Genomic DNA, 126,235 nt, shown 5'->3' on the forward strand with positions numbered 1-126,235 from the left:
GCGCCCAATGTTTCCCGGTTCCTCCTTTTTTCGCCCCAGCAGATCAGCGAAGTCCCCCTGAGCCGGGAGGCAGGTGCACGCAGGAGCTCACCCGTGACCTGGGGACTGTACGGGACTCACTCCTCACAGAAGGTGAATGCCCGAGAAGACCCGGAGAGGCGGCGGTCTTCCTCTCTTACTCGTTCTCTCATACGAGCGTTGCTTCTCCTTTAATTGGTTTCATTCATGGCAGCTCTTCGCTAAATGTAATTATGCCAGGCTCTCCCCATCTGTCTGCGTTCAGGTAGAGCCATTGCTCTCAGTGTTTTTATTTTCAATCTTTATTTCTGCATTAATCCCCCCCTCTGCAGCTCACATGCACAATGATGTCCGGGACCTCCTGGGAACATACAGGCACCAAATGAAGAGCAGGATTTGTCCCTGGGTCTATCCTGGCGGGAGGATGTTTTTTGATGGGGAAAGCTCCATACCTCAGTCTCTGTAACCACCTCCATCTCCCAACAATACCTGCCCAAGCCAGTCCTTTTGCCGACACTCAGGAGCTGTCTGGGAGCCCAGGCAAGATGAAGTAGCACCCACAGACACAGAGATATGTCTGCCCTGTCTTCCCAAGCCGCACATGAAGGCAGTGAGAAGATGTCTGCTCTAGTTGACATGGCCTGCTTTTCACACGAAGACAGCATTCGACCCTACACAAACTAATGTGCGAATTTTCCTACCCAGGAACGCAGACAGGGTGAACATGGCTGAGCACGGGGATTAACAAACCTCGGCTCTGCCAGGGCAGCTCATGGCTGCACAACTGAGGCTGCAAAGTGCGCAACGCACCCACGAGCATTTCATCCCTTGGGGTGCATTACTCAAGGTCCTCACACCTTCCTCAGCCAGGGTAGGTAGATCTTGGGGGGAAAACACAATGCTGAAGAAGCTGCTGGTTTATCGAGAGACCAAACCCAGCGACACAGACCCTGGGCAACCATGCACCATCTGGTGACCGCCGGCTCCCGACACAATAGTCCACGTTGGCATGTTTATGATAGAGACCAGAGGCGGATTCCCATTATCGCCATCAGATCCTGTGATGTGGTTTCAGGAGAAGGACAGGGAGAAGCAGATGGGATGGCAGAAGAGAAAAGAACGCAGCGAGACAGACAGACAGGAGAGATTTATATGAAGCTAAAGCGCATACCCATAAACATGGGATAAGTAAATAGCATGTAAGTATGAAATTAAATGCGGGGAATCCATGGCATCCAGGAATCAGTCAAATATCTCCTTCACCTCTTTCAGTTTATCATCAGCATTTTAAAATGAGATATTTACACCAATAAGTAACCCCGTTGTATATTGTAACCCTACAAATATTGGCTGGGATCTGAGAGATTCGTCCTGACAGACAATTTATTTTTACAGTTATTTTTGGACTCCCAGCTTTCGTGGAACACCAGCTCTCTGTGTTGGATTTTATGCCCCTGAAATGTATTTACAATGCATGGCATCTGTATTGTGCATTACACACTTAAATCATTGCTCTTCATTCATCGCTTACAAAAAAAAAAATATTGCAATATCCTGAAGCTCCAAATACTCAAATTCAAAATATTACTGCTGCATTTTTGGAGTAATATTATAAAATAAGGTTGTGTTTTTAGATAAAGGAGGGAAAATTGATCACAACAAACATGGATTCCCAAGATCTGGGAAGAAGGAGAGTTTGGATTTCACACCATGATAAATGAAAAAAAAAGAAAAAAAAAAATAGCTGAAAACCCCACAAAGGTTTATTTTCTAAACAAGAACATAGAAACATTTTGTCACTTAAACAAAGGGAGGAGGGCGGGGGAGGCTCCGCATCCCTGGCTCTGCAACGGACAAATACTATCAGAAACAAAAAGCATGGCATAGTTAGCAGGAGCGGAGCTCAGCGCTTTAGATTTAATGATATGTATTTAAGTTCCTTTTAGGGGAAGCCTTCTGTAATCGTTGGGGGGGTGTGGAAAAAAAAAAATGGTTTTTAAAGGCTTCTGTCATTGTTGCCTACGAGCTGAAGAGAAAGGCGCTTTCTTTGTCATCCGGGGGTTTATGGAAACACCTCGGTGTGTCCCTTTCATAGGTGAAGCAAGGCACACAAAGCAGCCGCGTGCCAACGCATTCCCCCCCGCCACCGGCAAAATAAATAAATGGAGGAACGCAGGGACGGCGGCCGTCGTAATCCCCCGGCAAGGCGGCAGCGAGGATGGTCTGGCAGGGTAAATATCGCGCGTCTCCCACCAAACCCCGCGTGGGCTATTGTCCCGCCACCCCTTTTAGATGTCATTAAGGATTTTTCACATAGAACCAAAAGAGCGCAGGGGATGAACGCGCTTGCTCCTTTCCCCACCAGTTGGAGAAGCCATGACGAGGCGGCTGGGAGCTGGCGCGGGGAAAACACAGGGCAAATTAGGAAGTATGTTAATTCAATTAATATCACAGAGGGGCTGGCGGGCGGGGGGGGGGGAGGTGTGTGTGCAGATTTTCCGCCCGAGGAGGGAGGTGGCAGAGAAAGAACTGGGGCATGCCAGCTCCCGTTATTGTTCTGCCTTCATCGGTAATTAGCAAGATAAGGAGGGGACGGCGTGAGGAAGGCAGCGTGGCGAGGACGAGGCAGCACTGCGCCCCACCTCATGCCCATGCGGCCATCTTACAGGCAGCGCTCACCTCCCGCAAAATGGCCGCCGGGGCCCACGCTGCCTCAGGCCTGCCGTCGGCCTGCCCAGCGGGCTCCCCTCTGCCAGGCCTGAGGCGGCTGGCACCCGGCAGCTGCGAGCAGGGCAGCCATCGCACAGACCCGTGGGGAAAGGGGGGCTCTGGGAGCGCGGGAGTCGCCATGGTGGGCCGGCGTGCGATCCTGAGGCCTGGCGAGCAGCCATCTTAGCCCAGGCCCTGCTCACGGTGCCAAGGCACTGGGCGCGCAGCACTTCTACAGCTTTTAACCCAGCCCTCCTGACTGGAAAAATTGTAATGCACTTCTTCACGAGGCAGCACACGTTGCCCAGGGCCTGTTCACAGCCACAGAGATGGCTGTGCCCTTGCCACAGCTTCCCCCTCAGACGTGAGTGGTGCAGGAGCACAGGTAGGGTTAGCCCAGAGCGGGCACCCACTTTTGGGGCCCAGCTGCCTGCCTGAACGTGCCCCGATGAGTGCCGCAAGCTGCCAGGCGCTGGGCTGGCATCCTGAGCGGGATCTGACCCTGGGAGATGCAGCCTGAAGAGGTACAGCGATACAGGCTAGCAGTCCGAGAGCTGCGAGGGAAAACACCGCCTGCCCGGCCACCAGAGAGCAAGTTATGGGCAAATTCTGCCTTTCTCCTAGCTGAAACAAAATAAATCCCAAACCAGAACTGCAGAGACACCAGTAAAGAAGATGAGAGCTTCCTAAATCTCAGTTTAACATACATTTGAAACAAGAACAGAAGAAAAGGAAAAGGCATGGTTACACAGACGACATAGACAAAGCTACACCTGTGTTTCCCGCTTTACAGGAGCTTTACAGTGCAAACACCAACGTTGTTAAGTTCTCCAAATGAGCAATACCAAATACCAACCGAGAAACCCTCATCCACTGTCCCGGGCTGTCCTCAGGACGGCTACAGCAATTACTGACATTAAAGCAGTATCTGGGTAGCATTTCACGTGTCTTTAGCCACCACGGGGCTATTTCACACAGTGCAATAGGCACACGACACACATCGAAAATTCGGCATCTGCTCCAGTACTCTGCGGAGAACCAGAGCACGAGGGTGACTGCAACTGCACGCAGACAGGGCCGTGTTGTACATCTCGGTTAGACAGTGAAACATAAGGGATGGCAAGCTAGCTGCTCCGCTCCAGGGTTGTCTACACAGAAAACCACACTATTATGATGACAGCACTATAGGTCAACCTCTACTGCTCCTCACCATGCTGGTGCACATCTCCACTCTTAAGCTGGCTTTCTCCAGTTTAGCTTAAACTGCTTCCAGCATGGCATAACCAGTGCACAGGAGAGTCCTCCCTTCTGCTAAAGTAAATATCCACGGAGGTTGTATGCGCACAGCTCCTTGCTTTAAAATCCAGCCCCTAACTGTACGTCTGTAGCTAGACCTGCCCTTCGGCTAACCTTTCTGTACTCTGCACACTTCTGGGCTGTTCATAGTGCCCGTGAAACACTATTACACCCTGCTTCCCTTGGGTGCTAATCCTGCTTGTCAACCCAAAGGCAGAAGCAGACAGTGGCTTGGCATTTTGATTACGTTGTGATCTGTTTGAACCTTCCAGACTCTTTTGATGTCTGTGCAAATTTGAAAGTGGGAGCCTTCATCCTCCACAATGAAACTCTGCTATCGCAAGAAGAAACATCTCGGGACTCCTACGTCCACAGCCATCGCTAGATTTGAAGCGGGGAGGGCAGTTACAGCTCCTCCAGGAAGAGTCTGAATTTCAGACTAACCAATTCTGGCCCTGAGCGGAGAACACCGCGGGGACAGCGTGTTGCTCTTCAAACAAATGCATGTGTAGGGGAGTGTGCGCATGCACAGAGACACCATATTTATACAAATACACGTATTCATAGGAAAATGCAAATAGCATCCGCTTCTGTCCCAGGCTCCCTTCGAGCTCCTGACATCCCAAGGTTCCAGAGGAGTACAACCGAGCTTCAGATCAAACATTAGCCCTGCGGGGGTTCCCTCAGGGAAGCAGCCGTGCACCGGGGTCTTTTCCCCGCTTCCATGCGAGGTTTCCCGACCCGGCCTTCCTTGGGTGCTCTGTTCTGACACGCGTACGACACGCAGGCGGGCACGCCGAGCCTTGCTAAAAGGTACTCTGGGAATTGAGCTCCGCTTCCTCCTTCTTCTAAATCAATTGTCAAACCAGCTTTTGTTTTATTTTTAACAAAGCGACAGAAATAACCTCCATGTACAGCCCTCGCTGCTGCCACAGCCCCGTCCTTTGGCACAACAAGCTTCCTGGGCCCCCCCCGAGGACATGGGCAGGGGAAGACAGCGGGGTAAGGAAGACCGGGAGCGGCTGCTTTCTGGTGCACAAAATCCACTCCTCCTCTCTCAAGCCCGTTACTTGGCAGGCAGCGAGGCCACGGGATGGAAGGGGGGCTGGGTGGTGGGTAAGGCACTTCCAACCTCCCCAACCCCATCTCCAGCTCACCCCTTCCTCCCCAGCCCACCAAGGTGCCCGCTTGCAACCTGCATTTTACCTTGCACTCTGCAAACCGCAGTTTCTCTCGCTCTTCGGTACCAGCAAGAGGTGACTCCCACGGCACCATTGCAGCAATTGATGGGCTGATGTGCAACTTGTCACAGCCCGAGCTCTGCCTGCCTATGGTGTGTCCCTCTCTCCAGCCTATCCAAGGAACTGTCCCTCCTCCTCCTCCTCCCGTCCCGCTTGCCCAGGACTCAGACATACGGAGACATTTCTTGATGAAACCTATCAGTGGATGAGTGGCAGCTGAGCAGGTACCGAGCAAGACGCGGGGCCAGACAGCAGCCAGGGGGGAAGGCAGCGGGTGGAGGGAACGTGCCTCGGGAGGAATACTCACAAAGGGCTGCTTTCATTAATAAAACATTCCCCCCTCGGTCGCCTTTTGATTTGGGTGTAAGAATTAACCCCATCTGCCCAACAGCACGCTACGTACCAAGTCATCTCTGCTGAGGAAGGCCGTCTGACGTGTCCACTCAATTGCTACGCTTCCCCTGCCCGCGCTCCTTGGCTCTCCGGGCCCCCTCTGAACAGCTCACCAGCCTCTCTGTGTCTGCCCTATTGAAGAGATCCTCTTCCCACAACATAGATTAGACCCAGTGAAAATAGGCTTAGTGAAAATACCATTTCACTATTAATGCTCCCCCCCCCGCCTTCACACTCTCTCACACCCAGAAAGATTATAACAAATCCCAGTCACCTTTTGCCCCTGCTAACTACTGCTCCAGTCTGCGCACTGCATGCCTTCTACTGCGAGTGGAGAGCCGGGCACAGGGTAGTACTTAGCTAGTCAGCATTGGAGGTGTTCAGCCACAGAACGCAGACCTCCCTGCGCAGCATCGCGTCTCGTCACAACACCCCAACCACTCCCTCTCCACTGTAATTGCAGTGCCTGGTCCTTGGGCATCAGCAGAAAGTTGCAGCAAATCCTGTGCTGGTTTAAGCATGATCTGTCCGTTCAAAATTGGTGGGGGGTTGCTTTTACATCACTGAGACATTTCTATTCTCTTTCTGTTTGAAGTAAAACCAAGATGCAGAGACAGCCCCTTCATTTTTCCAGAGGTGTGTTTTAATGAGCGACTTGCCTTCCAAAAAGGGGCCGGCGGAGGGGAAGGACGGCAGATTCTCCACACAAATTCAATAGCTGGTGGGTTGCCATGGGCTAAAGCATTTCTTTGCACACATGAAGGGAAGGGACTCCGGAGCACTAAGGGTTTTGCCTCCCATGAGTTATAGCTCTACCCTTCAAGAGCGGAATAAATGCTTTATCCCATTGCAGTCTGCGATGTATTCTACATAGATGGATTGATTTCCCCTATTGTTCTTAATAAATCCTGGCGCATGAAGAAACTCACTGCACAGCCATTTTTCCTGCCTTGTTCTACCTTGCAGAAGTAATAAGGGTCAGATGTGACTGCAGTGGGAAGCAAAGGCTGTACGCGAGGCAGTGCTTTGCCGGATGCAGTGGGGGTGCTCCCAGGGTGCAGACAAGCAACACCCTTTTCTCGGTTTATTCCCCTTTCTGGCCTAAGCTGAGGAAAAGGGAACCATGGCTTGGTACTACAGCATTGGTGTGGCTCTGATGGGAGCAGCTGCTCCACAGGCTGAGCCTGCATGAGCCCCCTGCTCTGCACTGGGGCAGGCACGGCTCCAGCCCGTCCCCACCGGAGCTCCCACAATGGCTGATAAACCCACGGCTGAGCCTGCACCGCCATAGAGCCTCCCCGAGCACATCCTGCTCCCCATCGTGCCCTGCCCGTCAGACCTGCCCCTGCCCGCGTCCCACACTGCCAGCCTGTTGGCTCCTCGGGTTTCTAAAAATCAAAAAAACCAAAACCCTAAAACACCAAGCCAGCCCCTCTCTCAGTGACTCCCAACTGCACGATTCAGACCCTCAGAGTGTTGCTGAAAGGCTCTCTCCCTCCCTACCGCCTTTTCTACTCTCAGGGGTGACACCCACCCTCTTTCCCTGCTCCGGGAGGGTGTTTGTTGGCCACAGCTTCGTTGGTGCCCAGCAAGGAGGCACTGCTGGGCTCCGGGAAGCAGGTGGTTTTGCACAGACCTGCCTTGGCCACCTGCCTCCAGCTCCATCCAGGCTCCCCGGATTATCGCTGCTGGCCTTCTCTAGCAGCAGCCAACAGCTGGCCCCGTTTCAAAGGCCTGGCTGGGAAATTTGGCTGCGGGAGGGAGGGAGCAGGTAAAAGAGCTGGTCTCCCGTGCACGAGTTGGACTCGATCCTCAGCAGACTCCCAGGGACTCACCTCTCCTTGCTCAGGTGGAGACGTCCCAGCCCTTCCCAAGGCATCCCACTCCGCGAACTCGCAGTCATGTCTGATTAAGGAAAAGAGAATTTGTCTCAATTAGAAAGAGGCTCCCATATGCACGGACGGATGTCAAGTAATTACCGCATGTCACTCACGGCTAGAAAAGAGACCTTAAATTTGGGATCGTGCAAACTCACACACACAATTGCAAGTGAGTTACAGACCTTGGCACGCTTCAGAGCGTACCTTGTGTGGATGATTTCAAGCCCATCCCTTCGGCTGAAATACACCCAGCCCCGTAAAATACAGCCAGACACGACCCTGTTCTCTAATAAGGAAATAAAGCCGAGTGGACCTGCGTTGCCAGAGCCCAGAGAGCAACACTGTCTCTTTAATTTTCTCCCTGGCTATCTCATCCTTTGCACAAACTCTTTCCTCCCCGTGGCTTCTTCCAGCCTGGTGGGCAAAGTGGGAAAACATCATTAGGGAGGAAAAATAATTTAGTTTGTTAATCAGTATCCAGTGGTGGGAAACAAGAAAGACAGAGAGCAGGGCTGGCGGTTAGGGCTTAGGAAGGGCCAGCACAAAGCCCACCATTCATGACATCTGGGGCTGGGATTCTCATTGAATTAAACAGACACAAAGAGCAGAGGCATTTCATGCTCTCTTCACAAGAATTATCATATCTCCCTGGCACTAGGAAACCTTCAACACGGGAGAGGGGGAGAGAGAGAGAGAGAGAGAGGGGAAAGCGGGCAGGCTGGGTAGAAATATGGGGCAGGGTAGAGGAGGCTTTGTTCCAGGCTTGGATTTATGGATGGGATGTGGCCCTTTGCTTTGCGGGGAGAGACAGGGCCCTGGCGCGCTGGGTCTAATAAGAATCAGCAAATGTGAAACAGGGGGCCCCTGTGTACCATGAAGCAGGGAAACCCACGTTTGACAAGCCAACAGAATAACTGCTCACGTCTCAAGGCTGTGGAAGGATGCTGACGTTCGTACGAGATGTGTCGTCTCGTGTGTGTGTCAGCGAGGAGGGGGGAGAACGGGAGCAGCAAGGAGTATAAACAGGAGACCAGGCAGCATCGTTCAGTCATGAAAATTAATTAGCTAATGTGCAAACCATGGCTGCCTCTTCCCACTGCCCTGCAAGCATTCCCCATAAAGCTATGGTGTGTGCGGAGCCTGTGACTGGGAATGACAGGGGCAGATTAGGCAGCTCCTTGGGACACAAGCCTGGAAGCAAGAAACCCGCAGCCCGTGCAAAAAAAGTGAGGAGGGGATGATTAGGGTCCTGGGGGAAGGGGCAGAGCCCAGGGGCCAGGAGAAAGAGAAGCGGGAGAGACCAGACACCAAGCTGAGACCCGGCATCATGTCGCCGCAGCAGTATAAATTCGGGTGGATCTGAAAAACCAGCCACTAACGTGGTCTGGTGGGGAGCAAAAGCTTGCAGGGTTTAGACCACAGGCTCTCTGGGGCAGGACCTGTCGTCTCCTCCAGGCTCACACCACAGAGGCCCATCCCAGTTGGTCTCTGGGCATCACCAGCGGATCTGCTTTAAATACTAATTGCTCCACGACCAAGACCTGTGAGCTGCTACGAGTCTCCCTATAGCATTACGTCTGAACATGAGGAGGAACTTCTTCCCTCTGAGGGTGACGGAGCACTGGAACAGGCTGCCCAGGGAGGTTGTGGAGTCTCCTTCTCTGGAGATATTCAAGACCCGCCTGGACAAGGTCCTGTGCAGCCTGCTGTAGGTGACCCTGCTTCGGTGGGGGGGTTGGACTAGATGACCCACAGAGGTCCCTTCCAACCCCTACTATTCTGTGATTCTGTGATTCTGTGATTCTGTGATTACCTGCGGGAAGAGGAGACAGATCTCTGACCTCACGTCCCCAGGGTGATTTGACCCCATGCACTGGTGCCACAAGTGAATATTGCTACCTGGTGACGAAGATGCAAAACTCCTGACCGACTCCATGTGCCCCGTCCTCAAGATTTTGGAGTCCACTACAATATTGTGCTTATTCTTTGCTGGGAGCAACCACGGGAGAATGAGGGTGCAGGTGGCAATTACCCAGGGGAAAAGGGCACAGAGAGGGAATGAGGAGATGCAAAAAGCAATTGGTAGAGAAAAAAAAAACACAGAGAAGCTTCTTCAACATAGGATGTGCACGGAGAACAAGGAACACGCTGGAAACAAAGGGATGCAAAGAGAGAGGAGAGGCTGGGATGGGCATCTCGGCAGACATGTAGGTAAAAGTTGAAAAGGAAGCACTAATTAGCACCCAGACCATCACTTTCCATTAATAGCTTGTCACCGTTTCCTTGATGTTGCTGAGAGCAGGGAAGTTGGTATGTGTGATGCTTACCTGTCTCTATCTCATTAACAGAAGTCAGGGTGAGAACAGACGTTTATTGCCTGCATCCAGACAGACAGGCCCTTTGCTGAACCGAGATGTAGGAGAGAGGGGGAAAGTTATGAAAAAGACGCTCGTGAAACACAAGCCCATACCCACACAATGGAAACCCAAGCCTGGGACACTCGGATACCTGTGCCGACGTGGGAACAGCCCCAGACAGGTACCAGGCTCCAGGAGTCCACGAGGGAAAAACGCTAGGTCGTATGTTATAATCCAGGGTGAAGGCTGCTGGCCAGGGGAAAATGCTCCAGTATCAGCACACGGTATGTGCAAGGGGCCGTGACTGCATTGCTCTGGGGAAAGTAAAACAAAAGACTGCTTACTTCCCCAAATTTGCTCAACCAGAGTCCGCTCTGCTAGAAACCAGAGACAGCCAAATGCCTTACTGCAAGCCGGCATGGAGAAACCCCTCAGTAAACAAAGAAAAAAGAAAAAAGCCATTTCAAGCAAAGGTAAATCTGCATTGCATGCAATCACCTCCGAAGTAATTCTTCCAGCAGTTAAAAAAGAGATTAGACCTCCTGTGTAACATACAAAGGCCTCTCCTTTCCCTCCCAACTCGGCAACGGCTCCCGTTAGCGACACTGGAGAGAGGGAGTGTGCAAGGCAAAGCAAGGACGCCGAGCAGCAAGTATCTGCAGGCTGGTAGCACACGTCTGCTGGGGCGATGACGGGAGCGTGCGTGCGTGTGCGCATTGCTAGGGACACCTCCCTTTCACAAGCACATAAATTCGCTACACAAGCTGAAGGTTCCTCAAGAGCAGGAGCCCAAACCTCCCTAGGAGTGAACGAGGCAAAACCAAAGGCAAAGAAAATACTGAGGCTGGGGCTGGAGGAACAAAGGCTTCCCCCTCTCAGCTTGGAGACATCTTCTTGGCCATTTAGCTCAGATCAAGTGTAGGATCTGTTGACTCCCCCATCTATTCAAACGACCGCTTTCAACAGTCCTGTAGGTCTTTTCTGCTCTACGGCTTCTCTACCCCTGTATTTGCCGTCCCCAACCAACGCAGTTAACGCTACACACAGAAATACTGCTCTGAAGAGCCCTCGTGCAGACTGCGTGGTCAAGCACTTCAAAGTTGGGAAGTGTCCAATTTATGGCTGTCCGTGCAACCTTAATTCCACCTCCCTGTACAGCCACCCTGGCCAAGGAAAGAAGGAGCGAGCTAAAAATAGGCTGTGACCGTGTCATTACCGCCCCGTCAGGGCACGGGCAGGGAAAGGCTGAATTAACGTCTCATGGCCAAACCAAAACCAGGTACCCCCCGACTTGCCAGCATTTGCTTTCGTGCCTTCAACCATGTACATTTTTAATATACAGAAACCACGTGCATTCTAAACATACAGAAAAATGCATTATTTATAGCTAATAAATAATAGATTGTTTATATAAGCAAAAAGAAAAACAATTGTAGGCAAGTGTAACAAATTCCCCCTCCCTCCACCCCGCACCCATCCCTGCCTTCGTCCTGCACGGGCAAAGCGATTTCCAGCCCCGAGCCTCGGCACAGATTTCTGCCACTATGAAATACAGGACTAATGTTATCTGGCAGCGGCAGAAGGCTGCTCTCCCGGGGCCGGCGGGGAACGAGGACCGCTGGGGCTGGCAGCGCCCAGGACAATGCACCCACACCCCCCTACGCTTTTTCCTCCCGGCGCCAGGACCCAGAGGAGTTTTCTCCCAGGAGATGGGGCCATGCTGGAAGAATATGAGCTAGAGGTGGAAGGGGGTCGTGGAGTTGGCCGTAACTGTCCTCCCACCTTCCCCGGTTGCTCCAGAGCTCTGCAATACAGTGGCGGGAGCACAGGGCTTCACCCTGCTCGTGGTCTGTTATTATTATTCCAGGGAAACAATAAATTTTAATTTTCTTTTTTTTCTCCCAAGAGGCAACCGAAGGGAAATCGTGATTCCAAACAATTCATAATTCAGCTAAACCTGAAAGGAATTTAAGGGACAAAGCATAGGCATTTCTCAAGCCGAAGAGCTTCCCCCGGCCGAATTTCAAGGGCCTGCAGCGAACAATGGGAGTGTCAGAGGTGCTCAAAAAGAAAAAAAAAGTTCAAGAATCTTTACAATAAAAAGTGTTAGGCAACACAGAGGTCAGAGCCAGCTCCTCCTATAATAAATAGCACGACGATCCTACATTAACTATCGGAGACATTTTAATGCAGTGCCTCGGCTTCGTGCTAATTATACTTTTTCACCATGTTTTGAACCTAAGAAAAAATGTCATCAGTTAATTATAACAGATGAGGGAGTGTGAAGACTTCCTCAATAAATAATGCCTTGATATCTCATATCCAACGAGCTGCGCGCACTGCTCTGAAGGTGCCCAGAAATACGGCCTCTCAGGAAATATATCAAGAAATGACGGTCCCATAAGCTGGCTTTGTTTCCAAGCCTTGATTTTCGGCCCAATAATTAAGTGATTTTTATGGATCGTGGAGAGTAAAGGTCGTGGGACTGCTGGAACCGTGCCAGAGAGAGTCAGTGTTTAAAAACAAATAAATTCTCGAATCAAAATGAAACACAAGAGACCTCAGCAAATTCCCTACACGGCCGCACGCACGAACACACAGAAGCGATTTGGTTGCTAGAGCCAGGTCCCATCCTTCTGTCGCTCCCAGCATCTCCACGGGAGTCTGGGGCGCACAGAAAAAGCCTGGTTTTAACGAAAGCAGGCCGCCCCTGCCAGCGTGCCACCGGGAGCCGGCCACCGCCGGCCACCTGCCCCGAGGAGGAGGGACACCGTCCCCCTGCCGCCGTCCCACCCAGCACCCATCCCTGCCAAGGCTGCTGGGCGTTTGGGTCCCCACGAAGGTTCCTCGACTGAACCATCTTTCTTTCAGCTCCCTTCCCCACCCGGCACCCCTCACTTCCCCCTCTGAAGAGCCAGGATTTGGCGTGGGAAAGATGTCTTCGGGCTTTTCACAAATCCAGTATCCCCTTGAACCAAAACCAATTAGCCCGGCCCAAGGTCCTGCCATTGAAGGACTGTCCCTTCTTTTCAAACCCCCGGGGGCTCAATTGCTCTAAGGAGCCTGGATGTGAATGAGCAAAGCCCACTTATAGTGGTACTTAAGGCCAGACCAGGGTGAAGGAAAAGAGAAAGCCTCTATAGGAACAGCAAGCCGAGTTTCCAAGAGACAGCTAACTGCCGGAGATTGTGTTCTTTTGCTCCCCCCCATTTTCTTTTTTGTACCCCCACTCCTGAGCTTTCGAGGCAAACGCTCCTAACCAAACCCGAGCACCTGAATAAATATCAGACAGCACCTGAAAATGCGAAAGCTGGAGCCCCGTCCCGACTCTCTGCGGACGCCGGCAGCCTGGCCACGGGCAGCGTGATGGCTCAGCCTCGTACCGGCACAAGCCCTGGTCCCGAACACGTGTGCCCAGAGGGAGGATGAGCAGCCCCAGACGATGCTTTTGCAGCTGGGCTCTCGGCAAACGCCTTCCCGAGGTGACCGAGTGAGAAACGCTGAAATCCCCAACCTGGAAGGGGAGGCTCCTGGCATCAGGTGTCGGGGCAGCCAGCACGGGCAGCTGCCCGGCCATCTCACGCTGGCAGCACCTGATGCCTTCCGGAGGCTCAGGGTGACCGGGTGACATGGGTGACAAACAACTGCCCAGGTGACATGTGGTACCCACACCACGAGCGGTGGGCACGCGCTGCCGTGCGCCAGGCACTCATAGGTGGGATGAACTCCCATCACCTGCATGGGTGCCAAATTAACACCTTCCCTCCGCTGGGATGTGAGAAAATGTGTCCAGCACGCAGCCGCGATCCCTCCCCAGCGCACAAGCAGCACCTACCCGCAGCCACCGACGGGATGGACCCACCAAGCCCCGGAGCTCTGCCCCTTCTCCCGTGGCGGGGACAAAGCCAGGTAAAGGGAGGCACCACCCGCCTGCATCAAGGGTGCGGGGAGGGGGTGGGAGCCGAGAGAGACAAAAGAAATGGCCGAGCTTGGCCTCAAGCGTGGAACCCGCCATTGCCAGGCGATTCCGTAAAAACGCCCATTGACGGGATTTCATCCATAACTGAGCGGGAGGGCTCGCCCGGCCCGGCTCCCAGGGCAGCTCCTCCAAACGGCAGCGACCGAACAGCCCCTTCTCCACCCGCCCCTGACCCCGGGCGGGTTTGGCTTCCCCAGGTATCTGGTATGAACCCCCTTCGCCTTCTGCCTCGAGCCAAACCCGCTGCTCCATCGCCAAGTTTTAGGAAAAGGTGGGAAATAATGAGTTGGAGCACACGATGTCCCAGGGCATCATTTCCCCGAGGGTGAAACCCACAAACGATATTTTCCACTTATCCCCCAGCAGCACACGCCGATTCTCCCATTCCTGGCTCCCTCTGCCCATCCCCAGCTCTGCCTGAAGAACAAAGACATCACGGCCCAGCTCCAGAAACCTCACCCACATCTGGCCTATGCTGCATCCTACCACTCTGCCGGGAGAGTCCCACCAAGACAAACCCACCGGCAAAGACCATGAATGCCAGGACCTGGGCTCTTCTCTCGCACAGCTGAAAAAGATGCCTCCCCTTCTGGGTTTGGGCTGTGCAGCAGAAAAGCTCCAGCCGGAGCCAACAGCTACGCGAATGGGGCAGAGGGCTAAGCCACAGGGGGATCCGCGTGTAGCCAAAATCCAGCCCCAGCCCAAAGACGGACCCTTGGGGACCCTCCTTCCACCGCAGGGCTTAAAAAAAACCAAACAGACAGAAAACGGACACCTGACAGCAAACTGCCAGGGACTCTCTAAACGCAGCAGGCATTACACAAGCGGGGATTTACTGGGGGGCTTTACCCACCTCCTCACCCCCCACCCATGCACGCAGTAGCTAGGGATGCTTGTACCACCGCCCCCGTCACCCACCGCCACCTCCCTCGTTATTGGGGGGGCCGCCCCCACGCCACCCCAAGCACCCGCGGGTTCACGCCGACAACAGGGGCGAACGCGAAGAATTGAAGCACCAGTAAAAATTCAACCACGGTTCCTCTCTCCTGGAAACTAAAGGCCAAATTGCTCTATCCCCATCTCAATCCCCTTTGGGGGGAACCGCTCCAGGAGAAAAACCAAGCCCATGGCCTGAAAAATTACTTGAAAAATCAGCTCAGAACAGGCAGTTTTGGGGAGAAAAAAAAAAAAAATTTTAGAAGTCAAGGGTGATTTCTGACCAGCTGATCCAATAGCAAGGTGAAAAAGCTTGCATCGATCCTTTGTAACAGTTCACATGTAGACACGGATTTCCACACTTCCATTTTATTTCATAAAATTATATATATATATTTATATACACACACAAAAAGACATTTATTAAATGTGTGTATATTTTTTTTTCCTCGGGTCCTCTTTTTATATTTTCACCTTTTGCAATTACAAAAGCCAGGGACAGAAATACCTCCCGGGTTCTGCCAGTGCAGAAACACTCCCACCAAAGGGATTTTCCCTGACACGCTGGCGGAACGATTCCTCCTGAATTATATTCATTAGGAATTTGAATGTTTCTTTCCTCCATCCCCCATCAAATCATCACTCCGGAATAAATGCATTCATCAAGCACCTTGCTCGGTTCCCTCCTGCTTTGTTCGCTCTAGTTTTAAAGCATCTCCACTGAAACCGTTTGCACCTGACTGGATGCTAGCGTACAGAAGGGGGGAAGGAAAAAAAAATAATGAGAATAATTGAGTGCCACTCACAATATTGTGGAAATAATTGGGAAATTATTTCTTAAAAATAACCAGCGTAATAAAGGAGGGAAAGGACTACATTCCCTCCTCCCCACCTCCAATCTCTTCCACAATTTCTGGGATTGCATCGAGCATACATAATTCCAGACGGGCTGGAGGGAAGGAGGTTGGATCTTAACGACACGTCTTTCGCTGCCTTTGGAATGAATGATTCATTCGGATCTCGTCGAGAGTCAGTGCCACAGTCGAGTTACATTTCTAGAAAATCTGTATCTTTAATTCTGGCGCTGTGTGTGGGACCCAGCAAATCACGGAATTACCGCTGTAACTTCAGATTAGTAACGCTTTCTAAATGATAGTCTAATTCCAGGCCTCCATGCTTTTCAGCCTTCGCACTCACACGGCCTTTTCCCTGGGAGCCTTCCTGCGGAATTAGCGCCGGCGTCTTCGTCTTTCTCTGCCCTTTTTAATTTCTGCAATGACTCCTCATTAGAATATTTAATAACACCAGCTGCTCAGAACTTTTCCTCTCTCCCGGAACAGCCAAATTCAGGCTGAGCTCCTCTCTCCTGACCGTGGTTTCGGCGGTGCTTTGCCGGCCCTGGAAGGGTGCACAGGGGTGTTCAGCTTTGCAGCCCCGCCGCGCCGCCTGACGCCGTCACCCCGGCCACGGGAAAGCGGAGAACCTGCCTCGGGGGTGCGTGGGGCTCCCACGGCCCGGGCCGCTCCCCCTCCCCTCGCCGAGGGGTGCCGGGGACCCAGCGGGGCCCCGCTCCCGCACCCCATCTCCCGCGGTACCCCCCTGGTGGGGGTTGGGGGGGGGCAGGGAGCCGGCCACCCGCCCACTCGCGACCCCATCCTCGGCAAGCGGCTCCTCCGCACCTCCCCGCAGCGGTCACGCCCCGCGGGGGTGCACGGGGACCACCTCGGCGCCCGGCGAGGGGCTGCCGGCCGTGCCCCCTGCCCCGGGGTGCTGGGGGGGGGGGCCCGGGGAACCCCGGCCGGGGCCGCTCGCCCCGCACCAGCCGGGAAAACGCAAAGGTGCCGGGGAGGCTGGGCGGCGAGCGCGGGGCTTTGCGTCGCCATGGGAACGGAATACAGATTTGCCAATTCCTTTTTTTTCTTTCTTTCTTTCTGTCTGTCTGTCTTTCTTTCCCCCTTTTTTTTTTATTATTTGCTAGACATTGTAACACATTTTATGTTTCAACTTCTGGAGCTCGCAGCGGAGGTGCGGCAGGCTTCGTGCCTTGCCGAGCGCTCGGCTCCCACGGCAGCCCCGGGGCCGGGCGGCTGCACCCAGCAGCAGGACCCCCTTCCCTGGGCACCCCCCTCCCCGGAGACACCCCCACACACCCCCCTCCCCACCCACGGACAAAAGCAACGAGAAATGTGACCGCGTTCTCAGCAACTTGACCTTCCAAGGGGAGGCCGGGACCAAACCCAGAGCCGAAAAAATAAACGAGAGAGGAAGGAAGCGAGGAGGAGAGGGGAAAAAGCTCAGAAAGCCGGGGTTTTTCCGAGGTCTGACCCGCAGGCTGGGACCGAGAGGGGGGGATCGACGTGGGAAGGGCGCTCGCCCCCTCCGCCCTCCCCCCCCGAGCCGCGGAGCCAGTTTCGAGGTGCGTTTAACCGAGCACCCGTCAAACCCCAGGTTCCTCCGGCAGCGAGAGCGTCCGCGCAGGGCTCGCCTCCCTCTCCCCGTCCCCCCGCCCGCCGCCGCGGAGCCCCGGGCTGCCGCCGCCCGCAGCGGCCCCGACGGGGAGGGCGCGGAGCCGCAGCCTTTACCTGGAGCCCCGAGGGCGACGGGTCGGGGTCGCCTCGGCACCGGCGGTCCTGCTGCGGCGGCGGCGGCTTCCCCCGGGGCGAGCAGGTCTGGAAGTCATTTCTACTTTCGGTTATCTAGCTTTATGATGGCTCCACAACACTCATACAGCTAGATAACCAAAGACAGAAACATCCCTCCGTCGGGGATGCCGGCCGGCTGTCCGTCCGCTGCGGGGCGCGGGCACGGCCGGGGCAGGGCGGTGGGCAGCTGCCGCCGGGAAGCGCACACGCACATGTAGGAAAAAAAAAAAATGAAATAAAATTAAATTAAATTAAAAGAAATAGAGAAAAAAGAAAAAAGATAAATGCGAGGCGGAGAAGGCGAAGCGGCGGGCGGCACCGGCGGCTGCGGGGGTGCTGGGGCGGGCTGCGGAAAGCCGCGCCGTGCGGGGCCGTACCGAGCCGTGCGGGGCCGAGCCCGGTGCCCGTCGCAGCGCGGTCCCGGCCCGGGCGCGCGGCTCTGCCGCTCCCGCCCCGCCGCCCAACTTCTACTGCCCTCGCACGGTGATCGCCCCCTTTGGGAAGTGACGTCACGCCGCGCCCGGCCAATCCCCGCGCCCGCATTTAAATCAGCCGCCCCTTTCCCGCGCTTTTCAGCCCCCGGCCCGGCCGGCGGGGAGGGAGCGGCGGGCGGTGCCGGGACGGGGCGGGACCGGCACCGGGGCACCGGCCACCCCACCCCCCAGCCTTGCCCCCCGGCCCTCCCCGCCCCGCCGTACCCCCGCCGCAGCTCCGGCGGGCCGGCCGCAGCAGCCCTGCGCGGGGCCGGGACCCCCCCCCCCCGCAGATAACTTCGCTCTCCCTGCCCTCAGCGCTCCCCTCTCCCCTTCCCCTCTCCCCTTTCCCTCTCCCCTTTCCTCTCTCCCTTTTCCCTTCCCGCCCGTTTTCCTTCCCTTTCCCCCTGCCTGCCCCCCAGCCCCCCAGCCCCGTCCGGCCCCTGCAGCCCGTTTCCCCGCAGCCGAGCTCCGGGCCCTCCCGTCCCGAGATGTGCCCGGGGACTGGGGCCGCACCCGCCTTCCCGCACCGCTCCCCCCGCTCCCCTCTCCCCCTGGTTTTTATCACTTCTCCTCCGGGTTCTGCTGTTCCCCGCACGGGTTCCTAACGCGGTACGCGTGCGGCGGCGAATACGGCACATACGAACAGCAATAATGATCAGATGCCAGGGGGTAAATGCGATTATCTGGGGTGCTCGTCTGACCCGCTCCGCGCTACACAAAAAAAAACCCAAATAAAATTAAAAATAAAAATTTTAATCCCTCGCCTTCCTTTAAATCCGCGCCAGGGGTGAAACGTGAGCTGCCGCGAAACGGGGGATCCGCGAAACGAAGCGATCGCGGCGGGAGCGGCCGCGGCTGGGCGCAACGCGCCGGTCCCGCCGGCTCCGGCTCCCGGCGAGCCCCGCTCGGGTTTCTCGTCTCTTCCTCTCCTCGACTCCCCCCGTCCCCGCCATCCCCTTAAAAAAAAAATTTAAATAAAAAAGAATTTAAAATTAAATTAATAAAACCTAGGAGCTCAATGAGGCTGAAAGCCGCAGGGCGAGCGCTGCCAGCCCCGCAGCGAGCCCGGCTCCCGGTAAGCGCCGGTTCCCTTCCGCCTCCTTCCCAACGGGAACCGGGCCCGGGGGTGCCCCGGCCGCCCCAACGGGGCTGCGCGGGGCGCGGAGAAATCTCCGCTCCGTCCCCAGCCGGAGCCGCTCGGGAGGGGGCTTGGCCGGGGGTGGTTTCAATCTGCCCCGGCGAGGTGGGGGGGAAATAAATTGCCACGGATCGGATCTGCTTAATTTTCCGGCCCTGGATTTTCTCCTAATTTACGGCTCTCGTCTTGGGGGCGTCGCTGCCGGGGGCTCCCTGGTCGGGGCGGGGGAAGGAGCCCGGGGGCAGCCTGGGGCTGCGGGGCCGAGCGGACACGGGGGGCTCGCCCGGGACACGGCCCGGCCGGCGGCGGGAGGCCCCGTTACCGACGGCGAGGCCCGGTGGCAGCCTCCCCGCTCCCGGGGCCGTTCCGCGGGGAGATGCGGGCCCCGAGGCAGCGGCGAGGGGACCTGGGGAGGCAAAGCCAGCCCTGGCCAAGCCGCGGCTGTGCCCGGCTGCTCAACCGTGCCCCTCTGACCAGGATGCTGCGGGTCCGGCCCCGCACCCCGCCGGGATGCTCGGGGCTGGGGACAGGGTCCCCTCTTTCCGCCGCGCAACGGAGCCGATTTGCTTGGCGAAAATATATATATTTTTTTATATATATATAAAAAATTTTTTTTCCCCTGCTCCTTTTCGGCAATGCCTTGCTCTGCTCGGAGCCTTCGCCGCTCCGTGCAGGCAGAGCCCCAGCGCCTGGGAGAAAATCGCACCTTGCTCTTGGGGTGTTTCTTTTTTTTCCTTTTTTTCTTTTTTTTTTTTACCTTTGGGGATATTTTTTGTTATTTTGGGGTTTTTTTTTGGGGGGGAGGGAGGGTTAGGGTTGGCTTGTTGTTTGTTTTTTTTAAAGCAGAATACGTACAAAATGGCTCCTTGGCACCGCGCAAAGCACCAGCCGGCAGCCGCGGAGGGATCGGCGGGGGCTGCCCGGGCTCCCAAGGGGCTCCCCCCCCGCCCCGCCTGGGCCTCCCACGGGGACCGCGGGGACCGCCCTGCCCCTCCACGCACCCACGGGAGAAAACGCGCGGGCGGCCCGACGGGGCGGGGAGGGGCGGCGGGGCTCTGGCCATGGTGCTGCACCGCCCGCCGGCCCCGCCGCGCCCGCGCACACCCCGCGCACACGCGTGGGCACCCACGGCCGCGCTGCCCGCTCCCTCCCCCCTGCCTCGGGCGACCCCGACGCCGGGCAGCTCCCGCCCCGTCACCGGGCCGGGCCGGAGTTATTGAACGCGATCGCGCCGTAACGAGCCCGCTGCCTTCCCCTCTCCTACGTCCTGCGCGTCTGACGTCACTTTTCTTTAATTAGGAGAAGTTATTTTTAGCCAACCTGGAGTAACCCCCCGCGCCTCGCCTCCTCGAGCCGCCTCTTCTCTTAATTGTTGGGGGTTGGGGGGTTGGGGGGTTGTTTGGTTTGGGGTTTTTTTCTCCCCTCCCGCAGCCTCCCGACGGGCGGGCGGGGAACGCGTCCCTTTGTTTAGCAATTAAAAACTGCGGCCCCGGCGCTGGAAAAGCAAAGGGGTCCCGGCCCCCGCTTGCCCTTTTTTTTCTCCCCGGCCGTCGGGGGCCGGGACCCTCCTCGCTTGGCGGGGCGAGGGGCTGCGGGACCGGGGCCCGGCGGCGGTGGCACGTCGAGGGGATCCGGCCAGGTGCGGGGTCTCGGGCCGCCCGCACTGTCACGGTTCGCTTTTCCTTAAGGCTGAGGCCTAAAACGTGTTTCGCTTCCAGGGAGATACGGGAAAAATCAAACAAACGAACAAACCCCGAGGAAATGAGCGTTCGCGGGAAGGGAGGGAGAAGAAGGGAAGAATGAATGGGATAAAAAAAATTAAATAGCAGAAGCAAAAAAATAAAAGAAAACAAAAAAATAAAAAGAAAGAAAGAAAAAGAGATGAAAAAAAAAAGAGGATGAAACAAAATATTTTTTAAAAACTCAAAGGAAGGAGATGCAGCAAATGAAAAAACCAAGCAAATCCTGGAGCACCGTAAGCCGGTGGCGGATCGGGCAGGGGCAGCGGCGGCCCGGCCGCTGTTCCTCGGCGGTAAATCCAAGCAGTGGAGCCGGACACCCTGGTACCCCCCCCCAGCCCTCCCCCAGCAGCCCCCGCCGCCTCGGGACTAGGAACTTCGCCGGGAGCCCGGGATTTCTCCCGCGGCCTAAAGCCCGGGTGCTCCGGGAGGCTCGGCCTCGTCCATGCGCTTCGCCTGCTGCCGCCTCCCCGGCCGGGGAGCGTGGACGGTGACGGGTGACGGCTCGGCAGCCCCCCCCCCGCCAGCGCTCGGCCCCGCTCCCCGCCGCCCCGTCGGGGCTCAGCCCCCCCCCCCCCCATCCCGCCAAGGTCCCACCGCCGAGCTGCAGCCGGGGAGAGGCCGCCGCAGCAATCGCGTCCCTGGCAGCGAAAGGTGCCCCCCCGCTCGACCCCCCGCGACGGGCGGGCGGGGGCCGGGGGCTGCCCCGGTCCCTGTCCCGCCTGGTGCCGGCACCCGGAGCCTCCCGACTTCCCGGCGGGGACCGGCCCGGCTTCGTCTCCCCCCTCTCCTCCTCCCCCCCCGCAGCCGCACCGGGGGACAAATCCTCCCCAACCCCACCCCCCCGGGAGGGGGAACGACCCCCCCGCTCCCTCCCGCCCCCCGGGGCCGCCCCGCCGAGGCGGCGGTGCCCGCCCGCGACACTCACTCAGGCTGCCACGCAGAGGGCAGGACGGCGGTCCCGGGGCCGGGCGGGCGGCGGGGGCTCGGGGGGGGGGGGGTGTGTCTGCCCCCCCCGGGGCCGAGCGGTGGCCCCGCAGCCCCCCGCCCCGGGGGCGGCTCTGCCCGGGCTCGGCGCGTCCTCCCGGGGCTGCTGCCGGTACCGGCTCTGGGCGCCGGTCGCGAGCTGCCGGCGGCAGGCTCTGCCCGCACTGACGTCAGCCCGGCAGCCTCCTATGCACTCCAACCATGGCGGAGGGGGGGGGGGAGGGGAGGGGAGGAGGCGGGGGAGAGGAGGAGGAGGAGGAGGAGGAGGAGGACGGGAGGAAGGCGGCGGTGGCGGGGGTCGGCGGCCGGCAGGCTCCGCCGAGCAGAAAGCGCAGGCCCCCCCTCCCCCCCTTAATTACCCCCCCCCGGGAACGGGGCAGCTTCCCCCCCGGTGAGACCCTCGGTCGGTGTGTGCCCCCCCCCGGCGGTGTCCCCGCCCCCCCCCCCGCGAGCAGGGACAGCCCCCCCCCTCCGCTGTCCAAATGCTGAACGGCCCCGCGGCTCCCGGCGGCAGAACCGGGGCACCGGCCGCCCCCGGCCCCCCCCCCCGCGCCCCGCCGGGCGAGGGCGAGCCCCGGTGACCCCCCCCGACCCCCCCCGCAGCGGGCTGAGAGCGGGGAACGGGCACGGCGGTCCCACCTGCGCTCCCCTACCCCCCCCTTCCCACCGCAGCCTTCCTCTTCCTCTTCACACGCGTGTCCCTTCCCCGCAGCCTTCGCGGTGAGGCAGAAAATGACCCCTCAAACCCCCCCACAACCCTCCCGGCACACCTTCGCTCCGCTTCCCGCCTCTCCTCCTCCTCCTCCTCCTCCTCCTCCTGTTCCCGGCGCCGAGCCGGGCTCCCGTTTGTCGCCTCCGCTCCCCTCGCCGGTGCCCCGGGGCCGCTCCGGGGAGCCTCTCCCCTCCCCGACGAAGGCTCCGGGATCCCCGGGAGGGTTTTCTGCGTGGAAAAAACCCACCCGAGCGAGCCCGAGGGACCTGCAGCCGCCGAGCCTCCGCCGAGCCTACGTCTTCGCGGGTTTGAATTCCCCCGTTATTTCCCTTTTTTTTTTTTGATTTTGCGAGTTGCCACGAAAGGGAACGTGACCCCGAATGCCACCGCCAGCAGAGACCGGAGCTCGTAGCCGAATTCCGTAGTATTTTATTTTAAAAGCGATTAAGTAACACCATAAAAAAAAAAATTAAAAGAAAAGCGCGTCTCCTCCTCTTCCCGGGGAGTGCGAGCAATCCTTTCGCTCGCCCGGAGTGGAAAACCTGATGGCATTGTCGTTAAACACGAAAAGGAGAATATTCAGAAATTGCAACACTCCCTCCCGAGCTCTCTCCCCCCCCTTCCCCCCCCCAGTTTATTTGCCCTAATAATTAATTCACAAGAGCTTAACTTCGGTGTAACCCTGGCGGTCTTTTCATTTAAAAATCCCCGCGTTTCCTATTGAATTAGCTCTGCTCCATTGTCGCTGAAATGAAGACGCCAAACCAACTTTTACCCCGAGCATTTTCTCACCAACCCAAAGAAAAGTCTCTCTCCTTTTTATTTTCGCCGATTTTTTTCTTTCTTTTTTTTTTTTTTTTTTTTTTTTTTTTCTTAATTCAAGCACCCAGGCGATGGACGTGTCCTGCAATTTAACTACTTTCAAATTCTTTGTTCGGGTCCCACCGGGGCTCTATTGTCACCCCATTGAGAGAGCTGATTGCCAAGTCAAGCCTGAGCGAATTGAGACACGCACGGGAGGAGCCCCGGGGGCTGGGAGCCGGCTCCGGGGGCTGCTCCCCCCGGGGGGAACCCCGGCCCGGCCCCGAGGGAGCGGGCAGGGGGCTGCCCGCGGCCCCCGGACCGCGATAACGGGCATTGATTTTCACCGGGAGCCTCAGCCGCTAAAGCCGGGGATGGGGACGGGTCAGCCCCGGGCCTGGGTACCCCCCCCCCGGATCGGGCTCTTTTGCACCCCCAAATCATCCCCCCACCTCCCCCCCACCAGCTCCCGGACTCCGGTGCCCCCAGCGCTGGCGGGGGGGGGGGGGGGGGGGGGGGGCGTGGGTATCTTACCTGGGGACTCCCGCCAGCCTCCCATCCCTCGCCGCTTCTCCCTCCATCCCGAAAAAAGCAGGGTCCTTCCCCGCCGCCCCCCCCCCCCCCCCCCCCCCCGCCTCCCCTCGCCCTCTCCATCCCGCAGCTCCGGGACTCGTCTCCCGAGCAGGAAAACCAGCGGGATGTAGGGAGGCTGCTTCCCTTTTCCCTTCTTCTTCCTCCCTGCTCACCCCTCCCGGCTTGGAAAAGGGGGTGTGAGCGAGAAAAGAAAGGGGGGGGGGGGGGGGTACGAGCTGCAGGGAGGTGTTATTTCAGGAGGAAAAATAAGATAAAAAAGCCGGGAGAGCGGTGCCGGGCACGGATTCTCACGTCAGCCCGTACGTCAGCTATAAAAATCACCCGGGTTTGTCCCGTTTCTTGGCTCCCGCTCCCCCATAACACCCACCCGGGGCCATCCTCTGTGTCGTGATAGTGTGGGGGGGCGATGGGGGTTTGCGGGGTCCCGCGCCGGTCGCGGCGGGAGGACCGCGGCGGGGAGGGGGGGGCGCGGCGGCGCGGTCCTCCCGTCGCGACCGGCAACATCTCCGCCGTGCCCCCGGGAGCCGAGCAAGCCCTTGACCCCCGGCCCGGGGACAAGGGGGGAGTTAAACAAAGTCCCACCGCCCCGTTACCCGACCGACAGCATCGAGCTCCCGGCGGGAAGGGCGGGGTCTGGAAACCGGGGACTGGGGGGGACACACACACCCCTTCCCGTCTCCCCCCGACGGGGCGTACCGGGACGGGGATGCTTCGGGGGGGGGCAAAAACAAACAACTCCAAAACCCACACCCACCCCACCCTATCGCGACCAGCCCTGCTGAAAAGCCGTATTTCTGCGCTGATTTCGGGTATTTTTATCAGGTGGTGGGGTTTTTTTATATATTTTTTTATATATATTTTTTTTAATTTTTAATTTTTTGATCGCGGTGCCGCGCCTTGCCGAACCGCCCCGCCCGCACCCCGGCGAGGTGCGGGCAGCCCCGGCCTGCGGAAAAGCAGCGTTATCCCAACCCTGCCCGCAGCGCTGCCACCCGGGAGATCCTCCGAAATAAAGCGGGGGGAGAATAATTTCAGGGCGTGTTTATTTTTTTTTTTCCCCGTTTGAGTGGAAGGGATTTATTTATTTCTTTTTTCCTGAGGCCGTCTTGGCTTTTTGAATTTTTTTTTTAATTTATATTTTCGACACTGCGACATAAATAGATCGAAGACCCCAAAGAGGAGATCGGCGTTGACGTAACGCGTCGGGGGGGAGAACGAGCCTCCTTCCCCAGAGCCACCCCGTAGCGGGGAGGTCCCCAAACGGCCCCTCATCCCTTAATGCCGGGGCAGTGTTTCTGGACAGGAGGGGGCATGGCTGTGTGTGCCCCCCCACCCCCAATGCTGCAGGGCTGGAGCGCGGGGAGCAGCACCCCGGGGTCTCCCCGCACTGCCGTCGGGTTTGCAGCTCCTCCGGGACAGGGGGAGACGGACAAGAGGGGGGGCGGTTCACGGCCCTGGTGCCCCCCTCTCTGCCCCCCCCGGGGCGGGGCAGGACCCGCAGCGGCCCCCGCGCCCCGACGGCCCCGGCGGGAATCGGCAGCGACGGGGCCGCAGCGCCACCTGGCGGCCGGGTGTGGCGGGGCTCGGCACGGAGCGGCCCGGCTGCGGGGCCCAGGTCGGGTCGGGCTCTGCCCGGAGCCGCTTTCCCGGCCAGGAACCTCCCCGACGGGGGGGTCAGGGGGGCTGACCCCCGCCCTCACCCCGGGGGGCTCCTTTACACCACCCCCCCGTACCCTCCAGCCCCCTTCTCGCGCTCCGCGGTCACCCTCGGGCTCCCCAGCCCCCCCTCCCCCGCCGTGTCACGCACCCCCGCACCGAGTGCTCCCGGTGTCCCCCCACAGCTGTCCCGCGCCCGGTTGGACCCTGGACCGCCGGGGGGGTGGCCTCGAGGGCTCGGAGCTTCCAGCGGTGAGGTTTTGGGGTGCGGGGGGGAACCCCGGCTCCTGCTGGGGACCGCCCCGCACACCCGACGTGGGCACACGGGGGGGCTGCAAGGGTAGCTGTGGGGACTGAACCCTCGCCCCGGGACCCCGGGAGGAACGCCGCGCAGCCACGCTGCTGGCGGGCGACCCTCGGTGCGCCCCGGGGACTGGGACTCCCGCCGCCCCACCCGCGTTAGCCGCACCGTGGGGCTCCGGCTCCTTACTCGCAGGCGCCCTCCGCCTTCTTTCCCTGTTCAAAACAGGAGCGAATCACCTGCCGTGAGCGGGGTGTCTCCCGCATCGGAGGGTGGAGCAAAAAGGGGGCTTTCATCGCTCTCGTTATCGACCGCGGCAGGACTCGAACCTGCAATCTTCTGATCCGAAGTCAGACGCCTTATCCATTAGGCCACGCGGCCTTCAATGAATGCTGCTCCCCGCGCGGCTTACGGAGCCCTCCGGCGGCGGACCGTACCATGTGCGGGGGGGGGGGGAGCAGAGGGGAGGCCGCGACACGGGACGGGACGTCAGCGCGGCCGGAAGCTCCCCCGGGCGCTCCGGGTTGGATCCGCCCTCCGGCCCAGGCCCGGGTGGCGCTCGCCGGGACCTGGTCCGTGCGCGGGGGGGCACGGCTGACGGGGGAGGGGGACACGGGGACACACACGTGTGTACGGGCTTGTGGGGGCTGTGCGCGGGTGCGGGGGGCTGCGCGGTTGCGGGGGGTGTGTGCGTTCCTTGGGAGGGTTGCATGGCTGCAGGGGGGCTGTGCATATCTTGGGAGGGTTGCACGGCTCCGGGGGGGGTGTTCCATTTCTGCGGGGGGGGTGCATGGCTGCGGGGGGTGCATGGCAGCGAGGGGGGGGGTGCAGCGCAGCCGGGCTGGGTGGGCGCTGCCCAGCTCGCCCCTCACCGTTGCCCCCCCCACAGGTCCGTCCCCCTGGGGGGAGCAGCCCGTGCCGGACCCCCGTCCCCGTCCCCGGGGCGAGATGGGGCGCTGGCTGTGGAGGCGCTCGGCGAGGCGATGGACCTCCGGGTCCTCCGCCAGCCGCCCGCTGCCCGACACCCCGAGCCCGGAGCCTGCAGAGAACCCGGGCCGGGAGCCCGCCAAGGGCCAGCGGCGCGTGAACCCCCTCAACATCCAGATGCTGTCCAGGACCCTCCACGAGCAGATCTTCCGCGGGGCCCAGGTCCGCTACTCGGCGGCTGATGTCCGGAGGAGCGTGGAGCACCTGCGACGCCACGACCTGTGGGGCAAGGAGACCTCCATGCTGCCCGACGTGGACCTCCAGCTGCCCCGCATGTACGGGGACAACATCGACGAGCATTTCCGCCTCCTGGCTCAGAAGCAGAGCTTGCCCTACCTGGAAGCGGCCGACGAGCTGCTGCGGAGCGAGCTGCCCGCCACGCCGGCGCAGTGGGCATGGCAGCTCGGCTGGACCCGCTACAGCCCCGACGGGCGAGCGGAGGCCGTGGACTTCCCCGAGGAGCGGGCGGTGGTGTTGGACGTGGAGGTGTGCGTGGCTGATGGCCACTGCCCGACGCTGGCCGTGGCGGTCTCGCCGCACGCCTGGTGAGATGCGGTGGCGATGCCAGGGGTCGCGGTGGCGGAGGGGCCGCGGGTTTGCGGGAGGATGGGCGTGCTCCCCAGCAGGGCCTCTTCCCGCAAACGACCAGCGAAGCCCAGGGGTGTGGGACGTGCGTCCCGGTCAGCAAGCGCAGCCGTCCCCGGGGTCATCACCTCCCTCCCGCGGGTGGGATCCTGCTCGGCACCCCGCGGCACGGCGGGTGCTCTCGGGTCCCGGGAGCCCCTGCTTGATTTTTGACGGGCGTGGGGGTGCTGCGTGTCCCCGGCAGGTACTCGTGGTGCAGCAGGCGGCTGCTGGAGCAGCGGTACTCCTGGTCCAGCCACCTCACCCTGGCCGACCTCATTCCCCTGGAGAGCCCGGCCGGCGCCGGCTGTGCCGGCAAGCGGGACTGGCCGGAGAGAGTGGTGGTGGGGCACAACGTGGCCTTCGACCGGGCGTTCATCAAGGAGCAGTACCTCATCCAGGTAATCCGCGGTGCCGTTGCTTCGTGCCGGCAGCTGCGGTTCGTTAGCTGGGCGGTCGTTTGTGTTGGCTTTTCGGGGTTGTTTTGGCAGATGCTGTTGTGCACAGATACCCTGGGGCTGTGCTTGCCCCGTCCTGCAGAGCTGGCTGAGGTCGGATCCCTTCAGAGGGAGGTGTTCTTGCACCCCATGAAGTTGTTGGAAGCTGCAGGGTTGCAGCTGGCAGCCTGCGCTGGGGATGCTCTCGGAAGAGGGGTGCCGGGAGGCAAAGCTTAGCCTGGACAGAAGCAGCCTGAGCAGAGGACTTGCAGCTCTGTAACGCGGGGTGGTGCGTGCTGGCAGCTGCAGCACGTTTGGCAGTGTGTTTCTACTCCAGTATGTCCCAGACTCTGTCTTTCTCTTCTCGAGGGCTCCCGGGTGCGTTTCCTGGACACCATGAGCATGCACATGGCCATCTCGGGGCTGACGGGCTTCCAGCGCAGCCTCTGGATGGCTGCCAAGCACGGCAAGAAGAAGGGACTGCAGCAGGTCAAGCAGCACATACAGAAAACGCGCAGCAAAACGGAGGGGCCAGCCGTGAGTGCGGGAGCTGAGCCGCGGTGCGGGTGGTGGGGGACTGTCTGCTCCCGAAACAGCAGGGTAGGAGCTGCTGGAGCAGCTCTGCTGGGCGAAGCTCTCCCAGCGCCTGCCGGATGCCCCAGCCTTGGTTGGAAGGGGAGCAGCTGCATGCTTTACCTCTCCTGACCTTGGCCCCAGCCGGCCCTTCGTCCTGCACCGTCTGACCCCTGCCTCCTTCGCAGGTCACTTCGTGGGACTGGGTGGACGTCAGCAGCATCAACAACCTGGCCGACGTGCATGCACTGTACGTTGGGGGGGAGCCGCTGGAGAAGGAGGCACGGGAGCTCTTCGTCAAGGGGACCATGGCCGACATCAGGAATCACTTCCAGGTGCCGGCAGTGATCCCGATATCCCCGTGGGCAGCGGGAGCCGGGGATGGGAGCGGGGCGGGAGCGGCTGCGGGGAGAGGTTCCGTTCTGCTGCCCTTTCTGGCGAGGGCTCTGGGCGTGCGTGGGGCTGTGACGTCCCCGTCCTCCCGCAGCCCCGGTACCTTGCCCCGTGCCGGCAGAGGGGCGGCTGCTTTGCCTGCTCTCACTGCCTGTGTCCCCAGGACCTGATGTCGTACTGCGCCCGCGATGTCCAGGCCACTCACGAGGTGTTTCAGGAGCAGCTGCCGCTCTTCATGGAGAGGTGAGAGCTGCCGAGCTCTGGCCGGCGTTGGCTGAGGGGCTGTGGTCTTGGCCAGCAGCAGGGAGGATTGCGGTCCATCTGGGGATGGGATGCGGCTCCTCCTGTCCTTGGAGTGGCAACAGGAGGTTGGGGGGCCCTGAACCCCGTTTCAAGAGGGAGCTCAGACCGCCCTGGTGCGCGCCAGGAGGAATAAATGGCAGCACACCATGGCTGGTGGGGATGAGCAGGCTCAGCGAGGCAGATGGAGGTGGTGACGGCTTTGGGGTTGGTGCGCAGGGCTGCTTTTAGAGCAGCGCGTGCAGGGCGGGCAGGAGATACAGGGTCCTTACGGGCTGAGGGGAGGAGCACCAAGGGCAGCGTGGGGCTGGGAGACTCTAGGTGAAGACACGATGTTGCAAGGCATGTTTGTGTCTGGCACAGTCAAATCCCCTCCAGCAGACATCTAATTCCTCGCTGCTTCGGGCTGTAGGTGCCCCCACCCCGTGACGTTTGCAGGGATGCTGGAGATGGGGGTGTCCTACCTGCCGGTCAACGGGAACTGGAAGAGGTACCTGGACGATGCTCAGGGCATCTACGAGGAGCTGCAGAAGGAGATGAAAAAGTCCCTGATGAACCTGGCCAACGACGCCTGCCAGCTGCTGCACGGGGACAGGTACCCGTGGGCTGGGAGTGCGGGTCCTGCCCCTCGCAGGATGGAGACCAGCCGCCGGGTGGTCGCTGAGGGGCTGTGGGCGAGCGCTGGGGGTGGGAGCAGAGCTGCGCGAGAGGTGCGACAGCGGCGTGTCGGCAGGTACAAGGATGACCCCTGGCTCTGGGATCTCGAGTGGGACACGCAGGAGTTTAAGCAGAAGAAGAATCCCAGGAAGAAGAAGAAGAGGAAGAAGGACCAGGACAGCAAAGCCTCCGCGGTGGCAGCAGGTGTGGACGGGTCTGCGCAGGAGTGGCAGGAAGGTGAGCGTGGGTGGTCCCTGGGGACGAGGGCTGCTCGAGGGACACCTTCCCACGGGTGCCCAGACGAAGGGACGCGGTTCATTGGCGCTGGCAGGGTGAGGCGTCGCTGGCCTGCGTCCCCGTGCTGGGGGGCTGGCTCGAGGTCCCTGTCGGGGCACACGGAGGGCTTTCTGCCAGCCGGTCCTCCTGCCCCGCCAGACCCTGGTCCCCCTGGTGAGGACGAGGAGCTGAAAACCCCTGCGAGCCGGGTCTGCCTGGAGCGTCTGAAGGAGACGGTCACGCTGCAGCCCAAGAGACTCCAGCACCTGCCCGGCCACCCGGGGTGAGTTGGGGACCCCGGGTCTCCCCGGGGGCTGCCCTGCCCTCCCTGACCCATCCCTGCCGCTCCCCAGCTGGTACCGCAAGCTGTGCCCGCGCCTGGGGGAGCCGGAGTGGGTGCCGGGGCCCAGCCTCATCAGCCTGCAGATGAGGGTGACCCCGAAGCTGATGCGCCTGGCCTGGGACGGCTTCCCCCTCCATTACTCAGACAAGCACGGCTGGGGCTACCTGGTGCCGGGGCGGCAGGACAATTTGCAAGCAGCCCCCTCAGAGGCGGAGGGCCCTCCCTGCCCACACAGGTGAGGGGGACGTAGTGGGGCCCCGAGCCGGGGGCTGCCCCATAGGGGGGTTCGGGAGCCCCCCAGAACCCTGTTCGGGAGCTGCCCCGAAGCCTCGGTTCCCACGGTGGGTGCGTGAGCCCTGCCCTCTCCCCGGCCAGGGTGATCGAGTACCTGTACAGGCAGCACTGCCTGGAGAAAGGCAAGGAGCAGCCCCCGGGGCCCGAAGCTGCTGTGGAGGATGAGCTGCTGGTGATGGACGACAGCACCATGTGGCAGGAGGTGAAGGGAGGGATGGAGGGTCCCTTGGTGGGAGGGGGATGTGAGGCTGGGCTTGTGCCTCTGTGTGTGTGAAAACCAGCCCCGTGCGTGGTGCCGGAGGCTGGAAGTAAGAAATTTCCTTTAAGAAGTGTTAAATTGCTGGAGAAGTGGTGTTTGAGCCGGCTCCCCCCGCGGTCCCTCTCTGCCACAGGTGGAGGAGCTGAGCCAGCTGGAGACGGACGCGGAGGAGAAGGTGGGCAGAGCAGACCAGAGCCTGGCACAGGTAAAGGGGGTTTCCTGTGGGGTGGGGTGGCGGATCTGGTCCCTGTTTCCTGGATTCCTCTCCCCTGCTGTGCCAGGAGGGTTCCCAGCATCACCTGGCATCCCTGGTCGCAGGAGGAGATGGATGAGTTGTGCGACCCAGCCGAGGCGAGGAGCCAGCCCTCGTACCACCATGGCAATGGTCCCTACAACGATGTCAACATCCCTGGGTGCTGGTTCTTCAAGCTGCCTCACAAGGCAAGTTGGGTGCTCCGGGGGCCTGCGTCACCCTGCCTGGCCACCCCGCGTCCCAGCTTCTCTGGTCCTGTGTCCCCTTACCTGTCACCCCTGTGCTGTGCCACTCCTGGGACCCCCATGGTCTTGTGCCGTGGGACAGGCTGGTGGAAACGCTCTCTGCAGCCGGGACAGGAGGGTGGGCAGAGCTTTACTGATACCGAGCGGTGGCACGCTCAGCCCTGGCACCTCTTTTGTTGCTGAAGGACGGGAACGCTAACAACGTGGGCAGCCCTTTTGCCAAGGATTTCCTTCCCCGGATGGAGGACGGCACCCTGCGAGCCGCCGTGGGCCGCATCCACGGGACCAGGGCCCTGGAGATTAACAAAATGATCTCATTTTGGAGGAATGCTCACAAGCGGATCAGGTGAGCGGCCACCTTCAGCTGAATCGCGACGTCTCTGCGGGCGGGCGGAGGCTGCGAGGCAGCCACGGGAGGTCGTGTGGATGCAGGGGGCTCAGTGTCTCGCCTGCCACGTGTCCCCCCAGTTCCCAGATGGTGGTGTGGCTGAAGAAAGGGGAGCTGCCTCGTGTGGTGACCAGGTACGGGGAGGAACGGCCCCAGCCGGGATGACGGTCCCCTCTAGGCTGCGCCGGGAGCGCTCTTGCAGGACGATGCTCGCGCTCACCTCTGTCGCAGGCACCCCGACTACAACGAGGAGGACGACTACGGAGCCATCCTGCCGCAGGTGGTGACCGCGGGCACCATCACCCGCCGGGCCGTGGAGCCCACATGGCTGACGGCCAGCAACGCCCGGGTACGGCCGCACGCGGGGCTGCTCTGGGGCGCCCGCCGTGTGTTTTGGACTGGTGGGAGCAGCCTGGGTTGGAAATAGGAGCTGGGGCTGGATGCTGGGGCTTGAGGTGGCAGGGCTGGTGCTGGGTCTCTTCCCTTGCTGATGTGCTGAGGGGAGACCTTATCGCTCTGTACAACTACCTGAAAGGAGGTTGTAGTAAGGCAGGTGTTGGTCTCTTCTCCCAAGTAACTAGTGACAGGATGAGAGGCAATGGCCTCAAGTTGCGTCAGGGGAGGTTTAGATCGGATATTGGGAAAAATTTCTTTACTGAGAGAGGGGTCAGGCATTGGAACAGGCTGCCCAGGGCGGTGGTGGAGTCACCATCCCTGGAGGTGTTCAAAAAACGTGTAGATGTGGCACTTCGGGACATGGTTTAGCAGGCATGGTGGTGCCGGGGTGACGGTTGGACTTGATGATCTTAGAGGTCTTTTTCAACCTTAATGATTCTATGATTCTGTGACTTTGGGAGAGGGGAAAGACTCAGCAGAGGCTCCTGAGCTTCAAAATTTAGTGAAAGGAGAAGGTCCTAGCTTCCCATCTTCCATGCTAGCAGAGCCTGGGGGGAGTAACCAAGTGGGTGATGCCCCATGCACGCGTTAAACCCGGTTTTTACTTTCAGAGCAGAGTTTTGGGCATGGGGAGCGCCGTGCCGGCTGCTGCAGCTGCGGGAGGAAGGCTGCTCCCGTGCGGCTGAGGAGGAGAGGGCGGTGCAGGGCTTGCGCTGAGCAGGGCGTCGTGTCCTGCAGGCTGACCGGGTGGGCAGCGAGCTGAAGGCCATGGTCCAGGTGCCGCCTGGCTACTCCCTGGTGGGCGCGGACGTGGATTCCCAGGAGCTGTGGATAGCTGCCGTCCTCGGCGAGGCACACTTCGCCGGCATGCACGGTGAGCTGGGGCTGCGCCACAGGGGAATGGGTTTGCTGGGTAGCGGGGTGACCCCCCGAGCCCGGTCCTGTCCGGCGTCCAAGCCCTGCTCGCCTCCCGGCAGGCTGCACGGCCTTCGGCTGGATGACTCTGCAGGGGAAGAAGAGCAACGCGACGGACCTGCACAGCAAGACGGCCGCCACGGTGGGCATCAGCCGGGAGCACGCCAAGGTCTTCAACTACGGGCGCATCTACGGGGCCGGGCAGCCCTTTGCCGAGCGGCTGCTGATGCAGTTCAACCATCGGCTGTCGCAGAAGCAGGCGCGCGAGAAGGCTCAGCAGATGTACGCGGTCACCAAGGGTGTCCGGAGGTGGGTGCTGCTTGTGGAGGCGTGAGTAGGGACGGGGACGTGGCCGTGCCGCACGGGATCTCGGCACGGGTCGCTCTCCACTCCAGGTTTCACCTCTCCGAGGAGGGGGAGTGGCTGGTGAGGGAGCTGGAGCTGGCTGTGGACAGAGCAGAGGACGGATCGGTGTCGGCCCAGGATGTCCAGCGGCTCCAGAGAGAAGCTACAAAAAGGTGAGATGCTCCGACCCTGCGCGGCTCTGGTGGCATCGGGGTGTGAGCCGGGGGGAGCTGCAGTGCTGCGGGCAGGTAAGGGAGATGGAGCTGGACAGTCCTGATCCTTCCTCCGTGCTCCCCCAGGGCTGAGCCCGTTTGGTCTGGGGGCTCCCAGTCTCTCCCAGTGAGCAGTTAGCAGCAGGAGGTCGCAGGGGCTTGTCTGGCTGCCCCAAACCCTGAGGGAGCGTTGGAGGCTCTCGGACGCGGTCCGCAGCCTCGTCCCACAGTTCCAACAGACCTCCCCGCTGCCCCACCAGGTCCCGGAGGAAGAAGAAGTGGGACGTGGTGGAGAACCGAGTGTGGGCTGGAGGCACCGAGTCCGAAATGTTCAACAAGCTGGAGAGCATTGCCTTGTCCCCGTCCCCGCAGACCCCGGTGCTGGGCTGTCACATCAGCAGGGCCCTGGAGCCCGCCGTGGCCAAGGGAGAGGTAGGGTTACCGCTCTGTGCTGCTGAGCTCTCCGCTTTGCTTGTCTTCTCCCACACAGCAACCCCAAGTTCAGCCCTGCTCAGATGCTGGAGACCCAGTAGGCTCTTGGAGCCATGCAGCAAACCTGTTGCCTCTTGATCTGCATGCTATCAAGGAAACCCAGCAACGCTGAATTTAATAGGCTTCTGGCAGGAGCTGTCCTCTGTCGGGACCAGGCCCTGGACCTCGATGCTCTCTTAGCATCTGTCTGTGTTTCCCTCCACCAGTTTCTGACCAGCAGGGTGAACTGGGTGGTGCAGAGCTCAGCCGTCGACTACCTGCACCTCATGCTGGTCGCCATGAAGTGGCTCTTCGAGGAGTTTGACATCAACGGGCGCTTCTGCATCAGCATCCATGATGAGGTGCGCTACCTGGTCCAGCAGCAGGATCGCTACCGGGCAGCCCTGGCCCTGCAGATCACCAACCTCCTCACGCGGTGAGATGTGACGGCCGTGGTGTCTCCTGGGGACGAGGGCCAGCGCCTCCGGGTTGGGACTGGCCACAGTGAGCCAGTGCGGAGCAGTTTTCTTCTGCTTACGGGAAGTTGGCAGCGCTGGGGGTTGCAGTTGCTTCATGCGTGACTCGGGTGGCTATAAACGGAGCTTGGCTTCGATTTCCAGGGATAATGTGCTAGCAAGAGGGGGATGTCATCAGCTTTTGGCTCCTGCAGCGATGGGGCCAGTCGTTCCTCTCCACTAGGCTGCGAGTGCGTCGGCTCCCCTTCCCTGCAGGTCTGTGGCCGCTGCGTGGCAGCAGCCCTTGGGCTTGGTCGAGCTGCTGGGAGCCTGAAGCTGTCCCCATCCCACGCCCCCCCCCCCACCTTCAGGGGACAGCGAGGGGCACAGCTCACTGTGCTGCGACCACCAGCCCTGTGCCAGGTTAAGCTCAGCCAAGAAAGCTCCGGAGCTCAGAGGGCTCCCTTCAGTCCAGCTCCGGCACAGCCAGCTTTGCCAGACCCCGCGGGGTACGTGGTTATACGGGAGCCGCCCAAAGCCGAGCTGTTCTCTTGCGCCGAGGCGGGGATCCAGCAGACAGCCTTTCCGTGCCGGGGCGGCGGGCGCAGCGGGGGCAGACGCCCTGGTGTTTGTGCCTTTGTGCCGGCTCCTGCGAGCTCAGGGCTTCCTGCCGTGAAAATCCCGCATCGCTCTGCCTGGGAGGATTAGCCAGCGGCGAAGGGCCGGGTTCTTCCTTTCTTCCGAGGCGGCTCAACGCACCATTGCTCTGTTCCTCGCACATCCATGTTAGCCATACGTGGCCCTCCTGCTACCCAGCACCTTGTCTTCCTGCCGCTGCCTGACGTGGCTGTCACATCACCGGTTACCGACGGCTGGTCCGGGCCAGGTGTGACAAGGCTGAGGGCGATGTTTGGCACCGTCCCACCTGGTCTCTTGTGCTTCCAGGTGCATGTTTGCCTACAAACTGGGTCTCCAGGACCTGCCACAGTCGGTGGCTTTCTTCAGCGCTGTGGACGTCGACCAGTGCTTAAGGAAAGAGGTGACCATGAACTGCGAGACGCCATCCAATCCAACCGGGATGGAGAAGAAGTACGGCATCCCGCAAGGTGAGTAGGGTCCGTGCACGCTAACCCCCGAGGCCGAGCACGCGGCCGAAGCCGTTGCTCCCCGAAGGCTCCTCTGTTGGGCAGAGGCCCCTCGTGAGCCCCTTGCCAGCCGTCACCCTGCTGCCAGCCCCTCTGCACCCCTCTTCCCTTTCTCGATCTCCGAGTAGTTTGTGCTGCTGCTTCCAGAGATTTCTGACAGTGATGAGCTGGGCCTGGCTCCGTTATCCCCCCCCCACTGGCTTTGTGCCCCTCGGAGAGGAGCCCTCCTGTGCACTTTTATCACAGCCCAAGAGGGAATTGTTCCTTCTCTGAAATGAGGCGCCTCGAGAACCTTGTGTATTTTGCCCTCCAGACCTAAACTTTTCCAGCCTTTGGTGCTTTCTCCCCCCTTAGCCCAGCACAGCTCTGTTCAGAGCACTGCCTTGGCAGTGCTGTGTTCTCCACCAACAGTCCCCAGGCCTACAGTTGTCCCTGTGTGACCCTCTGACTGCTGCAGGCAAACATCTAGCTCTTGGCTGGGAGCTGCTTTAAACAGCTTCTACACGCTGTGCAGCAGTGTTTTCCCAGATAAGCAGAAGACCCTGCCCTCAGACTTGTTCTCTCAGTCGTTGGACACAGCAGATGCTCCGCCCTGAGGTAAACTTTATTAGGAGTCTGACAGGCAAAAGGTGCTTTTAGAAACAGGACTTGTGTGCTGTGGGCAAAGAAGGGCACTTCTGTGCTCACCAAGAACAAGGCAAATTAAACAAGTGCAGCGCCGCGGGGTCAGCACAAAACAGAACAGCAAAGCAGCAGCCCCGAGGAAGCCGTCGCCTCTCTGCTTCCCAGGAGCTGCACCCAGCGGCAAGCTTCAACGCCGAGGCAGAACAGCTCGTGTTTCCAGCTTCCTGCTGGTGCTGGTTCCTGCGTTCACACCACCACACAAAACAGAAGTTGGAATAAATTTAGGGCTTTTCGTGCTACATGCTCTGAACTAAAGCAAATCATGAGCGTCACTCTCATGTTACACAGTCTGAGTGTGCTGCAGAGTGCAGGGGACTGATTGTCCCATTGCCTTCCAGGAGAAGCATTGGATATCTATCAGCTAATTGAAATAACCAAAGGTTCGCTGGAGAAGAAATGACGACGCTAGAGTGCCAAGAATGACAGTTGTCCAGAGAGCGTGCCAGAGCTTGGCTGTCCTTTCAGAAGGAGATCTTTTGGCAGGGACTGATCCTGGTCACTCTGTTTTCTTTTTGCTGTAAGAAGAAGGGATGTTCCTGGGGAAGAAGACTTTGACAGCAGCGCATTCAAATAGCAGAGGCGCTTCTGAGGGCAGCAGCCAGCTGTAAAACCTGAGATGGTGGCCCACATTGCTGCTTGCACGCCCACGGGCCCAGAAGAGGAAGTCGTAAGTATTTGGCAAGAGAAACAACAAACCGTCATCTCTGTACGTGCAGTTCTCCAAGACCAAGGCGAGTCTGCCGCAGAACAGGCTCTGTGGGAGGAGGCAGCAGCGGCAACCCCAGCTTTATTTTTTTCGCCGTCTCTTCTTTTTGGGTTCCTGGTTCTCATCTGCCTGCTCTGCGGTGCTGCTCTGGAGAGGGGAGGGAGAGAGGAGCAGTACTGAGTGTGATTGTTTCTGTGTGATTAGTCTAAGGAATGTTTACCTAAAGGAAGAAACCTGATGTGCAGAACTCTTCCTCCCTAACAAAGTGACCTGAACATGGGACTTCTCTCACCCATGGAGACATTGCCCATGGACACTCCCCCTCCCCCCCAGTTCATGCCAGAAGATTATCAAGGGCACAGAACAGGGACGGTTTGTACTGGGTTTTGGCTTGTTGAAACACTCAGGAAGATACAGACAGAAGCATCAATAAAAACCTGGACAATCAGCAAAGTAAATTGTTTGGTTTTTTTATCTAGCTTAGGTTGCGCTACCTTCACCAGCACTATGTAGTAGAGGAGATGGGTCTGAGGAGAACAGCGCCTTGCAGAGTCCGCCCTGCCAGCTCTTTATCTACAAAAGTTAATTAACCTGGATGTAAAACGACTTTGCCCCATCCTGCAAAGGTCTGATCCTGGCCTGCCAGCAGGTCCTCAGAGGTAACGGTGACAGCCCTCTCTGCTTGCTGAGGCAAACAACAAGGCCTCAAGCGCAGTCTCATGTCCCTAAGACCAGAGATACAGATGGCTGGTGCGTGGAAATAAAGGTCCCTCAGGGCAGAGGGCCGGAGTGTAGGGGATGTTACCCAGACTAACTCTTCACTCCTTCGTATCAGCTTAGTATCAGAGTGAGAGCTAACCCAGGGAAGACACACTGTCCTAATTTCACTTATACCTGCACAGCTCACAAATACAGCTAGCCTCAAAAGAGGGGGAAACCTATCAGTAAAAGCAGCTGAATGAGTTCTGACCTGGTCGTTGTCTGGCTCATTTTCAGCATCCTCCGTGCTGTGTTCCTGCAAGGCGCTGTCTAGCATGGACGCGTTGATGCGGAAGTCCCGGGAGGTGCTTAGCTTCATGTATTGCATCAAGTTCACCTGCGGCAACCAAGGGGAAGCCAGGGGGAGAGGACATTATGCCATTAGCATCTTAGTTTAGTTTTCTACCCTGCGCAGTCCTTTGCACAGCACTGGGACCCAGTCCATTACAGTAATAATGCAGGACTGAAGCAAAAGGTAGGTGAAAAAGCACCTGCCCCCATGCAATCCAGTGGCCCATTTATGTTTTCCCAAAAGCCAAGTGATTACCAGTTACTCTCACATGATACCTCATCGTGGTACATTTCTCTCCTCCTGAACCAGACTGGGGGAGATGGGTGGGGAAAGCTGGCATTAAGTGTGCAGGTTTCTGCTCAGCCAGAAACCCCACGTGGTGCTGGGTCAGAGGCATTACCGCCCTTGACACCTGCGGGTATCGGTGTGACAGCAGTTCAGGAGTGTTGGGCCAGGATCTTGTGCAAAGGCTGAAAGAGGGGCAAGGTCCTTACACCTTCCTAATCTGAGCATTAATAGAGCCTTTAAAAGGTGGATCAGCAGCAGCCCTCCACCATGCCATTGATCCCACTGTTCCGCTGAGTTCAGGTCACAGAAGAGCTCTGCTTTACATTACCTTTGATTTCTTGGAGAGATGGATAAGGAACTTCTCATATTGCTCTATTGCAAATACCAGGTTGGGGATTGGCTTGGTCTCCCGAAGCACCTTGGCCTGGAACGCAGAAAGGAGCGTGATCGGTGAGATTTGGAAGTGAACAATGATGCTGTGGCATGACGTGAAGACCTCAACACTTCCAATTTAGTAAAGTGTCTTCAGTAGCCTTGCTCTATGCCAGTCCTGCCCCAGCAAGCCTTGCCAGCTTTGTTACTGGTTTTGACCCCCCTGACAGTTCTGCAGTGAGGCTCTCCCATGTACTATTTTGTACTCTGCCTGCAGTCAGAGCCCCGACATGCCTGACGGCCATCACAGCAAAAGCTCCGCTGCTCCAGCTCTGCGAAGGCATCACAAGCGTACGCCTTCCAGGCAATGAGCACATTGCTGTTTCACCACATTTTTGCCCCATTTATTTACCACCACTGATGTTTGTTCCCCATGGTGACAGAGTGGTAAAAGGCCATGCAGCATTTCAGCCCGTTTCCATACACTCAGGGAACAGCTAGGAATACTATGCTTGTGGCTTTTAAACGCTTAACATCAAGGAATGTCTAGGACAACTGACGAGACAGAGGAGATGCTGGCTGGGAGCACAAAGGACATAAAAGACCAGGAGCCTGCCAGCCTGTTCATTTGCTCCCAAACCAAATTGTCCAGTCATCATCAACAGCCTTACTTCAGTGGAATCCACTATTTATCTTTAGATGTACTGATAAGAAACACTTACACAGCGTGGAGTATTAGTTTCAATAAATTAGCCCATTTCTGTAATTTCATAGCTTACTCCAAATGATAAAATATCAGACAAGACAAGACTATCCAGGCTTGAACTTTGGTTCACATCTGTGAGCTTTTAGGCTGCATTTAGTGAAGGTGGCTTTTTGCTGGGGTTGGTTTTTTTTTTATTTGTTTGTTTGGGTTTTTTTAGACTTTTCTCTGAAGTTAAGGTAGGTTAAATTTTATTTTTACTTAAAGGCCCAAATGACAATTTATCGTTGACAATCTACAAGAAGCCACCAGGTAACACAAGCCTTGAGGTTATACGATCCCAAGTTCAAATACAGCCCATGTTCTAATAGAGAGTGAGTCAATCTTACCATGACTGTGGAGATTGCAGCACCTTCACCCTCTTTCTTCTTCTTTTTCTTCTCCTCTGCAAAGCTTAAGCTCTCACTGTGGATGTTCTGAAGGAGGACCCCAAAAGATGTGGCATTAGAGGGTAAACAGGGAGGAAAGGGTAGGCAGGGAAGAAAGGCCAGCCAAGTAAGGCCTGAGAAGTCTTTGCTCTGGCCAGCTAACAGCATTACCAGCTAGATGACAGAAAGGTAGTGATACAAGAAGGACGGAACGGGGGGTAATCTCAAAAAAAGAAGGAAAGAAAAGCTAATTTCATAATTTGTACATTCAGAAATACATATGTGTGAGAAGTCCCCAGTAGCGGTAGCTCTGCACACCACTACGCCATGTCTGTGGTACAAATCCTGTGGTCCTCACTCACGCATCCAACTCCTCTCCAAGCAGTTAAATCCCATCTTCGGCACTGCAGTCTTTGGCACCCACATTACTTTACTCTGTGATGAGGGCAGTGTCATTGACCTGTATTTGCCATTGTGGCTAACAGCAGTATTAATCTCATTTAAAAAAACCCACGTGAACAGAGGGGAAAAAAAACCCCAAACAACTAAAAACCTGCTACCCAAAGACTCTTCCTTCCCTGCTCAAGCAGAAGTTGGCATGCTCAGTCCCAATGGTGATGAAATTTGACATTATTTTACATAGTAAAGCTTGAACTATAAGAAACTCCAGTCATGTCAAGATTAATAATCCCCAAAGGTGCCCATGTATCGCAGCTGATACACCACAGCATCAGATTGATTGTGATTCTGCCAGTTAATTTAGGCCTTACCTGTACATAAGTAATGAATGAGTAACACTGTGGGGTCAAATGGGAACCCGAGAGCTTCACCTGCAAAGAAGCGGAGAGGTTGGTGTCACTCCTGACTCAAGGCAATGAGCCATTTCCTCCAGTAATTCGCTCACACTCACCAGCTTTTCTAGCCTTCCTGGAATTGTATTTGAGGAGCTGCGGCAAGCTTGGATATACTGCAAGGAAAACACGAGAGAGTTTCTTCTAGGCACGCTGTTCCCATCCTGCAACCTGTACTTCCAGGCAGGGCGCAAAGCAGCTCATCCAATGGCACAGTAGGGAGGGCAGGATTTGCAAGAACGATCCTCCCCAGTGGCTTGCTGTATATCCCAAATGCCACGTCTGCATTCCAGAGCTGTGAGAGACCTCTGGGGTATTCACCACCTTGTCTCAAACTAGCTCCACTGCCCTGTTTTTGGGGCCCGGTTCCCCCAGGTCCGGTGCTTCAAGCCTTAGACGCGAATGAGTGGCAAAGGCGGGACTGCCGAGCGGTGCGAGAACACCGCTAGTGCCACTCATCGTGGTACACAGCTGTGTGCAGAGGAACCTACAAGATACACTGGAAAGAGCCACTCCAAGCCATGCACAGCCAAATTCAGCTGGAGAGAAACTTTCCTTTGTCTCTGCTGGTACAACTATCACTGCTAGAAAGGTCATGAAATTGAGGGTGTGAAAGCCAACAGAATAAGGACTCGACTCCTGGAAGACATCAACAGCCCAATCCTGAGCGTAGCTGCTGCCAGGGGTCACTGTGAGCTTGTTGTAGCAGATGGGGAAAAAGTTTTCAGATCCTAGCCAGCCCACTGTCAGCAGAGCAGCACTCACATGTTTGATGAGGGAGGTGAGAATTGTGTATGTCTTGCTGAGGCTTCTCAGCAGCGTGTCCACGCAGCTCCCTGCAGGGAGTGCTGTCTGTACCAGCTCATGATAAACTGTCAGTAGAGTTCCCAGCTGCAGAATTACACCTTTCTCCAGAGCCTGGGTTTGGTTTGACGCCTGAGATGAGTCTTCTAGAAGAAAGAGATGAATAGCTTGTGAATGTGTGTCTAATTAATCCAATTATGCAGGTGGGAGGCACAAAAGACCACCTTCGTGTCTGGTGCACAAAGCACCAGTGTGGCACAGAGAAAACAATCACTGGAGGGATTTTGTGACAACACTCTCTCTATCTTACATTGTTCATGTGGAACCAGCTCAAGGGAGAGTTTAACCTGCCCTCAGATGATGCTACCTCAAAATCTCAAAATGTCTTTTTGCTCTGTATCTTCATCTGTTTTCGACAAAGATTTAACAGTAAGAAATGGACCACTTTTATTACCTGATGTGTCTGATCCCAGACTGGCGAGTTTCTTGATAAGCCAATCCACCTCTTCAAGCACCTTATCCGCCTGACCCAGAACCAGCAGCTAAAACAGAAACACCAATAACAAAACAGGCTTTTGGAGGAGTATGGCACAACAGGAATCTACAAGCCACTGGGAGCTGAGTAGCCCTGGACACTACAGGTTGTTCCATACACACGGCTTTAACTCACACAGACAGTCGGGGCTGCAGTCTTGGCATTCACTATGGCGAAATGGCACCGACTCTCCACTTCTATGTCCTGGTCAGAGGACAGAAAACAAGTTCTGGTGAGTAAAACTGATGTCACATAATTTGCACCAGAGATGCACTCAACTCAGCCCTGACAGCACTAAGCGATGAAGAGTTAGGCTGCTTCTGCATCATACCTGATCTATGTCTCCCAGGCAAGCATGGATGTCTTGTGCAAGTTCACGCAGCAGACTGACAGGACTCCTGTACAGAACATGGAGACTGAAGAGCAGAGACAGCAAACCCTTGCAGCAAGCAATATCCTCTGGGGGAAAGGGAAAAGAAAACAACACATTACCAGGTGCAGAGCTCCCCTAGCTATTTAGGGATATTAGACATCCAGTGAGGGAAAGTCTCAGATTCGGTATGGGTTTAACAGTCTGCATTCCCAGAAACGATACGCAGTAGGTGAAAATCCTATCAAAATAGGGCCAGTACGAAAGCAGTTTACAACATGGGGCATCACATATAACACTGCAAGGGGAAGTACGGCACCTGGAGCCCTCAGCTCAGAAAAATGATGACCCGAAGCACTGAGGAACTGCAATACAAACTCTGGCAAGAGTAACATCTTTCTAGAATATAAATCCAGATTTGAGCAACACGTGTGCTAAATAACAAGGGAGATAAGTCAAGGAAGTGGCTTCTCTTTCTTCAGCAATGACAATATTTATAGAGATGGAGTTTCTTCTGTAATACTTGTGCTAATAACCACAATGTCATAGCAATCTGCCACAGAACGGGACCTGAATGTATCTGTAACAAAGAGGTAAAAACAGGACAGACAACAGCAGAGCATCTAAGGGTCTAATATTAGAGCTGACATGACATCTAAACATGCTCCCCAAAGCTTCCTTACCGAGAGCATTTTCTTTGCAAATTTTGACTGTCCAAGTCAGGAATTGAAGGAACTGTATAAAGGGAGAAAATATATTATGGCTTTGAAACAGAATTCAAAGTACAAAACTAATAATAAAAAAAACCCAAAACCAAAACAACAGCAAAGGGAGACTATCAGAGTCCCCTTCTGGCAGAAAGGCACCCAGCCATGCTCTGTGAAGTTCCACAAGGGACACTTCACCTACTAAAAAGTGAAAAGCTGAGATCCAGGACAGGGGCATGGCTATATATTCCCTTGGACAGAGTAACAGCCCCATTTTATTTAAGGTAAATGATGACTTCAGACTTCTGGCACACTTTGAGTGCAGTCCCTAGCTTATGAAAATGGGACACCTCTAGTCCACTTTAGAAAATGTCTCCTTGCACGGAAGGAATTAGGCACTTGGCCAGTTTGGACCAGTCGCAAGTCTGCTGGCCTTTTTTGGCTCTATTCCCGAATGGAAGCCATACCACATCCAGGCTTTGTTAGGAGTCCCTGCTCAGGCGAACAAGTCATTCAGACTCCAGGTGCCCAAAGGCAGGATCAGAACATGCAGAAGTGGGGTGGGAAGATAACTTGTTCTTAACTGTCCTTGAAGGTGTTTGACAGGAATGTGCTTGATAACGTAACAAAACTGTCACCTTGACATGGTCTGGTCTGCAGGAGAAGGCAGAGCACTCTCAGGTGTCAGCCCAGTCTGATAATCTTCCTACACCTATGGCTACTACACACATCCCTGCTGCCCCATGAAGGTTGTGAAGTACCTGCTGAGAGGCTGGATCCAGGAGTTTGGACAACGTGGAGAGAACTGTGATAAGTGACTGCGTTTCCTTGGAGTTGAAGTCATCTTCAGCACTGCTGAACTGGTTCACCAGGGACCTCTGATGATGGGAAGGAAAAAGTGTGCATGCTTGTTGCAGTGCCATTTTAAGAAGCAAATAACCAGAAGCTGCAGCAGATAAAGGAGTCAGCGACAAGGAGAATGATGAAGAACATTGGAAGAGACTCTTCTAAAGAGCGAGTGCTGGTTTTTGTTATGAGTGCTTACACACAGGCCCACATATGATTCAGCATGACTTTTCCGATACTCAGGTCTAAGTTTATGCTGCACTGAAGGACCTTATAGCTCTGTAAATACACGTGCACTTCAGTCCAGCTCTGCACAGCGCCTTGGAGAAGATTTCCTTAGGGATCAGAAAGTTTTCTGAACTGCCAGTGAATCAGTGTTCCCAGTGGCTATCACATACTCAATCCTGTGGTCAAGTAACAGAGAGCTAGCAGCGTTTTCTGCCAGAATTACCCGTGCTTTGGAACACTTGCAGCACACAGTGGTACTTACCTGAAACTGTCGGATCTGGAAGGCAGCTTTCTCCGTGACATTAATATCCGTTTCTTCTGCGTCACCATCAGTAATATCTGGCAGAGACAGAGAGGTGTAGAAAAAAGCTAAATGCCAAGAGCAGAATACCGGATTTATTTCCAAAAGTGGGAAAGACTGCAACTGCTCACAGCTAGAGGAGGAACACAGACTGTAAAACCGTGGTGAGCACAAAAATGTGTTAAAGGCAAACTTCAAATAGACAAATGCTGTATCGGATCCCAACCTGATCCCCTCCAGCAGATCATCTGCTGTCAGACTGAGCGCTCTACAAAAGCAGGTAAAGATCTCTCTGGAACTTACCTCTGGCATGAAAATCAATGCTCCTAAGCCCAACTTGTTACTGAGAGACAAGGACCAGACCCCTCTCTCTACTTATGGATAAAGGGCACTGGGTCCCTAACTGCCCATACATGGCTCTGGAAATCAGAGCAGAATTGTACCATGTGCCTACCCAGGGCTTGTAGAAACTGGGGTATCCTGGCAGCGTACAGCTGCTGCACCGTGTTGAAGATCCGCAGCAAACCTTCCAAGCACAGAAGTGAAATGCTTTTTCCCTTCTTCTTCCCTGACTCTTCAACAACAGTGGGAATTGAAGTGTACCTCCACAGCAGAACCCTAGGAGATGGGAGACAAGTTAACATCACACGTTCCAGTAAAGCTGGCTGCACAGTGCAAGAACTAGAACAGAGCAGAGCACACATTCTACTCTTAGGATCATATATTTAATATAACTAAATTGGAAGGTCTTTTTCCAATAGAAAAGTGGAGGGAGAAGAGATCCATTTTTAAGAAGATTTTGTTTCAATATCAGCAAAACAGCTACTGCATTCTTCCTGCACAGCTAAATAATTTAATTCTTTCCAGATGCCAAGGGACCTTCCAGTCACATTTCAAGTCCATCTTTACACGCTTCTTTCTTCCACCTGGCTTTTCTTCTGTTTCAGACTACCCAAACATTGACCACTGTGTGTCAAATCTGTCAGTGACAGAAAGAGCTTGTCTCTTGGCAGTTTGAATCTGTGAAATGTCAGATATCTCTATAGGGCTCTATATAAGTAAAATCAGAAAGGTAAAGGCAGGCAAAGCAAAGTGAAAAGCTTTGAAGAAAGCAAAATTGTTTGGCCCAAAGGAGACTTTTCTATTTGTAGGCAAACATCTTTTTCCTGCTCCCCTAAACTCACTTCTTCCCTTTTTTGTTTCCTCTCCTTTCTTCTCATTAGTTCTGTCGCCTGCACAGATGATCTTATTCTATTTCAATGTCCAATCACGCAAAACATGTAGCTCACACGTAGTCCTAATGACTGCAACAAAAATAGCCTCTATTATTTGGGGCGAGACACAAAACGGGCATTATTCATGGCAGGGGTAATTTGCATTTTGTGCTCTCTGCTGACTGGGATCTGAAAAGACCCCATGCAGATATGACCTAGATCCCAAAAGACATTTAGATGCTTGACATTCTTGGGTTTCCAAAGGATTAGGTGCATGAATGTCTTCAAGCGTCTTGCAAAACTCCCAAACAAATGTTTTTTAAAGCTTGGGTCCCTCTTACATCTACTTTATATCGTAGCTAGAAGTGAATTTTAAGTTCATTGCATCCCAGGGGCCTCAAGTATGCAGTCTGTAACCATCCTACCTCCTCTGTGACAGTAAGTGATGAGCCAAAAGTCACAAAGAGGCTGAAAATGAGTTTGATGGCATTTGGTTCTTCCAGGCCAAGTTCCGTTATTAGAGCTGTATCACTCACTCTGGCACAGAAACTGTAGTGCCTCCTCTTCATTTCTCGGGAGCAAAGAAAGGCAATGATCCCAACTCAGTAATAATAGCTGTTTGAAACAGTTATGGGCTGCGTTCTTCTTTCAAAAACCTACCTGAGAATCAAAAATCCCCCAAAAGCATTGATGCTTTTTAGGGCTGATGCCTTCACGTGTTCCAGTGACTCACCGTGTGATTTTGCACAGGTTCTGAAACATCTTTTCAGGATTTTGCCCATCTGGCCCATCAGTTTGTCCTGTCTCCTCCAGCTGCTGCACCTTCTGCAGAGCTACACTGACAGCATAGCGTAGGAACTCTGTGCTGGAGCGCAGAACTGCTAGGCTCTCCTCGTGGCTTTGGGCATTGTCCCTGAAGAATCAAAAGCACTGTCAGAGAATTGAGGATGCACTGAAAAAGCACGGGGATGGCCTATGAGATTCAAAATCTAAATATGCATTTACAAATCACTGGCTGAATTCAGGATGGGAAAGACCCTTTGTTTTGGTAGCTTGTAGTGAACATGTGGTGGACAGAGTTCCACCAGCCTCTCCAAATACACTAGCAGACATGATTTGAATTGAGGCCTGGCTCTGTTCCACAGAGGACTGGAGCTCAAACATTGGAGTTTGTGGTCTGGGGAATGGCCCAGCACTGGGAAAGCATAGACTCTCCGAGGTCTTACAAGTCATAAACAAGGTCCAGAAAAGCTGGCTTGTCAATGCCAGGAGTTGCATAGCTATGGTTCCTGCCTGGACTATGATGCTCTCTAGACAAGTGCTGTTACCACGCATGCTTTGTACAGCAATGAAAATGCCTGTACTGTGTATGCAGTGCACAAGACAGCCAGCATGCAGACACCACAAAAGCACCTTGTGAATAGGCCTTAAAGCTACTCCAGATGTGACGGCTTCTCACCTGAACAGAGCTGTGAGCAGAGTAGAAACAAAACCCATGGACAGGAAGCTTCGTGCAGTTTTGTTGCCCAAGGCAAATTTGTTCTTTCCAGCTTTCTCTTTCAGGATTTCAGAGAGTTTGTTGTAACATGTAAACAAGCCTAGGACATCCTCAAACTTGTTCTTACTGCAGTAAAGTAGTAGAAAGCACTAATGGAGAATATCCAGTCGTATAGTTTCCCATTTGAAGCTTCAGTTGCCAAATTACACAATGACACTTTCTAAATGACAAAACCATGACATATGACACCTCCCCGCCTCCCTAACAGCGTATACGTCATCCATTCCTCCTTGACCCGCTCTTCTACAAAATGTCACATCCCATCTCCCACAGCACATGACATTCAAAAGGAAGACACTCCCCAAGGTTCTGTGAATGTCTGTGCCACAAGGCACTCACACTCAGAAAACGTCATTCCGGTTCTGGGTTGGCACTATTACCTTGTGCTGGCAATGAGTCTGTGTCCTGTACTCTGAAGAGCTAGGCATAGTATAGCACAGCTAGTGCTGGAGTAAGATTTGATGTTTTACCTGAAATTCCCTGTGTTGAAATTGTACTCAATCAGGACCTCACAAATTCCCATCACCTGGATGGCATAGATGTTATTCTTTACACCAACACCAGAAGACGGAGAGAAATCTGCCGACTTATCCTGAGAGGTAAAGGAAACAAGTGAAAAATCTTTTCAAAACCTGTCAAGAACTCTGCGTCTTCTTCCACTGAGTCAAACCAAAAATCTGATTTACCAGTTCAAAGTCTTCCAACTCGCTCTTGATCATTCGTCGTGTGACAGATTCTAGCATCTCTTCAAAGTTTTGTTGAAATCCCACATCCTCCTCCTCCTCGTCGTCATCTTCAGCTCCTTGGCATAGATGCACAGTGCTCTTATACCAGGCAAGACAGTGCTGGATACAGCAGAGCAGATGGGCCTGAAGGAAGCAGCCACACAGTCACAGTCAGCCTTCTAGGTGGAGGTCACTGGCAAAGTGGACACAGGCCAGACTATTACAGTTGGATGCAGAGAGCCACAGCTGCCTTCAGATATTCACGTGAGTCTCGGGAATATTCCTCATTCCTGGAATGAGGTGATCTGTAATCCTACACACAGCTACCCAGTTCTAGCTTCAGACAACATTGTCTGCGTGAGATTGCCTACAGGGGATGTAAAGACATAACTCCCACTGCTCCCTCAACCCAGCCACCTCAACTGCTGAAGGAGATGGGAAGGGAACTTCCAAAACAGCTCTCACTCCAGCTCAAGTGCCTGCTCCCTTCCTGGGTGTGCTACTGCAGCACAGCATGGAAGCTTCCTTGGGGGAAAACAGGGTGATTAATTTGAATTTGTTCCCTCAGAAATCCAGTGAATAGTTGAGGTCTCATCTCCAACAATATCAAAGGAGAAAAATCAAAGGGCACATTCCTCCCCCTGCTACACACGCTGCACGACAATGTTATGCAGAATTAAGTTGAAGAAGGAAAAAAAAACCCAGAGTGAGCTCAACAGAAGATAACAGAACTACACTGTTCCTAGAGCATTTTTCACACAGGTTCCCCAAACCACTTTGCTAACAGAGCTCTGATAGATAGCCTGAGGCAGGGGTGAGATGCCCAGCTCTATTGTCATTAAAAGAATTGCTCCAGGCTAGAAGAGGCTGAAGAAACACAAGGTATTCAGCTCACGTAGCAGCACAATGCTACGGAACAGATGAGCCTGCAGGTGTGGCCAACCAGTATAGCTCTTACCAGTGGTTCCTGCAGAAAGATTTGATCTCCTTGAGCCATAATACATCCTTCAAGTTTCAGTGGAGGCAGGAGGTCTGGCTGGGGCAAGTAATATTGCTTTATCTGTCACAGAAAACAAGAAATAAAAATAACCAGTTACTTGGTAACTGAGCCTCTTAGGTTGTCTCAATACAGAATACGATAATCTTTGTACTCCATTCTACAGAGCGAAAACTGGCATTATGATAATGGGACTGTGCATGTACCTGAGCCACGTCATCTGCTCCATTAGCAATTAAAATCCCCTCTTGAGTTGCTCATGTACCTCTCAGCCAGGACACATCACTGCCGTAGAACAAGTTTATCTAACCACTTGCTGCTGTGTTGCCTCAACACGCAACATCACTTGCAGTTCATCTGCAGTGCTGTCCACTGCAGAAGTAACTGTTCCTGTCACCTGTCACCCGTACTGAATGCTTGGCCCTGTCACGGCATTCAGCTTCCTGGCCTAAGGGTGCAGACAGCTACGGAGGCTACACTTGGCACTAAAACAAGTCCATAAGAGACCATGCTTGCACCAATTCCTGGCCGTCTGGCACACCAATGGAAGGAGATATGATCTCAGTGTTGATAGAGGATCAGAACCAAACAGGTAAAGTTATAAAATTTTATACATTTAGACCAAGTTCACATTAAGCGCCCTCTGCTTTGTTTCCAAAAGCTGCCTTGGCTCTGTTCATGTTCCCTTCTCAGACCCTATGCTGTCATGGGAAAGCTGGAATTAGTCAGCACGAACTCTACAGATGATTAAAGGGAAGAAAATTACTTGTTTCAAAGAAAGCACAGCCTGTCCAATGGATTGAGGAAATGCGATTGTCTTGTTGCCACGAGCAACACTGTTGGGGGATGAGTTAATCCTCCCAGATCCTACATGGACTTGGGCATTCTCCCGATGGGAGGACAGCAATAACAATTACTGTGTCAGCACACATCCTTGGGGAAGCATGGGAGGGTAACTGCTGTGCACTGCTGAGGAACAGGGAGCACACAAAGCACTTCTCTGGGCATCACACTTCTCACAGCATCTTGGAACTGAAGGATTGGAAAGAGCTCCAAGAGATCCTTTCCCTCCCACCCCGTGACAGGATATGAACAAGCCTCCAGACGTTTACCTAGCCTGCTCTCTCAATATAGCAGGGATTTGAACACCTCCTTAGAGAAGTGTGGCAGCACTTAAATGTTTCCAGTGTAAGGGAGAACTATTTTCCCAATATTTAACCGGAATTGCTTGCTATACTGGTTGCAGTGCAGAATTCTCAGAGTCTCTGCAGCCATGCCACAGAGCAGTACTTTACCTGGGACAAGAGCGTTTCCATTACAGAGCTGGCCAGCTGGGAGTTCCTCCGAAGGACATCATAAAAACCCTGAAGACAGGAAGGAAGGACAAGTTGGCTTCCACGACAAAGAAAGTGAACCATATGTGTAAGAACTGGGCCTCATAAGACAGCAATGACTCTTTGGCACAGCAAGGAACCATGAGGAAGTAACAAAGTCCTCAGTGTAAAATCCCATACCTGGCAAAGCAAAGGCACCACAGAAAGAAGGTATGAATCAGAAAAGAGTATGAGTTTCCTCACAGGGGCCCTCTCACAACCTGTATCTCCCTAGCAGCGGTGGCATCAAGCCCAGAGTGACTTTCACTGCTATTTAACACTAGCACTAGATCCAACTTCAAACTGTGAAATCCTGCTTCAAAGGCAAAACAAGCCAGTGGGGAAATGGCAGGAAAAATGGCAAAAAATCCTAGAGACTGAGAAAACCCAGTGGATTGATAAAGCAAGCACAAGTCTTATAGCAACAGTGACGAACACACCCGAAACTTGCAGCTCACCAAAGGTCAGTCTAACCAAGTCAAGAAGGAAACAAAATCTCTCTGACCTGAACAGGTTTTTATTCCTCAAGGCGGTACCTAAGATACACACCCCAAAAATGGCTCTTAATATTAGGCCATTTGTCACAGGAAATCTAAAGGACAGACAAGCCTTTCTAGAAACTTGCAAAAGGAAGAGGAGAAAAGACAGACCCCGATGCAGTCTCTAAGGAAGTTTCCCCATAATCTCCAGTCAGGGTTTTCTCTGGAGCCCATCATTAACTCCCAGCAACTCTGCTTCTGTCCAATGCCTGTTATAACACTCCTCCTCATTGGGCATCAAACATGCTTCCCATTTCTTAGGCCACATCGCACGGAGAGAGACACTGAGGCATTTTTGCTCTTAAGCAATGCATGATATGAGGAAGATACATCAGTATGTCTTTGGGCTTCTAATGGTCCAAAATAAAAAGAAGCAGAAAGATTGAAAAAAAGAAAAAAATAGTCCTTGGTACATGCGTCCCATGAAGAACATAACTGAGATGACAGGTTGTTTTCTACAATAACGTGATCATTATTTACCTGGGGCTACAGCAGAACCAGACTACAGAATAGCTAGTGGCTGTTTAAAAGAAGATTGAAGAAACCGTGTTTACCTCATATAACATGAGTCGAACATCCGCTTGCTGGCTCAAACATCGCCTCAGGCTGCCCAGGATTTCAAGGCAGAAGGCCTCATTAGCTGCAGAATTATAGCAGGCATGAACATCTGCCTGGACCTGAGAGGGAATATTAGTCACGTTATGCTGGTTACAACTCTCAAATTTATCACAACACAGAAGCAAGGTGATAAGGGGCCTGGCCCCTTAACAATCACTGAAACAGTCCGTAGTGTGCTGCCAGCCTCTTTATCATCATCATGGAGCAGTGTGAATGCTCCCCAGAATACTGGTGCTGTAAAAGAGAATGACTCTGAGAAGCAATGTCCCTAGGCCAGCTTCTCTTTGCACATTGCATTTCCCAAAGCTTTCCTTCCAGGACTAATCCTTCCTGAAATTATATTTCCATTTTGGGGAAACACTCCACTCTTGAGTTGTTTCAAACAGTGCATATTAGACACAAGACTGTCTCATGTGTCCACACCAGGGACTGCAGAACAGCACTTACCTGAGTGGCACCAATGGCCTGGCTGCACTGGGAAGAGGACAAGCTGCCCAGAACCTTAAAATTTCTTAACAGAAGCAAAAAGCCAGCAACCGCAGCTTTACGAGCATCGAGCTGCCTGTGAATCAGGGGGAGAAAAGAGAAGCATAAGGAAAAATGGAAGCAAGAAGCTCAGAAGTAAACACAAGATCAACTCAGCAATGAAAAAGGGCCCACAAATACAGAACGACTGGGCCCAGTGGGACTGTATTCCCCAAGAGGGCAGCACAGTCCCAAGTAGTGAAGAGCCTGGCAGTTTGCTGGGAACTCCTTTGCTCTGCACTCTCACAACATTCAATTTCCTTTCTGTCCTTGCAATGCTCATGCTGAGAGAAAGCCCCAAGCCAAGACCCAAACAGTAAATGTCCCCTGAAAACTGGAATGGGAGAGTCTCAGAGAGCTCTTCTCAGAGCTGGAAAAAAGCTGGTGTTTTGCTTTGCTCACCGAAACCACGGGTCTTTCCCAAGATCGAGTCCCTTGCCTGGAACAATAATCCTAATTATGAAATCTGTATTCATAACCAGGCAGCAACTGCCCAACAAAATCCAGTCTACAATCACAGTGTTATGAAGGTTGCAGGATGGTTTGTTCAAAGCATTACCAAGACAACAAGCCCACTTCTCTACCACCTTGTAAGGGATCGATCAGAGGGAAGGTGGCAGCTCAGCATTCTGATCAGTGGTTCCTTCCAGACTCTCCCTACATCTGGATGTACTTAGCCATGTAGACACGTGCTGGAATTGGTTTTAATTTTGCCTACTTATTTGGAGTTCCCAATAGCTTTCTGAATTTCCAAAGCCCATTCAGCTGGGGGTTGGGATTTGTGTCTCAGTTCAGCAGAGCTGTGATTGCATTATAGTCCTAGGCTAAAGGGTTGGAGACATCACCATCTAGTTATGGGAAGAACATAGTAATGAGACACTTGGCCAAAACAAAAACAATTCTGCTCCAAAAACATAAATGAGTTGTAGAAGTGTTTTCAAAGAATCCCCTTCCCAGCTTACCTGGAAAAGATAGCTTTTTGGAGAACAAGTATCAGGGAGTCCCTCACTGACATGCTGACTTTGAGCAGGGGCTGGAAAGGAAGATACACTTTGGAGAGAAAAGCACTAAGGCATGCCAAGCCCTTGGGGCACATGAGCTCATCTTCCTCAGGCCCATCTGGCCCTGTATTTCCAATACTGTCATCAGTACAGCAGGAGCACCAAAACATTTAAAAACAACATAAAATTAAACCCAGAGACCTCTTAGCAGGTTAGTGAGGACACAGTGCAAGGGTTTGGGAAAAGAGCTGGTATCCCCAGAATGGATGAAGCAGGTAAAAGTTTAACACCAGGGCCCAGCAAAGAGAAATACTGACATGGAGCTTGGAAGGAGAAAAATCAACGTGGCAGCTACAGCTGTTCAGTTAAACACTGTATACTTAGTTTTCTACACTGAGCAGCACCTGGGCATCTTCCAGATGAAAAGTCAGCACAGAGCAGTTTCGGTATCACACCAGACCGCACCATATGCTTTTTGCTAGAGAGCACAGGCAAATCCATGCTTGAAGAACAGTTCCATGCTACAGCGAGCAACTTACAGCAGAGTATGAGTGCTTATTTTATGAGGAGGGTTATTAGATCATGCATATAATTGTGGCCTAGAGCTGTCAGTGGAACTAAACTAGCAAGGATATTCATGGAGAAATGCAAAGCTTTACCTGTACTGCCCGGAGGAGCCCTTGCACTGTGTCGATGGGCAGAAAGGACAAATTGTCAAAGGTTTCTGTGACTTTGGAAGATGAAGTCTGAAGCACAAGAGGAGCAGACACAACGATATTGGACAGCAAATCTGAAAAATAAAATGACAAAACGAGCAGCTGCCGCCAAGGGGCCAGAAAAGTCTGAGCAAAAGATGTCTACAGAGCTAACAATTACAGAATAATCAAAGCCCTTCCATTACACGGCGAGGCTGTGACAGGAGGAGCACAGAAAATCTGAGCTCTGCTGCAGGCACGAAGTGTAAAACACTCAGGACCCGGCTGCAGGGCCTCACCCCAGCAGAGGGCACTGAGGTGTAGGAGAAGAGGCTGCAGCACAGGCACCTCGGCAGCCCCAGTGACTCCAAACACCTGCCCAGGGACAAGGAGGAAGGCAGGGCTAGGACCGTGTAACAAGGTACTGACTGATGGATACCAACTTGCTGTGCGTCAGTTGTTCCATGGCAACTGCCTGCAAACACATTTTCACCTGGGATTAATACAAGGTAATGTGACGCAGCTGACACCTCAGTAAGAGGGGAAGGAACAACTGATTTTCTTGGCTTCAGGTCAATTCAACAGGACCTTGTTCTGGGAAGCTACGTTCTGAGTGTCCACAGAGCAGGACACGTTCCTTTCTTTTTCCTGTTACCTATGAAGTGGCTGACAGGAGAGGCTGCTTTTGTGAGGACTCTGTTCAGGACTTGCTCAAGAATATCACTTCTGATGGGCTCATGAACCTGAAATGAGAAAGAACAATAAACAAAAATCAAACCCTACATAAATCTAAGATATTCCTGTACCTCAGAGCACAGGCATAATGCAGCACAAAGCAAATCCAGATCTGACAGGTAAGCTGGGACTGGTTGCCAGAAGTCTCCTTTCAGCTAAATTCACACAGACCAATTCAGCTTTCATCCCAGTCCAGTCAGAACCAGCACATCAGGGACGCACACAGTACACTCGGAACATAATGGGTCAAATCACCTGTGGGATGCAAATTTACCACTTCAGTGAAGATGCTGGTTTTAATCCCACCTCTGACAGATTTTCTTTGTACCTCTGCATTTCTCTACCTTCTCTGCAGTTTCTTGGAAACTGTAACAGGGATTACACAAGTATCATGGTAGCTGAAACAGATTAGGATTAGGTCTTTATGAGGATGGCCTCTTCCAGCTGGACAGGGGCAAATAGGAGACTAAATCTAGTATTGTTTGTAAAACACTCGTGATGGATACAGCAGGCAAGGTTTTGACACCATTCAACATGAAAGAATAAGAACAGAGTTCCCTCCCCTGCAAAAAAAACCCCACAAAACCGACCTCTCCAAAACATACACTACCTTAAACGTTTCCAGCAGGATACTCGCTCCCAGTCTGCAAGCCTGCTGGGCTGGCATTTTTGAAAGGCTGTAACTGGTATCAGCAGCTTTTCCTCCAAAGGGCTTTTTTGGTTCATACGATTCCATTAGGCTGAAGCCAAGATCCACCAGGCCTTGAGTAACGTGGTCCCAGCCAAACGCACTGAGGAAAATATTAAACAGACCAAGCAAGAAACAACTCAGTCACAGAAAAGGTTTAGATTAGTGCAGTCTAAACTAAAATCTTCTGCAATCATTCCAGGGTCCAATGCAGCAGTGAGAGATGCCTGATCACACCAGGGAAGATGACATCCCTCACAGCCCTATGACCATCCTTAGGCTGAGGGACAGGTGCTCAGCACAACAGGCCTCGCAGTCCTGGTTCTCTAACCATCAGACTTCCTTTCCAGTCCAAAGGTTTCCTCATTGTGGGGAACGATGTGCACTCAGGTCTGATCTGCATGTGACAGTAGGCTACAGTCGGGATGCACAAATGTCCTACTGAGCCCCAGATCTTCAAGTCAGAGAGGAAGACAGAATAGGAACGCCCCAAATCAAACTACAGGACAATTGGTGACAGATCACAGACCTGTTCCACAGGATGATGAAAGGACTAACCATGTGGGGGAAGAAAACAGTGAACCTATCACTCGTCCCTTGATCAGAACACAAACTACAGCTGGCAGCACGACTCACAGCATCAGCTGCTTTACCAGGAAGAAACAGAGGGTCCTGATCAATTTAGTCCTCTGTACCACCAGACGCTGAGATTTGGGGTGAAGGGGGCAGATATATACAGCTGCACTTTGGTTTTTAATTCATCGATATAAAACCATGATAAAACCTTTGGATTTTGACACTGTTCCCTGCTGGTACCTAGTCAGCAGTACTTAGCACCCTAGAGTATTCTAGCGAGGCTGAAACTCTCCCTGTCCCAAAGCCCGTTGAGCGTTCTGCAGCATGTGGCAACATCTCACCTATTTTTTACCACTTCCAGAATTACAGCAGTTATATCATACTGTTGAGGAAACAAATCTTGCAGAAACTTGGAGGCCTGAAGGAACTGCAGGTCCTTGCAGCTTCTTGTGATTGATGTTTTCAAGAAATCAAATATCTGGAACATAAAATCATTCAGTGTGAGGAAATGATCTTTGAAATGGGACCTGTATGGTCTTGGGTACGTTCCAGTCAAAGCACCAGCCAGAGCACAAGTTCCAGTACAGCCTGCCAAAAATCTCAGCTCACTTCTTTCTCAGGACAAATACACCAACCTCATTAAGTGCCTCAAGAAGAGTAACTTGCTGCCAGATGCACTTCAGATGGCCATCACAAAGCCAAAACATGAAACAAAGAAGACACTGCTTTTCTTCTCACCGTACAACACCAGCCCACAGGAACAAAAACTCTGGAAAATTCTGATATTGTTGTTTTATAGTGTTCAGTAAACAACAGCATACCAATGATCTAACTCCTTCCCCACAAGCATCCTGAAACCATTTTAAGCCTAATTCTGGTGGGACTGTGACTTCATCATGCTTCCTTTCCTTTCCAAGGAGTGCAGCATACATCCCCACAGAGGTTCTCTACAACCTTATCACCCACATACCTGCTCTTGCAGTCTGTGTTTTACTGCAACTGATAACAAAAGAGCCACGCTGAAGGGACACAGGGCTTTACCAGGGTCCTTCTGTTGCTCAGTCTAGAAAATAGCAAGGACCAGTCAGAAAGCTTGTTATCTTCAACTGCAGCATCTCACCAGTTCAGGGGAGCTACCAGGCCCATATCTCACTGCTGTTGTGGCGTAGAAAGGGACGTGTCTCTTCAAACATATCACAGCACTTACTAAAGTGAACACGACTGCGATCACAAAAATGATGAAATCCCTTCTAAAGATAACCAGTTAAGTTGATTTTAAAAACCCTGCTTCAACACCACTGAGAACAGTGCCTGTCCCATCTTTGTCATACCTTCAGATGTCTGATTAGTTCCTCGCCTAGGTCCTGATCCAGGTTGATAACAGAAACAATATGGAGAATAACGGTGCCTTCCACATGACGGAGCTGGTCTAGGGGCATTGTGGCTACCTCAAGGTCCACTGATCTGTAAGATTAACCAGAAAAAACCCAAGCCACCCGACACCATAAATAATTTCTTATATATTAAACACAAGGTTTGGAGTTCAAATTGAAGGAGCCCTGGGCAGGACCAGTGTGACTACAAATACCCAGGTAGTAAAGAAAGGGAATGACAATGAACTCACTGTGGAACCCTCTGTTCTTCCTTTTGTCTCTTATCCAACTGGTTGAAAAAACTGATGATTCCTTCTAAAACAGTCTTCCTGCTGCCCTGCAAGGCAGGACATTACATTAAGCCACCGCAGGGTCTCCAATACCCTGGGAACTACACTCTACTCCCACACCGATTACAAGTGTCATGGTATCCCTCCTTTCCCTTCATAAAACACTGAGGTGGGGGAGGGCTCCTGTGCAGCTCATTTCCAGGTGATGCAACTCTGGTTTCGTCTGCGTATTTCTTTTGACTGCACTTATCAAAGAGTTGGAAGAAGCTGAAGCTCTCAGCTGTTGTTCTGGGTTTTTTTTAAGTTATTATTAAATAGAAAGGACCCTGTATGTCATAAACAATTAGAGAGGCTTTCAAACTCCTAACTTTAAATCTGTCATCACTGGCCAGTGGACTCAGACGACCTCCTGTAACACACAGGTAATTTGTCTTTGACTGGATCATTTTGGCACTGGCTTGATCACAAATGAAGCAAGAAAAAGAGCCAGATCAGCCTGTCGAAGGGCAGAGATGTGACTGGCAGCCTCTGCTTGCAGGAAGAGCACAAGAGATGAGACATTTCCAATACAAGTCAGACTACAGCCCAGAAGACATTCATGCTGCACGAGCTATTATTATAGTGTGCAGACCACAGAGTGAGTAAAACCACACTTAAGAACACTGGAAAAATCAATCTTCTCTGCTGTCTGCTAGGTCTGTGCTCACTCCTGATTTTCCAAAGGTTTCCTTCTTTCCCCACAAGGAAGATCAAGACTGTATCTTCCTCTGAGCATTCAGCTTCTTCAGGCTAGAGGGAGTTAGAGGAAAAAAAAACCCTACTGATGTTCTGTTGTGTCCTGCTCCCCACAGCACAGTTTGGGAACAATGGGAATCCCTGCCAAAATCCAGCCTATAGCTCAGTCTGTACATATTTTTTTTCTCATGGTATATCCTTAGGGGGAGGCCAGCTCCCGTGAGCTTTTACCTTTGCAGAAAGCAGCAGCAGCTGATAGACCAGAGGGGGAATTTCCTGCAGGTCTAATTTGGAGAACATCCTAAGGACCTTTTCCACCACAAACTGCAGCTCCTCTCCTGATAGTGGAATATCCCTGTTGAATCAAAGATGCAGCCTAACAATTATCACTAATTTCCTTCAGAATCCCACAGCACATTCAACCCATAACTAGACAAAGGATCCTAATGTACAGACAGGCCGCGAGTGCTCCCAAAGTCCTCACCAGAAACAGTTGCCACAGATCCCTCATTACCCTTTCGCTGTCCCAGGATACTCTTCAACCTTTGGTGCTTAGATCTCCTCCACATTACGCTTGTTCATTAAGGTATCGTTAATTTGCCAAGGCTCTCTCACACATGGAATAAAAACCATGATGCCATGCCCAGTCTTTGGGGCATGCCTGCCCAGCTGTGTTTTGTACCCACACGGATACGATGTGGATGTTCATCAACTCAACCATCTGTGGGGCTGTGCCCGGTACGGTCAGACCTCCTACATGTATTTGTCCCTAACTATGTGTGAAATAGGACAAGGACATGACCGCAGCACAAGGAAGTGTTGATGTTGAAGAGAAAAAGAAATACCTGAACATGTTGGCAAGATGTATTACGCTTCGAGGATCCCACCTGGTAAAACAAAAATACGTCAGAACATTGAGCACAAGCAGAACTATTGCTTATCCCCTCCCTTCTCATACACAAATATTCAGTGTCACCATTTCCCTGTTACGTTCTGACATTACAATTAGCAGCCACATTTCCACCAGAAATTGCCACTGCCACCCTAATCACCCAGACTTGTAATGGTTCTGAACTGCCCCAGCCCCCACAACAACAAGTACCAAGAAAGGAGTAAAAACAAGCACTTCCCGAGACCAGCTCATGCCATACTATCACAAGATCTGGGAACAGGATGTTCCCTTGCCTTCCCAGCCAGAGGAGACTCTGTCACGGAGGGCACAGATTCAGAGATGACAGATCAGGACACAGACAGTGACATCCAGCTCATCATGATGTCTTTTTCAAAGCACAACATGAAGCATGCTGTTTTGCCATGTAACTAAGATCTGGCAGATATCTACATACTTGCTGGAGCAGAGGGTATTTATCAGCTGTTTCTTAAACTCTTCTCCATTTAGTTCACCTGAAAAAGCAAAAGTCTTTTATGAGTCAGTTCCAGAGGACAGGCTGGGGAAAAGGAACTGAGAGGGGTTACCTTTCCCATAAGCCAGGCTCTCCTTCAAACCAGCCAATACAGTGAGAACAGTGGAAAACAACTCCAAGGACTTCCCGTTAGACAGGCTGCCGCCTTTAATAACATCAACAAACAGGGTGGCAAGCTCAGCCAACGCATGGCCTGGCAGCTGGCGAGCCTGGGAGAAGACACAACACCACGAAAGAGCCTCAGGCATGCACAGGAGAATTCCACCTGTACCTCCAAGCAAAGGACAAGATTTCTTACGGTGAAATGTTCCCCTCAAGAGGGAATTCAGCCCCAAGACCTCTTTTTCATACAGTCCTTTACAGAACAGAGCAGTAAATCAAGCTGATGTAACTATAGGTTTGGAGTTTCGAGTCTAAGCCTAAATATCCAAAGATAATCACACACAGAGCAAATTCCAGCACCAGCTAACTTAGTCCAAGGCAGATCCATGGAAAGGACACAACCCATTTTCCTCAGTGGCCTAGTGAAGTATCTCGATCTACATATGAAACGATACCCAGCAGAGCCCAGGAAAGCCAGCCCAAAGTAACTTCTACCTCCAGCATCAGCAGTCCTATGATTTCGGACACCTTGCCCAAATGCAGGTCCCCTGACTCCACCAGCGGGACGCAGTGCTTGTAAACCTGAAGCCTCCTGAGAACACCGCTTCGCTGGGAACAAGGGGAGCCTTATAACAAGAAAATAAAGAAAACAAAAAATGGGAAAAAATTTATGCGAGTGACGACGTGTTGCTAAACAACAGGAAATAAGCAGGACTAAACAGTCACCTGACTGCAACTCTCCGTTTTATCTGTCTGACAAAATGGATAAAAAACAGAGCACGGGAAATGAGAATCTCTTGGATAAAACCACTGGAGCGCTCAGCCCTGCCATCACACCCTGCGGTTCACTCAACCTGCTGCCCGACCTCAGGAAGTGCCAAAACGCTGGGAAGAATCGGCTTGGCAATTAGCCTTCGGCTTGGCAATTGGCCTTCAGCTTGGCAATTGGCCTTCAGCTGGCCAGCTCGTTCTGCTCCGAGGTACCCAAGTGCTCCCAGAAGTAAAGCCCGCTTACAACAGGTTCACTACAAAGACACCAGTCCGGTTTCCTATCTCCCGTGCCCATTTTCGATGTCCCGTTTCCCTGTGACGGCCCTGACGGGCTGGTTCTTCCCGGCAGCGACGCGTCCTTCGCCCTCCCGCAGCCAGGCCGCGTCCCGCCGGCTCAGGGGCACAGGCCCCCTCCCCACCCGAGGCCCAGCTCCGAGCCCACCCACCTTTGAAGATCCCTCTCAGCAACGCTGCCGTCTCCCTCCCCTTCAGCGCCTGCCTCGTCACCATCTCGCCCAGCTGCCAAGAGAAGGGGACGCTGCGGCCTGGGCCCCACCCGAGGAGAAGCCACCTCCGCTAAGCCCTGACAGGGCCCGCCGGCGCGGCCTCCCCTGCCCCGCACGCAGGGCCCAGCCTGCGGGGCACACCCGCACCTCGCTCTCCCCCAGGCTCTGCAGGGCTTCCTGGAGCGGCTCGGGGGCCTCCTCGGCCGCCAGCGCCAGGATGCGCTGGGCCATGGAGCCGCCGAGACGCCCGGTCCGACCCGGGACGCGCTGCCCCCCCCCGCGCCTCAGCTCCCGCACCCCGAAATTCCCGCCCGGAAGCGCCCGCCCGTCACCCGGGCAACAGCTCCCGCCCCCGGGCCTCGCTTCCGCTCCGCGCCACCGGCCGCTCCCGCCTCCCCCGGGTGACCGCGGGTTCGAGTCCCGCGGGGTGCGGGCAGCGTTGGGTTGTAATAGACTAGAAGATGACTCGTGTCGAGTGCACATATTGTGCTACTGTGGAAACTAGCATCATGCGAAATAACAAAACTGCATGAGGCATGGAACTATAGACAGGATATCGGTGGGTTTGAGATTGGGCTAATATAGAAGTCCAGCGCGGTTTGAGACTGGGCTAACTATATCGCTTGTGCAAGATGAGCGGGCAGCGGCGGGGAGGCTGCGGCAATGCGCCAAAAAAGGACATTTAGAGGGCACTGAGGAAGAAGAGACTCTTCATCCCGAAGACACCAGAGGAACTATAAAGGCCACCAACATCATAAGACACATGTGTCAATAAATGATGCCACATAAGCACAGAGAATCCAAAGAAGGAGGAGACTTCGCGGAAACAAACAGCTCGGAGAGAATATAAAGACCACCGGTGCCATTAGAAGGTGTGCGTGTTGGTGGAGCAGTGACTCCCCGCGCACACAGTGCTGTTTGCGTGCTTTTTATTGCCTTAAATATTAATAAAGAAAAAGATAATGCAAATGGCACATTGTCATTTATAACAGGGTGCACATACGTGGGGTGTGGGCAGCGTGGGGCAGGCAGTTTTGGGGGGACTGGGGTGCTCAGCACAAAGCGCCCGCCCAGGGACACCCCGTGGCAGCGGCAGCAGCTGTCCCCCACAAGAGCCACCCACGTAGGGCGCGGATGTCTCCAAGTAAACCCCCTTAAGCCATCCCGGGGCACGAGGGGCGGCCATGGGCGCATGTGGAGGTTTAGCCCGCCTTTAAGCAGCAGGATTTAGACGGAGGGTCCGGTGCCAGCGCAGCGCGGGAGCTTTCGCCAGCCCCGTGCTGACGGGGAGCGGGAGCTGACGCTGCTGAGAGAGGGGGAGCGGGTTCGTCCGGGGCCAGGGGCCGTGGCGATGGGGGATAACCCAACCTGGCCAGGAGCTTCCCTAAGGGATGCGGGCCACAATGCCTTGGGGTGTGTCCCCCTTGGGGTGAGCCCCTCCTGGGGCTGCCACCCCTTCCCGAGACCCCTTTTCCCAGGACAAAGCACCCGCTCGGTGATGCCAGGGGTTGCGCGTGAGTCTGCGAAATAATTTCACCTGTGATGAACGTGGTGGCCGGGATGCCCAGGTGGCCAGGGGAGCGCAGGTCCCCTCTGCCACCCCCATACGGGGCCGCTGGGTCTGTTCGGGTGTCCCCACGCTGATGATGTCCCTCTGTCACACACCGTCTGCCTCGCCGGGCTGCAGGCAAACGTCCTACGAGCTCTGGGAAGGAGCTGAGCCTTGCGCCGGGGCCGGTGTGGGAAGGGGATGGGGAGGTTGGGAGGTGGTCCCGTGGAGAGCAGCGCACAGTGCCCCTGGCCACGGCAGCATCGCCCGGGGTCTTGGCACAGGTCTGGGTTTTCTCTCCCCACTCCCCCTGCACTTTGTCTGGAGTCTCGTGCCTTCCTCCTCCTCCTCCTCCCTCCCTTGCAGCGGGGTCTCAGCTCCATTTGCAGGGCAGCCCCGTGGAAACCAAATCCGTAAATCCTGGTGGCATTACAGAACATGCCTTGTGTAAGCCCCTTCAGTCCTGCTCTGGTGCTTAGCCTGGCCCCTCCACCTCCCCAAAATCCCCTTTGCGGTGAGAGCCCAGCCACGGTCCTCTCCTGGGCTGGGGGAAAGAGCCATGCCCAGCCCCATCCTCACCCAGCTCCTGCAACCCTGGGCCCAAAAACAGTTGAGGCTGCAAGGGCTCCTCTGCCCCATGCGCCTTCAGCATGCTGGGATGTGGATGTCCCAAAAAATCGCGTTTTGCCATCCCGCTGCACCCACAGGTGGGCTCAGTGCGGTCCCTGCTGCATCCTGGGGCTTTCCGCCATCGCGAGTTCACAGGATCACCCCGGGGGTGGGCTGGGTTCCAGTTCCCAAAGCTCCAAGCAGGCAACCGTCACGTGGGGGCATCGTAAAAAAAAAAAAACCTGCACATTTTTTTTTGTATTTTAGAAGCTGAAAGTGGCCCCGTATGGATGCTGGTTTGGGTGGTCTCTTTGGGGAGGAGTTGGAGAGTCCCAGGCTGGATGAGCCCCGGAAGCATCCTCTGCCGTGGACCCGTCCCCGCAGCTGGACCCTGCCCACACGGCCAAATTCACAGTGGGACCTTGCCAGGCTTTTTGGGGTAGAAGCTGGGGAAAAGACCTGGCCCGCTCGCCCGGGGGAGCAGGCCGGAATGGCAGGCTGCCCACCGCCTGCCCCTGCCCCTGCCCCGTGCTAATGAGCGAGTTACACAACGAGAAGCTTTTATACTTCATTAATCGGGTCCGGCATCCCAGCCCGCCCCTCCACGCACGCTGCGGCTGGCCGGCGGAGCCCCGGCTCCCTCCTTCCCTCTCCTCAGCTGCCTTTTGTAATGTTTTAATGGGGTTTCGTGCCTGGGTCGCGCTGACTTAATTACAAAGCTGCAGTGAGTTGATGCCTTGTGACGGTCTAATCCCAACCTGGTGACTCTACAAAGCTTTCGCCCGGCTTTCTTGCTGCTCCACTCCGGCCTCGCCGCTCGTGCGTCCCTCTCAGCCCCGTGTACTGACCCTCTGCAGACAGTTCAGCTTTTCCTCTCCCTGGTGAGTACCCAGGACTTTTTCTGCCCAAATTACTGCATCGGAGACCATCATCCAGCCCTCCCTTGACCTGGCACCTCCGAGGCTGGGATTGCTTTTAGTGCCTGGAAAAATGGGATGCACGTCCCTTCCTGGGGACCTGGCAGGGAAGAGGGTGCCCCTGGCAAGGGGCTGAGCTGGAGCCAAGCGTCGCTCGCACAGCCTGGGCTCAGCCCGGCTGGGCAGGGGCAGGGCTGGGTGCTGGGGGTAGGATGAAGGCAGCCCTCCTCTGCCTCCTCCCCATGCATGGGGACGAGGTGTTTCACCCAGATGGTGTGGGAAAGATGCTGAGAGGTTGTGGTCTGGCCTCGCAGCTGGCAACGGGCTCTGGGCTGGTGCAGCAGGGCTCGAGGGTTTGGGAAACACCCTGGGGATAACAGGGTAGTAGAAATAAAATGCAACGAAAGCATGAGCCGGCTGCCCACCCGGCTGAAGCTGGGGTCTCACCTCTACCTGTATGAAGGTGGTCTGAAGTGAAATGGCACTGGGTGGCTCACGGGCCTGGGGGTCCCCATGAGACACCCCAAACCACCAGCAGAAAGGCAGACCTGGAAAAAAAGGATGAAGGTGTCAGACGATCAATACCCACATTTTTAAGCTGCTTTTGCAGACATCCCTGGTGTTTCTCGAGCTGCTCAGCCTCCGGCAGGCAGGCAGAGACGCAGGCAGTCTGTGCTGGAGCCGAGGAGGGTTGGGGTGTCCCCTCTTGAGCAAGACGGGCTGGGGATGGGGCACTGGGGGGCTGTGTGGGCTGTCAGGATCCTCACCGCTGCTCATTCCTCCTTCCCTCTCCCAGCGTCCTGCGGCCGACGGAGGACAGAGGCCAACATGTCTGCGGTTGTGAGTACTGCCCCGCACCGCCCCGTCCCCCAGGCTCTGAGCATCCCCCCTGCAGCGCTGGGATGGGGTGCACCCCGCGCACCCATCGACCCCCCCCGGCTGCTCTCAGCCCGTGGCGGGGAGCCTGGGTGGCACACAGCCCGTCCCCATCCCATGGCACCCCTCTGGTGCGGGCACGGAGGCTCTGCCCTTCCCCATAGCCCCCCATACCAGGAGACCCGTGGTGGGGCAGGGAGTTGGGGGGCTGGCTGGGGAGACCCCACATCCTCTCCTTGCCCCCAGACGGGCACCTTCCGCATCGTCTCGGAGGAGGAGCAGGCCCTGCGCACCAAGCTGGAGCGCCTCACCACCAAGGACCACGGCCCCGTCTTCGGGAGGTGTGAGAAGATCCCCCCGCACACCCTGCAGAAGGTGAGGGTGGCCCTGGGGAGCAGGGGGCAGGCACAGCTTGGGGGACCCGCTCCTTCTCAGGGGCCAGCGGAGACCCTCCATGGGCTCCAGCCTTGGTGGGTGGGATGTGCTTACACCAGGGGGTCTCAGAAGGGGGGACCTGGGTGACCCTGCCCTCCTGGTGCTGGGATGCTGCAAGGAGCATCACTGAGTCCCTCCAGCTTTTGGGTGCTTAAATGACCCCCGGGCTGTTCTGGGGTGCACGAGGGGCAGCGCTGAGCCGGGCCCCCTCCCTGCTCCCCCCCAGGCAAAGGATGAGCTGAACGAGACAGAGGAGCAGAGGGAGGTGGCGGTGAAGGCGCTGCGGGAGCTGGTGCAGGAGCGGGCGAGCGGAGAGGAGGTGTGCAAGGCGGTGGCTGAGAAGGTGCAGGGGAAGGATGACTCCTTCTTCCTCCGCTTCATCCGCGCCCGCAAGTTCGACGTCCACAGGGCCTACGACCTGCTGAAAGGTGGGGAGGGGTCCCGGGCTGTGATGCTGAGCGAGGATGGGGATACTGGCAGCTCCCAGTCCTGTGCTGGTTCCTCCCAGCCCCCTGGCCTGGGCTGTGCTGGCAGAGCAGGACCCTGGCATGGGCAGGAGATGAGGAGAGAGAATATAGAGAAAAAGGCAGGGCTGGGGGGCTCGGGGTGCAGGGGCAGGAGTTGGGATGGGGAAGGAAATAAATGAGGGTGGTGCCAGGCATCCTGCAATGCCAGGACAGTCCCATTCCTTGCTAATTTACTGGACAAAAGGGGAAAAACCCATGCATTTGGCGGTGGCAGGCTGTTTCCTATGTGCAGCAAATCCAGCTGGTTTGGGCTTCATCCCCTTGAGAACCCCATGCCCTATGCATGCCATATGTATGCCCTATATACGCCCTATACATCCCCCTACCTGCCCCTGTGAGAAGCACCCACCCTGATGCTTTTGTGCACCGTGTCTGGTGGGCTCAGCACCCCTGGGACCCCTCGAGGGCCAGGGGCAGGTTGGGGGGGCTTAGGGCACCCCATCCCCACATTGGGAGTGATCTGTAGGGATGGAGGGGGAGAGTAAGAGCTGCCGGGGGGGGGTGGCCACTGTCTGGGACCTGCCTGGCTCTGGCTCCTCTCTTCTTTGTGTCAGCTTGGGGCATAATGAGTTGTAATTATCAGCGCTGGCTCCCAGACAAGCTGTTTTGTTCATCCGCATTTTCCCAGGACAAGATTCCTTATTTCATGCCCCCAGGGTGCCAGGGGAGGGGAGCTGGGGGATGTCACCCAATCCGGGAGAAGGGGGAGATGAGAAATGAGGGGAAAAATGACTTTATCTGCTCATTGAGGTGCTGGAGAGAAGGCAGGCATGAGAAGCCCCCAGCATGGGGAGAATAACACCGAGCACACTGGGGATAGGGCTCCTCCCATCCCTTTGCTGGAGAAGACCTGACCCACACAGACCCTGGGCACAGCCAGTCCGCAGGTCTCTGGCTCAGGACCAGCGTCTCGCCATCAGCAGCCCGCCCCGTCTGTGGCAGCTTCCCCAGCGCTGCCCTGGCTTCCCGAGGCCGGGCAAGCAGCCGTTGTCCTCCCTGGTTTCTGCCTTTCTCCAGGCTACGTCAACTTCCGCCAGCAGTACCCCGAGCTCTTCGACAACCTGACCCCCGAGGCCGTGCGCAGCACCATCGAAGCCGGCTACCCTGGTATCCTGGCCAGCAGAGACAAGTACGGCCGGGTGGTGATGCTCTTCAACATCGAGAACTGGGATTACGAGGAGATCACCTTCGACGAGGTCAGCCCAGCTCAGCTGTCGCTCCCGGAGCTGAGCGGTCCCGTTCCCGGGCTTGTCCCACTCGGCATGTCTGAGCGCAGCGTCCCTCACACAGATAAACATATGTCCACACACTGTCTCCAGCCATCCAGGTTGAAGCAAATCTGCAGCCCTTTGAATTTATCCTTCCAGGGAGCATGGGAGAGCATGGTCCATCCCAAAGGGTTCCCCTTCTTTCCCTCTGATGTGGTGCAGTGTCCAGGCCAAATTCAGGGTGTGTATCCCCCAGCCCAGATAACATGAGGTGAAGAAAGGCACCATGCCATTAAACCAGGGTGCTTTAGGAAGGAGTGACCCACAGGAGAGAGGAGGAAACCAAGGCATGGGGCACGGAAAGGGCTTCTTGGCAAAGAGGTCTCCAGGCATGTAACTCCTAAGTTCTCTCAGCTCTGTTTTCTGCTCAGCTCTGAATTTGGTGTCAACGTATCATTGACCCAGATCTGAGATGCATTTGCCTTGAAAGGGGAATGTGGTGGTTGTTAAGCATCCCCCGAAACACCCTCCCTGGTCTGAAGTCCTGGGGCTGGCTGTGACAAGCAGGCTCGAGTCAAGCAGGCCCTGCCTAACTCTCCATGGGTCTCTTCCTGGCAACCTTCTGGGGTCTCTGGGAGGTGAGACCTAATGCCAGACCTGCTGTCTCTCCTCTCCATCAGATCCTTCGTGCCTATTGCGTTATCTTGGAGAAGCTGCTGGAAAATGAAGAGACTCAGATCAACGGGTTCTGCATCATTGAGAACTTCAAGGGCTTCACCATGCAGCAGGCATCAGGGATCAAACCCTCTGAGCTCAAGAAGATGGTGGACATGCTGCAGGTGAAGTGGCAAAGTCTGCACCCAGCAGTGGCAGAGTGGGTCCTGGGGGGAGCAGAGAGCTCAGGGAAGGGTGAAGGCAGGGCTAGCAGGGGTTGTGGTTTCCACCATACTGATACCAGAAGAAAGCATCGTGGAGAGGCTGTTCCCCATCACATGCTCCTTGCCTTGCCAGCTAATTTGCTTAATCCTGCAAGGTGGAGCCTACTTTTCTGGCCCCAGCTCCCTGCCCTCTCAAAAAAACCCGACCAGAAGCAGTACCACCAGTCCTTGCAGCATCCTCCAGCATGACCTGGAGGCCTTTCCTCAACACCCTCTCAGCTCAATCCAGGCTGGGTGGAGACTCGCAGGCACTCCAGGATTTCTGCCCTTGGACCAGAGGCCAAAGACACTTGGCTGTCTCCAGGGAAGGAGGACAGCAGAGATGTGGTCCTTCTCATGGAGTGGGAGCAATGAACTATCTGGGAGGCTCTTCAGCTTCCCTGGTGCTCCCAGGGCTGGGACAGCTGATTCTCTGGATCAGAACAAAAAAGGGGCCATCAAAGAGAGAAGTGGAGCTTGGGTGAGGGGGAGCTGTGGCAGTGCTGGGGTGTCCAGCTCCACACGGCAGCACCATCGGTAACCGTCTCTGTGTCTGGGATCCTAGGACTCCTTCCCAGCGCGGTTCAAGGCCGTCCACTTCATCCACCAGCCTTGGTACTTCACCACCACCTACAACGTGGTCAAACCGTTCCTGAAAAGCAAACTGCTGGAGAGGGTGAGTGTGGGAAAGGGACCTGGAGGCAGAGGCACGTCCCTGGGTGAAACAGCACTCGGGAACGAGTTTCTCTAGTCTTCTGCTGAGGGTTGCTCCCGTCTCCCGCCAGGTCTTTGTGCACGGGGAGGACCTGGAGTCCTTCTACCAGGAGATCGATGCTGACATCTTGCCAGCAGACTTTGGTGGCAACCTGCCCAAGTACGACGGCAAAGCAACCGCAGAGAAGCTCTTTGGGCCCCGCATCGAGGCTGAAGACACAGCTCTCTAAACCGGGGTCCTCTCCCCCTGCCCTGTCAAATAGGATCAGAGGTGGCCCCTTAACCCCATCCACCTCCTTACCGTAGCTTTGGTTGAACGACTGCTCATGATGAGGTGCTCCAGGTGCGTTGTTCCACGCCTGTCCCTCCCCTCCCCAAACCTGGCAGCGGGCTGCCCGGCAGCCCTGTCCCTCCGGGGCAGAGCATCCTTCCATCCTTCCCTCCGGAGCCAGGAGAGAAAGGAGGCCACCAGCCCTCTCCCAAAGTGTGCCCTGGGGCTGCGGTGGGAGGACAGGGAGACCGACTGTCTGCTCTGGGAAGGGAGGGCTACAGTGAGGGAGAAATAAAAGTGTTTAACAGCAGAGCTCTGGGGTCCTTGGTGGCATGTGGCAAGGAACAGGAGTGCAGCTTTTTGGGCACAGGCGCTACTGAGCCTCTATTTCTAAGGAGGCCAGGAGTGTCAGTGCTTGATAGGAGACCCCTGTCACCCCATCACTGACTGCCCTTTGGCAGAGGGGCCATCTACATCCTCCTTGCATCCCAGAATGAGCCCCACCCCCGCATGAGCAAGGACTCTAAATTCTCATTCATGTCCTCTAACCAGGAAAGAGAAAACAGCCCGAAAGATGTGAATAAGAACCCAACCAGGGGCGCAGGCAGAGCTGGATCTGCCTAATTCCTGCTCGGGCAAGAAGGCAGGGAGGAGGAACAGAGGCTGCAGCAGCCACTGGGAGCAGGAGATGGATTTTAACCACAGGACAGTGAAAGGCAACCAGAGTATACCTTCCTTGATACTTCAAAAGCCTCAGCACAGCTGTTTCTGCTAGCACTGCATAGCGGGAGGGAGCTCAGTCAGGGAAGCCCCACCAAAAGCCACCATGGAGGGCAGAGGAGGGTCCTCACCTGGAAAACGAGCTGTGCCTGATGCTAAAGCTAATCATCCCTTGCTAATGTGGAGTCAGCAGGACCAGGGTGGGGACGAGGGAGGCAGAAGTAGCTGTGCCTCAGGGAAGGTGGTCTGTTCTGGTTCGTGAACCAGTCATCCCCTCCAAGGAGCTGATCGGATACCTGTTTCCAGACCGTCTTCTCCTCCCTTGGTGAGCAGTAGAGCTCGGCGAGGAGCAAGGAACTGGTCTCTGCCCAGGTTACCTTCTTCTCTGTCTAGCTGGTCCTGCAGCATGCCCTGTCTCCCCTCCCTCCCTCCGAGCTCTGCAGCTACACACAGGCGCCTTTCATCAGCCAAGCAGAGGAGCAGACCCCCACTCGAAGCCAGCCAAGGAGCAGGGTGCTGACAAGAGCCGCATTCATCTGGGCACTGGCTCAGGCTCAAACCAAACAGGAATCGGCTCCGAAGCTGCGGGGAGGATGGGGCCTGTCTGGGCAGAGGCGGCTGGGGTTAAATCTGTTTTCTCCAGCCTCAGCAGCACGGTTGGTCTGAGCACGGCGAGTCCCAGCCCCAGGTTGCACCAGCCTTGTGCCCAGAGAGCCCTGAGGGAGAGCGAAAGGCACCGCTCTGCTGCTTTTGGCTCCTCGCTGTGCAGAGCTTTCCGTGGGGCTGGGAAGCATCTGGAGCCGTCCCAAGGAAACCACGTGTGACAGCCCTACAACTGTCAGGCCAGTGCAAACACAACAGCACAGCTTGCTTGTCAAAACAGAAAAAGACAAAAAAAACCCATACGCACAGACAGGAGGACCACACTGCAGCCTCTGGGAATTGGACTGGGACAGCCACAGCTCTCGGGAGGTCCCTGTGTCTGCTCACCACTGCTGGGACAAACCGTCAGCCAGTAGCTGGCTTTGATGGGGAGACAAGGAACAGCACAGCAGAGCAGGGAGCACGATCCATGCTGGCCTCGGCTCCTCCCTAGAGTCACTCTGACCAAGCCAGGAAGGAGTTTTGAAGTAGATCTAATAGCTAAATCACAATGGCCAATAAACTACAGATGGAGCCCAAAACATGGCCTCCCACAGAGCACTTCTCACTACAGGGGAAGAGCAGCGACAGTCCTGGCCCAGCCACCCCGACCACTCGCCAGTCCCAGCCTCACTTGGTCTGTAGGTAAAAAGACACACGCCAGTGAGCTCTTGGCGTCAGTCAAGTAGGCTTCTCTACGTCCCAGGCTCAAACAAGTGGTCAACCCTTCAGATGTCAAAGTGTCCTGGCCAGAGATGCTGTTGCAGGGTTCTTCTGTCAGCAGCTGAAAGATTAGGAAAACCACTTGCTTTCACGTAGGGAAAAATAACAGATGATGATTTCTGCAGAAATGCATGAGCCAAAAGCTTTGATGCAGGCTCCAGAGAAGCTGTCGTCCTAGAGGAGAGTCTTTCTACATGCTGCAGGAAGGGCCACAGCTAAGCCCTGTGCCCTGCTTCAGGTCTTAGTCCTGGCACAGCTGTAGGTCTGGCTCTGGAGGAGTCCTCCAGCCAGCAACCTAGTAATCCTAGGAGAACCTGGGGGCTGAGACAGGACTGTCAGAACCTGCTCTCACCCACTGGCAAAAACAGCCCTTCTTCAGCAGTTTCAGGGCAGGTATTCAGCTTTTTAAGACGATGCCATCTCTATTCTCCACTGGAGAGGCATCTTTTTGTCTTCTGGTCAAGAGAGGGACCTCTCTTGACCAGAAGACAAAAAGGAAAGGCTTGAGCATCACTAGGGCTTGTGTCACATGCTGCAAGGGAGAAAGGCGGGAGAAGATAGTCACCCCTCAGCTAGCTCCCCAAGATGGGCCTCAGGGAAGGCTGAGTCACCAGCCTCTGTCAACTGCCAAGAAAACCATGTGCTCCTTTGCTCAAGAGCCTGCTAGACACCTCACGCTTAGCCACCAAGCCCAGGTGACACGAGAACCAGGACAATTGTTGGATGCTCCTATACATAGCAGGGATCGTTAAGACCAACTTCTCCCTAGAGGCCTTCTGTAGCAGCTCTGTCCTTGTTCTGCTCCCTGGAACACAACAGAGGTAGAGGAAGGCTCCAGCTGGAGATGGTGGCAGGGGCTGGCCACACCGCACATGTAGTTACATACATTATCTTCCCATTTACCTACTTGACACTCACTTCAGCTTTCAGTGGGCAGCAGAGCCAGGTCTTTGCAAGATGGGCACAGAAACTGCAATAATGTGCAGAAGACACCCCACAACACTGCCACCCTTCTCCTCCCCACCCCAGAAGTATGGAAGGAGTGCAAGCTTGAGGTTTCTCCCTCAAAGGAGGGGTTCATTCACAATTTCTAGAACAATTAGAGCCCTTGCATTTACCACTGGAATAGTCAGCTAGTGGGTCAAAAATGTAGAGGCAGCACCAGAGTCATGAAGCAGGAGTTACTGGCAAAAGTTGTCCTGTCTGGAGCTGAGGGAGCAGCAAGCCAGCTCCTGCCTTGGTGTGTACCACAGGGATGTAAGGACAGTCTTTCCCCAAGACAGGCTCAGTTTAGACAGCAGTGGTGAAGAGAAACTAACAACTAATCCTTATTCACACGTAAGGGCTGGGGCTAAGAGACTCCTCTTGTTCCTCCTTTAGCTAACCCAAATCTCATAACTGAAGGAACATGTTCAGATACCCAGCTGCATTTTAACAAATATTACCTTCTTGGCCCAATATATTTCCACATCAGACGATCATCTCCCCACTGCAGCAGAACTGAGTAAGAAAGCGTGGCTGCTTTGCCTGTCAAGAGGGACAGCTGGATTTTGTCACCCAATAACACTGCACACAGTCACAACATGTAGCACTGACTTCAATAAGTCCTTTATTTTTAAATAAAGAAATCCCACTGAATCAAAGATAACAAAATTACATTTTGTTTTGCAATGACCTCCATTTTACACCACACAAACAAAAACTAAAGAAAAAAATCAAAGACACTGTTTTATATATATTTATATATATAATTTCAAAGGTAAACATCAGCAGATATAGAAAAATTGCATTGCTAGTTGCACATCATCTCCCCTGCAGCTGCCAGCTCCAGAGAATCTGACTCAGAACATGGCAGCAGGGAGGGTGTCTCAGTATACAAGCTTTTTCAGGGCAGCATTTAGAGATGGTTCCAGAGTGTAATTCTACCAATTTGAAAATATTTTCATAGTAAGCTGCTCACCAAGAACATTACAAGTCATTCATCCTGTTCTAACACAGCTGGATGGGCAAAAGGATAAGGGCACAGGTCTGCTCTTCCTGAGCTTTCCACACACCTCTTTTGTTTGGGATTTTCAGAGAAAGAGGTTATGTTATGCTTTCTCAAGAAGAATGTCTAGTGATCTGTCACTGGCAATTATGGTCAAACAGTCAACTAACACAATAAGAAAACATGCTCCTTTGGAAAGCTGCTGACTTGAGCTAAGCAGTAGGGTTTGGTTATATCAAATACAGTGGGTTTTGTTTGGCCTTTTTTTTCTTTTTTAAAAGACTTCCCAGTTGGCAGGAGCCATGAGAAGGGTCAACATCCCAGCAGAACTATAATGGAGATCCTAGAAGAAAGTTCCATATCTAATCAAAGCTCTTGCATGACCAGAGATAGACAATGTGAGCTTGTCATTCAGACAGAAGCAAAAAGGCTTTGTGTAGATCCACCTTGTGGGACCAGGCTCCTTACTGGCATTAAAACTACCTGGGTCAGGCCAGGCCACTGGGTGAGAAGAAAACCCTTTATCCATAAGTGATGCTGGGCTGGAGCCTTTGCAGAGTGTTACCAGACAGGCTTGAAACAGGCTGTTCAATACCAGCAGAGCCAACCTGATAAATGCTGCCCTGGATTGCAGTGTTTCTGTCCATTGATTAACCAGCAAAACCGAGAATACAGATGTTCAGAATAATCCTAGAAACCCTTTCACCATAGCGTGGAAAGCTAGCAACTGCTTTGATTCATTGATGGCACTTATGCTTAAGCTACCCCAACAGCTGAGAAAGTCCAGGCCAGCGTAACAGACACTCCCAGCAATAAAAAGGGTACAGTCACAAGGCACCCCTCCCCTGGGCTGGTGTTGCTCTGAGGCATTCTAAGCTTGGAGAAAACTCAGAAAGTCCTCACACCGCGAAGGGCTGTTTACTTTTCACCTAGAAGCCATGAAGGAGACACTGCTTCGAGTCACTGTGGCTCCATGACCTACCAACCAACAGACCCACCTAAGGAGTGAGGACATACGGAGCACGACTCAAGCCAGAAACAAGATGCTCTTCACTGCAAATGACTTACGCATGCAGCACAAGGCAAGGGCCTTTTCTGGTCTCCTGGGAAAAAGCTGTGAAGAATTTCAGTAAGCTCCAGACAGGCATAATATTTCTAGAAAAACTTGGAAGTAATTCAGGTGACTAAACTGTTTGGCAATTAAAATCATGAAGTTGCTGCTCTCTGCTTTTTCTTTTGCGATGTAGTTACTTCGGCAATCTACCTCCAGCTACACTGCCAGAGAGTTAACAAACATAAGAACTTTTAGATTGTAAGGTAACAAGTCACATATTAAGCAAAGCAAACCCTCCTGCTATGACTCAATCCCTGCTGCTACAGGAGCAGAGTGCTGAAAATGATCCATTGCTTATATATATTAAGCCTTAAAATAGACTGTAGCTAGTTGTAGGCTGCCCACGAAGGCCCTTTAAGTCAGCACACCCGTACAGTGTACATTGCCAGAGCTGTCTCACTACCTAGTGTCTGAAAATTCATTTACTAAAAAGCAAAGCCCCAAAAGCTCTGACAGAGCCATTACTGAAGTCTCTAGATATGCTGATGTCAAGGAAGGAGGAGAAAAAAAGGGCAAGGCACCACGTGTCAAGGGGCTGTGGTCTAGGAACTTGTGACAGACCCAGGACAGATGACACACAGGTAGCTTGGCTAAATTCAGTACTGGAGCTAACAGTTCCCAACATCTTTGCTTAATGCCCTGTCTTTGTAGCCTGTATCTTCATAAACAGGAACTGCAGAAAAACATTCAGGAGAAGACTGCAGGGAAGTTCAAGTGTCTGTCTTTACAGTACAACTGCAACACTGCCCGACCCACCTGAAAACACCTTCAATTTAGAACTTCACCAAGGACCATTAAAGATGCTGGCAAATCTGACACAGCGCAAGCTGCAGGTTCCTTGTGTTCAGTCAGAGCAAGTCCCAGCTGCTCACCTACAAGCTTCAGATCTCTCCAGACACTGACAAAGGCGATGGCTGGACCAGCCTAACCATCAAACAGTAATAGTTCTGCAACTTGCTATCTGATTGAGAGAGTCCTTAGGGTTCAAGTGCTACTTACATCCAGTGATGGGAGAGAGGTGTGTATACCACACCAGGCTGCCTGTGGAAGAGCTCTGATAATGCTTTTTCTAATCCCAGTTTGAAACTAAACAGAGCACATGCCAGATTCATCATGCTGTAATCTTGAACTGCTCTATCAGACTACACTGTAATGATATAGCAGTACACACTTCAACCACCTCGTGTCTTGACAAGAGATGAAAATGATGACTTCACCTCCAAGACTTAAAAATTCAGACTGCATTTAAGGTTCAGTTCACTGGGCAAATGAAGACCACCTGCCCACATCACAAGACTAGTATTGCCTCATTTTGGGAGAGTATTTCAGATTAGGACTGGACAGAGTCCCATGCATCTTGGGGTACTAGCACCAGGTATCAGTTGCCAGACACTGTCAGCAGCAAAATTTAATACAGGATTCCCCTTCGATAAATAGCTGCAGCTTAATTTTCTCTCCCATTTTCCCAAGATCTCTAAGTTACTGCTGCAAGTCTGACAACATGAGTCCTGCGATGAAAGCAGCAATTGGGTGGGATGGGGAGAATAGATTTTTTCACTGCGTCAACCTACAACAAGCTTAGTAAGATGAACCTCAGGTTTCACAAGCCTTGCACAAAATGCCGTGACAAAACCTCTTCTTCCCCAGAAAGGCTAGAATTAGTTGGTCAAGTCACAATTGGTTTGAACAGCTGCAGATGCAAGTGCAAAAACAAGTTAAAGGAGCAAGACAGAGACCCATATTACCTCTGCAGTTGAGAGTTTCAGAAAGTCCACAGCATTGGCACTTCTGAAGTATGAAGGCTTGGGTTGCAGAGCAGGAAGGAGTATTCCTCCAAAAGACCCTCCAACTTTAAAGGAAAAAAATCCCTATTTGATTAGACAAAGCTACAGCTCCTGCTGCTTTGAGAATTTCTCAGTTGCTCACCTCATTTTAGGAGACTTGCTTAAAAACAGGTCATTGATTGACTGGACATCTGCTGTAGTGAAATTGGTTTGAAATGAAGGTACACTTGATAAGAAGGTAGCTTCCTCATACCTCAGAAACCGAAAAACCCATTTGAAAGCCTAGTCCGTCAAGAATTATCTTCTTTACAAAATGGAAGGAGGAAATTTTTTTCCCAAGAAAATCTCAGGACAAAGCTCTGCTTTGAGGGACTGGCATGACTTGGCCAAAAAGCAGAGGCAAGACACTTGCTTTGCCTCAGCCTTAACCTTCCCAGATGGTACCAAGTCAGTTCTCACCCTCCTGACTTTCACGTTCTGGGCCAGTCAACAACTGAACTGTTCTGCCAGTCTGGGATCCTGGGAAGGAAGGCAGAGCTTCAGCTGCCTGGGGAGCTGTGAAAGAGCCCCTGCTTTTGAGAAGGCTCTCAGGTTGAGGAAGCCAGATATTTTGCTCTCAAAGGAGGTCAGACAGACACTGACCTTTCTTTAACAGCTATCCACATGTTGGGTCATATGACAGGCTCTTCACTTCAACAGCAGTATTGGTACCAAGGACGACAACTGTTCCTCCAGAGCTGTCTGAAGTTGATATTTATCTCAGCACAGCAAAGCTGGATTGAGGAAGGACACGTGAAGCACAGGAAGGGCAGTTTTATTTCCTCAAGGCAGACAGCCACGACCTATGTAAGTTACAGTTGTAGTACAGTTGAAGTAAAGTTGAAACACTTCTGAAGTTGTAACCCATGGGAGATAAAAACCGTATCTCCCCCTACACACCTAAATTTACACTGTATCTATTTGATGCATACAAGGGTTGTTTACGCTCCACTTCTGTTGAAACGAAAAGATATTTAAGTCATATCCAATGAATATTACATGAACAGCTACTTAAGCAAAAATCTGAAATGTCTTTTATGACAGATTTTAGTGATATACAGATGCAGTATGAATAAGAGGATAACACAGAGACAAGATATCCATCAGCTAAGAATATCCTTGCAAACTGATGCCCTAAAATAGCTCTTCAGGAACAGCCACAAGCATGGCCAAGTCTTGCTATAGCTTTACTTGGTCACATCTTTTCTTTGATGAAAAAAGGAAACCTGGATTTACTAACAAGGAGAACGTGCAGGTATCCACAGTTCATTGTAACGGACCAAGGTGTCTGGCCTAAGGCAAATGAAATGAATTTCCTGATATGATAATGCACCTTTGCTACAATAGTTAATTATTGCTTTATTAAAACAAAAATCCACCTCTCCAACCTACTGACGTTCAGGGACAGGGCATTTCAGAAGGCTTGTTCCCCCATATTACCAGACTGAAGTCTTGCAGCTTGTTTCGCCCTTATGCTATAAAGTGCCTGGAACACAGACCAAGGCTGAAGCAATAAAGTGCTAACTGATGTGGCAAGTGTGACAGGAAAAGAACTTCACTGACACTGTGTCCTCAGGATGGATTAATGAGACTACAATATTGACAGAACAAACAGTGAGAAAAAAAATATTTTGACCACAAAGTTTCAGTCTGCAGATTGTCATGGGACAACTTTCCTTCCAGGGGATAGACTAGAGTCTTTAATAACAATCTTGGCACAGAGCAGAACAGCCACTTGAGGGAAAAGCACAACTGAGTAGGCATCTTTCCTGCAAACAGCTTTCACACTTCACTTTGCATGTTAAAACTAGAGGATGTCTGGGTGTGGAAAAGGAATTCAAGTAAGGAAAAGCCTAGTGTCTTACTGGAGCCAGTAATCCTACAGCGTTTACACAGATATGGAATTGGTTAGCAATGCAAAGATATCACTTCGGTTGCACTGGACTAGAGCCTTCCAGTGCCTGATTAACTGTAAGGCAAGTCATGTGTCTGAAAACCATGCTATGCTTTGAAAGCTAAGGGGAAGAATTTTGGTATGATTTACCTGACATAAGGGGACTAAATCTAAATAGATACCTTCCCCCTCAAATTAATCCCTAACAGAGTACATAATTATCTATGAAATATTCTTAAAAACAGATTGAGCTCACAGAAGGATCCTGCAGATTCTTAATCATTGGTTTTCATTTGGAAGCCAGAGCCAGCTTTAAAAAGCCCTGGGTCAAACAAACAAACAATCCATCCAGTACTAAAAAGGATGACTACATTTAAAAAGAGGCAAAGATGACAAAAAGGTGACTGATCTGGTCTTGGTGCAACAACATGTTTACATAGAAACTTTAACACGACACTACTACCAGCCTGCAGCTTTTCTCTACTTGGAGTCTCAGCATAAAGACACCCCAATCCACAGATAGCTGAAGCACAGAAAAGTTAAGTATTAAAACTAATTCACTTGTGTAAGTGCATTCCCAGGAAGTAAAAGCTCCCTTGAGATGGTGCAAGGCTGGAACTCTACTTGCAGTCAAGCATCTGTTTTTCCAAGCCACATTTTAGTGGCTTACAGACGGAACCGCTCACTGGCTTGTGACTTGGTGCAGGGTGTTTCCAGCACCGGGACAGAGGAAAACAGTCATAGTTACCCTGTCATCTACACCTAAGCAAACGCTGCAGATCAAGTTTCTGACCTGCAGGTGAAGAGATTTTGACATTTGAAACTTCTGCTGTATTAAAGCAAGAAGTCTTTAGCTCAATAACTCGGTAACAAATCACAGTCAACAACCTAATTCTTCAAGCAGAGCAGTAAATTACAAATCCAAGTGACTACATATGCAAAGATGCTCTGACCAGATATTAACCTCTGCTTTAACTCCACTTTGGAAGAAAACATTGTGATCAAACCCCAGCCATAGAATATCAAGGAGAATGGAAACCTGAAGCAGCAGGTGAGGGAACAAGATGTTCCCAAAGGGGGAGATATACTGAAGTGATCCAGAGTCTTTAGGTCAATTACTCCTGGCCAGATACAGCCTGCTCTGTGTCCGAGCAGTGAGACTTTGTCTTCTCCCACTGGCAGATGGCATTGGCATACTGTACCACAAGCTTATCCATCCAGGTAAGAGGTTCTGGGAATAGTACAGACCCCTCAAAAAATCCCAGGTGGCCTCCATGAAGGGGCAGCACATGCATGACATTTTCCCGTTTCTCTGTAAAAGAAAGAGGCACAAAGTTCCAGAAAGTCAACATCCTGGAGCTGAGAACAAAACCAGCTTAAGTTGTGATAATCAACTCTATCCTTGGCATAGCATCTGAACTAAAGGCGCAATCGTGTAGGAAGCAGAAATATGGTGACAAAGGCCATGGCAACTTTGAAGTCCAAAGCACACAACCTTACTGCTTCACAGAACAGGACAGTCTGCAGGAACCAGTCCCAGCCAGTACAAGAAGGCTGCCCAAGAAGTGCTGCTGACTGGGCCCTTCGAGCAGTACCTGTATTGCTACAAGAATGATCATTATTTAACGAACGAACATCTTTAACTGATGTACACTGGAACTAGAACTGTTAGCATCACGTTGAGCTGCACCAAAGCTCTGACAGCACATCAGCCGCCTTGTTCCATGTACAGTAAGGAAATCCCCATGCTTGCTTCTTTTTGGAAGCAGCTGTGGATAAATTCTTTGCTCACAGCTTTCAACCAGGGTAAGAATGAAACCGGCTTCCCTCCCTGTGCACCCACTATTTGGGTGATGAAGCAGCAGCCAGCTCCTTCTTCTGAGCTTCTAAAGGTAATTTGCCTTTTTTTCCTTGGCTGAAAATAGACAGCTCACAGAACTCCTTTCAAGTGAGAGATCCTAGTTCAGTACCAAATAACACAGCCATACTTGTGCCCTCCCCCCCGCCCCCTTCACCACCAAAGGGGGCTGTTCATCTGTACTTGATCAAGACTATCACTGTAATAATCCTCCTTTCTACTAAATCCCAGTGAGGAATGAAGACATGAGGAAGCATTTTTGCATTCAAGACTGTAACCTGAATGTAACCTGCTGGCTATCAACCCAAGCCAAAACAGCAGAAGGTGCCTGAAAGGACTCAAGTTCTTCCTGCTCAAGGTTAACCTTGTTAGTTCTACCAACTGGTGATTTAAAGAGGCTCAGCACACCTCCCACAGGATTACAGATGTAAGGAGGCAAGTCAAACTGCTTTGAAATCATGGATCATGATGTGATAAGGAAGCTGCAGGTACACAGATATGCCCAGCTGGAGCAGACTGCTTCAACGTACCTGAAAGAGCTCTTGGAATTGACAGAAGACTCTCATGCACAAGAGGGTCATCAGCAGCATTAACCAACAGAAGAGGAACGTAGATCTGCATCAAGAAACATGGCAGAAAAGGAAAAGCAGCCCAGTAAGGGGCTGGTATTTAAATTTCAGTCTACCAACTGTAAAAGCATCTTAGCTTAACTCAATTAAGACATCTTATTGCAGAATTGCTCTGTACATGGAGAAGCATCAGAAAAGCAGAAATCGTCAAAATTTAAGACTGGTGCCTTTTCAATCAATGGAGTGCTTTGCAGCACTTGATTTCCCCCCCCCCCCCCCCCAACTCCCCTCAACTCATTTGTATGAAAGGGGCAGGGGTGCATCACAGCAAATACAGATTGAGTCACAGATCTTCCCCATTCTCAGAATTCAAATAGCTACACCCTTTTTTGCTCTGTATTGCTTTGCACATCAGGCAGCTAGTGCCAGCTCTGTTATGGACACCTTGGTTAAAGTCCAGGCAACTCCCTTGGAACATCTCCATCCTCTGGCTCAGTAGATCAAGGAGGAATTAATCTTCCAGCTCCACTTCTGCAAAACTTCGGTCTGCTAAGCATCTGCCTGCCAGATAGTGTCCTGCGTTCTTTTCCACAGTATCCAGTAAGTCTTTCTTCCTTGAAACTGCAGGGTCTGTGACACCACCCGTTTCCCACCTTATCCTGATACACTCAGAGCAGTTCAGGCGAATGCATGGCTTTACCTAGATCACTTGGGTGCTGCTACCTGTCAGTTGCAAGCTCTAAAGAGCCCAGGGCACTTAGCCCCAGTATTAGAGGTAGCAAGAACTGAAATCCCACTCCAATATGATGTGTCTGATTATTTCTGAAAATCCTAGCTACAACAGCTATGTCTAGATATCAGCAACAGAAACCACAGTGCATTTTCTCTCCATCAGGAAAATGAAGGTACAAGAGCAGTCTCTATTGCAAGAGCTTACCCTATGCAAGTAATGCAGGCAGCTTTCCTCTTCATAGTATTCCTTTAGGGAACTGTAGCCGTGGAACTTCCTGAAATAGAGAAGACTGTCACTGCAATCATCTGCTTCTGGTACCCACGTGACTCTTAAGTGAGGACACATATGCAGAGATAGGAACGATGCCTCAATTTTCATGGACAATGCTTTTTTTCTACCCAGCGTCTCTGCAACACTGACCTTTGGCAGCACAAGCCTTTGTGCTTTCTGTGCTTACTCAAACATTTTGACATCATGGGCAAGTTAAACATGCAAGCTGAAGTCTAGCAGCCTTCAGGGCATTTCTTTTCAAGTATCCCACTTCACTTAAGTAATTATACATATCGAAGAAAGAAAGAGTTATGAAGTTGTTCATCTTTACCTGAAAGCCTTTTCAAATACAAAACCACCACAGTTTACAAACCTCAAACATACTGAACAAAAGAGTCTGCCTACAAGCCACCCAGAACTGATTGTGGTTCCAGTTCTTTGCCATATCCTTAGTACCCCATCCCAAACCAAGAATTCAGTAAACCTATACTCAAGCACCTTTTTTTTTTTGTTCTGATGCAAGAGATAACATCTCTGTTGGCCCAAACTAGAAATCTAGGCCTCAGGCATGAGCGATGAGTAGGGAGATTTCCCTAGGAACGGCTTTTAAAAAGCAGCCAGCAATACTCCCAGCCTGCCAAAAGTGTTACAGCTGGACAGCCGACAGTTTACAGCTTCATTTGGGAAAGGTGTCAATGCCTGATACAGAACATGCCATGGTATGAACACTGCCACTGAAGAAAGGGCTGTGTTATTTTCAAGGACGCAGGCAGTAACAGGCTACTGCTTAATAAAGCAGAGAGCTTAATTTAGGTGTTAGTATGACAAGTAAAAAAGGTTGTATTCTCAGTCAACTCTAATGTTTATTGAGAAGGCAGTAATGGTTCTTGGGGAGAAGGTTTTTTTTTCAAATTCAAACAGGACTACGGACATTCATGAGCAGTTCTGAGCTGATTTCCACATTCTACACTATCTTTTGCTAGAGCTTGCAGGCAGAGCTGACTTCTTCCTACATTACTGAAGGCTGCAGGCTGGGATTTACTGATAAATAAATGCCTCCTGGGTGACCTTACAGAAACTGTGACTGTCAATAGTAAGGTTTTTGTTCCTGGTAAGTTTTATTCGATATGAAGGCAAGGAAGAATTTGAGGTTGTCAGCACTGTATTTCAGCAAATTCCTACAGGCACAGCAAGGGGCATGGAAGAGCAACACTTGAAAGAGAAGGTACTTTTAGAGATCTACACAGAATCAGAGAATTGCCCTTCATACCTCATAATGTTATCATCAATCTGCATGAGGGATGTTGCTGTATAGAGTTTGCTCAGATCAGCATCTGATAGGCTTTGTGGCCTCTTCATGTTGTTATCTCCAAAAAGAACTTGTCTGAAAGAGTAACATCAAGAAAGTCATCCAAATAACACAATAAAGGCAGCAAAGCCATGACCTGTTCAAGGACAACTGAGTTTACCAAGTCTGACAAGATAAGACTAGAAATAAGCTACATATACATGAGGCTTTCGTGGGAACAAGAACAGCTTATTTGTCCACTTCCCTTTGCAGTAAGGCGTAATAGAAACCCTAGCAGCCTCTTTATAGAAATAAATTCCTGTTATACTGCAAAACTGCATGGGGGGGCCTCTAAAAAGCATCTTCCCAGAACAGACAGCACTAAGGGTACTTGGAACAGAGGCTACGTGTTAGAGGGAGGGTCCTTTGGCTGCAGACCAAACCCGTGGGTGGCTCGGGTGAGAGCACTAGCAGTCCTGGGCATAGCATCTCCTTCACCATCTGGTCCTAAAGTCTTCCCAGCACACATATTAGTTTAGCTCACACAGCAGTAATTACTTGGGGCATTACCTTAGCAGAAAGCTATTTACTATGGACACTTGTCATAATTATTGCCCTCAGGAGAGGATGTGTTTCTTTACTAGAACAAACTGCTCCCCTAACAATAGAACAAAAGCCACAAGTTGGAAAGGGATTTTTATTCCTTCTCAGGGGCAGCTGTGGGGCAAATTAGAAGGGAGGCTAGGTTTGATCTGGGGGAGCTGCCTCAGAGCACAAGTGATTACAGGAAAAAGTTTACTTAAGACTCACCTTCGAGCCAGCACGGACTTTTTCTGGGTTATGAATTTAAGTACCTTTTAATGGGGGCTTACCTAACTTTACATGTTAAATTTGGTCAAGTTGTCTAAATATTTGTTAATCTGGAATGAATTATGTGGATCATCCTACACGTCAGCTGCCCTAATTGCTTCTACAAGTGTTTCATACTGCACAGGAGCGTAAACAATGAACCAAAAGTTTGCAAGTGACACATGGTCTTAATTGGAATAGTTCTTAGATATTCCCCTCTTTTTCCCTTGAGTCAGGCAACTTCAAATATACACAGATGAGGTACTTACACATTTATTGCCCTAGAAAGAAGTACCCAGACAACTTCTGATGGAGGAAACAACAACATTGAGCATGTCACCTGTTTAACACACACATTCCTTTGACATGAACACACCATGGATCACAACAGCAGCACAGGGATCCTATAAGTACACTTGCACTCCAGGAAAAGCAAGACTAGTATTTTGCTGGCTACATACTCCTTCTAGAGGAACAGCTAGAAGCCAGAGCTACAGTTGACTATTTGCTTATTTGGTAAGCAGCAGCCCCATACAGCAGATCTTGAAGAGTAGTCCTACCTCAGGTAGGTGGCAGAACAAGAGGCTCCTTGAATAGCGAATTCTTTGGCTAGAAGTGAAACAGATGCAGAATACTCCACTTTGAAGGCTAATTGCAATGTCTTCCTCTGCACAGCTACTTTATTCATTGAGTTTCTCGGAAGGCAAATAGACAACAAAGCCTGCTTTCTCCTAACAAGATCAAAGCTTATTTGTATATTTTATAGTATATAAATGAGATTGACATGGGCTCCCCTTCTCTGTTGCTTCATCTAAAGACCACCAAACAAGGAACGGGTTCATAAGCTTTCAGAAGTCCTATTTTAAAGGACCAAGAAGGCAAATCCAATACAGCAACTGACCCAATCAATACTATCAGCATAAGTGATGTACTGCAGTACCTGTGAGAAAGGATGATCTTCTTCATGTTGTCTGCCATGAGGAAGTTATAAAATCTTCTACATTGATCCCACTGCATGAAGGTTTCCTGTCCCCTAGAAAAAACACAGTGCAGAACAACCAAAGCTGTTAATGGCGATCTTGAAAGATCAGATTAATTCACTGTAACATCTTACAGCAGCCTAGAGGCTATGTAAACAAATCCCCAGGCCTCCCCTGCCACAGCTTAACCTTTTCCAGGAAATGACTTCCACTTTGATGAAGTTTGGTAGTATCAGAAAACAGATCTGCAGTCTCATTTTGCAGAATGCAATTAGCAGTTTTGATCAGAGCATTTAAGAGCCATCAATCAAGATTTGCAACACTGATAAGAGGATTTTAGTATCCCTCTGCATAAATTGAATGTAATTTACCTAATAGGACTACCAAGGAGAGGACTAAAACCTGTTGCTGAAAAGTGTTGTCTGTTGTGTATATTAGTTCTGCAGAGGAAATAATTTGTGCAGATGTTTCCAACATGTGCAGACACTATTACTGTTTTAACTTCATTGGCAGTAGCTGTAGGAATAAATAATAGTTGCAGCTGCAAGTGGCATCTGAGTTGAAGTCTTTACCTATTCTCAAAGCAGAATAGCACTTCACAGCTTATCTGTTGTTAAAACAGAATTAAAGTCATCCAGACCTCTGCAAGCTCTGCCAGATACCAGCACTCCTTTGCTATGCAGGGTCACAGGCAGGTTATAGCTTTACTCTTAGCAGGGTTTGCTGTTACTGAGGAAACACACTATCATTTACCAAGCAACCTAAGAATGCTGGGAGCAGTTTTAGCTACTGAAGTACCCCTACCATTTAAACATTAACATACCATGAGAACTGCAGCGGATTTAGCACGACCTCCCAAGCCACCACCTGCAAGTCCCCTAGCAGTGCAAAAGCAAGCTACATTTTCTTGTAGTAAGCCATGCTGGAGTACGGAAATTTTTTTTAAAAACTCCTTATCTTACAAGATGTCTGAAGTTGAAGCTACTGTACTTCCCTGCAGTTCCTGTGGTATAGAGCAGTACTCCTAATATGAAGGGCTGCAAGCACTGAAAAAAGGCAGCTTCCAGTAATTTGAGCACTGCACAGGTTTCAAAGCTGAGGACTCTCCCAACAGCCTGTAGCTATGATGAAGATACATTCCACAAGTTCAACAAGCAGAATCAAGCCTGTGCAGGCAGAGGTTAAGGAATAAGGAGACGTGTCTCTGTTTAGCCTCGGGGAACAAATTCCCCAGACTCTGTTAATTCATTTAACTACGAGTCTCATATTCTTCTGTCAGACCCTAGTATTGCTGCTACTTTATTATGCCCATCTATGGGACTCACCCTTAATGCCCTGGAAAGGCTTTCATATTTCAGATCCCTGGTTCACCTTGCTCACCACCACTTTTTTTTTTTCACTTCCTAAAGTTATGAGGGATAAAGGCTGTACAAGCTAATAAAAAAAGAAAATGGAATTGCAAATTAACTAGTCATGTCTACCTGGGTAATTCACTTTCATGTAGCTCAGAGGAATGAGGCCAGTTATTTTAACTTACCAGACCAAACCCAGGAAGGCTCAGGCTTAACCGTTTCACCTGGAGGTGCTTTGCAGCTCCTCCCTCCCACTTCTATAACCAGAGGGGCACAAGGCCCTCCCTGTCCTGCCTTTTGCTTAGTAGATATTTACTGATGATGTTTCACCCTAGCTCTCCAGCTAATTAGCATTTAAAACAGAGGCAGATATTAGGTAGGGAGACTGCTGATTGCCCAGTAATGCACAGATGTTTTGTGACTGGAGATGTGCTAGTAGATGTTTACCCAGCAGGTGGAGTCAAGAGCTCAATAATCCACACAACCCACTGAAGACTTGCAATAAAGTCAGACAAGCAGATGTTCTTTTTCCACACGAATATCCAAGTGCAGTATTGTTAAACAGGTTGTCCTTGCCCTGCTATTCTACCAGCACATCATGACATAATATTACAGAAATCATCTTACGGAACAGCAAACAGCATTACTCGCAACATCATTTTGGAGACCAGAAACCCAATTTTGCGTAATTGCAGAAGATGAACCAAGTGGACCACAGCCAGATGTGGTTCTTGCAAACCCTGTCTGATGGCTGCAATTGAGGAGCTGGCTTCAAAAGGATGTTCTGTGCTCCATGCCAGAATCCCAAGACAACTAAGAACATTTTACTCGAAACAAATCAGAAAAAATGTTCCTGAAAGCACGTATTCAAATTTTAAGGGCATGAACTTACAGGGACCTACCAGTAGATTATACATGGTTTTAACAGTGGTCACATCTGATCTCAAAAGATATTAGGTATGCTGGAATATTACTGAAGTGCATATCAAGCTTTTAGTCACACCTTCATGCTTCCAGAAAAGTTTCTTATTTCCACCTGTAAAAGCTTAACTCATAAAAGGTGTCTTAAGACTGCTGCATATCAAACTGGTCCCTGTACAGGCAGAGCACCAGCAGCATCAAGAGACTTTCAGCTACCTTGACCAGGCTGGGAGGCCAAATTCCATTGCAAGCCTCTTACAGGCTGCCACAGTTTCACTATTTTTATCTGCCCAAAGGATCTTGACCTAAATACCCCAATTTCAACAGCCCCTTTTGCCTTTCAAATAGTCTCAGGGCTCAAAAGCAGAGTTAAATTACTGTAAAGTCAGCTACATCTTAGCAGTTGTCCATATGTACAGACTGCAAAAACTGAAAGCAGTAGCTTAGCCACTTACACTATTTTAATCATCATTAACTGTGCATATATGGAAAGTTACTGCACATTAGTTGAGCCACCTATTTTCAAGCAGCAGTTCTGCACCAAGATCCTCCATCAGTAAATGCAGCTGTTAGCACAAGCTGGAGCCGTTACAGCTCTTGTGAAGTGCTACAGCCTCAGCTTCCAGCTGGGGAACCACAGGTTAAGGTAAATTTTAGGCAGTTTAGGGCTATAAGCCTTCTCCTCCCCACCTTCCAGATTGTATAACACAGTTGCAAGTGCCTCTCCATCTCCTCACCAGCCCACAGCACTGTTTCAGTGACACACTCCAAGAGACAAGCATGGCCTGACAGTGTACAAGCTGTGCGTCTCTTTGCAGTCTCCCCAGGTAAGATCTGCCTGATGAAACTGCACATTGAAGCCAGAAAAGCTATTATGAACCAAGGGATACTTCTCAGAGTGATGAGAAAGTGTAAACTATTGCTTGCAAACCTGGCATCACCTCAGCAGTCTGTCATGCTGCCCAGACTGCCTGGGTAATTATACCAGGACTGCACAGGGATTGCCTCCTCTCAGGATGTTGTAGCAACAAGACAAAGTTAGGCCAGCTCACATGCACAGACCAGATGCTGCCAGCATGTACCTGGCCAAGTACAAAAAAAAAAACTTACTTGCGTTGTTGACGGAAAGCTTCTTTGTGCTGCCAAACCAGCAAAGCTTTGGCTGCTCCTTCAGGCAGGTGGCGTCCTGCATGCTGCAGTCTGTCAGACCAGTTCACCTTGGCCTTCCACACGCACCCTGCTAAAGCTCTGCCCCCTCCTGCAGCCCCAGAGACCAGCACAGAGAAGTCTCCAGACCCACCTCAGCGCACTGTAGCCCTGGCACACACTGACGCAGCACAGGACTCGCTCCTGGTTGCCCTGGCTCTCCCCCAGGTATTTGCACACGATGTTTCCACCCAGGCTGAAGCCCACCACAACCAGCTGGGTCAGAGGATAGGTCTTCTTGATGTAATTAACCATGGCACCAAACTCCCAGGTGCAACCTAAAAGTAAAGACAAAGTCAAGAATCATCTTTTAATAGACCAAGATTCCCACTTCAAGCTTCAGTTGCATGATTAAAGTTCAGCTTCTTACCCTTTCTGACTTTACAACAACTTAAGGTTTTAAGAGCTCTGATTCACACATGTGTTCGTGTATCTGTTTTATGAGTTCTGTGGACCTTAGCTCATGCCTAGTTCTGACAGAGTGCCAAAGTAAGATGAAATTACTTGCTTAAAAATCATGACAACAGCTAATCTGACAATCAAAGCTCTGCCTTCCCAAAGCAGCCTAAAAAGCAGAGTCCAACAACTCTGGGCTTGACATTACCAAGAACAGCGCACATCGTTACCCCTCTCAGGCAGTTTGCCACTTCTGAACTTAAGCGGGGTGTCTGGAAAGCAGCTTGCTCCTTCGCTTTCAGCAAGACTGCTGTGGATCTTTGACTCTATGCTGATGCAGGGAGGGATGGAAAAGCAAAGTCAGGACAGAGGTCTCTGGACTGTTGCAGAGTTTGACTAAGCAGGTGCTCTCTGGAAGCAGAGGGAAGGGTTTAGGCAGATGCAGCTAGCCCTTTTCAACCGCTGAAGAGGTAAAGATACTGCAGCTTCCTAGAAGACGTATGGGTACCCCCTCTTCAAAAGACGGGGTAAGTGACTCTATACAGAACTGTTCCACTCTCAGCTAACACCCACTTGCATCCCACAGGCTGCAGGTACTGAGGGATCCAGTTTCTGGCGGTACTGGGTCTTCAGATTGTTCAACAGACTTAAAGACCTGCACACATGCAGCATCTGAGTACCTACAGCTATGTCTCCTGCCTTTGAGTTTGGGAAAAGGGAACGTGAAGAGAAGCAGCTGCAAAACAGATGGCATTAGTACCCTGGTATCAACCGTCCATGAACTTTGTTAACCTTCCCATTGGACTTAAGGCTGCAAACCGCACAGGAGGCACCATGCGAAGAACAGAAATAAAACTACAGCTATTTATTCCTGTGTAGAGTCAGAATCTCAGCTCTATTCTATAGAACTTGTCCAGGGAGAATAATCCTAAGAGTTGGGATTCTACCCTATGCCAACTTAACAGTGCTCCACTGTGTCCTCATCCCAACTGTAGCATCCTCCAGACTCAGGTTCTGGCTAGTTCTGGAGTAGACCGAGCACCAGGGTTTGTGTTTACTTCAGTGAAACTGCAGGCTCCTGGCTGAGCATTTCAGCAGGGCTTGGGCACTTCCTTGTGAATGTTCTTAATGAGCAGTTTTCAAGCTGACAAATGCTGCATTGCTCTAGTTTCCTCTGAAAGAAGCCAGCAGTCAAAATACTTCAGTGTTTGACCTTCATGATTTGAGGGCAACTATTTCGGAAATCCCAAACTAGAATAGCAACAGGTCAAGCTTGATGTAAAGGCTGGGGGATTCAGCAAACTCCACTTTTATGCTACTCGCTCCTCAACAAATATGTCAGAAATCCAGCAAAAGCTATCTGGGTTGGAGGTAAATCTGCTCATGGTCTTGTTGGCACTCCAGTTAACAAACAACTCTGCCAAGTGATTTACTGTCTTACTCAAAGGAAGTTCTAGGCATTCCTTGCCCTTTCCAAGGCTATAAAAGACTCAGAAAGGTATGTCTCGAGCTGTAGGACAGAATAACTCCCTAAGGTCTAAAGCAAAGCTCCATGGAAGAAAGCTCTCAACTTCTATCAAAAAAGCAAATGCTTTAAGGAGGCCAAGCTTAGTTCCCAAGACATGGTAGGCTTGAAGCCATTAACAATCTAGGACCTCAATACAAATGGAGGCATTTGGTATTCCTGAAACGTTTTCCCTGAGGAGTAGATTTAACAACTATAAAACAAGCAACAAAGCATTATGGCCTATTTGCCTGCAAGACCCAGAATCTCAAAGCACAATATTTATATTTTGGCAATGCAACTGTTCAAGACAAACATTCAAACTGTTAGTCCAAACTCTTAGCAGTATGTATCTTCGTTGTTTTTAAAAAAGAAACCCAACACCAGTCTGCTAAACCCACAGTTGACTCATGACATAATGTACCCATAGATATTCCTAGTAAATAGGGACATGAGGGCTCAGGAGAACTCAGGAACAAGTGGATCAGGTCGCAGGCCAGCAAGGCCACATTCTACAAACATCATGTTATTCACTAGCAGGGCAGTTAAAAATAGCTGGGGTCACCCTTAACACAGTTCCAAACCCTTTATTCCTTTTAATTTCTACATTAAAAAAGACTTCCTTACATTCAGGGTGAAAGCCCCAAATTGTGGCAGTCAAGCACTACCACTTCTGTAGCTTTACTGTCATGCTATAGAATTGTTGCTGTTCCTTGACATTTGTGTGTTACATCTAGGGACCAATCCTCATGTGTGCCTCCTAGGACAGAAATGTACTTTCTGGATAGGCTGGTACAAATGCCTCTCATACTACGTTTTACAAAGCCTTAGGAGTCATGTTTATACTTCAGAGCCAGGTTTGTTTCACATTCCACTAAACTGATGGTTCAGTATCTCCAACATCATTTCAGGAGGCTCTTAGTACAAGAGCCACAAGAGGTTTTTTTTCAAAAGTTTTCTTTCCAAAAAAACTGCATTGTTGATTAGGATACATTGGTAAGAGCTGGGAGAAGAGCCACGGAAAAGTGAATCCCAGTATAAGCCTCCCCTCTTCCTCACATGTAAGTTCAGTTTGGTTCCTAAGCAACAGTACAAAAGTATCAATCTCATTCAGATACAGCAGTTGCATTATGCTGAAGGAGGCTGATCAAGTCCTAGAAATTCCACAAGCTTGAAAATCAGTCCCCAGCTGCCATGAAGTACCTACCATATGTGAACATTCGTGGAGAAGTGAGCTCAATATTTGGTAAGGCTCCCAAGTGATTCAGGACAGCACATCTGTACCCATTTTTTTGCGCGTAGTCAACAAAAGTGCGGATATACTGCTTTTCACTGTGGTTAGCAATCCCAGGGCAGATTACCATCGTGACGTCCTCTGTGCACAAAAAGACAGGGAAGTTAAGTAAATGTCACTTCATGCAAATTAAGAAATTCAGCAAGTTTCCATTTCAGATCTGTGGGAAACTGTCTACCAGAAGCAAGCTAAAAATCCTACTAGTCTGCCAACAATCCAGTATGGGACAGAACAGCGACTCTAGTGCTACCGATGTGCAAAAGTAATTCGTGTTACAGGAGATGAACAGTTTTCTAACTTCAGGGAAAGCTGCCCAAACAGTTCTGTAGGCACTGCCTAGAGACCAAGAGTAAATTCTTCCCTTTGAAAGATGTTTTTGACATTACACATGTTCTGCCTTCTGACAGCATGCTGTGACTACTAAATATGTGGAAGCTCTGGAGCTCACTGCTCATTCATGCACCAAATATTCTTCCCTCGTTTCCCTTCCGGAGTTGGGTGTAACATATCTTCAAAATGAAGGTTTTCTAAGCACAGACCTTCTGATCAGTTGACATTAGCCATCATCTGCTTTGTGGCTAATCTAATGATACTTAATCTTCTGACACTGTTCACTAGTTTAACACGATATCATTTCATCAACTAAGAAAGTAATTGTTGCAATTCAAGTAAGCATAGTCAATTACATTCAGGATTAGCATATGGGCTTCAAATTAGCTATCGGACTCTTACGTGCAAAGCTCCAGTGCTTAGCAGCTCTAGCCGCTGAATTTTTGCCTCATTAGGAGAGCACTGGTCAGATTCTCTTCAGTGATAAAGATAACAGCAACCGTTCTAGTGCAGCACTGTACCACGAGGATCTCAGCACCGCCAGCTAAGAAGAGAACTCTGCTTCTTCTGAAGGCCAAACAGGAGTCATGGGCTTATAACGAAATCAGCTGCGGCAGGAGTAAATTGCATTTCTGAAGTCAAGCCACAGTAACTCAGTTTTGAGTGTTGCTGTTACTAGCAGTAACAGGAAGTTTAAAACCTGACATTCACTCTGAATACACATACATAATATTGTAAGGAATCACCATGTTTTTCTACTCTTTCATGGGGTTCTCTTCATGTCTGGACTCCTTCATACCCTGTGCACATGGAGTTTGTTTTCATGCAGATCTTGAAACAGCTGTTGTCAGTAAAGACTACCAAGAATCCGTTTCTAAGGGGGAGATAAAGTCTCATTTCTTTTCCATACACACTAGGCTATGAAGAATCCCACGCAGCTAGTCTCTGCTCTATGATCCCGCAGCCTTAACAGGCAAAGGACACCCCAAACAAGGGTTACCACCAGACTCTTTGCCATCCTCTCACTTGAGGCACAGGTAATGGAACATTTCTCCTGCTCCTCAACCCTCCCACCCCTTGCCACAAACAGTTAATTAGTCTAGCAGGGTCTCTCCCGCTGAGACATAGGTATACAGCAAGACGGCCTCGCAGTCTCCACACCCTGGTTAGTACTGCTTAGCACCTCCCTTCCTTTGCCAAAATTCACAGATATCCTTTCTGCTAAATCAAGTAACAGTGTCCTCCTCCATTCCCCCAGAGCACAGAATCAAGGTTAGCAGCTAGATGCAGCCAGCAGCTGCTCGGCTGACCTCCAATGCAGTGCTCGGACTGCGGCTCAAAGAGATCAAAGGTGGCCGTCGCTCCATCTGGCATCGTGAGGTACTTGCGAAGTCCATATGGATGTGGTGATCTCACTCTCCCCATTTTTCCATAAAGGGCAGTCTGGATATGTCCACTCTTTCCCCAGATCAGGGGTGGAATGTACCTGAAAGAGGCAGTAATTCAATTGCTTATTCCTGTCTGTTGACGAGCCTTGGAAAACAGATAAGCATTCCCATAACAAATCTCCCCCTCGCCACCAAATATAGTAACAAATATGAAATTGTTTTTGCTATGACTGAATTGGCAGCACTGACCTCTGCAGCCTTACACCAGAAGAGAGACTGATATGCTCTCAAAGCTGATAAATCAGCACCGATAGCAGCAGCAGAAGTCAAAATCCAGACACTCCTCTATGTTGAAACATTACACGTGCAAATGCTTCTCAGCAAATACACAGAGGCCTTGTACCTCAGCGAGACTGGGACAGCAGGTTGCTAGCCAACCAAACTGACCTCTAAAACCTGTAAAATGTTGTAAATCTGTTTTAATTGAAATACTGAAGCCTGCTGGGTTGAGCCACAGTAACTTGCATAAGCATTCGACTGTACAAGCCAGTGGCAGAAATGATAGGATTCATAGCAAGTTCTAGAAGACCGAAAGCCCAAGACTTGCTGGTTAGGACGATTTTACACAGAACTGCTTTTCTCAGTTAAGTGAAGAGCACGGTACAGCGCGCTTTCGCCTCTCAAGCAGAGTTAAGTAAAGCTGGGGTGGTTTTAAAAGGACATGTCAGAATTAGCCAAACTCCACTGAATAATAAATCTCTTTCAACATAAGAGGGGGGAGTCTACCAATTATGTTTGTATCTCAAGGGCTTATTAAAGCTAAGTGACAAAGCAGGTTTTCTCTTCCTGGCTTCCTGACCCTCAAAAGAGGCACAGGGGAACCAGCTATTAGCTGGCAGGGGTTAAAAGCTTAGATACCAGGTTTTTTAGTACAAGCAGAGCTGCAAGTGGTTTAACAGGAGACATACTGCTGCCCACGCAGAGGTGGTGGGGCAGGCACCTGGCCACTCTGCAAAGGACAGACTAAGCCAATGCCTCAGTTACATATACTTATACATACAGTTACATCAGTTCTCAGCAAGAAAACATGAATGATTTATTGTTTAGGAGAATAGCAGTCCCAGAGGACATGCTTCCAGTTAAGGAGCTGTGGTCTCTGCTACATAAAGCAGGTTATCCAGAAGAAGCTTGAGAGCTGCTGACACCACCTTGGATCCCGAGAGATCAGCAGCTCCCTCCCTATTGCGTTTAGGGCTTCCTGCAATTATTCCCTTTGACTTCTTGAGACCACATGAAGCAGCAATCACGTTCTTTCATGTTTTTCCTTGTTCACAGAAAACTATGCAGCTTGGGGCTCAGATTTACTGCTTAAGCCCATAATCCACTAGAATGTGACAGAAGCCTTGCCTTTGTGCTCTGACACTACCTACTCACACAGCTGGACCTTCTTCCTCATGCCAGCTCTTGCGTGTTGTAGCCACAACTCCCTGTTCCCCCTACACACTCCTCAAAAAAAAGAAAAAAAAACCAGACTTCCTATAAAAATAAGAACTATCTAGGCTTGTTTAGCAAGTCAAGAGCATCAGTACTCTCTCTCTCTCACTGTTCTCTTCCCTAATCAATGAGGGAGATCTCTTACAGTCAAGCCAACACAGCAGCTCACTGTACAGTTTCACTCAGTTTTACAAGCACGCTTCACAAACAGACCAAAACAGATTCCTGTAGAAGTAGAAACCACTTCAAGAAAGGCTAAAAAAGCTGCCAATTGATGCTTGCAACCTTGCAAATTAGCCCTCAGTGCATCTTGGATTTGATCACTCAGTTATAAAGCTTTTCAATGAATCTATGTGAGGCTAGTAACACTACCTATCATTTATCAGCCCAGCATCTCTGCGCTGGGAGATATATGTACTGCAGGTGGGTCTTGCCAGATGCCAACCTGCAGCATGGCAGCCGTGCAGAGATTCCCAGCAATGGTGGGGACTGTACAAGCTCTGCAACTGCTGGTAGGGATGGAAAGTAGTCAAAGGATACAGTCTCATGACTCAAAGTAGACATCCATTGGGATCGTGCAGTCAATGTAAACGAGGCTGCACAAGAACAACTACAGATGGTTCTGCTCAAGTCACATACAGCTCACTGCAGAGGGTTTTGACCAGCAACCATTAGGCCAGGTGGAAGAGACACTGCTCTTCTAGCATAAGAAAAAGCAGCTAGCTTCGCCCAGTCATTTACTTTACGACCAGTTCAGATCAGTAGCCATACCCCACACTACATAGGGCTTGACTGGCTTTTTTTCTTTCACAGAAGTCCTTTGCAGATAGGTTTTGCTCGCAGCTTTTTTGAGGAGAGCTGTCAAATACAACCTATAACAAGAATTTGCAGCTCTTTTAGAAGAGACTCAGACATCAACAATGTATGTGTTTTAACCTAAGATTAGAAACCGTGCAAACATTGGAAAGTTTTGGTGATTCTGTTTCTATACATCACTTTTCAAATCAAGTATTATCCCAGGCAAAACCTAAAGTCTTACACCCCTTGGGCTAAAAAGGAGAGCAATTTCTCCAGCCACAGCAGCTAAGTCATACAGCTGTGACTGATTACTGCTACCACCTTGATACAAAAAAAAAAAAATCAAGGATCTTTGCAAGCACCAATCCTTTCTTCATGTTTATCTACAGTTCAGTTTCCAGCTATAAGCTACAGTCATCCAGTGGTATAGATGCAGCAGCTGCAGCAGCACATACCATAGGATGTTGTTCGAGAGGAAATTAGAAGAGTCTTCAAAGCCTCACCACTACTGCCAGAGTTTAAATGAAGACAAATGGCTTCAAGCATACTGCTTACCAAGAGCGCGCTGCTCACCACAGCCTGCCTCCTCAAGTCACAGCTGGTTTCTTTGGGGAAAAAAAACCCCAAACCTGCCTGTGAATAACTTGACTAGAAGTTTTCTAAAGTATTGATCGTCAGTATGTCAAACATTTACACCGCTTTTACATACGCAAACAGCACACACAGTTTCATTGATAAGTTCTTCATTAAAGACTAAAACCAAGGCAAGAATCACTGTAACTCCATCTATAATGATGGATAACTGCTACCTACGGGTTCTGAAAGCTAAAACTGTGCGAAGCCCGAGCGACAATGATGCATTCACTGCTTGCTCCCTTCAGAGTGCACAAGCTAGTGTTTCCGAGCATCCTACGGACCAAGCAAGTAAAATGCTCAGCTTATCTTTCATGCTAACTCCAGTCAGTTGTTCAAGCACCACACTGCCTGCAGCAAAGATGTGCTAGTGTTAGTCACCCTGCACATAACTATGCTTCTCCAGATAAATATTCAAAGGTCAAGTTCCAGCATGAGTAATATGTATAGGACAGTACTCTGATGCAGTGCTATGTTACTCCCGCTTCATCTTACTTCAGCATGTTAAGTATATTTCTGCAGTTTGCACTCAAAAATAACACAGTTAAAGCTCTGAAACACATGCAAGTAGAGCAGCAGCTTATCTCACCTATCTTTCTCTTACTACTGCCCATCAGCTTTTAAGCAATATGCTTATGGCGAGACAGATATCTTAAAATCCCTTATATATCCAGGCTCCAGCAGACAGAACATCACAAGACTTCAACAGAGAGAGGAAAGAAGTTGCCCAGACTGTATACATCTTGCACAACCAGTGAGAAACTAAGACAGATTAAAACTCACCAGACTGATGCAAAAGCAGGAAGCTATTAAAAACATTAGACTTTAATTTACCACGACAAGTTGCCAATCTAACCTACTACAAAACCCTATAAGCCTTGACAGTAACAAAGTGCTGTCTCTGTATCACTGCATTCCCAGTAAAAGCTGTACTCGGGCAAAAAAAAAATAGCCAGGAATTATGCAATAGTCCTCACCCTCTGAAAGTGCAGATCAGACAGGCTAAGTTTTATTTAATCCATATTATTTGAAACACAGTTCCAGAGATGTTTTCATACTGGATCCAGCTGAAAAACTTAACTATCTAGTGCTGATAGCAATAGCTAGCACAGGTTGTTCTGTAGTGAAGCCAACATTCCTTATGGCAAACAGCTGAAAAAAGATGCTCCTCGAAAACAATCGTCCCATAGGCAGAAGAGCATGTTCTCAGGCTATTTTTCTTATGGCTTACCTTCAGAAAGCAAGCTCAGCAGGGTGTGACACATGGAAACACATGCTAGCTATCATACAGACTGAGCAACTAAGTAGTATTCAGTTTAAGCAGCATTCAAGCATTGCTGTTTAGATTTTATGCTAAAACTATCACTACTGCTAAATTTAACCATGTCTTCCAAACAAGGGCCCCTCACTCCTAAAAGCAGGTGGCTTCGCTCTAGCATTAAGTAGAAACAGAGAAAGTGTTTAAGAACACAACAGACTTCAACTTCTCTACAACACCTGTTATAAACCAAAGTGGTTTTGAAAAGCAGTGTACTGTAGAGATCATCCCAGCATGGCAAGTTTCACTGTATGGAGATGATTCAGCATGCACCCCTCGGTGCGCCCTGTTCCAGCGAAGCTGCTCACAGATGTACAAGCGCCCAGGCACAGACACCATGTCTATAAGTAGCATTTCCACTGTTCTGCAATCGTGGTTTACAGATGACATGAGCTGAGCAGCCAGCTGGGTGGTGACCAGCAGTCAGGAAGACCTCTTGCCAAGGAGCTATGTGTACACCCACACAAGGACAAGAACAACATACCACAATAGCACAGACATGCAGGTACTGGTAACACTGGAGATCTGAAGGCAAAGTTGTCTTATACTGTTCACTGGGTTTGTGTGGCAAGGTTTTGGTACTGGGGAGGGCTACAGGGGCGGCTTCTATGCAAAGCCAGCAGAAGCTTCCCCCGAGTCTGACAGCCAATGCCAGTCGGCTCCATGACAGACCCGCCGCTGGCCAAGGCCAAGCCCATCAGCAACAGCAGTACTGCCTCTGTGATAACATATTTATAAAGAAAAAAAAAATCCTGCAGCAGGATAGAGGAGTGAGAATGTGAGAAACAATTCTGCAGACACCAAGGTCAGTGAAGGAGGGGGAGAAGGTGCTTCAGGCACCAGAGCAGAGGTTCCCCTGCAGCCCATCGAGAAGACCATGGTGAAGCAGGTTGTCTCTTTGCAGCCCGTGGAAGACCACACTGAGCAGATATGCACCTACAGCCCATGGAAGGCCCCACGTCAGAGCAGCTGGGCTCCCAAAGGAAGCCACCGCATGGGGAGCCCACACTGGAGCAGGCTCCTGGCAGGACCTGTGGACCCATGGAGAGAAGAGCCCACTCTGGAGCAGTCTGCTCCTTAAGGGCTGCACTCTCTGGAAGGGACCCATGCTGGAGCAGTTTGTGAAGAACTGCAGCCCATGAGAGGGACTCACATTGGAGAAGTTTGTGGAGAACTGTTTCCCATTGGAGGGACCCCATGCTGGAACAGGGGAAGAGTGTGAGGAAGAAGGAGCAGGAGAGAGAACATCTGATGAACTGACCACAACCCCTATTCCCCATCCTCCTGTGCCACAGAGGGAGGAGGTAGAGAATTCAGGAGTGAAGTGAACCCTGGGAAGAAGGGTGCATGTGTGTGTGCGTGTGTTTTAAGACTTGGTTTTATTTCTCATTATCCTACTCCAATTTGATTGGTGATAAATTAAATTAATTGCCCCAAGTCAAGTCTGTTTTGCCATGATGGTAATTGGCAAGTGACCTCTCCCTGTCCTTATCTCAGCCCACAAGCCTCTCATCGTATTTTTTTCTCCCCCGTCCAGTTGAAGAGGAGCAATAGAGCAGCTTTGGTGACTACCTGGCATCCAGCCAGGCTAAACCACAACATGCTGGAAACAAACATCTCTGTGAAACAAAAATGGCTTCCCAGTTTGCTCCAGACCCAAAGGCTTTTAACTGACTCATTTCCCCATTTTGATTTGGTCAGTTGCAACAGGTATCAGGCACTCTGAGTAAAGACAAATATTTGAGGCAGTTATGGCTTCCAGTAGCCAGTCCTGTAAATTCCAGTAAGAGAATTCTGCAACAGAAGATAGACAAGAGAACAGGTCTGGGGATGCCAGCTAGTTACTACAGAAGCTGACATACTGGCACAAGTACAGAGTTCATCAGTATTAACTGGCTAAGTGAATTCACAGTTACATATTTCTGCTCACAAATGCTGATGTTTTAGCTCCAAATGCTGTGTTTCAGCTGTGCTGCACAGCCCCACATCTTGATAGATGGCTGTCCACAACAGTGCCCCAGAGCAAGAGAATTCTGAAGTATTTCACAAACGTTCTCCTAGTATTTTAATATTAAAAATAATTCTAACATGTGAGCGTAGATTAAGCTCTAGTGGCTCTCAGGCAGTACATTATAATTTTAGAGCACGTACACCACCCAGTATGCAGGAATTCAGGAAAGCAGCAGCTGTATAAGCAGCTCACACAAAGCACATAAAAACTGTGCTATTTTTATTAGCAAGCATCAGCATTCAGGTCCTCAAAGATCTGAAGTGGAAGTTCAGCAACAGGCTTATTTCTGGAGCATTACTTCATTTCATCTGAGGAGATTAACACTTTAAACATTAACTCTTACATCACCTTTGATGTGCTGCACTACATCAGATACTGATGGCAAGAAGGCAGAATCTACAATTTGTCCATGTCAGGGGACACCCTGAGAACTGCTGCCTGCATCACAAGGGGTGACATGTTATTTTTCCCCCTTTTACAGAGCAGTTTGGAGGTATTTAAGGGATGCTTTACAAATCAAAGCTTGTTTGAACCTTGTCCCTTAGTTGATGCTAAGGAATGCAATTTGAATTCCAATCAAGGAAGCTCATCCAAAGGTCTGCAGGGTTCAACCTCCTCCCCCACAAAAATGTAGAAAACAGCATTTTCTGCATCAGCTCGGCTAGACTGTTCCTTCCATATGATGAACACACAGCAAACATGTAACAGTCAAAGTTTAAAGCAGCTTCAGAAGCTCCCATGTCCCCAGAGCCTCTGAAAAAGAAACTAACATAAGTGGAGTAGAAGTGTTCGCTGCCCACAGAAATGGTATGAAGTCAGAACTATCTAAAAGTACAGAGTGGCCTCCTCTGCTAATCCACCTCCTTCCCAATTTAGATATCTTAGTGAAGTGCCCATCATAATCCTCCTCAACCTTCAGTGACTACAAGAAGTACTCTAGTCAAAACAGGGCAGAAGTATTACAACACATTGTCCTTGCTGATCAGAGCTGGAGAACACAAGGCTGCTGTCAGTGCCACAGCAGCACCCAGCAAGGACTCAGACCCCCGGGGCCCCTGCTCTCAGCTTACCTAGAGGGAACTGCCGTTCTTCTCTACCTCTCACAATGTTCACCTGCCAAAGCTTCAGGAGCAACACTGTTTTTCTAGTTTATTATTCTCCTGGAAGTGTTCCTTCCACAGTAAAACACTAAGGAGTTGACAGGAATCAAACACTTTGCTATTAGATGGAGGAAAAAACACATTGAAAAGCTTGAAGCCAGCTTTTCTGACTCCTTGCATCTAGGAGAAAAGCAATGACAGCGCAAGAGAGTCTTCTGGTACCAGGCAGCCTGCTTATCCAGCATAGGTTACTGTGTAAACAAAGCATAAGAAAGATCTAGGTTGGCTCTTTGACAGGGTTTACTAACAGACTTGACAGTCATTTGCCTCAATCTTTGAGGAGCTTGCCTTGATTAATGATAAAAGTGTGCAGACAGCAAGGATAATTATTTTTGATAAGGATGACACTTGTGCCACAACTTTACAGGAATAAAGATACACTTGCACACTTGATGGTAGAAGAAATTGGGAACAGTCAAAAATAAATCTCCAGCCCAGTAAAGCAAGCACTGGCCAAAGCTGTCCTGATGAATCAAAGAGCCAATGCTGCACTTCCACAGGAATAAGCAAGCAGATGGCAGACTTTCTGTATCAATTTGAAAGACTGGAAAAGGAGACAGTTGCAGCCGGGGGTTAGGCCCGAGCACTCCAGGGCACCAATAGCTGTGCTGATTTGCAAGCACTTCCACACATGAAGCAGTTTGTTGAATGAAAACGGGTCCAGTTATGCTACTCCACTTGCTAAGCCAAAGTACAAAGCTGGACAGGGGTAGAGGAAGGGAAATAAAGAGGTAAGAAAACACAAGCTCTAGGAAGACAGAGTCTATTGCTTACCAGTGTTTGATCGATTTGTTGAAAGCTCCCAGCAGTTTAGAGGATTGTAAAAAGCAGTACCAACATCTGCAAGCACAAAGTACTTGGCACACAGCCATCTCAGGCAGTTTTACTGTCCAAAGCTCTTAAATTATTCACCCACCACCACTTGGCTTACTGAATGACACTACGGTTACAATGTACTAAGTCTATAGGTGAGGATGGTGCCACGAAGAGGGAAAAAGAAACCCACAAGTGTTTTTCCCAAGTATTTTTGAATAGCTGCACAGATGGAATAGCCTTGCTTATTTCCCCTTTCTCCCTGCCACCCTGTTTTTTCCAGCAATGCCCTCATCCATTCCTCCCTTAAAGCACAAGTGAGCTGAACAAACCAGGTCTGAAAGCCAGTTCACAGCTGTACAGAGGAACTGGTCTTACAACAAATCCAGTACTGACATAACAGAAGGGACTGCTGGGCTACTTATTTTGCTTTTATGGCAGAATTTGAAGAGAGCTGCTTAATCAGCTTTCCTAACACTCTGAATAATTAGCAAGTAATCAAAGCCTTACACAAGATTTCAGTGGAGTATGGGCACAAGCTGCTTTCACATAGTTTGCAGGACTAATTAGCAAAAAGCTATTTCACACATAATTGCAGGAATTTAAATATATTTGTTCCCCTTTAGGCTCCAGGTGACTTTCACGCCTGAAGACAGGATTTGTTTCATTTTTTGAATTCCTGTATTATAAAAAGTCTGTGATAACATCAATAGAATAGCAAGTATCACATATACATCATCATACAGAGTTGTCTTTCCTGTACGCCCTTTCAATCTCCAAGAGCAATTATATTTGTTTCCTCTAATGTAGGTATACAGGTAACAAGACTGAACAACTACCTATTGACACATTTTGTTCTAGTTTGTTTCAGTTGAGTTTGTTTCCTGGGGTCATGCAAGCCTTTGAGGAATGTTCTGCCCAGGAACCATGGGTTGGAAATCACTGCTACAATTTTCAGAGAAGTTGGCAAGCCTGAGCTCTGAGCTGATCCAGGGAAAGCAAACAACCCAAGTCTGCACACTATTAACACAATACCAGCCTTCTGCAAGCAGCTCTTCACTCCTGCAATTAATGCACAACAGATGTATTGCAATTTTTAGACATGTTCTGGATTTTAACTCCTTTGGGAACGCTTTGTTCTCCAACTGAGTGAAAGTCAAATACATGCCTCTAACACAGTAGTCCTAGGAGCTTGTACTATGAGAACAGAGCTGAAACAGAAGTAAACCGGACTCTGTATTAGCTTATAATCTGTTTCCAAAGATTGGGCTGATACTAACGTGTCTTCAAGACTGGTACTCAGTACAGCTTCATGCTTGCTCTTTCAGTGACTAGGAACATGTCAGTCTGGAGTGCCAACACTGAGATGACAAGTGTCTAAGGTACATTAAGAGGGTTCTAGTTACCTGGTACTTTTTAAGGAAGCAATGCTTTGCAGTTCATGCGTTAGTCAGAATCAACAATCAAATTTCAATGCTCAGCTTCAACACACACTTACATTACTACCAAACTCAGAGTGCATCAGTGAACCCTCTTTGGCTTCCAATTTAGAACAGATAATGCTTTGTTTCCTCTAACAGTTTACAGGTCCTGTTGCCTAAGATCTTACACCTTACGCAATCAGGGCACCTAACAGCACTGCTAAAAACCTCTTATCTCCCCTAGCACGACTATCACTAAGGCAGCTTGACTTCTGAGATCCAAAAGGAAGGTTCATGCAGCTGCACTCCGTGCTTACTAGATAATTGGTGTATTTAGGGCTTCTAAATAGGACTTGCAAGTTCCCAAAGTGATTGCAGAAGAGAAATACTGTAATCAAAGTCCTTGTCCTTCCAAAGCTTCACGAAATCATAGTAAATGCTTCATACTGTTGCTGAAGGTAAGGGCAGCTGCAATGATTCTGGAGGTCCTAGAATGGAAGGACAAGGACCAGCTTGCTCAAATACACAGTTGACATAAGCTCAATTTGAAAGTGGATTTAACAGGCTTAGAGCTGGCCAGTATGCCATTACTTTATTAATGTAGCTATGATTATGTGCTCTACCCTGTAATACATTTCATTAGTCTTCAATCAACGTAAGGCACTTCAAATAAGAGTCGGCACTTTAAAACTAATGGCCATGGCTGTGTTCATTGCAAGTGCATAGACACACCATGAAAACGTTTCCTTCCTGTGAGCCCCCACAGATTTCTCCCCCAATAGAAAGGGGAGTACATCAACAGGAACCAGTGTTGACTGCATCCATCCATTTCCACAGACAGTGGGCTGTATAGCGCTAGTACAGCAGAATACCAGCATACAGCTACTATACAGAAGTGCAGTGATGACTTTTTCCATACATCCATGGAGAGCCTTGTACAACAAGACTTGGTCCTAAGCCCAGGTACCTGGAACACTAAAGAAATGTTTCACTTGGAACATGTTTAGTTTCCCAAGAGAATACCCTGACATTCATTTGCACTCGGGTTTGAGAGGCACACTAGGCAGAAGAATGGTTAAGAGCAACTCTTCTCCCTATAGCACAGGTCAACATGGTAAAAAAAGATATTACTTACTCTTTGGTCAGAAGTGGGCAGGATTTGAGTAGAAAGCGGGCCAAAGCAGAGTCCTGGTACATGAGTTCAGGAGGGGCAGTCGGGCTTTTTAAATTCAAGCAGCGAACAATAACATAAAGAACAGCAGCAACTGCAGCCAGCTTCACTCCATCAAACACTGCTGGTAGCTCAGGGGTTTCCAACATTGTACTCATTTTGAGCCTGAAGATAAAACCCAATATTAAAGCTTTTTTCAATATACTGTTGGACATGAATATCAATTGCCATGTTAAATATAAGACTGTGCTAACCAACTAAATTCATCAGTTAACACCGCTACAAAAATCCTAACATCAACTCAGACCAGCAACTTTTAAGATGAAAGGAAGTTTATTTGGCACTGCTCTAAAAACCTTGACCTCTGCAAGAAATAAAAACTGGATCATCAGTTGGAAAGGAGATTTATTCCTAATCAGTACTGCACTAGAATTGCAACAGTGTCTCAGGTGTCAAACCCTACAGTCTGCAGCCAGTTGATACCTTCGGGATCTTGGCCAAGACTACCCAGCACAACGAAGCCCAGTGAAAAGCCAGGCTTATAAAGACACATCAGCAGCTTCGGATCTATGTTTCTTCCCAGATGTACAAGCCAGGCTTGAAAACGAGAACTTGAAAGAACAACTGTGTCAGCTTCTCAGCCTGAATTTTTCAACTCCATGAGAATACTGGTATTAATTCCTGCATGTATTTAAGGTGGTCACTTTATGTACCAGTGAGTTCAGCATTTTTTTTAATTCACTGTAGTTCTACTACTGAAAGAGGACTAGGTTATATCTAATCATTCAAGGGTTTGAGTAAAAGTGGGGCAGGGGAGCGAATGAAAACACACACAATATAACAACATCCTTCCAGCTTGAAATCAAGTTTTTAAACTGATCCAGCTTCTTTTGAGCACATGGTCCAAATAGCTGGCTGCAGTTATTACAGGGACATTTCATCCACATTAATGGGGCAGGTATTTCCCTGGGTCTTTCCTTAGCCACATGGGTAACGCAAGAAAGATGGCAAATGACAAGTCAAGTCTTACCAATGTCACTTTCTTCAAAACTAGAAATAACTGCCAGTCTCCAGCAGAATTGTCACTGTCTGGATCCACGTGCTACCTGAGTTAATCTGTGAGGGAAGGAAAAGCAAGCTGATTATTAGTGATAAGGCTGCCTCTCTTGCCTGGAACAGAAGAACAGATTTATACAGAGGTCCCATCACAGATGTTGTAATTTATTCATGTATTCAGTCATAACTGCTTCAACTCAGATCCATCTGCATCAGAAATCTCTTGCCTGTGGACATATTCCAGACTAGATCAGTTGCCTACAGCATATTAATTCTTCTGCAGTATGAAAAATACACCTTCACGGGCAGAGATAGGCAGAAAGCAATCAGAAAACCACGTGCAACTTCAGAGCAAAGCCAAGATATGAACTTCCAGAAGACCACACAGTTACCATCTTTCACAAGACAGTGACGTTGTCCCCAGCTACAAAAGCTACCCAAATCCCTTCCTATTGAAAAGAATAGAATTAACTGGCTACTGTTCTCCTCAACTTTGTGCAGTATCTACACTGTTACTGAAGTGTGAAGTCCATCTGAAAGAAGTTTCCTGCTACTTTACTCAGGCTTAGCAAGGCAGCTCACACCTACAGTTGGAAGCTTGTAAACAGTCTCTGCTTGTTCCCACACTTGCTTTTTTGAGAAGTTACAACATGTCACACTTCCACAAGATGGTGAGAGCCACCAGGATACTCAGATACAGCCACCTAATTAACACTAGCACACATGCACCAAGGCTTGCTGGAAGAATTTGATGATGCCAATAAAGAGATAGCTTTCAGCCCGTAACTGTAAAAGTGTAAGTGATATTTACAGTTAGAACCGTATTCCCTACAGGCACAACAAACCAATGGGGATCAAAGCTTCCAGCAAAAATCTCCAGAACTGCCTGCTCTCCTCCTCGGCTGCTGCTTCCAACTGGGAAAATACATCACCAGGACAGACCATACCAAAGCCTTAATCCTCTGCCTAGCAGGAAGACAAAACCTCAGAAATACTTTCTCTACTCAGTGCAGCTACACTGAAATCCCTTGGAAGCAAACAAGTCTCACATCAACTAATGATTAAAAGCATGCTGGAAAGATGCAAGTTTCTGTCACCATAACTGTCTGCGTTGCAGGAGAACAGAGGGTGAGGAAAACACATTTAACATTGGACAACTCTGAAGCTTTTATTTTCCAATTCTGAGCTTCACAGTAGCAGGGAGAGAGGAGTGAGCTACAAAAAGCCATTTGTTCTTCTAATCAGAAGATTACATTGGCATCACGTCTCAATGACGAGTTCAAGTACAATGTTCAGCTGTAGCACATTACCTCACTTCCACACTTAGTGAACTTTCACCAACTGCATAGGAGACTACGGGAAAACTACAGCAATGGCTTCCCCATGCAAGGTACAATCAGCAGACGAGCTGACTGAGTTCCTAAAAAAAAAAAAAATCACTGACTCAAGGACAACCAGGTGCTTGAGCAAGTCTTCCCCAGCTAGAACTCCCAGAAGTTGTGTTGGCACCTTCCCTTCACTGTTTTATCTAGAAAATTAACAGACACACTGATACAAAAGTTACCCAAGAGCTTCCTGCCACCTGGATTTTAAGCTAGTTTGCTGTTTACAGCTTTCACATTTAGTGAGTTTGTTAAAACTGGGCACTATTAGTTATTAGCATTTTGTACTAGTGGCATTTTGTATAACTGATCCAACTAAGCTGTATCTCCCTGAGAGTCTTCTTTCCCACGTAACCTTCAGATTACAAACACACCACATCTTTGATACTTCTATATCCAGTTTTTGCCTGTCACTACCTTAAAAAAAGCACACTAGCTTGGAGTTACTTGCAGAAAAATCAGCTGTTGGCATGCAGGATTATGGTTTGACACTTGTGAACTAGTATTTTTCCCCTTCAGACAGTTTAAATACTCACTCACTGAACATACATACCTCAAACGTGCTAGAGGGGCATGTGTTTGTCAGGATCTCTACCCAAAAGCTCAGATCAGTCTGTGTACAGCTAACAAGCAGCTGGCACTGCTGTCGCAGTTACACAGCTGTCTGCAGCTATTAACTAAGCAACAGATCTAGTCCAAGAAGACTATACATTGGTAAACTCCGTGCCATGGGGATCCAGCTGCAGCACTTCAGGTACTTCCCCAAGCGCCTGCTGCTTCTGAAGACCTAAACAGACCTGTCTCAGCCAGGGCAGATTTACAGGGGCTGAGCCAGAGCACTCTGCTCTAAAATTTTAAGAGTTTAGCTTACCAAAATGGATTTGAGAGCTCTAATCACATAGGACTAATGCCTCCCTATTTACAAACAGCAATGAGGTCACCTTGCCTCTGTTTTGTTAAACCCTTTCCGCATTGACCCAACAAACTTGGACAGATAACCACAGTGTTGAGCCAGTCAAATTTTAATCTAGAATCTCCCCTAAATGGGTCAGCATTAATGTAAACAGACATTTGGCCTTTTCTGTACACAGAACACTAGATTCACTTTTAGCAGGCTAGACAAAATTAGCAAGAGGCAGTAAGCGTATCACTGGAAGCAATCAAGCCTGCCTTTTCATCTATCACAGGGTTTAAGATGCACATTGAGGAAAACAAAGAAGTTGAAGCTCTTGGGGCCAAGGATGTTATTTTGAAGCACCTTAAGCATACAATTCTTTTTTTAAAAATACTTAAAGACATGACAGCCCTGAAGACTGACAGGTCTTTTCAAGCAATATTCTTAAATTCCATTTATGACTGAGGACTATAAAATCAATCACCGGAGAGCCAAAGAAGCTGTTTCTAGACAGATTAAGCAGACAAGACTTCGTTAACTAATTTATCAGACATTTCTTGGACTGGCTTCATTTATTTGTAGTGCCTGCTTGGGGAATAAAACTCTGAAAGCAAGCCTGCTAGACAAGAGGAAAACAAAACACCCTCCTTCAAAGAGCTGTGCCTAGGCAGATTCAGATCAGAAATAAGATTCCCCCCCCAAGGGGGGAAGCAAGCAAGCTGTTCCACTGAAGTTCATTCTTTATGAAATGTTTCCAGGAAATTAATAATCTTTAGTATCAGCCAAACCTAACGCCTCTTCTGAAAGATACACTGCAAAACCAAAAGTCACAGGCCTGTCACTACCAGGTAAGATATTTAGAACAACATTATGGCAAAAGGAATTTTATTAAAGAAAGGGTTGAAAGTCAGAGCACTACAAAGGTTTTTAAACAAAGCCAAGTTTGATGCCAGCATATTGTTTGAATCCCACTCGAGGCAGTGTACAGAAGTAAGTGCGTCACACTGCCGAGCCTTCGACGGTTGAAATGCAGAGGAAGACGTTTAGAGACCATCCAGATGAAAACATACACAGGGCACACATACACCTGGGAAAGGCTATGAAGCAATGTCTTGATGGGAAAGGCTGCCAGATTAAGTTTCTGTCGTGCACTGGGGGACAGTCCGAGGTCACTTAAGCTACATGAGTGCAGGAATCTGTGCAAGGGGAATCATGAAAAAAACCCTCAAGCTTTATTGCGCAGTCCCATATCCTGCCTTTTACCCAGCAGTTTTTGTACAAAAGATGTTTTCATTTTCATGGAAAAAAGCGTTAAGCAGAAACTGCTACTTCAAGGTCTCCAAAAAAACTACATAGATACAAGTACTGTAGGGCCACACCACTACTATGCCTCATCGGTTTAGGCAAACAGAGCCAGGCATCACACCACTTCTTTCAAGACTGGCATCCAACCACACCAAGCTTACGCCATGCCGAACCTCCTTTTATCTTCAGTGGTAGCTCAGCAGAGAACACGCAAATGCTGAGATCATCTTGATCTATTGCTCAGTACTTCTGGCCATTTAAAACAGCCAGTTAAGTCTCAGACCTCAAAGCACAGAGGGTATAATTAAGAATTAGCTGAGCACTTCAAAGAACTTAAGCTTAGGTTTTTAGGAGATGTGACCATGAGAGATAAAGTGCAGTCGTCATCAGGAGTCTGGCAAAACCCATCACAGTTTTGTGGTCAAACATCTGACAGATTTTTATCTCCAAATACAGAGGACACATTGACATGTCCCATCACAAGGATGCTTAAAAGAACATTATTTGTACAGCACACAAGTCCTTGGTGCAAATCCCTCTGCTTTGTGCCAGAGCCAGCACGCAGGTCAGGACTTAGCTTGTTGGTGAGTATACAAAGCAGCAGGTACTGTTTACACCATGTTCCGACAAGAATTTCCTGCTGGTGCCTTCACTGGAATTTGACCTTTTCATCAGATACAATACATGGCTCATACACTAAATTTAGAGGTACTGTGAGGCTACAGGGACAAAGTTCATAGCATGAGGCACCATCAGCACAGGCAGAAAGACAGGTGCCTTTAACTGCAGCTTTTTTTCCTTTTTTAACTTGGAGAATTCCTACACCCTCAGAGCAGAAGCCAAGCACCTGAGAGGGCTGTGTGTACATGGCAAGGCAGCTTTCTTAAGAAAACACCTAGGAATAATTCTCTAGCCAACAGGGCCAGAGACTCCTTAGGTCTTTCACTTCCCCAAGGAGGCCAATTTACAGTCAGATGAGCCTTGAATTTCACTTCCTTCCAACTACAGGAACTGCTTTTGTTTCTTCACAACATCATTCTGACTAATCAAAATGGTTGTACTGCATGACAGGCAGCTTTTGGATATTCTCCAAGAAGGTGGTTGCTATGTAGACTCCCCGCATGTCACCTTATCTTGTTCCTGCTTGTCACAGATAGATTGAAAAACACTGCATTAGCTTTTGTTGCACACATCTGATATACAAGCTTAAGACAAGACAAGCCTCTGATGACTCCACAGACACCAGTTAGTTGCATCTTTTCTTAAAGGAAAGGCTCACGTTATTCAGACAAACATAATTAATCAATTACTGCAGAGACTTCGGACTTTGTCACACCCTAGCCACTGCCTTATGGAACTACAGGGTAGAGCCTCCCTGTAGAAGAGGTCAAGCTTACTTCTAGGTACTGAGGCAGAAGAAATACCAGCTAACACCTTTCCACAGTCTTACAGCACTAGCAGGTGTCACTTACAACACAACCCTGTGTCAGCAGGCAGCATTAAGCTTAGGGGAAGAAGTGGAAGCAGCACATTGCAGAAACCCAACAATCCATGCTTGGTAGTTGAGGGAATGCTGACAGCATCAAGTCACATATAGGTAAGTGAGCTAAAACAAACTGCGTTACAGACTAAACCCCCTGAAGGAGTCTGCTCTATTCCCTCACTATATTTTGAAACACAGCATCATACTGTTAAAGCCTCATTTACCCTCAGACTCCAACCCGTCCACCCCCACGCTGTCACAGAGCTCAGATGTACATACCAGAGGAGCAGCCCAAAGTCCAAGCACATGACAGTTGTTTGCTCAGCTACAGGGTGCACAGCTGAGTAAGGGGGGAGCATGCTCCACACCAGACTAGCCACACAGTGGGCAAAGACCATCTATCACCAAAGCACAAATTAAGACAGTTAAGAGGACTTTATCCAAGACTGGTCCAGTTCACGCAGTTGGAACACACCTATACCTGAACACGATCAAAAGCTGAGGTGCCACCACACTCAGTCTTCAGTCTTCAAACACCTTGCTTCTTCCCCCTGACTAGCAGCTGTGCTCCACAGCAGTACAGAAGATTTGCAGAGTCATTCTCTCAGAGTCCACCCATGACAGATACAAGGCTCACGCTTGAAGCTTAATTCACATCACTACATTAAAAGTGAAGCACAACACTTCAGGATAAAAGAACCAAATACAAAGAGACAGGATCTGACCAACATACCTACCAGCACTGCAGAATACTCAGGTTTTATCAGAATGCCAGTTAAAACAAACAGAGGTTTTGGAGAACTACATCAGTCACCAGCAACTCAAAGTTTGAAGAGCTGTGTTGCCCATTCTCCTGCTGAATTTGAGTGGGAAGTTAGCGATGTTACAGGCACACATCTTAGGATGTTTCCTCCTTACTTCTTACAATGGTGTTCCTGTAAATGACTGACCATCTGCTATTTCCCTTAGTACAATCTTTCATATTCACATATGCTGAACCAACACTTCACAGAACTGGGTGTTCCAATCACAGGACAGCCAGGCTTGAACACCCTCAGCATAATCTCTCTGGAACCTGCACCTCTAGGCAAAAGTATCTTTGAAAGTGTAATTAAGTTCAGCAGCCGGACAAATTGTTGAACAGTGAACTAGCACTTGCTAACAGCCAGTCCCTTGGTCTAGCCATCCCTTTCCACGACAAGCCCATATTACGCTATTTGAGTACTCAATGCCCCAAATAGGGCTGTAGATCAATTCTTAGCACTGGTACATCAGGAGTTTCAGAAGGGTTTGGTGTTTGTTTGCAAGAGCTCAGTCCATATTTGTAGAGGAAGCTGTCACTGCCATTTATTTCAGCCAGGCTGAACCTATGATGATGAGAAACTCAAGTATTTCTCAACAGTAGAGTAAGTGCTAGGCAACCGCACTTCCTGGTCAATGCAGAGATACAGATGAAAGTCTTCTGTACATTGTAAAGTATGACATTTCCTTCCACTGCCGTTACCTCTGATGGAGCACAGGCACAAAGGTGTTTCAAGCACCTGGTTTGCACAGAACAGCTTTGCAAAGCATTTTGAATGACTGCTGTCTGATGCTGGCAGAGTAAGTCCGGCAGTCAGAGACAATCTTTATTATCAAGTTAACTGACACAGCCAGAGAAAAGACAAGCCCTTGGGCGCACAAGACTTCCTAGAGCTAAAAGAGGCCAAGACAGCTGCCTGACTGGGTTAGCACCATTGCCACCCACATATGTTTGACAAGCGGGACCTTGTTTCTCTATAAGGACAGAGTGCCCTTGCACACTGAAATTAAATCAATTGTTTGGTATTCCATCAGCTGAGTTTGATCAGATTTTATTAGCTGCATATTAGCTTAATCTTCACAAGCTATTTCGGCTGAAGAAGGGCAAATACTTGCACAGACGTTCAGCTGATCTATAGTACACATTAAGAATAGCAATTCAGAGCTATAACATGTCACGAAATACAGTCTTCCAGAGAAACTCAGCAGTGTAGATGAAGACTCCAATATACTAGCAGAACCATAACGATTTAGGCTGTTGCTGGAAAGTCCAAAACACCAGTTTCAGGCTAGTGTCTGCAACTTTCAACAGGAATTACAAGGACCAAAGACCCCAGCACGTACACCCCTACTAGCGACTGCTAAATCCTGTTCTTTCTTAACTGGATCCAAGTTCTAGCACTGGCAGCATGAAAGTAAGCCTGAAGAGGCTGGAGATACAGAGCAAGAAATAGGAGTAAGAGGACAATGTGAATCCAGCAGCATGCAGGACACTTCCATTATCGAGCGAGGTTAAACTACAACTACATAAGGTTTGCATCACTGCTCTGAAGTCACCATTTTCTACAGTACATCTAAAAGTACAGTTGGAACTTAGTAGATTTGGATAACTTCTCCCTATGCCTGTGTCAAGTGCAAACGATGTTATTCTGCCATCTTCCCTTCCCAATACCACATCCCAGGACAGTGACTATTTCAGCATATTAATCTCTGGGTTTTCACATGACAAGTTTAATAAGACAGCTTTATGAAATGCTAAGAGCCTAAGCTGCTATTTATTCCCCAAACAGAAAAATATAGCTTTTACAAGACGAGTAGAACAAATTATTTTTTAAAGTTTGACTTCTTCAGAAACAGCTTTGCAAGATGGAAGGTTTTATTCCCAACCTCCACATCTTTTCCATCCCTAGAAAAGGCAGTCTGGCACAATCTTAGGTCAGCCTCATCCTGTACCCAGATAGTTGGCTTAGTAACACAGAGGACCTCCCGCGCAAAGGCTGAGATACAACTATTTTTAAGAATAAGGCAGGAGAATATAAGAACCCAAACATAAGCTCTTAGTCCTTTTCTAATACCCTTCCTGTTCTTAGTCTTGACTTTGAAACTGAAATAAACGATTGGTAGAATAATAAGAAAGGCTGCACGTCCACTGATCCAAGAAGAGACAAAGAAATTATTCAAATTTCTCTTGGGATATGAGAACTCAGCAAGCATCTAGGCAGGAAGGTGAAGTAGACAAATCAGTAAGAGATATCAACAGAACAAGCAAAGACTGGTTACCAATAACAAAACTCCCTGCACAGGAAATAAACATTATCAAAGAAGGTCTGAAAACGAGATACCACGAGTGCAAATGACTGAATTGCGTGTTCCACAAATGCCGTATCAGTGGGGACTAGAACACATCAACCTAAGCAATATTACAAACATGGCTGAGCATGACAATCACTGATAAACACGGCACATACACTGAACACACTGTACCAGTCAGCTGATTAATAAGCCACCAACATTTGTTACAGAAGGAGGCATCGGTGCTGCGGAAGCCAAACAGCAATCTGTAAGAGGCGGACAGGAATCTTTCGTACTCACCACACCAACGACAACCACACATCAGTAACACGCGGAAGCTGTTAGGAGCTCTCTGAGGAGACCTGCATGAGAGTGTCACTACAGAATGTGATCCCTCCAGCCACAACTGCGGGAATAAGACTGCTGCTAGCACACCTCTAAGAAAAAAATCACTGTCAGGTGAGGAGTGTCACCAGCTGGAGCACATCCAGTGCGACTGATGCATCTGCCCACCCTGGGCTGTAGTAAGCCACAAGCTACACACGAAGCTAACGAGCAGCCACACAGCACGCGTCCATGCAAGGGAGGTCTCCAGCTGCCACAAAGCACTCGCAGCAGCATCAGGAGGCAGGAGCGGGAGTAACGGAGGAGCAGAGCCTCCCTCGGGGGAGCCGAGCGGCCCGGCGGGCACCGCACGACTCACCCCAGCGGCCCCCCCGGGACCCCCGCGCCGCGCCCAGCTCCCGACCGCTCCCCGGGAGCGCCGGCTGCTCGCCCCACCGCGCGCCCCGCACCTCTACGGAGCGACGGGGAAGGCCGGCCCCGGCAGGAACCGAACGGGGAGGCGCTGGGCGGGGGCCGGAGCGCGGCTCGCCACGGCCAGGCCAGGCCGAACCCCCCCTCCCGAACAGACAAGGCAGGCCTGCTGCGGGGAACGAAGAGCAAGCAGGCGGCTGGGCGGGCCGTGGGGAGCGGCGCTGACCGCCCGGCAGACACGGCCGCGGGGAGCAGACCCCCCTCAGGCCCCGCACCGCTGAGAGGCCGCCGGGGGGGCGGGGAGCAGGCCCGGCCACCGCCTCAGCCCCGTGGGGAAGGGGCACCCGAGTGCCGCCGCCTCACCTGCAGGGCCGCCCGAACCGCCAGCAGCACCCGCACATCTGCCCCGGCCCCGCTACCCGCGGGCCCCTTAGCAACCGCCCTCGCTCTCCCATTGGCCGCACAGTGATGCCGCTCCCGCCCAAGCTCGCCCGCGGATTGGCCGGAAGGCGAGCTGAGGGTGGGAGCGCAGGGCTGCACGGGCTCCATTGGCTGGTGGAGACCCGGCTGGGCGGAACGCTGAGGCTCCGTTGGCTTGGGCGCCTGTCAGTCAGGTAGAGGGCAGTGATTGGCGTCCGCGGGCGGGGCGGGGCTGCCGGCGCCTGTGGGGAGCCTCGGCTGGCGGCGCCATGACAGAGCGGGGCCGGCCTAGGCTGGTGGGCGGCGGGGAGCGGCGGGTGGAGCGGTGACGCGAGGGTGAAGCAGCAGCCGCGCCGCTGGCCGCTTCCTGCCGCCGGAGCCACCGCCCCTGCCGCGGGGCGAGGCGGCCCGGGGCGCTTCTCCAACCGAGCTGCGTGTTCGCGCCTCAGTGACACGGGGCTGGGTGGTCCTGAGGGCCAGAGACCTCGCGGGTGTGGCAAAGGCTGCTGGAAACCCATCGAGGCGTGCCCAGGTGCTGGTCACGTAACGCTGCATTGCAATCAGAAATCATTGAGAAATGATATCTTGGAGCCTTAAAATGGCAGCAGGGCCTTCAGCGTGCCGGTTTTGTTTCCTATGGGCCCGCAGGCCGTCTCTGTGCGGCAAACCTGGCACTGGGGCACGAGCTGGGATCACCTCTTGGGCCTCGCCAGCCCCTCAGAGGGACCCGAGCACGTGCCCAGTCTCCTCCCACCACGTGGGGTGTGTGACAGGGACGGCGAAATCTACCCAGGGGGTACACAGAGCCTACCACATCTGGATGGCCCTGGAGGAAAACAAATAAAATAAAAAATGTCTACAATGCGATGTTTATAAACTTTTCTTGCAGCCTCCCGGAAGAGCCGCGTGTTACGTTGCTAGTAACATCAACTGTTCATAGCTATGTTAATGGTTGCTTTATATAACTGGGTGGAAAAATCCTTTCCCTGGTTTCAGACATTTTGTTTCCTCTGTTTACTGGGAGTTGGAGCTTCCTACGTAGAGAAGGCTCTGAAGGAGCATGTCACATTTTCCAGAGAGTTATGTATCTGGAGAGATGACTAACTGCTGTAGACTGAGTCACAGTGGAGAAGGGAGCTCTGAGTAAGGGCAGAGAGGGGGCTGCTGAAATGACGGGGGCCGAACAGAAACAGCGGCAGCCCCACGGCGAGCGTTCCTCCTCGCTCGCTACAGATGTGATCCCGCACCGCTCAGACAAATGAGAGGCGTATTCCTTATCTTCGGCTTTTAATTAACCTTATGAAAATACCCAGGGTATATGGTGGTTGCTAAACACGTGGGCGACCCAGCTGGGCTGAGGTTTGGCGCGTCTGAAGGCAGCTCAGTTATGCTTGTGATCAAGCTACGAGATAGGCTTGGTAGATAAACTTCCGGTATCAGCCTCTTAACTAAGTATTTGAAGAATGTGTTTGAATTTGATTACAGAAAATTGCAGTCCAATTGATTCCAGGTGTACCTTGGCTCCTCACCATCCATCTGGGCAGGAAAACACTGATCCAGGCAGGAAAACACCCCGTGAGCCAGAGCCAAGCCTCCAGGCAAGGCTTTTATTTTAAATCCTTGAGGCTGTTGGAGATTTCTCTGACCTGAGAGAAGCTCAGCTATTAGAAGAGAGCTTTATTAAGCACACTGTCACAAAGCGAACCAAACTCTTAGCTGCCCACTTCTTGCTGAGAAGAAGTAAAGCAGAGGATGGTCTTTTGTACCAGCGGTGCTCGGATACATCAGTGAGCCATTTGAGCTGAGAACCGGAGGGGACTAACACGGAAGAGCTGGCAGCACAAATTCACAGGAGGCTATGGCAGTGGCGGCCAAGCTCCTGAGCTGTGCTTGTTGCGAGAAGAAGGGATGCGATGGGGAAGGTGCTGTGTCCCCAGAAGGGGAAGGAGGAACCAGTGCAAGTCAGTTGGCGTTTGACTGGGCAGTGTTGAGGGGTTCCATCTGCCCCTTCTGATGCGGGAGCAGAGGTGGCTGGGAGGGAGCAAGCTTTGGGCTGTTAAACCAGCCTGCGAGCCGTGGCTTGTGAAGGAAGCTGCCATCCCTCTGAGTGTGCGGGGAGCTGGCGTTGCTGCGGCCGAGCCGGTGGGAGGGTGAGCACCGCCGGGCTGGTTGGCACTGGGAGCAGTGGTGCGTGCGGTCGGTGGGGTGCTGCGGCCCGGAGCCGGGGGCGAGGCTGTACCGCTCGCAGCAGACAGCTCATGCTCAGGAAATGCCATCTGAGCAGGAGCCCAAACCATCCCGTGAAGGAAGGGTGCCGGGAAGAGCCAAGCTTCATTCCCAGCGCCGTAGGGAGGGACTTGGCCGCTCCAGCCCGGCAGATGCTTCTGGCTGATGTTCCTGCAGAGAATTGGGATGGGGGTGTCCAGGAACGCCCTAATGCTTCAGAGACAGGAGGATCCCTCTTTGGGTAGTGTGGCTATGGCAAAAGAGGCCAAATGTATGTGCTGGAAACTGTAGGCACAGGAAAAAGACACAGCTTTGTCTTGTGCTTTGGGCAGGCACTTACCTCTGTACAATGAGTCCAAAAAAAGGGCTGAGGATAATTTCACCTTTTAAAACCCCACAGCTGGAAAGGTACCAGGCAGAGAGGACTCGATGCGGTGCTGAGCCAGCCTGAGACACTCCCGTGCAACACCGTGGTGACAGTCACCTTTTGTTCTTCACATCCCTCTCTCTTTTGGCTGTTGCTGCCACAAGGAACTCCAACTCTTTTTCTGCTTCATTTCCCCTGGCCCAGCTTTTCTCCTGCTCAGCAAACTTGCTGTGCACTGAAGGACTCACAGGGACTTTGCACCTCTGAGGAAACCTTTTTGCTGGAGGAAACATCAGGGTGTTGATCTCTGCCGGTGTAGCAGAAGCGAAAGGGAAAACATCTCTTATGACAGGGTTTGATTGCCAGCTGAAAATAAGTGAAGTGCCTGTCAGTGACATGTGAGCACAAAAAAGCTTTGCAGATGGAAATAAAGGCAATGCATTTTCCTTTTCCGTGGCTCTGCCTTCCCTGCCATGCCAGCAAGGCTTGGAGGCTGCAGAGCCGTGCCGTTTGAGAGCCTGTTGGATCTGGATGCACGGTGCTCTTTGGACTCTTACGTCTTTTCTGAAAGTGGTGTCTAAAAGCGTAATGGGCACTTTGCAGATCTCTAAATAGACCAGCCTCTGTCCTGAGGAGCTGACAACGTACGGAGGCAAGTGCCAGGGATGGGAGAACGGCTGCATCATACAAACTGGAGCCAGGGGGTGGCACGTGGCCCACCTGCTCAGTATTTTTCCATCACATTCTCATTCAGCTGCTCCTTGCCAAGTTCCAACTCTGTCACCCTCCTCAAAACCTTCTGCTCTGGGTTTATTTAGCACGCCGTGTATTTCCTAATTATAGAACTTAACTGACTAACCTCAGCCCTACCGGGTTACTGCTGTCCGCCTTTTGGTCCCCTGTAGACCAGGGGCTCTGGTCTCTTCTTATGCCTGAAGGCACTTGCTAGAAACTTTCTGACTCTCTGTTTTTTTTCTGTTTTTCTACCAAATCCAAGAGGGGTCTGACTGCTAATACAGGGAGCTTCGCTAATCATTTCGGAGCAGATGGGCTATTGCATTCCCAAATTCTTTGGGCCAAGAGAGAAATGCCACTGAGCTGAGCAGTTACCAGGCTGTGCTCTGCCAGTTCTGTCCACGAATTCCCGACAGCCAGCTCACTCCTTTTACCCCACATCCAGCCACAGCTGCTGGCCGGAGGAAGAGGTTTTGAAAACCACTCCTCGGCATCAGCAGTGGCACTGGTCCTGCTTCTGGGTGCTCCGTGGCACTTGAGCACTGCCTGGCTCCACAAGCAGCCTCAGTGCCCTGGGGAAGGATCCGTCTGTATCTCCCTGAGACGAATCCGTGCCACAACACTCCTGAATTTTCCAGGGAGTCTGGTTAGGTGAAGCTCCTACCCTGTGCGTCAAAAGTTGCCAGGCTGAGCAGACTTGGTCCCTGCAGCCACCTCCAATGCCACTTCTCATTCACTTGGAGCAATTTCAGAGCCATTTTTGCCCCTTTATCACACATTTTGGTAGATGAAGACACAGCTGCAGGAGGCAAGCCAACCCGTCCCTAAAGCCACTTGCAGAGGCAGCGGGGTTACGGGCAGGGGAGGCTGCATGAGAGCAGCAGGTATCTGGCAGGCAGCGAGGGCAGGGAGAGGAGGTGTCTTTGGTGGAAAGCAGGATGGATTGGAACAAATTAATGTAGCAAAGAAAGAAGGATGTATGAGCTTCTCCTGGAGCATTTCCAAGATGTCATACTGAATAAAGGAAACTGTTTGTCTTCTGTTTAATTCTGAGTGGTTTGTCTGACATTTGCCGTTATACTGTGTTCCTAAGGTTGGAAAGACTATGATTATCCAGCCTCAGAAAGCCAGTGAGGGAAACTGCTAAAGCCACATTTTTTTTCAGTGGTTGCTTGTGAAATGCTTTCTTTAGAGAAGTTGCCATAGTAGTGGTGCATGAGGAGAATGAGGGGTTGCAATGCTGCAAACTGAAATGCGCAGTGAACCGAAATGTGGGATTAGCAGCCCCCTGTAAAAGTCTTAATTTTAGTATTGCCTAAGGAATGGGGAAGGGACTCTTCCTAGAGAGCAGCATTTATGGAAACAAAGTAAGAGGAGGCAGAAGCTGCTGCCTCATGCCAAAACAGTGGGAATCAGGATGGATCTGGGAGGTAGGGAGCACACCAGGGTGTTTGGATGAGGGTGAGTACGAAGGAAACAGTTTACGGCTGTGATGTGGGGGAAAGGGCGATGGTGTTAGGGTGCAGAGAGCCATGGCTCTGCTTCCCAGGGGTGCAGAAGGAAAGCAAGGCTGAGAGAAAACTGATGCTGGTGCAGGGATGTGGGTTGTGCGTGAGGCTGGTGGGGACACGGAAGTATGGTTTGGGGCATAGGTGGACAGGGATAAGGCAGCAAGGAGCAGCAAGGCTGGGAGGAAGGGATAATCCAGAGCATCCCCATCTGCCGGATGCTTTCCTGTAGATGTACTGGCAACCACAGCCAAGTGGGGAAGGTCTGCTGCCACGTCCAGAGGCGAGCTGGGGGTGACCAACCTCTTCCACGCACAGGGGCTTGGCAGGTCGCAGGACAACCTCCCAAGAAAACAGCAACTGCAGAGCTACGACCCCACGCCACTCCACCAGCTAACCTGACCTGGCTTCACGGGAGCAGCACTACCCTTTTGAAAGCCCCGCCTGTACCGCCACAGAGTGAAATTATTGCATGAGCTGGAGGAAATAAACAGTGCTGCTGATGCAGTGGAGCGATCGCTTCTGTGGGCTGACACCACCTTGGCTGGCTGCGGGCTCCACCTCGCAAAGCTGGTGTCTCAGCCTCTTGGAAATGACGTCCGATTCACCACACGCCTGCCCAGAACAGAGTAGCTTTAAGATTCCAATCCACGAAGTTCCCAGGAAATCCATCATTGGATTTGTCAGTAATGCTGCAGGAGGGTTTTTCCAGAGTTACGCAGGGCTGGACACGCTGGGCACGTTTGCAGGACTGGGAGGACGCATGGCTGGATGGTGGTGGTGGAGGTCCTCCTTCCAGATCAGCCCAGAGCTGCTGCCCCGGCGGAGGCTAGAGGGTGCTGTGCTGCAGGGAATGGGTGTCCTCCTCCGTCCCCGCTCCGCATCCCTTCAAAGGCAGGTGAAATATTATGGGAAATGCTGCCTTTGAGGTGAGATGAAGACCAGGGTGCTGGCTGTAGGGACTAACAACGTCAAAGTCTTTTTAAGACTAAAAGATCAGCTCCATCTAGCTCATTAGTTACCACCCAGAAGGTGACGTACAGAAAGGGTGGATTTTCTCAGTGGGGTGAAAAAGGAAAAACGAGTGGACAGAGACAGGAGTGGGGAAAAGGAGTGAGAAGATGAGGGACAGATTAGAAGATAAGGAAGCTGAGCAAAACCGAACCAGAGAACAGAAGAATAAAGAAAGAAAAATCGAAGAATAAAGAAAGGAGATAAAAGATGAAACCAACCCAAGGATCACTTCAGCTGCTGTGTCATGTTAAGGGCTGCAGACCTGCTAAGCAATGAAAAGGGAGATTAGCTTGGGAGAAAAATCAAGGGGCTTTTGTTGCTGAGCACCACCTCCCCCAGTTCCGTGGTGGCTGAGGCTGAAAAGCCCTGGGCTGATGGGGCAGGATCAGCTCCTGTTTACCCAGCTGAGGTGTGGCTAATCCTGAGCCCAGCGAAGAGTGGAGCTGAGGAGAGGCAGAACAGGCAAGGGGGGGCGGAACGGGAGACAGGGCTGTGTTTGTACAGCGGCTGACAGGCAGCTGCAAGACCAGGCGAAAACACGACATGCTCCCAACAAGCAGCTCTCTGAGCAGCTCGCTGCTCCCTGGAAAGCCTGCCAGCTAACCGCAGGCAGCCGGAGCGAACGTGCCTCCTGCGTGCAGCTGCACGTGCTCTGCAAAACACATCCCTGCCACCCCCAGGCTGTGGTTGTGGGGTCACTGTCCTCACTGCTGGCAAATCTGCTCTGTCTGCCTGCCCGCAGCGGGCGAGGCAGATGTGCAAGTATAGCTAGAAGAGGAGGAAGCGCGGGTAGGTGTTTCTTTACCTTCCTAGGTCTTCCAGAAGACAACCCACAAAGAAGGAGAAGATGCAGAGATCACAAAGGAGGAAGACCACAGAGGAGCCCCATTTCACAGCTGCCTGAAAGGGACTGCACCTACCTCCAGGTCATGGGGAGGTTCTGGTGTTTTTAGGTGAGCAGCATCTGCACAGCGTGGTGTGCCCATGAAGCCAGCCCCGCTCATGGAAATGGGCCACAGCAGTTCTCCATGTAGGTGACCTCCCTCCTGTTTTCCACCTCGAGTTTTGGGTGGGATAGCAAGGACTGGAAGGGAGGGTCCTAAACTGGACACGTGGAGTTACCACCCAGGCCCCTAATAACTGCCTTGTCCCCACTACATGCACTGAACGGGGTGCTGGGGCTGTGTCCATAGGTCCCTGGGGAACATCTCCAGGAGGCACAAGTGAACATGGACCAAAGCGAATGCTCTGGGGGGATGCGAAGCCCTGTTAGAAGCTAAGAGGGCTGTGAAACCCAGATGTTTTCATGCGCTGTATCTACTCTGGATGTCTTCAGCAAGAGCCACTGGGCAGCAGCCCATTGCCAGCTGGGGACAAGTGGGGACTCAGCACTGGAGCTGGAGCCATTTAACTCCTCGAAACGCAACTGGGAGGATGCAGAATAGGTGGGATTTGCATCTAGTATCAACTGGGCTGTGGGGCATGACAAAATGGTGAGAGGGAACAGTAACACGAAAATGCTTGAAGAGGATTTGATGGCAGAAGGCTAATTGTTTCATGCTGTAATAAAGGCTTCGGTGGAGGCTAGACAAGGTAACTGGTGTGGTGGGAGATCCCACTGAGAAGGAGGGGTGGTTGCGGAGGACATACGGGGCATGACTAACAGAATGGATGTCTTAAAACCACGTTAGTATAAACTTCCTGGCAGGGAGGGAGAAACGCTTGGGAGACTTTACAAGGGTCTGATGCAAAACTGAACTCTAGGAAATCTCCTTTGGAGGAAATTTGTGAAGCAGACAGCGGATGGGTGGATGCCCCTGTCCCCCAGGATGCTCTTGTGCCTGCTAAGGAGGTCTTCACTGCTCCAAACGGTGTGTGTGGAAACAGCATGGAGACGTCTGGATGTGCAGAGCTATCGGCTGGCTTCCTGCCCGGGAGCTGTTGTCACTGCTGAGACAGGAAGTGGCACGGCCCCAAGCGGAGCAGGGGACCATGCAGCCACCCCGACAGTCCCGCTGTGTCCCCTGCTCCGGCCTCGTGTCCGCTTGGACACGTGTTGGCCCCGGGGCTGGCTACGTGCGCTCCTCCATGGCGGGTCTGGCCGCCCTGACCGGGCAGCAGCCCTGGTCGGGCTGTGACGGTGGATCTCACAGATGGGTTTCATTGAGGACACATGTCTGGCTTGGAGCTTGTTTTCATTTCCTTTTGAGGAAAGGAGGAGTCATGGGAGAGGAGTAACTGAGCGGCTGAGCAGGCTCTCCTGGACACGGACCGCAGTGCCAAACGAGCTCCTGCTGATGTTTCTGCTGTGGCTCTGGAGGCTGCAGCCGAAGGGGCAGGCAGCGGTGGAGAAGGAGCTTCATCCAGTGTGCCAGTGGTGCAGGATCCATGCAGGTCTGGAGATCAGCTTGTGGTCACAGGGGAAGGCTCTGATGGATCTTGAGGCAGGGGGGTGTACAGCTCTTTATCAGCATAGGAGCTCCGGCAGCAGCTCCAGCTGAAGGCACTGGGCGCCAGGAGCAGAGGTCCTACAACGTCCTGCATCAACAGTCACCATCCACCCCACACAGGGGCACAAGTGTCTCCAGGTGGCCTCCGAGAGCGACTTTGAGCTGCGGGAACCAAGGGAGTGAGGAGCTGTGTTTGAGGTGTGATCACCCCGGTTGCCCCCACGGGGTCAGGCATCTGTGCAAGAGAGAGGGGGGTGGGCAGGGACCTGTGCTTCCCTGCTACAATCAGCCATAGATGTGGCTACTGAACTGTGTCTTAAAAGGCCCCAGATATGCCTCTCTTCAGGAAGCAATGAATCCCAGAGCTGTGGCAGATCTCCTCTTACCTGCCAGGCTCTGGGGGAGCAGAACAAGTGGGAGGCACGGAGCAGGGGGGGGTGGGAAGGAGGGAGGACGGGCAGAGTTCAAACCTCCTCATTATGCTCTGAGATACAGAGATCAAAAGGCAACTTCACAAATTAACGAGGCCCCGGCCTGAGCAGAGCCTCTCCCCATCAGGGATGGGTGGGAGTGGAGCGCGTGCCATAATGAGCAAACTGCCTCTTCCTCACCAGCCGGTAAGACAGGTTCTGTGCTCCCTGCAAACCCCATGGCCCAGCTCATTAGAGTTCATTAGTGTTGTTACATATTCATATAGCATTAGCACCGTCAGGCCCCTGATGTTTAATCAGGCTGCAAGCTTGCCTTGAGCCCTACATGTCTTGGAGGACCTTCCATCAAGCATATGCCAGAAGCACACGCACCAAATCGATGGCTTGAGTAAGGGAGGCATCTTGTGAGCATGATAACAGGACGAGGGTCCATCCCTTGCCACAGAAACCTGGGTTATCAGAGGAACCTCAATGATAAAGTCATCAAGTACACAATTTAGCACTTCGCGTCAAGGCAGGAGCTTGCCAAGAGCTTCCTGTAAAAGAACAAAAGATCCATGGCTTATCTGCCCGCAGCATCTGCTCCGTGCTCTGGCACGGTCAGGCCACTCACGCTGCTAATCCATAAGCGGTTTCGATTGTGCATCACGGCGTACCACAGAGTGTCGGTTTGTGTTACCGGGTGGGTGCTCTCAGCCAACAGGCTAGAGGGGCCAGGCGTGTTGGGGATGTGGGATCTGCTCCATCTTTCCTGGGCAGTGCCCTAAGACGGGCACTGCAGGGACCAGCCGCCACCACCTCGCTGGGGTTTAGTCCTGGCCAGTGGTCGATGCTGAGCCATCATCAGTGGGGAGACATTTTTTTCCCGGGGTGATTCCTCCTACAGCAGATAGAAATGATGTTGGGAAATGCTGCTGTTACCGCTGGCTGCTGAGGAGGTGCGTGTAAGAGGCCAAGCCCGTGTGCCTAACTTTTAGACGGACAAAATAAAGGGAGACGTGTCCTTCCCTTCAGCCCCTCCAGCCCTTGGTTTCCCATCTGTCAAATGAAGGCAACACCTTTTCTGTTGGAGAGGTGCATGGATAAATCCTTCAAGACTGCAAAGCACTCCAATTCAGAGAAGGGGGTTATATAAAGGTGCTTATAGTAAGCATCTTACACAGACACAGCAGCTCTAAGCGGGATATAATCTTGTTTACTGAGGTTAGAGCAAAGGACTCAAAGTGGCTGGGATCTCATCTGAGCTCTGACATGATCAGCAGTGGGAATGGAACAAAACTGGGGGATAGTGCTGCCCTTTGCCTTCTTCCTTATCAATCACGAAGTTTTACGTACCCTGAAGGGCACTCGGCAGCTGTACAGAGCTTTTCATGCCCTGAGGATATTCAATATCTAGGTTTCTTCAGATAGTCCTGAAATTCCTGGTACCTAAACATCAACATCCCTACATGTAAAGCCTGAGCTTAAAGAGACTGTTGCCCTTTTGGTGGAAAGGGCAGAGAATGTGGAAAGCTTTATTTTCTCTACAAAATAAACAGAGAAGTCCAGCCACATGCAAGGATTGTCCCAGCCAGTGGATGTTTTCTGCAGCCGTCGGAAACCACGCGCTGGCACGCTGGCGGGCACTGACGCCGGCCGGGGCTGCAGGAGGTTAGAGATGCTGGCACCGAGCACTTGGTTATCCTGTTAGAGGGATTAGGAGCAGACTGGGGCTTAATCCTCTGCAACCGTGCTGCAGATCTCTTCTCCTTCCCACTCGGAGGGGCAGCCACGTGTGGCAGGAGAGGGGGCTTGATCCCATGGGGCAGGAAGCCTCCCCAGGACCTGTTCTGCAGCTTGAACCACGATTTTGGGTTCTAGGAAAGAGCTGTGCCCTCGAGGGATGGGGCTGGCTGCCTCTGCCAGGGGTTTTTTTGGGCCCTTGATGCTGGGGCAAAGGAGGAAAACCATATTACAGGGAGGGCTGTGGGAGTGTTTTGGGTGGGGAATCCCTCCACGGTGTAACAGCTGCCTTTCTTTTGAGATAAACCTAAGCCAGTGAACTTCTTTCTAGAACAGATAGCTGAAACAATATGGGCTGCTACCCCCAAAAATATCTATGCAAGGGCTGGGCAAGACTTTGCTGAGGCTGGGGGGGTGTCACTGCTATCTGATTGCAGGGGGAGAAGTCCCATAGGTCAGAGGTGAGTATCTGAGGGGGAGTGGAGAGGAGGAACATGAAACCGTGGTGATACCAGAGTCATCACTTCAAACTCGTCAGCCGTGAGAATCACCCAGGCCAGTTTTATGGCGAATAGGGGCTTTATGCTTGAGCAAGGGGCAGGCTGTGTATTGTTTCTCTCCCTTTCTAACAGGAAAACACCTTTGTATAAGCTTAGACATAAAGAGGATTGCATCAGAGAAACACACAGCCCCATCACCTATTTTCCTCTTTATCACCCCAGCTACGGGAACCAGGATATCGGGTATCTGCACGGCTCAGAAAGGGTTACAGCGCAGCAAAGCCTGGCAGATCTCCATGTGAAAGAAACCAAGCCCAGTGGTAAATCCTGCTCTAACAAGGCCTAAGTAGTCCCTGCAGAAGGGAGTGAAATTATGCCTGACCTTTGACATACCCAGCTCTTTCAAGCAGAGCCATCCCTTGCGAAAAGTTGGCGGCTGCATGAACCTGGGGTGTGGTGCTCGCCTCTGGGGGCTGTCTCCATTCCTTGCTGCTGCCCCGTCCTTGACAGGTTGCTCCTCTCTCTTCTCTGTCTCCCACAGCCAGAGCTTCCCTCTTCCAGCTGGGACAGCACAGGCTCTTCCCAGCCCCGGTTTCTCACTGGGATCCCCGCTCCCTTGTAGGTCTCCACGCAAAGAGCCACTGGTGCCTCCTGGAAGGGCAGTCCCTGTGGAGAGCATAGCTCTGCCTGGCCTCCACCGCTCGCTTTTTAATATCCTTTCCCATGCACATTTCTCGGGACATCGGCATTTGTGCCCCCAGGGACAGAAGGAAAACATTTTGCTTTCTGTTTTTAGAGAGGCTGATGATTTTTCTACAGCTCCCTCTGGGTCTTGCATCCTTTCTGAGACCAAGCCAGGCAGTAGCCCCTCCAGAGGCCGAACAAACACCCTTGTCCTAGTTGCTTGTGCACAGGCCTGGGAATCTTGCCCTGCGCTCTGCTCCTCCTGACCTTGTTTTCCTCTGAACACCACAGCAGTAATTACCCTGAGGTTGAAGGGTTATTCGAAAGCAAGTACTGTGTCTTGTCCTCTCCCTCCTTTCCAGCCGCCGTTTCTCCCTACACTG

At 51.3% G+C, this 126,235-nt stretch overlaps 4 protein-coding genes and 1 non-coding gene across 10 annotated transcripts; 2 read left to right on the forward strand and 3 right to left on the reverse strand.

Moving 5' to 3' along the window:
- Nucleotides 1-26,163: 26,163 nt before the first annotated feature.
- On the reverse strand, nt 26,164-26,236 carry TRNAR-UCG (transfer RNA arginine (anticodon UCG)). Its single transcript has one exon. It is a non-coding gene; the product is annotated as a tRNA-Arg (tRNA).
- A 125-nt stretch (nt 26,237-26,361) lies between these two features.
- Nucleotides 26,362-37,671, forward strand: POLG (DNA polymerase gamma, catalytic subunit). 2 transcript variants are annotated; one of them, XM_075431574.1, is made up of 23 exons: nt 26,362-26,427; nt 26,745-27,387; nt 27,672-27,867; nt 28,273-28,440; nt 28,665-28,811; nt 29,033-29,112; nt 29,582-29,764; nt 29,903-30,063; nt 30,262-30,385; nt 30,456-30,680; nt 30,821-30,941; nt 31,132-31,203; nt 31,317-31,439; nt 31,682-31,842; nt 31,965-32,018; nt 32,116-32,233; nt 33,019-33,154; nt 33,258-33,504; nt 33,591-33,713; nt 34,013-34,184; nt 34,451-34,659; nt 35,624-35,784; nt 36,846-37,671. In XM_075431574.1, exons 2-23 carry the CDS (start codon nt 26,804-26,806, stop codon nt 36,905-36,907), a joined length of 3,627 nt encoding a protein of 1,208 aa, XP_075287689.1. In that variant the 5' UTR covers nt 26,362-26,427; nt 26,745-26,803; the 3' UTR covers nt 36,908-37,671. The 2 variants fall into 2 exon arrangements, with proteins under 2 accessions (XP_075287689.1, XP_075287688.1); XM_075431573.1 differs by lacking the exon at nt 36,846-37,671 and adding an exon at nt 36,613-36,826.
- On the reverse strand, nt 37,295-61,408 carry FANCI (FA complementation group I). Its single transcript, XM_075431572.1, has 37 exons — nt 61,290-61,408; nt 61,083-61,155; nt 60,361-60,491; nt 59,816-59,972; nt 59,686-59,743; nt 59,185-59,226; nt 58,571-58,694; nt 57,566-57,651; nt 57,273-57,405; nt 56,912-57,004; nt 56,283-56,419; nt 55,288-55,468; nt 54,598-54,685; nt 53,907-54,037; nt 53,209-53,279; nt 52,169-52,283; nt 51,658-51,780; nt 50,487-50,555; nt 49,153-49,254; nt 48,156-48,338; nt 47,940-48,061; nt 47,371-47,535; nt 46,645-46,824; nt 45,152-45,315; nt 44,659-44,735; nt 44,084-44,200; nt 43,299-43,350; nt 42,577-42,704; nt 42,381-42,449; nt 42,165-42,252; nt 41,672-41,856; nt 40,966-41,022; nt 40,826-40,885; nt 40,017-40,103; nt 38,881-38,976; nt 38,184-38,309; nt 37,295-37,360 (listed from the first exon to the last, which is right to left on the reverse strand). The coding sequence occupies exons 1-37, from the start codon at nt 61,371-61,373 to the stop codon at nt 37,295-37,297; spliced, it is 4,020 nt and encodes a 1,339-aa protein (XP_075287687.1). The 5' UTR covers nt 61,374-61,408.
- Nucleotides 61,409-63,930: 2,522 nt separating this feature from the next.
- RLBP1 (retinaldehyde binding protein 1) lies at nt 63,931-69,782 on the forward strand. Of its 2 annotated transcripts, XM_009937473.2 has the most exons (8): nt 63,931-64,181; nt 65,014-65,057; nt 65,340-65,468; nt 65,755-65,956; nt 67,073-67,251; nt 67,944-68,102; nt 68,746-68,856; nt 68,966-69,782. In XM_009937473.2, exons 2-8 carry the CDS (start codon nt 65,046-65,048, stop codon nt 69,122-69,124), a joined length of 951 nt encoding a protein of 316 aa, XP_009935775.2. In that variant the 5' UTR covers nt 63,931-64,181; nt 65,014-65,045; the 3' UTR covers nt 69,125-69,782. The 2 variants fall into 2 exon arrangements, with proteins under 2 accessions (XP_009935775.2, XP_075287918.1); XM_075431803.1 differs by lacking the exon at nt 65,340-65,468.
- A 3,060-nt stretch (nt 69,783-72,842) lies between these two features.
- ABHD2 (abhydrolase domain containing 2, acylglycerol lipase) lies at nt 72,843-117,343 on the reverse strand. Of its 4 annotated transcripts, none has more exons than XM_075431292.1 (11): nt 116,782-117,343; nt 104,856-104,941; nt 103,790-103,990; nt 92,929-93,104; nt 91,202-91,369; nt 88,189-88,372; nt 84,576-84,668; nt 82,769-82,882; nt 81,433-81,502; nt 80,457-80,541; nt 72,843-79,380 (listed from the first exon to the last, which is right to left on the reverse strand). In XM_075431292.1, exons 3-11 carry the CDS (start codon nt 103,981-103,983, stop codon nt 79,184-79,186), a joined length of 1,281 nt encoding a protein of 426 aa, XP_075287407.1. In that variant the 5' UTR covers nt 103,984-103,990; nt 104,856-104,941; nt 116,782-117,343; the 3' UTR covers nt 72,843-79,183. The 4 variants fall into 4 exon arrangements, with proteins under 4 accessions (XP_075287407.1, XP_075287405.1, XP_075287409.1 ...); XM_075431290.1 differs by lacking the exon at nt 116,782-117,343 and adding an exon at nt 114,159-114,230; XM_075431294.1 differs by lacking the exon at nt 116,782-117,343 and adding an exon at nt 113,834-113,858.
- Between the last annotated feature and the right edge of the window lie 8,892 nt (nt 117,344-126,235).

This window comes from Opisthocomus hoazin, chromosome 10, assembly GCF_030867145.1.
Source record: "Opisthocomus hoazin isolate bOpiHoa1 chromosome 10, bOpiHoa1.hap1, whole genome shotgun sequence".
NCBI classification, from domain to species: Eukaryota; Metazoa; Chordata; class Aves; order Opisthocomiformes; family Opisthocomidae; genus Opisthocomus; species Opisthocomus hoazin.

What these genes read in the sequence shown, in the direction of transcription:
- RLBP1 (XM_009937473.2), top strand. An exon ending in AGGAGATCACCTTCGACGAG is followed by an intron (nt 67,252 to 67,943) that starts GTCAGCCCAGCT and finishes CCTCTCCATCAG; the next exon opens with ATCCTTCGTGCCTATTGCGT. An exon ending in AGATGGTGGACATGCTGCAG is followed by an intron (nt 68,103 to 68,745) that starts GTGAAGTGGCAA and finishes CTGGGATCCTAG; the next exon opens with GACTCCTTCCCAGCGCGGTT.
- FANCI (XM_075431572.1), bottom strand. Translation starts at nt 61,373, where the DNA reads ATGGCCCAGCGCATCCTGGCGCTGGCGGCCGAGGAGGCCCCCGAGCCG. An exon ending in TGGATCCAGCCTCTCAGCAG is followed by an intron (nt 43,351 to 44,083) that starts GTACTTCACAAC and finishes CCCTTTATACAG; the next exon opens with TTCCTTCAATTCCTGACTTG. An exon ending in CTGCAATCTCCACAGTCATG is followed by an intron (nt 38,977 to 40,016) that starts GTAAGATTGACT and finishes TCTGCGTTCCAG; the next exon opens with GCCAAGGTGCTTCGGGAGAC.
- POLG (XM_075431573.1), top strand. Translation starts at nt 26,804, where the DNA reads ATGGGGCGCTGGCTGTGGAGGCGCTCGGCGAGGCGATGGACCTCCGGG. An exon ending in GCGGTCTCGCCGCACGCCTG is followed by an intron (nt 27,388 to 27,671) that starts GTGAGATGCGGT and finishes TGTCCCCGGCAG; the next exon opens with GTACTCGTGGTGCAGCAGGC. An exon ending in CAGAGAGAAGCTACAAAAAG is followed by an intron (nt 33,714 to 34,012) that starts GTGAGATGCTCC and finishes CTGCCCCACCAG; the next exon opens with GTCCCGGAGGAAGAAGAAGT.
- ABHD2 (XM_075431292.1), bottom strand. Translation starts at nt 103,983, where the DNA reads ATGAGTACAATGTTGGAAACCCCTGAGCTACCAGCAGTGTTTGATGGA. An exon ending in TGCCCACTTCTGACCAAAGA is followed by an intron (nt 93,105 to 103,789) that starts GTAAGTAATATC and finishes TGCCTCTTTCAG; the next exon opens with GTACATTCCACCCCTGATCT. An exon ending in CAGGGCTACAGTGCGCTGAG is followed by an intron (nt 84,669 to 88,188) that starts GTGGGTCTGGAG and finishes TGTTTTTTCTAG; the next exon opens with GGGACAGGAAACCTTCATGC.